At 45.6% G+C, this 127349-nt stretch overlaps 1 protein-coding gene and 1 pseudogene across 1 annotated transcript; both read right to left on the bottom strand.

The window, feature by feature from the left end:
- Positions 1–11871: 11871 nt before the first annotated feature.
- On the bottom strand, positions 11872–77353 carry Galm (galactose mutarotase). The gene is made up of 7 exons (XM_075955277.1): positions 76907–77353; positions 66477–66631; positions 58252–58458; positions 52231–52312; positions 15497–15638; positions 13143–13317; positions 11872–12326 (listed from the first exon to the last, which is right to left on the bottom strand). The coding sequence occupies exons 1-7, from the start codon at positions 77094–77096 to the stop codon at positions 12249–12251; spliced, it is 1029 nt and encodes a 342-aa protein (XP_075811392.1). The 5' UTR covers positions 77097–77353; the 3' UTR covers positions 11872–12248.
- On the bottom strand, positions 64167–64740 carry LOC142839178 (eukaryotic translation initiation factor 1 pseudogene; annotated as a pseudogene).
- Positions 77354–127349: the final 49996 nt, after the last annotated feature.

Genomic DNA, 127349 nt, shown 5'->3' with positions numbered 1-127349 from the left:
TAGGTTGGTCTTGACCTCAGAGATCACCTGCCTCTGCTGAGATAAAAGGTGTGTGCCAACACTGCTGACTCAGCCTGAGACTTAAAAAAACATGGACTTTTTTCCTTGGATGCAGAAGAATAGGGATGCACAGAGCTCCCCCATCAGGCTTTGAACTATATCAAATTTTTCTTTTCCTTACAGATTTTTTTTTAAGGTACAGTACAGATGTCCAGAGAAGAGAGTATTACTGGATTCCTTGAAACTGATTGTGAGCCATCCAATAATGCTGGGAACTCAACATGTATCCTCTGAGCAATAATGAGCCCCTTTGATTTTTCAAGTTGAGAAGGAAGGTCCAAATATTAGATTGGCAGTTGGCACAAAGTCAAAATGAAGGAAAAAAATGACATGTATGGATATATTTAGCTGGAAGGACAAAGATTAATAAATACTAGACCTGGCTGTGGAGTTATTTGGAGGATGAAGATAGGAAAAACCAAAGAAAATGGCTAATGATTAGTTTTATAGTATTATAGAGATCTAAATACAGACTTTTGTTTTTGAGACGGGGTTTTTCTCTAGCTTTGGGGCCTGTCCTGGAACTAGCTCTTATATAGATCAGGCTGGCCTTGAACTCAGAGGTCTGCCTTCTGATGCTGGATTAAAAGTGCATGCTCTGACTGTCTTGGAACTTTGTAGACCAGGCTGACTTTAAATTGAAGAGATCTCCCTGCCTCTGCCTCAGTGCTGGAACCAAAGACTTGATGCCACCAGGCAGCTTTTAATGAAGGGAAGAAGCAACAGGTAGGCTGAACAATTGGAGAAAGTTACTTTTAACTCATCAAAAGGGGAGGTTTTTACACTTGGTCATTTTACTGTGATTACTGAAGGAAATCGGAAATTGGTCTCCCCAAAAATCACTGTTACCCCCATTTCTCTGGGTTTAGAAGTTAGTACTTTATTCTGGCTTATTTATCTGGTAGGAGATACGAATTTAATTCTTGTGGATTTGCGGCTGGGCTCAAGTGATCCTGCGGCTGCCTGCAACTTGAGTAGCTGGGACTATAGATGTACTAAATCCCAGCAATTTTTTTTTTTTTTTTTTTTTTTGTTTTTGTTTTTGTTTTTTTGAGACAGGGTTTCTCTGGCTTTGGAGCCTGTCCTGGAACTAGCTCTGTAGACCAGGGTGGTCTCGAACTCACAGAGATCTGCCTGCCTCTGCCTCCCGAGTGCTGGGATTAAAGGCGTGCGCCACCATCGCCTGGCAGCAATTTTTTTTTATTATTTATATTCATTGGTATGTCTGTGTAAGGGTGTCCAGTACCTAGGAACTAAAGTTACAGTGTGCTGCCTGTAACTTTGGGTGCTGAGAATTGAACCCAGGAACTCTGGAAGAGCAGCCAGTGCTCTTAACTACTAAACCTTCTTTCCAGCCCCCAGCAATGTTGTTTTCTTTGTCCTTAAAGTATTAAGCATTTTAACTTTTAACCTCCTGCTTTTTTTATGTCTTGGTAACTCATTTCTCTTTAGTGCTGAGTAATGTTCCAGTTCCTTTGCCTGCTAGATGATGTCTTTGTTCCTTCCTAGTTTAGGTAATTGAGAATAAAGCTACTCTACCATTAAAGTGGTGTCTTTTTTTGTAGACATTTAAATTTAACACCTTTGGGTAAATGTCAAGGAGCATGATTGTGTTTACTTTTGGATGTGATGGTGAACTCTCACCCAGTTGAACCCCAGCATTAATATGACTGATAATCAATCCTCTTCTTCCTTCACACCATGTATGTCTCTTTCAAAGGTGCGTGCTCTGTCAAAGAGGATGTCTTTTCAGTCAACAGAATACAAGTAGCCATGCTCCCCTACTCAGGCTTCAGTAGAACTCTCAATATGGTTTATAAGAACTGCCAGCTTTTCAAGGGACAGCCCAAGCAGTAGACTAGCTGACGTTGCTCCCTGTTGTCCATCAGCGTTCTGGATTTCGGCCAGTGTCTAGTGGTGGCTTGTTAGAGCTTTCATTTCTCTGTCCACAGTTTGTGTATTCAGTATGTTCTTCAGTGAAAGATCTATTAAGGGACTTTAGTCTTTTGTTTTTAAATATGTATGAGTGTTTGCCTGCATATATGTACGTGTACCACTTGTGCCTAGTGCCCAGAGAGATCAGTAGAGGGCGCTGGTGAACTGGAGTTAGAGGCAGCTGTGAGCCACCTTGTGGATGCCAGGAACAGAAATCAGGTCTTTAGTAAGATTAACAGCTCTTAGCCAGTAAAATATCTCTCTCCAGCACTCCTTTTTTGTTTGTGTTTGAAACAAGAATTTCACAATATAACTCACTGGCCTGGAATTTGTTAGTACACCAGGCTGGCCTTAAACTTGGATTGGTCACATGCCCCTGCTAGGATTAGCTAGGATTAAAGGTGCATACCACCAAGCTTGGATGTGGCCAAATTTTTTTTTTTTTAGATGGTTTCTCTGTGCATCTCTGGCTGTCCTGGGACTTCCTCTGTAGACCAGGCTGTCCTCGAACTCAGATCCTCCTGCCTCTGCTTCCCTGAGTGTTGGGATTAAAGATGTGCCACCACCACCTGGCGTGGCCAATTTTTTTTAATGGAGTTGGTTTTTTGTTGTTTGTTTGAGACAGGGTCCTGAATAGACCAGGTTGGCCTCAGATTCAGAGATCTACCTGCCTCTGCCCCCTGTGCTCTAGGATTAAAGGTTTGTGCACCACACCTGGCTTTCCTAGAGGGTTTTTGAGGAGACTAGTGACAGAAATCTAGTTCCCTATGGGTGGACTTGAGTTGTTTCTAATTACTATTACCACATATAAGTGAATGTCATCAACCAGCTTAGCTTGGGTGAGCATGCATATCTTGGATAATCTCTAAGTTTCTGGGTCAAAGAATATGCGTACATTTTTATTTTTGGTGAATGTTCGTTTTCCTGGTGGTAATGTGTAGGCATGCTTGAGTCTCTATATTGCCTCTTTGATGGGCTTTTAAACATGAGATTTTTACAAATTTTGTCTTGGAAACTGATACTTTTTTTCTTTTGAATCAATCACATTTTAGTTACACAAAATAATAGGCTTAGGACATTTTCATACATTTAACAAAATGCTTTAATTTCCTTAGAAACTTTGAACTTTGCCAGTGGAACTCTATTGTTTATTTATTATGAATACAGTATTCTGTCTACATGTTTGCCTGCAGGCCAGAAGAGGAAACCAGATCTCATTTCAGATGGTTGTGAGCTTCCATGTGGAATTAAATTCAAGTCCTCTGGAAGAGCAGTCATTGCTCTTAACCTGAGCCATCTCTCCAGCTTTTTTTTTTTTTTTAAACCAGGTGGTGGTGGTGCGCACCTTTAATCTCAGTACTTGGGAGGCAGAGGCAGGTGAATCTCTGAGTTTGAGGCCAGCCTGGTCTATAAGAACTAGTTCCAGGACAGGCTCCAAAGCCACAGAGAAACCCTGTCTCAAAAGACCAAAAAAAAAAAAAAAAGGGCAGTGGTGGCACACGCCTTTAATCCCAGCACGCGGGAGACAGAGGCCGGTGGATCTCTGTGAGTATGAGGTTGAAGCCAGCCTGGTCTACAAGAGTTAGTTCCAGTACAGGCTCCAAAGCTACAGAGAAACTCTCTCTTGAAACCCCCCCCCCCCAAATTTTATTAATTACCTAAACAGTATTCTGCCTGCTACCAGAAGGCGATACCAGGTGGTTGCTGGGAATTAAACTCACTCAGGACCTCTGGAAGAGAAGTCAGTGCTCTTAACCTCTGAACCATCCCTCTAGCCCTGCTAGTGGGACTCTTAATTATATATAATCAGTTCATTTGCATATAAGCCACCACAAAACGTGACAGCAGATCATTTTTGTGTGAGTGTATGCATATATACATATATAGGAGATATATATGTATATGTATGTATGTGTATCTATATTTGTTGTTGTTTTTCAAGACAGGGTTTTTGTGAAACAGTCCTGGCTGTCCTGGAACTTAATCTGTAGACCAGGCTGGCCTGGAACCCAGAGATTTGCCTGCCTCCGCTTCTCGAGGGCTCACTGCCTATTTTATTTCATTGTGTATATACTGGTTAGCAGATACCTGAGTGAAAATGTTAATGGGTGAATGAACAAATTTAATTACTTGGATTCTAATTTTTATAAGCTAAGCATATGAAGTTGAAGGCACTATATCAATTTTTATTTTGTTTTAGGTATCTATGAGACTGACTTTGTCTTTTTAGGCTGTATTTAATATCTCTATTTTGTAACTCTAGCATGGATTCTTCTCATCTGGGGGCCTGGAGAGATGGCTCAGCAGTTGAGAGTACTGGCTACTCTTGTAGAGAGCCCAGGTTTGACTAACAGCACCCAAATAGTGGCTCATAACCATCTGTAACTCTAGTCTTGGGATCTGATGGCCTTTGTGGACAGTTCATTTTCATGGTATATATACATACAGACGGACAAAATACCCCACACAAAAGATTCTCACCAGGGCTAAATTCTGAATTCTGGTCTAAAAGATACTGCTCAGAAAGGGTCTGGGAATTGTTAACAGAGGTATGTACAGAAAGTCTATGGAGCTGGTGCGCCAGGTGAGCCTGAGAGCCTGGCCTAAAGTTAAGTGACTGGGGGTTGGAGAGATGGCTCACAGGTTCAGAACACTGGCTACTCTTCCAGAGGTCCCGAGTTCAATTCCCAGCAACCACATGGTGGATCACAACCATCTGTAATAAAATCTGATGCCCTCTTCAAAACGAAAAGTTAAGTGGCTGGCCTGAGAGTTCCCATTTCGACTGAGCGGCCTCCTATCATGCAGGAGGCCCTTGGTTGTGCTTCACTAAAGCAAGGTTTGAAAGTATCTGGATCAAGTCCTATCAAGATCAAGGACTCTGTTAATAACATTTTTAAAGATTTATTATGTAGACACGTATGCCTGCATGCCAGGAGGAAGAGCCAGATCTCATTACAAATGGGTGTGAGCCACAATGTGGTTGCTGAGAACTGAAACAAAAACCAAAAAAAATTCTAGACAACAATAAGGTTTCAAGACATTAAAAAAAACAAAACGGGCTGGAGAGATGGCTCAGTGGTTAAGAGCATTGCCTGCTCTTCCAAAGGTCCTGAGTTCAATTCCCAGCAACCACATGGTGGCTCACAACCATCTGTAAAGAGGTCTGGCGCCCTCTTCTGGCCTTCAGGCATACAGACAGAATATTGTATACATAATAAATAACTAATTAAATAAATTAATTAATTTAAAAAAAATTTTTTTTTAAAAAGAGCATTGCCTGCTCTTCCAAAGGTCCTGAGTTCAACTCCCAGCAACCACATGGTGGCTCACAACCATCTGTAGAGAAGTCTGGCGCCCTCTTCTGGCCTTCAGGCATACACACAGACAGAATATTGTATACATAATAAATAAATAAATATTTAAAAACAAAACAAAAAAACCTGCACATCCCAGCATTTGGGAGGTAGAAGGAGGCAGATCTCTGAATTCAAGACCAGCCGGGCGGTGGTGGCGCACGCCTTTAATCCCAGCACTCGGGAGGCAGAGGCAGGCGGATCTCTGTGAGTTCGAAACCAGCCTGGTCTACAACAGCTAGTTCCAGGACAGGCTCCAAAACCACAGAGAAACCCTGTCTTGAAAAACCAAAAAAAAAAAAAAAAAAAAAAAAAAAAAAAAAGACCAGCTTGATCTACATAGTGAATTCCAGGCCAGCCAGGGCTACATGGTGAGACCTGGTCTCAAATCTATCTTCAGGGATAAAACTATGTACAGCTGAGGGAAAGGAAAATGGTCAGTTACCTCATTGTGTGTGGGAAGGACCATCAGCACAGTCCCAGAGACCACTGACAGCTCAGTCTTCCTTTTCCAACTAAGATACAACTTAGGTCACTGTCATTCTGAAATAGTTTTCTTCCATATCCTGGCACAAATCTAAAACCTTTCCAAACCCTTTGAAATCTCCAAAAATGATGCTTTTGTTTTGTATCTTTTAATGCATGATAAATTGACTAGAGACCCCTAGATAGGCTTCAAGATGAATGCTGGTCACCTGAAAGATGAATAAATAATTACAGAGTTGGGATTTCCTTACCATCCTCCCACAGTCCAGGGAAGGAAGAGGAGCAGAAGATTGTATTGATGACCACCAATGGCCAATGAATTTAATCATGGCCTATGTTAATGAGACCTCCCAATAAGCCCAAAAGGAGGCCAGTAAGATGGCTCCTTGGGTAGAGATGCTTGCTCAAAGGATTGACACCAGAGTTTGATCCTAGGACCCCACAGGTGACAGACCTGGCATATCTGAGGGACTTTCTAGAATGGGTTTGACTTAAGAAGACTCACACCAAATAGGCAACCATTCTATAGTACTGGGTCTAACTTAACAGTTTTCCTGTGATACACGGCTTCAGAGTTCCTGAAAGATAACGTTTAGGGTTTGTTTTTTTTTTTTTCAGTTTATTATTTCTTTTAGCACAGTGACCTCTACTGGTACAGATGTAAATTAACACATTCTATAGGTTGTCCTGAATACAAAGGACAAGTAAATGACGCCCCAGAATTTATCGGTTTCCTGTCTGTCACCGTATCCATCCCCAGTGTGAAGGACTGTACCCTCCAACTAAACCAAAGTCAGCCCTTCCCCCTCAACATTGCACTAACACAGCTGGTGTGGGTCAAAGTTTCTTCCCAGCTGGGGAGAGGGCTCCACAGGTGAAGACACCTGGTGTTCAATCCCGCAGAATCCAGGAGGTGGAAGGAGAGTGCCAGCTCTTCCGCTGTCTCCTGATCTCCACGTGACCTCCACACCTCGAGAAAATAGTGACAGCCTGGGTTACCTTCAAGTCAAATACAGCCTGCTTCCGATTTGTAGAAAGTTTAACAGTTTGAAGTGGTTGAACACTCGGAAGTGTCAACGTTTGTGACAGATTAGTGAAATTCAAGCTGTAAAACCCTTAAAGGTCTATTGGAATACACACATGGTCTCATTTACCAACGGTCTATGACTTAAAAGATGATCCAGTTACATGAGGTCACTGTTATGTCTGCCCGTGACTTTGTGCTGAAGCGGCAGGGCTGGGCCATTAGCACATGAATCAACTCGTGTTGATTTAACAGAGTATTTGTCAACCCCCGCTTTAGACATTTTTTTTTTTGAGACATGGTTTCTCTGTGGCTTTGGAGCCTGTCCTGGAACTAGCTCTTGTAGACCAGGCTGGTCTCAAACTCACAGAGATCCACCTGCCTCTGCCTCCCGAGTGCTGGGATTAAAGGCGTGCGCCACCACCGCCCGGAGCTTTAGACATTTATAACTTTCCAGATTATAAACGAGTATCTGTGAAGAGGTAGAGTGCCAGGATCATTGGGAGAGTTGCCACTGCCAGTTTCCCTTGTGTGCTGGTTGGTTTCGTGTCAGTCTGACCCAAGCCAGGGCCGTAAGAGAGAAGGGAGCCTCGACGGAGAAAATGCCTCAAGATTTGGCTGCAGGGAAGCCTAGAGGGCATTTTCTTAGTGAGTGACAGATGTGGGCAGGCACATCCCTGGGTTCTGTAAGAAAGTAGACTGTAAACGGGCCATCTCCTGTAGTCAGATTGGTAACTACCCCAATAGTCATCAGAGAGCCTTTATCCAGTAACTGATAGAAACAGATGTAGAGGTAGATCTACAACCAAGCACTGGGACCAGCCCAGGGAACCTTGAGGAGAGGGAGGAAGGATTGTACGAGCCAGGGTGGGTCAGGATCATCATAATCTGTTCATGGGCACTCACAGACTATGGACCAACATCTAGGGAGCCCGTGTGGGACAGGCCTAGGCCCTCTGCATGTGTGTGATGGTTGTGTGGCTTGTCCTACCTGTGGGAGTGGGCCCTGTTCCCAACGCTTCGGCTGGCTCTTGGAAACCTGTTCCTAATGCGGGGTTGCCTTGCCCAGCCTTAAAACGAAGGGAGAAGCTTAGTCCTACCTCAACTTCATATGCTATGCTTTGTTGGCACCCATGGGAGGCCTGCCCCTTTCTAAACAGAGGTGGAGGAGGGGTGGATTGGGGAGGCAGGGCAGAGGAAAGGTAAAGGGAAGGAATGGGAGGAGAAACTGCAGTCAGGATGTAAAATAAATAAACCATTTTAATTGAAGAAAGAAAGCAGCCTGAACAAGCCATAGAGAGAGCAAGGGTAAGCAGCATCCTCCATGGCGCCTCCACCAGCTCCTGTCCCCAGGTTCCTGCTGTGCTTGAGTCCCTGTCCTATCTTCTTCCATGATGAACAGTGGTGATGAAGCATGAGCCAAACAAACCTTTTCCTCTTGGAGTTGCTTTAGGTCATGGTGTTTCATCACAGCAGTAGTGACCCTGACCAGAACAACAAGATAATGCTTCTGCACTGGAAGACTGTTGTCTGTGGCTTACTCATGAAGACAGTGCTTGTGAATTAGGGAGCAAACACATTGCATACTTGGTATCTGCAATACTGGTGACCACACTGAGACGCGTAAGGAAAACTGGTAGGGCAATTGCTCTTAACCCTGTTTGCAATAGGATCATTTAGGGACCTTGCAAAGATTCTTCCTTAAATCCCAATGGGTTAGTGCAAAAGCCTCTCAGTTATATTAACAACTGAAAGCTACTGCCCTGAGCCTCTCCTCTATTTCCTAACTGGGAACCTATATTAGCCTGGTGGAACACAGAGAAGCTAAGGGGCTGACTTAGATTTCTCTAGCCCAAGCACCGGTCTATGAAACAGCAGAAACCACGTGTTAATTTACATCTGTACCAGTAGAGGTCACTGTGCTAAAAGAAATAATAAACTGAAAAAAAAAAAAACCCTAAACGTTATCTTTCAGGAACTCTGAAGCAGTATATCACAGGAAAACTGTTAAGTTAGACCCAGTACTAAGGCGACTCACGCCTCTAGCTGTGATTATTGAATCAAAGCATCCACAGGTTTTGTTGTTAGGTACTACAGATTTTTACGATTGTTATGCTGATGTGTGTGTGTGTGTGTGTGTGTGTGTGTGTGTGTGTGTGTGTACAAGCACATGTGGGGGTCCCAGGGCAGCTCTCCTATGGCCTTGTTTGAGACAAACTCTTTGCTGCTGCACGCACCAGGCTAGCTGACTCACAAGCTTCTGGGGACTCTGTACTGGAATTACAGGGGCGTACTACTGCACGGGGCATTCTGGGAATCCTAGAGATTCAAACTCGGGCCCTCACGCGTAATAATAGTCTAGCAGTCTTTTTTCTCAAGAGGTGAATGTGGGGTACAGGGGTATAAATGGGAAGCCCCACCTTGTTTAACATTATACTATCTAGTCATGCTCCATGAGCTGCCTGCCTTATCTTGGGAACTGCCGCGAGGCTGTCACGCAGCTTCTCTCCTCAAGAAGATTCAGTGGGGGCTGGCACAGACGCAAGTCCTGTTTGCTGCTTAATGTGGCTCCCCAGCACTGATGGGCTCTCAGCTGGTGGCTAGGTCTGCCTCTATCAGACATGCCTTGGCCTTAATGTATAATTATTTCCATCTTTGGTACACGTTCTTGCAGGAGAGAAAAGTGCACAGGTTATTCTGGAGGGATGGGTAACCACCCATCCCATCCCTGGGATAAACTTTGCCTTTTTCGTTTGCGTTCTCTTCCCTGCATGAATGGTTCTCAGGCTTTCACTGAACTGAGCTTTCTGTCAATTTTTTTTTCTTCTGTAGCCCTACACAAACGTTGCCACATTTTGCGTTCAGGTGACCCTGACATTGCTTGCTTCTTTTCTCCCCTCTCTCCTTGTGATTGTTCTAGCACTGTATGAATCTGATTTATACGCCACTCTGAGTCACCTAGGTTCACCAGAGCCTCCTACCTTTTAAAGCTCATGTCCCACCGTGGGGCTCAGCAAAGCTATTAAAGCCCCACTCCAATCCCCGTGCGTGCTAAGAAAGCACCCTACCAATGGAGCCCCATACCCACCCTTATTCTGCTGACCACAATAGATTCAAATCGCAGGTGCAAGGCATCTCTCAGGCAGCTCAACCGGCAGGAGTCCTCTCTCCTGGGATTCTTTACTGCCTGTGATGGCCGCCCTCAGCTGGCAACTCGACTATACCTGGAATGAACTAAACCCGTATGGAGGGCACACCCTGGGAGGCAGTTTTGCTTAATTTGAAGTAAGAGCTCTGAGCAGTGATGTGTTCGGCTTGTGTCTGTTCAAGTGCAGTGCAGAAGAGGAACAAGGCCACAGCTCTGGGCTCCTAGTTTTTGTTCCTTAGGGCTCTGGTCAACTCGAGCATTTGCTGTCCACCCTTTCCTCATGCTCCACCATCATTGGAGGGTCCCAGGCCGGAAGAAAAAGAACTTGATTCCTCTCTCGACTTTAGGTCTTCCCTGCAGGCGTGTATTCATCTTGTCCCTTTGTACCACAGGTGAGAGGATGAAGGCTGGGAACATGGCTCAGTGAGTAACCGTGCTTGCGGTGCCTGCATGGGCACCCAAGTGGACCGCAAGCACCCACATAACGAGGCTGGGTACGGTCATGCACACCTGTAACCTGTGCGGACAGACAAGGCTTTCTGGCAGCCAGCCAAGCTGAAAACAGTGAGCTCAGGGTCAGGACCTGTAACCTGTGCGGACAGACAAGGCTTTCTGGCAGCCAGCCAAGCTGAAAACAGTGAGCTCAGGGTCAGGGAGAGGAATGACTCAAGGGAATGGATGGAGAGGGAACATGAAGATGTTCCAAATTCTCCTTAGCCTCCACACAGGAGCGTACAAACATGTGGATACGCACGCATGCACAACACATGCATGCACAGATGCATGCACACACACACACACGCACAAATGAATAAGAGTCTCCTGAAGGTGAAATTCTGGTTTTATTTCAACTGCCTGTAGCAGATAATAACATAAACTATATATATATGTATTTTTTTTTTCAGAATCAGCGCTCCTAAGCCCATCACCGATGATGCAGTCGTTGGGGAAAAGAGGAGTCTCCAGCCATTTCATCTCTATGTCGCCTCTGCTCCTTGTGCGAAGTTTAATCCTCCAGGCACTGTTAGTGTGAGGTGTTCTCCCTCATCTGCTGCCCGCCCTCCAGGCCTGTGTATCTTCTCACACACTAGCTGGGTTTCTAGTGAACCCCAAAGGCAGAAAATCTAAATCCTTCTGGATATTTGGATCTTAAGATTTCAGTCACACCATAGAAAGATAGCTCAACTCGCTCTAGTGGTTCTAAAGTGAATCTTTTTTTTTTTTTTTTGATTTTTCGAGACAGAGTTTCTCTGTAGTTTTTGGTTCCTGTCCTGGAACTAGCTCTTGTAGACCAGGCTGGCCTCGAACTCACAGAGATCCGCCTGCCTCCGCCTCTCGAGTGCTGGGATTAAAGGCGTGCGCCACCACCGCCCGGCAAAGTGAATCTTTTTTAATCTCTAAGATTTACTTTTACTCTTTTCCCGCTGCTCTTTTGAAGAGGCAGGCTAGTCCTTCCTCCTCTTCCTCTCTGTATCTCTTTCTCTCTTCCCTCCCCTTTAACCTACTCTCAATAAACTCCTCACTTAAGAAGAAAAAAAAGACTCACTTTGAGTTGTGTGCATGTGGGTGTGTGCACGTGAGTGTGGGTGCTCGCGGAGGCTGGAAGAGGGCACCCGATCCCCTGGAGCTAGAGTTAGAGGCCACTGTGAGCCTGATGTGAGCGAAACTGATCCTCTGCAGGAACAGTGTGGTTCTTCACTGCTGAGTCACCCCCGACGCCCCTAAAGGAAGTCTGAGACGAAAGGCTGTGACAGAGCAGGCTCCAAACCCCTCCTTGCCCTTCATTGACCCTAGGAATGTTTAGGCAGACTGAGGTAGAGAGAGGCAGAAAGGAGATGAATTGCTCATTGCTTGAACTCAAGTTGGGGTTAAAACTGTTTTACTAACTTCTGGAGGGTAGTCTGAGGTAAAAGAGGAGACAGAAAAACAAAGAGATCCATCCGAGAAAGGAAGGCTTAAAGACAACAGCTGGAGAGATGGAGGCGATTAGAGTCTAGAGGGCCCCACTTTTCCACCAAGGTCAGGCCTTAGAGGAAGGCACTAGCAGCAGAGCTAATTTGTCTCTGACCTAGACAGAGAACACAGCTGGTCATGAGACATGGCCTGCAGCCAGCTGTTGGAAAAGGAAATCAGTATTCAAGCTGACTATTATGGTAGCGACTTAACACGCAGGATCACTTTTAATGCTTCTCTTGTCTTCACTGGGATGGGAGGGACCGGGTGGCGTCTTCAGCCTTCTTTAAGCAACAGAGAACTTGAAGCAGGTGGTGTGGTTGTACTCCTCCCCAGGACGCAGCAGCACAGGGGGGAACTGGGGCTGTGGAGGAAATCAACACTTAGACCTGGCCAGCCATCAGGGCCGTACCAACAGTCACATGGGGTGTGCCCCTGCACTAAGCCCTGAAGCCTCGTTTGTGGACTGGTGCCAGTGAGGACAGAGTGTTGCTGATTTGCAGTGAAATGAACGACGATCTACCTCAGCACCACGTCTACTTTGCCAAAGCACGATCTGGCTACAGGAAGCAATGCCTTGACATATATTCTGAAGTAAGACACAAGCTCCTTCCCATGACTGACAGTCTGAGCAGCCGTGCTCTAAGTAGCAAGTAGAGAGGAAATGAGAAGAAAGGCTTTGGAGGTCTCGTAGATAGTGTGGGCTGGCAAGATGGTTCAGCAGGTAAAGGAGCTTGAGGCCAAGGCCGACAGCCTGAGTCTTACCACAGGAGCCCACACGGAGGAAGAGAACTGACCCCTAAAAGTCGTCCTCTGACCTTCATGGCACGAGCCTGTCCAAACACCCCTCCCCCAGAAAGTGCAGATTTTTGTTTGTTTGTTTGTTTTTGTTTTTAGTTTTTCGAGACAGGGTTTCTCTGTCTAGGAACTCACTCTGTAGATCAGGCTGGCCTCAAACTCACAGAAATTCGTCTGCCTCTGCCTCCCCAAGTGCTGGGATTAAAGGTGAACACCATCACTGCCCAGTCAAAAATTGAGCTTTCAACGACAGTTCCTTGGCTGTGGGCTTTTTTGTAGTTGTATAAAATGAAAAACAGAAACGTGGACTTGAGTGCTGGGATCTGCCACACTGTGTGACACCAGATCAGCGCGACCCTGACAAACCAGCCTGCGGCTTTACCTGATTGACCGCATCAGGCCAGTTCTGGGTCTCCAGGCAGAAGGCAGAGTGCTTGGGGTAGACTGCTCCATTCTTGCCCCTCAGAGTGCCATCCAGGAAGTTGGCAGTGTAAAACTGGACACCAGGCTGGGTGGTGTATACTTCCAGGATCCGCCCACTTCCGGCATGACGCACCCTGGGGATAAAGACAAGCCATATTTCAGTGGGGAAGGAAAAGGTCTAGAACTAGCTTTGGGATGGGAATCAGATCTGGCTACACAACGGGAGCAAGAAGGATGTGGGAGAGAAGAGCGAAGATTCTGGAAACATCACAGGGGAGGCATGAGCTGTTGGTTTTCAGAAACAGCTTCGCAGATGATCTTGGCCTCTCTGGGGCATAGTAACAGGATGACGGCAGCATCATGGGAGTCAGGGAGGAGCAATGAGGCTGGAGAGAGGCAACTCTGGGGTCCTGAGATTCTGTTGTGATGCCGGAAACAGCACCCGGGACCTTGTACTCGCTGGTGAGTACTCAGCCATGCTACTGAGATATACTCCTAAGGGTGTGGGCCGGCTGCACTGGAACTCATGAACTCCACCGCCTCTCCTTCTGGACTGCTGGGATTAAAGGTTTGTGCTCCCATGTCCGGCCATGGGGCTCTGAAAGATTTGTTTGTTTGTTTATTTATTTTGAGACAGAGTTTTTCAGTGTCAATGCCCTGGCTGTCCTGGAACTCACTCTGTAGACCAGGCTGGTTTCGAACTCACAGAGACCTGCTTGTCTCTGCCTCCCATCACCTGGCCTGGGTCTATACTTCTTGCCAAGGGGAAACAAGGAAAGGCCTGTGTCACACAGTCTGCCAGGAGGCAAATCATACAAGAACTCATTCAAACAAAGAATGCTGGTGTGCTGGCGCTTGTTGTACAAGCTTGACCCTGAGAGTTGTAGGCCCATATTTCTGTATGGTGTAGCAGCCAGGCATAAAAGCCATAGTCCCGGTCTGAGCTGATCACGTAGTGCTGCCGACAAGCTCTCTCTGCCTAACAATGGTCAGGATGTTTGGAGAATGTCTTATAGAGATGCTAATTTATGGCCTACATGCGGATGTGACTAAAGCCCATTCACCTGGTTGCCTAGGAGACAGCCTAATGTGTTTTCCTGCTCAATTTATATGTGATGATATATAAGGTGTTTGGATAATAAACAGGAGGACATCTTCGAGAGATCTTGCCCTTCCATGACGACCGTGTAAGTTGTGCCTGATTATTCCTCACGACTCCGTTTCAGTCCAGTTAGGGAAGATAATTATCTGTGTTGGACCCACACGGGCTTCAACAGAGAGTCAACTTCAGAAAGATACCCCCTCCTCCCCCCATCCCCCGCCCCAGCACATACTAATAATAATAGAATTTAAAACATTTAAATGCATCAGGACAAAGTTGGTCAAAAAATAATTTAAGGGGCTGGAGAGATGGCTCAGTGGTTAAGAGCATTGCCTGCTCTTCCAAAGGTCCTGAGTTCAATTCCCGGCAACCACATGGTGGCTCACAACCATCTGTAATGAGTTCTAGTACCCTCTTCTGGCCTGCAGACATACACACAGACAGAATATTAAAAATAATTTAAATGCAAAATACAAATACGTTGTCAACCAAGAGGCTGGAAAAAAAATGTTTGACAAGAAGGGTCCAGGATTTGAATCAATGGGGAGAAGGCAGGAAGGGCTCTTTGCGTAGAGGCACTAAGGAGAGGAACAGAATAGGTATGTAGTAGGAAGATGTCCTGAGCCTGAGCAGGTGGAACCCAAGAGGCCGCCTAGAGATTTGGGGAGTCCTTTTTGTCTCTATCTGGGGTCTGAGTTACCTTCCCCCCTAGACTCCTTTTGAGTCCACAATCACAAGTTGACTAGTTGTTTGTGCCAAGCATGTTATTAGGTTGTCAGCATTCCCAAACAAAATGACCCTAAGGACTGGATTCACGTTGACAGAGCGTGTGTCCCTCACTTGTCTATCAAACTGGAGGTGGGCGGGGTAGGAGCTGCAAGAGAAGCGTGGCCTCCAGCTCTGTCCCACAGACTAGGACAGTCAGTGAAGGCACAGGTGACCAGAATAGGAGAATCAGGGTCTCTGACAGAAAAGGGCCTTATAGGTCAGGCAGGGGTAGAGGGCCAGAGAGGATGCTGGGTAGGGGGTCAGGGAGGATGCACAGTTGGGAAGGCTACGTTCTAGAGAATTCACCCGTGGCAGATGACTTTACAAAGCTATGGCAGGTGGCGTTTGACCCCTGCTCCTACGAGGCGCTGTGGGAACTGTCCTAGGGAATGCTCCTCATAAGAAGCCGCTGTTTCTTCTCTGCAGGGGCAGAAAGCACAAACCTGGCACAAAAATGCTTTTCTTTGGATCCCTTCAGACAGAAGTTGTGGTCGAAACCGGGGATGTGAAAATCCTGCAGGTGTTTTCCAAGCTCCACTGGCTTTCTCAGGTCGAATGCAGTTCCTTCCACTGGAGCAATGACTCCTGGAAAGAGATAGGAGACAACAGAGGTGGTAAGGACTAAGACAAAGCTCATATACACAGTCCTAAAGACCTACGGCTTCTAGTCTCTCAGCCTTCATGTCAATGTGGAGGAGAAGGGAACCTGGATCCCAAGGAGGGGAATGGGTTGCTGGGTTCCCGGGATCAGAATATGCAACTGATTGCCAAATGCAGAGTCTAAAACAATGTGAAGGGGACAAAGGTGGGATGCAGCTGTAGAGGCTTCCAGAGCGTGCAAGAAATCCTGCATTCAATCCACAGAACCACACAAAACTTGATGTGATGGTTCACATCTGGAATCCCAGCACACAGAGGCACAGGCAGGAGAATCAGAAGTTCAAATGCGCCAGTTGTGGTGGCAAACACCTTTAACCCCAGCACTCAGTGGCAGAGACAGAGATAGGCAGATGTCACTGAGGTCAAGGCCAGCCTGGTCTACACAGTGAGTTCCAGGACAGCCTGGGCTATGTAGAGAGACCCTGTCTCACCCCCCCCCCCCCCAAGATGAGATCCTGTCTCAAAAACAAATAAGCAAAAACCCAAATAAGAAGTACATACACAGAAAATTTTGGTTGGGGAGATGGAACAGTGGGTAAAGCATTTGCCCTGCAAGCTGAGGACCCGAGTCCAGATGCTCAGAACCCGTGTAAAAGCTGGACTAATAGCATTCGTTTGTAAACCAATCATTCCTGTGACAGGATGAGACGCAGAGACGGGAGAATTCTGGGATGCTTGTGGGCCAGCTCTCCTAGTATATGCAGCGGGGACAAGAGAGACTAAAACTCAAACACGGGGAAAAGCGAGGGGCAGAACACGGTCCAAGAACGCAGCTGGCTGAGGAGTGCATCTAAGAAGAAGCTCCGAGTGCTCGTGAGAAAACTCCAAGAAAATAAGAGTCTTGGGACCTCAGTTCTTCAAAACTGTTTTTGGAATGCGCTTTTACGCCCCTCCCAGGTGTAGCAGATAGGAGCGAATTTACTCACAACAGGCTACTGTTAGGTGTTTATGTGCCTCTATGGAAAACATGATTTGCCATGTGCAGCCTGTCTGCCACGTGCCTTTGTGATTGTAGTGTTACTCATGTGTCTCCTGTTAACCTTCAGTGTGTAAATTGCCCGACGCTCTTGCTGTTGGCCGTGCCGGAGGAGCAGCGAGGGGTAACTGAGGTTCCAGGTGTGAGCCCAGCAGAAGGGAATCCTCTCCGGGCCGATCCCGTTTAGGCAAGGCCACGGGAGGGACTGCAGATCCCCAGTGCCTTCTGTTTCTGCTGTGCCTTTCCTTTCCATGTTTGCTGCAGCTCTCTTCCTCTGGTATCAAGCATGGTCCGAGTGGACGTGGGGAGATTTCCGCTGCTGTAAGATGGTGTGTTTATCTCTTGGAAACAACCCATTCTACCGGGCATCTTTACCTGTGGGCTGTCAAGATGACCCCTCCATAAGCAGTATTAATTTGGTAATAATGAGAGCCTATTCAGAGTTTTGATGACTAAGAAGAAGTATAAGGATGCGGTTCACAGCTAAGGCCATGAGCTCCACCTCAGGAGCAGCTCCGGTTAGTGATCAGAAGGACAGCACCTGAGTCCAGGAGCCAGGCTGACTCTAATTCTCTTAATGCTGAAAATAGGAAGTCGTGTACCATTAGCTAAGGCAAAGCTCCAAATAACTTCAGGTTAGAGCAGACGCCTTGCTAATAATTTTAAGATAAATAACCCTGGAAAACAAGCTGGAGTTCACAAGGACACATGGCTGAGCTGTCTGACTCATTAGGCTAGGGTCGAAAATACAAAATGGCCTGATTGTTGCTGGCTGCCCTTGCGAGGTCTGGTTAATAATCAAAGGTGAGGTTTCATTTCTTTTTTAAAAGTTTTTATTTTTTTTTATTTTTTTGAGCTACACATTTTTCTCTGTTCCCCTTCCCTTCAACTCTCTCCCAAGGTCCCCATGCTCCCAATTTGCTCAGGAGATCTTGTCTTTTTCTACTTCCCATTTAGATTTAGATCCATGCATGTCTCTCTTAGGGTCCTCATTGTTGTCTACGTTCTCTGGGATTGTGACTTGTGGGCTGATTTTCTTTGCTTTATGTTTAAAAACCACTTATAAGTGAGTACATGTGATAATTGTCTTTCTGGGTCTGGGTTACCTCCCTCAGTATGATGTTTTCTAGCTCCATCCATTTGTCTGCAAGATGATTAATTTCTTTCACCAATTCCTGACTCGACCTTTTGTTACTGATAAATGGGTGTGCATCCCGAGGACTAAAACTTCAGCTGACTGACTGTTTTTTAGGTATAAAAGTTTAGGTCTGTGACTCACTTTCATCATAAAGTGAGTGACTTTCTTTGTAACCGCAGTTTGCAGGCCGCAACGCAAGAGCTGACTGAGAACAAAGCCTCTTGCTCGCTCGTGATCTAGGTGTGCTGTACGGGGGTCACTAGGACGGCCCTGTTTTTTATCCTCTAAGGGGAATGAAAAACATGCTTTTACCTGTAATCATTCACTTGAGAAATGGAACGCAATATTTCTGACTCTTGTACTGCCTAGAAGACTCTGTTGGGGAATAAAAGCTGTAGAAAAACACAAGAGACGAGAGAATAAAGAAGGAAGCCATCAAGAGAGTGTGTGTTTATTTTCTTATAATGCCTTCAGATAGAAGAGTCTAGTTTATGCCACCTCTGTTGGATTCCTTTCAAAGCCCAGTGCTGCTGGAGGCTGCCCCCCCGGACAGCAGTACTTCTGAATAAAGTTGGTTATTGTATGAGACTTTAGTCTGCCTCGTTTATTGGCTTCATTCTCGCAAGGGAGTGAACAAGGTGAGGGCTGACACATGAAGTCATGTCTCATAGTCCACACATTTCACACACGCACACACTGTGGCAGGCGTGCACCTGCACTGACACACACACATGCACACCTGTTTATATAGACACACGCACACACCTGCACTGACACACACACATGCACACCTGTTTATATAGACACATGCACACACTGTGGCAGGCGTGCACCTGCACTGACACACACACATGCACACCTGTTTATATAGACACATGCACACACTGTGGCAGGCGTGCACCTGCACTGACACACACACATGCACACCTGTTTATATAGACACATGCACGCACCTGCACTGACACACACACACATGCACACCTGTTTATATAGACACATGCACACACTGTGGCAGGCGTGCACCTGCACTGACACACACACATGCACACCTGTTTATATAGACACATGCACACACTGTGGCAGGCGTGCACCTGCACTGACACACACACATGCACACCTGTTTATATAGACACATGCACGCACCTGCACTGACACACACACACATGCACACCAGTTTATATAGACACATGCACACACTGTGGCAGGCGTGCACCTGCACTGACACACACACATGCACACCTGTTTATATAGACACATGCACACACTGTGGCAGGCGTGCACCTGCACTGACACACACACATGCACACCTGTTTATATAGACACATGCACACACCTGCACTGACACACACACATGCACACCTGTTTATATAGACACATGCACACACTGTGGCAGGCGTGCACCTGCACTGACACACACACATGCACATCTGTTTATATAGACACACGCACGCACCTGCACTGACACACACACATGCACACCTGTTTATATAGACACATGCACACACTGTGGCAGGCGTGCACCTGCACTGACACACACACATGCACACCTGTTTATATAGACACATGCACGCACCTGCACTGACACACACACATGCACACCTGTTTATATAGACACATGCACACACTGTGGCAGGTGTGCACCTGCACTGACACACACACATGCACATCTGTTTATATAGACACACGCACACACTGTGGCAGGTGTGCACCTGCACTGACACACACACATGCACACCTGTTTATATAGACACACGCACACACCTGCACTGACACACACACATGCACACCTGTTTATATAGACACATGCACACACTGTGGCAGGCGTGCACCTGCACTGACACACACACACACATGCACACCTGTTTATATAGACACATGCACACACTGTGGCAGGCGTGCACCTGCACTGACACACACACACATGCACACCTGTTTATATAGACACATGCACACACCTGCACTGACACACACACATGCACACCTGTTTATATAGACACATGCACACACTGTGGCAGGCGTGCACCTGCACTGACACACACACATGCACACCTGTTTATATAGACACATGCACACACCTGCACTGACACACACACATGCACACCTGTTTATATAGACACATGCACACACTGTGGCAGGCGTGCACCTGCACTGACACACACACATGCACACCTGTTTATATAGACACACGCACACACCTGCACTGACACACACACATGCACACCTGTTTATATAGACACACGCACACACCTGCACTGACACACACACATGCACATCTGTTTATATAGACACATGCACGCACTGTGGCAGGCGTGCACCTGCACTCACACACACACATGCACACCTGTTTATATAGACACATGCACGCACCTGCACTGACACACACACATGCACACCTGTTTATATAGACACATGCACACACTGTGGCAGGCGTGCACCTGCACTGACACACACACACATGCACATCTGTTTATATAGACACATGCACACACCTGCACTGACACACACACATGCACACCTGTTTATATAGACACATGCACACACTGTGGCAGGCGTGCACCTGCACTGACACACACACACATGCACATCTGTTTATATAGACACATGCACACACTGTGGCAGGCGTGCACCTGCACTGACACACACACATGCACACCTGTTTATATAGACACATGCACACACTGTGGCAGGCGTGCACCTGCACTGACACACACACATGCACACCTGTTTATATAGACACATGCACACACCTGCACTGACACACACACATGCACACCTGTTTATATAGACACATGCACACACTGTGGCAGGCGTGCACCTGCACTGACACACACACATGCACATCTGTTTATATAGACACATGCACACACTGTGGCAGGCGTGCACCTGCACTGACACACACACATGCACACCTGTTTATATAGACACATGCACGCACCTGCACTGACACACACACATGCACATCTGTTTATATAGACACACGCACACACTGTGGCAGGTGTGCACCTGCACTGACACACACACATGCACACCTGTTTATATAGACACACGCACACACCTGCACTGACACACACACATGCACACCTGTTTATATAGACACACGCACACACCTGCACTGACACACACACATGCACACCTGTTTATATAGACACATGCACACACTGTGGCAGGCGTGCACCTGCACTGACACACACACACATGCACACCTGTTTATATAGACACATGCACACACCTGCACTGACACACACACATGCACACCTGTTTATATAGACACATGCACACACTGTGGCAGGCGTGCACCTGCACTGACACACACACACATGCACATCTGTTTATATAGACACATGCACACACTGTGGCAGGCGTGCACCTGCACTGACACACACACATGCACACCTGTTTATATAGACACATGCACACACTGTGGCAGGCGTGCACCTGCACTGACACACACACACATGCACACCTGTTTATATAGACACATGCACACACCTGCACTGACACACACACATGCACACCTGTTTATATAGACACACGCACACACTGTGGCAGGTGTGCACCTGCACTGACACACACACATGCACATCTGTTTATATAGACACATGCACACACTGTGGCAGGCGTGCACCTGCACTGACACACACACATGCACATCTGTTTATATAGACACACGCACGCACCTGCACTGACACACACACATGCACACCTGTTTATATAGACACATGCACACACTGTGGCAGGCGTGCACCTGCACTGACACACACACATGCACACCTGTTTATATAGACACATGCACGCACCTGCACTGACACACACACATGCACATCTGTTTATATAGACACACGCACACACTGTGGCAGGTGTGCACCTGCACTGACACACACACATGCACACCTGTTTATATAGACACACGCACACACCTGCACTGACACACACACATGCACACCTGTTTATATAGACACATGCACACACTGTGGCAGGCGTGCACCTGCACTGACACACACACACACATGCACACCTGTTTATATAGACACATGCACACACTGTGGCAGGCGTGCACCTGCACTGACACACACACACATGCACACCTGTTTATATAGACACATGCACACACCTGCACTGACACACACACATGCACACCTGTTTATATAGACACATGCACACACTGTGGCAGGTGTGCACCTGCACTGACACACACACATGCACACCTGTTTATATAGACACATGCACACACCTGCACTGACACACACACATGCACACCTGTTTATATAGACACATGCACACACTGTGGCAGGCGTGCACCTGCACTGACACACACACACATGCACACCTGTTTATATAGACACAAATATTTTTTGAAAGCTTGTATGTGCACATGAGTGCAGATGTCTGAAGTTCCGAAGAAGGTGTTAGACAGTGTTAGATCTTCTGGAGTTGGAGTTACAAGTTGTTAGGAGCCACCTGACATGGATGCTGGGAATCAAACTTAGGTCCTCTGCTGAGCCATCTTGCTGCCCCTGAAATTTTTTTTTTTTTTGATTTTTCAAGACAGGGTTTCTCTGTAGTTTTTGGTGCCTGTCCTGAAACTAGCTCTTGCAGACCAGGCTGGCCTTGAACTCATGGAGATCTGCCTGCCTCTGCCTCCCTACTGCTGGGATTAAAGGCGTGTGCCACCACTGCCAGGCCTGAAATTTTTTTTTAAGTGCAAGAAAAGAAAAAATAATCAAGGAAACACATACTTTTCATTAAGAATTGTGATGGTCGCTGGGTGGTGGTGGCACACACCTTTAATCCCAGCACTTGGGAAGCAGAGGCCAGCTGATCTCTATGAGTTCAAGACTAGCCTGGTCTACAAAGTAAGTTCCAGGACAGTCAGGGGTGTTACACAGAGAAAGTCTGTCTTGAAAAACAACAACAACAAAAACACAAAAAAACAAGCAAATAAAAAAAAAAACCAACTGTGATGGTTATCCATCTTGCCAACACCATAGGATTTAGAATTCTCTAGAAGACACCCGGCATGTCTGTCAAGCCGTTTCCAGAGAGTTCAAAGAGGAAAGCCCCTGCATACGGGTGCCTGTCTCACTGGCAGGAGTCTCTGAATAAAAAGGGGGAAGGGAGGCAGGTGCTGAGCGCTGTAATCACTGTCCTGTGAGGAACGCGCTGCCTCAGGCTCCAGCTGCCACAACCTGGAGCCGCTCAGTAATTAACCACGTCCTCTTAAACCTGGAGCCAAAACAGAGCCTCTCCCCTTAGGCTGTTTTCTGCCAGGTGTTTATTACAGTGATGAGGAGAATAATGGCTGGAAGGATTCATAGGATAAAGGGTGATTGTTGTTCTATGCTAGAGCTCATAATGATGACCAGACACTAATATAAATTCTGAGAGTAGTGATCCCCCATCCCCGCCCCAGACAGGGTTTCTCTGTGCAGCCCTGACAGTCCTGGAGCTCACTGTAGACCAGACTGGCCTCAAACTCACAGAAACCCTCCTGCCTCTGACTCCTGAGTGCTGGGCATTAAAAACATGTGCTACCACCTCTTGGATGAGATTCTTTTTTTTTTTTTTTTTTTTTTTTTTTGGTTTTTCGAGACAGGGTTTCTCTATGGTTTTGGAGCCTGTCCTGGAACTAGCTCTTGTAGACCAGGCTGGTCTCGAACTCACAGAGATCCGCCTGCCTCTGCCTCCCGAGTGCTGGGATTAAAGGCATGCGCCACCATCGCCCGGCTGGATGAGATTCTTAAACCACTGTGGGCCAGTATTAGATAAAAGAACACCAGCAATCACCCTGTTCCAGGTACGTCCCCACCAGCCTGTAGACACTTCCCAAGTGGTGTTGAAAACAGCTAATGTCACTGGAACAAATGAGCTGACTGGGTCAGTCGAGAGAAAGCTGGGAAATATGGCCATTCTAAAGTCTGCCACTCAGGGAGTTATGCTCTGGTGAGCACAGCTTCCCTGTATGCGAACCAGCTCCCCCAGCCCCATCACAATGCCACAGATGAGTGGCCAGTCCCATCAGAGGACACTGCTGTGTGGGGACCAAGAGCAAAGCAGAGAAGAGATATGGCGGTCATCATACAACCAATGCCAAGTCCAGAGCATCCCAAGCTCAGCCTTAGAGAGGTCAGGAGAGCATTAAAGTAATTAAAGCTGGACAGGTGGTATACACCTTTAATTCCAACACTCAGAGGAGGATTCCTGTGGGTTCAAGGTCAGGCTGGTCTCCTTGACAAGATCCAGGCCAGTCAGGGCTCCATGGTACTATTTCAAAAAACAAAACAAGTGCCGGGTGGTGGTGGCGCATGCCTTTAATCCCAGCACTTGGGAGGCAGAGGCAGGCGGATCTCTGTGAGTTCAAGACCAGCCTGGTCTACAAGAGCTCGTTCCAGGATAGGCTCCAAAACCACAGAGAAACACTGTCTCAAAAAAAACAAACAAACAAAAAAACAAATATAAAACATAACCATTGAAATAATTATATAAGTGAAAAGAGAACCAACTCAGTTATTAACGTCCTTAGTTCTGCTTTTGTGGGTTCCAACATGCTGAGAGAAAACGGAACCTTTGGAGAAAAGAGAACGCCCCTTTTTAAACTCCAGAATTGTTCCTGATGCAGGAGCAAGACACTATCACCCAGGCAAGACCATCCTGGTACTGGGTTCTCCACCTGGGGATCAGGGAAGCACCACAGTCTTAGAAGGAGAGAAAGGCAGCGGCTGGGGAAATGCAAAGCCACCTACGTCTTTCTCTAACAAAGAATTCTGACAAGGTAATTGCCCACGTGACGAACCTCCACGGTGATGTAGGTAGATGGCACAAAACACCATATGATGAAAGAACATGATTCCTCACGCAGCCATTTCCTTCCACAGCAGTCTCTGTCGCTTAGTCCTCACGCTCCCTTCAGGAGCCATCACGAGCTCTTCATGAGGTGGGGTGTGCACGCGGCACCCTCACATCGGGTAGTCTTCTGTACCATCTTTGCACTCAGTGTGTGTTAGTGGATGTTTCTAAATTCATCCCTAGGCATTTTAAAAGATAACTCTCTGCATTGATTCTTCTTTTTCTCTATGGTAGTTGGTCTATTGAAGATTTCTTGCGCTGGGGCTGGAGAGATGGCTCAGTGGTTAAGAGCACCGGCTGCTCTTCCAGAGGTTCTGAGTTCAGTTCCCAGCAACCACATGGTGGCTCACAACCATCTGTAATGAGATCTGGCGCCCTCTGGCGTGTGGACATACATGGAGGTAGAATGTTGTATATATAATAAATAAATAAATCTTAAAAAAAAAAGATTTCTTGCGCTGGGGAGATGACCCAGTCGGTAAGGCAATTTGCTGAGCAAGCGTGGGGACCTGAGTTCAAATCCTCAGCAGTCACATAAAAAGCCAGGTATGGAATCGGGAATAAAGCAGAGACTGATATCCGACATCTCCTCTGGCTTCTGAACGTGCGCATGGCTACATGCACACACAGACACACATGTTCAAAGGGATCGTTATAGTCTTTTTGATTTTATCTTTCTGTGATTCCTCAGTATTTGTTTCTTGTTTTGTGTATTGAACAAGAATACACGGAGCTGTTAATGCTTTATCCCCACCCCCCACTCCCAGAGTCAGAGATTGAAGTGGGAACCTCACAAATACTAGGCAGTCTAACACTGAACTACATTCCTAGCCCTGGTTTGTCTACTATTTCTCCTTCTCTCCAATGAAGTAGCTCCTCTTTTTAAAACCACAATACCTGCTGCCATTGTTGTTGCTGTTTAGAGACAGCCTTTCTGTTTAGCCCCAGAAGGCCTGGAAATGATTATATAGTCAATACTGGCCTCAAATTCACCATCTTCCCACCTCAGCTTCACGAACGTTGTGATTACATATGTGTGTCACTGTGTCTGGGTCTTTATTATTATTATTATTTTTATTTCCCATGCTTTTTTTCCCCCTGAGACAGGATTTTTCTGTGTAACAGTCCTAGCTGTCCTGGAACTCACTTTGTTTTTTTTTTTTTTTTAAAATATTTATTTATTTATTATGCTTACAATATTCTGTCTGTGTGTATGTCTGCAGGCCAGAAGAGGGCACCAGACCTCATTGCAGATGGTTGTGAGCCACCATGTGGTTGCTGGGAATTGAACTCAGGACCTCTGGAAGAGCAGACAATGCTCTTAACCACTGAGCCATCTCTCCAGCCCTGGAACTCACTTTGAAGACCAGGCTGGCCTCGAACTCACAGAGATCTGCCTGCCTCTGCCTCTAGAGTGCTGGGATTAAAGGTGTGCCTTACCACCGCCTGGCTATAGGCTTATTTTGGCACGCCTTTAATCCCAGCACTCGGGAGGCAGAGGCAGGCAGATCTCTGTGAGTTCAAGGCCAGCCTAGTCTACAAGAGCTGGTGCCAGGACAGGCTCCAAAGCTACAGAGAAACCCTGTCTCGAAAAACTAAAAAAAAAAAAAAAAATACTCTCTCTCCCCCTCTGTTGTGTATGTCTGTGCCTGTGTTGGGGTATGTGCACGTGAGGGCAGGGGCCCAAGGAGATCAGAAGGCAGATTCCCTGGGGCCAGAGTGGTTACGAACCACGTGACCAAGGATGCTGGGAAGCAAACTCACGTCCTCTGTACAAACAGTATGCACTCTATCCACGGAGCCGTCTCTACTGCTCGCACCAGACCCTAATCCACTCCTCTTTTGCGCTTCCTTGGATCGTACAAATAAGTAGGGCAGGATTTTCTTCTGAGCAGCTTTTCAGCTATCGCAGATGCGAAGACTTCTCATTGTAAACAAAACTGCACCACATTTACATTGTTTTATGTTCTGATGCACTGTAAGATTTTGTTATGTGCGATTATAAAGCGTAGACATTATAATTTAGTAGACAGTAGAGGTATTAGGGGACCTACACTTCCTGATCCATGCTGGCTATGTTTCTTCTATCTTAGGGAACTTCTGAGGCCTTTTCATGGTAAAGTTTTTGGCTTGTTTTGTTTTGTTTTTGAGACGGCCTCACCACACCAGGCTGGCCTCTGCCTCTGCTTCTCATGCTGGGACTAAAGGCGTGACCACCATGCCCTCCCACCCACATTAGTTTTTGAAGCAGTGTCTCTCATTGGCCTGGAACTTATTACTCTAAACTGGCTGGCCCAGTGAGCCCCAAGGTTCTACCTGTCTCTGCCTCCCCAGTCTGTGCTACCAGGTCTGGCTTTTTTCTGTATGTTGTGGGGATTGAACTCAGGTCCTTACGCTTGTACAAAGACTGAGTTATTTCCCCTGCAGAGACACTATGCCCCAGGAGGTGGCGCTACAAACACGAGAGCAAGAGCATGCACTGTGTCTGAGCAGGTCAGTCCTCTGCACCGTTATGTAGCACAAATAATAAAAACCCAGAGACAGATATTGGTTCAACTTGAAGATCAGAAAAGCAAAAGCAGTCAGCCACTAGAGAGACTCTTACCTCTCTGAAATCATCAGACTGAAAAAGAGAAAGTTCCTGTCTCATTCTGCCTTATATTCCTCTCTAGTGCTGACAAGAGGCGTGTCTCACCACCACCACCCAGCCCCTGTGGCTACCTAGTGTGGCTGCTGGGATTAAAGGTGTGCGCCACCACTGCCTGGCCTATGGCTGACTAGTGAGGCTGTTTTGCACTGACCTACAGGCAAGCTTTATTAAAACACAAATAATATACCACTATACTGTTATCTGAGAGAATTAGTAGCTAATTTTGACTCTCGAAGGCAAATCCTAGATGGTGGGGATCTCCTGGGTACATTTTGCTTTTAACATTTAAAACTGTAGACTTTAATAAATATAATAAAGTCAGTTTGTGGAAAAGCTGACAAAGATACATAAAATAGGAGACACAGTGGTCAATCTAAAGTTTCTGTATTTCATTCCTCTTGCAAAATATTTATGAAAATTGTTCACTATACAATTTTTCATATGTAATTTTGGTTTTGGAAGTCCTTTATTATAAATGCATATATGTACAGACATACACATATTTGTTTTGATTTGTTTTTGTCCAGACAGGGTTTCTCTGTGTTGCTATGGCTATCATGGAACTCACTTTGTAGACCAGACTGGCCTCAAACTCACAGAGATTCGCCTGCCTCTGCCTCCCGAGTGCTCAGATTAAAGGCGTGCGCCACCATGGTCTGGCCACTTAGATCTTTCTTAAAGTCATACTTGACTCACAGTCTAAACTTTGTGACTGTCCTAAGGATTATGAACACTTCCCCCATAAGGTATACACAGCATACTATTAGAAATAAAAGAACCGTGGAATTTCATGGTGGCACAGGGCACACTGTAGGCCTGTTTCGTCCATACTGAGTAAACTGTGAGTCAGCGCCTGCTTATCCCTTCCTGTAGTAAGCTGCTGCTGTGGGCTGCTCCACATATTACATGCACATATTTGACAGATGATATGCTAGAGCATAGCACACATGCATGCATCAGATTCTTCAGGGTAATGCATGCGGCATCAAGCGAGGTTGGAAAGGGTTAATTCTTTTTTTTTTAAATTTCAAGCTATATTTATTTGTGTATTTTAGGTATGAGTTTCTTTCTTCATGCACACCAGAAGAGGGCATCAGATCCCATTACAGATGGCTGTGAGCTATCATGTGGTTGCTGGGATTTGAACTCAATACCACTACAAGAGTAGTCAAGTGCTCTTCACTACTGAGTCATCTCTCCAACCATGCCCCTCCTCCAGAGGGTTAATTCTTAAAAACTATGCCTTGATGTAAAACTAGAACACCTTTAATCCTAGTACTCAGCAGGCAAAAGCAGGCGGATCTCTGTGAGTTTGAGACCAGTCTGGTCTACAGAGCGAGTTCCAGGACAGGTTTCAAAACTATAGAGAAACCCTGCCTTAAAAAACAAACCAAAAAAGGCAGAGGCCATAGGACCTCTGTGAGTTGAGGGCCAGCCTAGTTAACATAGTGAGTTCCAGGACAGCCAGCACTAAATAGAGATACTGTGCCACAAACCAACCAACCAAATAGCCAACCAACCAACCAACCAAACAAGGGAATTCGGAATAGTTCCAAAGTAAGGTTTTCTTTCTTTCTTTTCTTTCTTTCTTTTCTTTCTTTCTTTCTTTCTTTCTTTCTTTCTTTCTTTCTTTCTTTTCTCTGTCTCTCTCTCCCACTTCCTCCCTCTCCCTTCCTTCCTTTCTTTTTTAAAAATTCATAAGCCCTCATGTGCTTCACAAGCAGGTATGTGGAAAGTATGAAATTTGCACCTCAGATTTACCATGTCTGGGCTTTTTCTAATAAGTCTAATACATGGAATTCCTTTTCTGTGACTCCCACAACACTCTGGTAAAGTCCAACTGATTACTTAAGAATATTCTCTAAGGGCTAGAGAGATGGCTTAGCAGTTAAGAGCAAACTATCTGCTCATCTAGAGGGTCCAGGTTCAATCCCAGCACCCATACAGCCGCTCACAAATGTGCCTGCTAATGTGAATTCCAGGGGATCTGACGTCCTCTTCTGGCCTCTGCAGGCACCAGGCTTGCATATGGTGCACAGAATACGTGCAGGAAAAATAAATACCCATATACACAAAATCAAAAAAGAGTACTCTCTGAGTCATGCATGGTGATAGGTACTTGTGATCTCAGCATTATAAGGTTGAGGCTGGAGCATCACCCTGAGTTTCAGCCCACACTGGGGTACACAGTAATACCCTATCTTAAGACAACAGCAACAATAACAGAAAAAAGTGTAATCTATAGCCAAGCATGATGCTGCATGTAATACTGGGCAGAAATATCACAAGTTTGAGATCAGCCGAGAGACATAGTGAAACCCTATGAAAAATGAAAAGCTGAGTAGTGGATCTCTGTGAGTTCGAGGCCAGCCTGACCCACTGGTCTACATAGTGAGTTCAGGACAACTAGAGCTACATAACAGAGACAGCTTGTCTCAAAAAAGCAGAAACTAATAAAAAAATAAATAAGTAAAACCCAAAGTCAGAATATTCTGAGCCTGTCTAGTAGCTTTTTCCTGCGGAGAACTCTCAAGGTCAGACAAACTCCTTCTCTGCTTTGTTGCCATCAGACAAGGAACGGACTTTCAACAGCTCACCACACCGGCAAAACTAGTACAGTATGGTGAGCTCCCGCCTCTGACGAAGGTCGGTTCTGAAAGAGCCCTGTCCTCCATAGCTGCATGAACTAGAGTCTTTGCTTGATGGCAAAGCTGAGGATGCCTGAGCCAATGCAGGAAAACAGGAGCCCTTCCAGAGGCGGCAGCGTTCAGTGACACAGTCAGAACGTGAGTCCGGAAAGGCCCGTGTGAGCTGCCTCATCCAGATCCCTCACTTTGCAGAGAGAGACACTGTCCCAGGTGCAAAGGGACATCTCCAGAGCCTCGAAGTCTCCAAATGTCCTCGAAGGCCCTCTCTGACTCGCTATGATACGTCTGCCTTGGTGACAGCACCTTCCACCCTAAGCCCCCAAGTCCTCTTGGCTTTTCTGAGACGCTGGAAAATGAACGAGTTCTTTTAAGTTGGTAATCTGCATAGACGAGTTTCTGCTTTGTGCTAAGAATAGAAAAGAGACATCAATCATGCTTTGAAGGCTGAGTGTGCAGACGACGAAAAGGAAACGGAAAGTGTGTCCACAGAGAGGGTGCCATATCATGGTTCTAGTTTAGAAGTCACTGCATCCCTCCCTTCTTCCCTCCCTGTCCATCTGTCCGTCTGTCCATCCACCCATCCCTCACGTGTGCAGCAAAACCTAAAGCCTGCAGTTGGTAACCTCTGACCGGAAGATGAAGATGTGGCCGGACAGTTCAAGGGCTCAGGAATTGACTCGATTGAACCTGCTTCCTCATTCCAGCAAAGCCTAGGGACACAGAGCAGTGACGATCCCTTGCATGCTGTTCACACGGCCACAGCCATGACCTAAAGCCGCGGGGAAGCATCTGGGAAGCAGCTGTGGTGAGCGTGGGCTGGAGTTAACAGTGTGGAGCTTGCTTGCAGACTCCAAGAGGAGGGAGCGAGGCAAGAGAGTTAAGAAGATTCACAAAGAGGCGTTTTTTCCGTGATGGGTTCCTGACCTAAGCTGGGCTGGGGTAGAGCGGAAAGTGAGGTCATGAGTGGGTGGGTGAGAGCAGAAGGACAGACGGACGAAAGGACTGCGGGTTCCTGTGGTCCTGAAGAGTGACGGGATCTCAAAGACAGACATCCTGAAGAGCGCTCACGGCAGGCCGCAGTGGGGGGAAAACAGTCAAACCCGAGACAGTAGCCCTGAGCAGGTAAGGACACATGAAGGACAGGCATCCGAAGACAGCACAGCTAAGGGGCTAGGAGGTCAGGGCGCCACCAAAGGGCGAGCGTTAGGACAGGAGCGGTGCTGGAGGGACAGTGACCCAGAAGAGAGGGAACGGCAAGAGAAGGGTGCATGCAGAGGACAGCAGAGGCCACGAGCGCGTCGTCGCGCTAGCTGTAACAGCTGCATCCCTTCTGCCAGAGGAAGGGGATCTGGTCACTGAAGACAGAACTTTCTTTTTTTTTTTTTAAATATTTATTTATTATGTATACAATATTCTGTTTGTGTGTATGCCTACAGGCCAGAAGAGGGCACCAGACCCCATTACAGATGGTTGTGAGCCACCATGTGGTTGCTGGGAATTGAACTCAGGACCTTTGGAAGAGCAGGCAATGCTCTTAACCTCTGAGCCCTCTCTCCAGCCCCCAAGACAGAACTTTCTAAGGCTACATCTCTGTCACCAGGGGTTAGTCTACATCGTTCTGTGTACATCTTTTTTTTTTTTTTTTTTGGTTTTTCGAGACAGGGTTTCTCTGTGGCTTTGGAGCCTGTCCTGGAACTAGCTCTGTAGACCAGGCTGGTCTCGAACTCACAGAGATTCGCACGCCTCTGCCTCCCGAGTGCTGGGATTAAAGGCGTGCGCCACCATCGCCCGGCTGTGTGCATCCTTGACAGTGGTACTTACTCTCTGAAAGTGAGAACTCCCAGCCCTTTAGCAAACCCCCTGGCTTGACTTCTCTTCTCGCACCGAGGGTCTTACTGCCACATGTTATCAAGAGGAATGTGGCCTTTCTTCAGGTCTGTGGCAGACTGCACCCTAGTCTACATCCCACCCCCATGTCCCTTTTCTGACGTGGTACTGACACTCCCTCACTGACAGCTGGCATCTTCCTTTCCCCCTTGAACTTAGATGCACCTCAACAACGGCCTCAAACAACAGAGATGCTAGGTCTGAGTCCTGAGATGAAGTTAGGAAATATAAAGTGGCTTCAGCCTGGGCTGCTCTATCAGGACATGTGCGCTGGCCACCTGGCCACCACACCACCAGGAAGCCTAAGTCACAAGGAGGAGTGTGTACAGTCAGGGTGACAGGCAAACACGGAAGAGGACTCAGCAGATGTCCCAGAAGCTGCTCTGGTCTTTGCTGGAGGCCCTGGAGGATGACTTGCCCTGACGAAAAGAAACAATGGGACCCAGAACGACTGGACGACTGGGTTCTAGGGGTTTGTTTGTAGCAACAGCTCCAGGGTAGCGGCTCAGGATGTTTCTGCCTCTCAGAACTTACTGACAAGTCCCTCGGAGCCCACTCTCCATCCTCCTCCCCTTTGCACGATGTTTTTAGCTGCCTTCAGGAGAGCCTGCATCAAGAGCACGGATCCTTAAATTACTTTTGGATGGGGAAAAACCAAACATAGGTACTGGGGATTTCTTAAAGAGCTGAGTTTATTCCACTAAACCTACAGTAAAAAATTAATAATTTTAAACTTTAAAAGGCCAGACATAATGGCATGTAATCCCAGCTCCAGGCAGATGCAGAAGGCAGCTGCTTGGGGCTCACTGGCTAGCAAGCTGAGCTTACTTGTTAAGCTCTAGGCCAGCGAGAGATCTCAAAGGACAGGCTGGATGGTACCCAGGGAACCACAACTGAGGTTGTCCTGTGATACACAAACAGGAGTTTGTGAGTTCAATATTTTTTCAAGTATTATCTGTGTCAGTGGTTAAACTGACTCCAGGAAGCCTAAAACAACATGGCAGACACAGACTTACAATATAAACTTTTACAGGGTTGTGAAAATGCCACGGCTGGGGGATTCAGGTGGGCTGGCAACAGTTTTTTAGAGCTGTGACCGGAGCCTAGTTTTATGAGTCAGGATTGGCTAATGTGATGAGGGGGTGGAGATGACAACATGGGAATAGACTTCTGCTTCCTGTGAACTTCTGCTTGGGACACAAGCTGGACATAGTTATACAACATTACACAGATACTATGGGTTCTGAGCTCTGATAATTAGGGCATGCGGTTGAAAAATGTAAGAAACGGGGTGGATGACGAGCTCAGTGAGCTGCTGCTTATGAACCCTTGATCAAAAATAATGTGTCAGCCGGGCGGTGGTGGTGCACACCTTTAATCCCGGCAATCGGGAGGCAGAGGCAGGCGGATCTCTGTGAGTTTGAGACCAGCCTGGTCTACCCGAGTTAGTTCCAGGTCAAGGCTCCAAAGCAACACAGAGAAACCCTGTTTCAAAAAAACATATATATATATATATATATATATATATGTGTGTGTGTGTGTGTGTGTGTGTGTGTGTCTGTGTATGTATATATATATATGTACATATATATATATAGAGAGAGAGAGTGTGTGTGCGTTGCTTTTTTTTTTTTAATTTCAAGACAGGTTTCTTGGTGTAACAGTCCTGGCTGTCTGGCCTCGAACTCACGGAGATCTGCCTGCCTCTACCTCCCAAGTGCTGGGACTAAAGGTGTGCAGCAACACAGTTCAGCTGTGTGTTGCTTTTTAAAAATAGCGTTGTCTTCTACATATGTGCTGTGGCATCTAACACCTCTAGTACTCCCTTCCGTACAAATACTGCTGCACACATGAATAATACTAAATATTAACATTTTTTAAAGAAGGAGAAAAAATAGGGCCAGCAAGATGGCGCTTGTCAAAAAGCCTATGACCTAAGTTTGATCCTTAGGACCTACACAAGGAGAGGACCAGGGCTGAAGAGAGGGCTCAGTGGTTAAGAGCACTGGTTGACCTTCCAGAGGTCGGTCCTGAGTTCTATTCCCAGCAACCACTCGGCGGTTCACAACCATCTGTAATGAGATCTGGTGCCCGCTTCTGACCCTGCAGGCATATATGCAGACAGAACACTATATTTTAATTTATTAATAAAATTCAAAAGGATCAAGAGTTAGAGGCAGGCGGATTTCTGTGAGTTTGAGGCTAGCCTGGCCTGCTGGGGATGTGCACAGTGGAAGACATTCTCCTAGCATACGCAAGTCCCTGGGTTCAATCCCCAGCACCGTGCACACACACAGCAAGTTTAAAAAGTACTGGGCTGGAGAGATGGCTCAGAGGTTAAGAGCATTGCCTGCTCTTCCAAAGGTCCTGAGTTCAACTCCCAGCAACCACATGGTGGCTCACAACCATCTGTAATGAGGTCTGGTGCCCTCTTCTGGTCTGCAGGCAGAAGCATACAAAATGAATAAATAAATAAATATTTAAAAAATAAAAAGTACTGTGCCTTTTGAAGATTGTTTTCTGGGTTTGGGATGTAGTTCAGTTGGTAGAGTGGTGGCCTAGGATACACGAAACCCCGGGTTTTACCACCAGTACTGCATAAACTGGATGCTGTTTGTCTACAACCCCGGCACTTGCGCAGTGGAAGCAGACTAGCCAGAAATGAAAGGTTATCCTTTGACTAGAGTCTCAGGACAGTCTAGAAAACATGAGATTCTTTCTCGTGTGTGCGTGTGTGTATGGTCCCAGGGATTAAACCTGGGGCCTTAGGCAACCACTCTACCTCTAACCCATATACCAAGGATTCCTTCTGCTTTTTTTTTTTTAATATTTATTTATTATGTATACAATATTCTGTCTGTGTATGTGCCTGAAGGCCAGAAGAGGGCGCCACACCTCTTTACAGATGGCTGTGAGCCACCATGTGGTTGCTGGGAATTGAACTCAGGACCGTTGGAAGAGCAGGCAATGCCCTTAACAACTGAGCCATCTCTCCAGCCCCTCCTTCTGCTTTTTATTTTAAGGTAGGGTTTCACGAAGTTGCCCAAAACAGACCTTGATTTGAAATTCTCCTTCCTCGGCCTCTCAAGCAGCTGGGATTACAGGCCTCTGCCATCAGCACAATTTAGAAAAACAAGGTTCTGTATTCCTTGGATTTTGGTTTGTAAGACTATGTAAAATATCTTCGGATTCGGATGAATTTCCTAACCGATCTTGGATAAGTTTTGTGTCTTTGTAGGATTTAATTTCCCTGCTTTTTAAGACAGCTAATACTGACATCTGCTTGGCACACAATTAGCTTGTTTTGATTGTTACACACGTGCACGCACACGTGGATGTGGTAAGAGAAAAGTGTTGGAGCATGGCCAGTTCCATTTAAGAATAGGATATTCCTGCCGGGCGGTGGTGGCGCACGCCTTTAATCCCAGCACTCGGGAGGCAGAGGCAGGCGGATCTCTGAGAGTTCAAGGCCAGCCTGGTTTACAGTGTGAGTTCCAGGACAGCCAAGGCTACACAAAGAAATCGTATCTCATGGAAGGAAGGAAGGAAGGAAGGAAGGAAGGAAGGAAGGAAGGAAGGAAGGAAGGAAGGAAGGAGAGGAGAGGAGGATATAGGGATAAGGGTCACTGGAGACCATCGGGGAGCTAGGGAGGGCACGGAAGCGGAGAAATGGTGCCAAAATAAGAAAAGCGACACGGGCTCCTGCAGGATAGCTGGAGCTTTGTAGAGGCCCTGCTTGGAGTGAGACCCAAGGACTGTAAGACTTTAAGACAATCCTGAAGCCATTTTTGACAATTCTGAATCCTCTCAGCCTCTGTGCCATAGTGCTTCCCCTCCTCCCCTGGGAACCAAGGACCTAACAGCTACACTCGCACGTACTCAGTTCCTGAACAATTACCCATATACGTATGTTTTGGTTCGGTCCCCTGGGAAACGGGGTCAAAATGACCTCTTACCTCATCTGATCTGGCAACAGCTCTCCAGCCAATTATTGATAATAACCCTTTCGAATAAGCCAATCAGAATAGTCAAAGAACAACCCCCCTTGCTTCTGTGGCCCCTTTAAAAGTAGACCGTACCAGCTATTCGACATCTCTCGGCTTCCCGAATGCTGGGGGACCCTGTCATGACAGAATTAATAAAATCCTCATGCTTTTGCATCGGCTGTGGTGTGTGAGGTGGTCTCTGGGGGTGACTCCTCCTCGGTGTTTGGACGCTGAAGTCCAACAGGACCAGGACCCGTATGTGCCTCACTTAGGGGCTTGTGAGAATCATGGACCCACTCGCTCAACTGGGGACCACGGAGGCAGGACCTGTAGTTCAGGTCACTCCCCAGCGACTGGTATGCACGTTGAAGCTGAAAAGCACAGGTCTGGGCTCAGATGGGCTGCGGCACGATCTTTGAAAAAAGAGCGAGGAAGAAAGCTGGAGCAACAGGAAGTGCTCCGTGCTGGAGTATGGTCGCCATGGGGACGGCCCAGCTGGGCCTGCAGCCCAGCTGCTCCAATTATGTTTATCTCTTTAGCTAGCAGGCTGGGGACAGTCAGAGAGATTTGCATGAGGAGGCCTACAGTACCGGGCTCGTGGGCACAGGTACCCGCCTGCTGCCTAATTAAGCTATCTCGGTAAATCATCTCCAGAACGGCAGTTATTATTTTAGGTAGCAACATAAAGAGAATGATAATGAAAAGTAACACCCTGGGTGGGAATTTTTACTTTGTTCCAGCAGTTGGCAAATAAAACACCTTGGGCTTTTCCTCTACAGGCAGCGTTTGGATATATCTTCACAGGTCCCGTAACCTCAAAGCCCGCCTGCACTGTGCTGTCTAGCTGTGTTTGTGGCTTCATTCTGCCAATGTGTGGGTGGGGCCCACCCCTCCCGCCCTCTCCCACCCCCTTTCCATTCCTCTGAGTACTTTCTGAATTATCTATGACTTGCAGTGCGGGAGGGTACGGCTTCCAGATATGACGTGACATCCCCAGCAGGAAAAGCCAAGCTGAACTGCGGGTCACTTTTGGGTGAGAAGGCAGTTTCTCGTGGTTAACCTCACACGAGGCATTTACATAACAGTGTTTTCCCATCTTAGGTCCCTGTCGGCTCTGCACACGTGGGTTCACCTTAAGTAAAAGGTTTATCCTGCAGGCGCGCTCTGCCCAGCTGTGGCGTCCAGGCCTTCCGGCTCTGCCGCAGGCATGAGGTCCCTGACAGGTCTGATCTCCAGGTTTTCTGACTGTGCATCCATCCTCCCGTCCTTCGCAGCTTCAATCCTTATGAAATAGCCTTTGTCTACGGCCTGAGCTAAGGGCTCAGTGACATTCGTGGACCTGTCTTACACTCCGACCTCCAGCCCTTTCATCTGACAAAAGCCTAACTGTGGGCCAATCCACCTTCTCTGTCCTGACATCTAAAAGAAGCCGGAGAAAATTCACAGAAGTCCTGATGGAGGCTACACAAATACGGGGTCTCGGTCTTCAGTAGCTGGATTCCCTGAGTTCTCTCATAACCATTTTACTCGGCAAGCCAGTTTTCCTCTTGATTAAAACCTAACTTCACTGGTACCCATGCCTCTTGGAGATGCCCTCGCTCCCCTTCCCTGCCTCTTCCATTTCTCACGCAGGCTGTTGAGGGCAGACAGACTCCCTAGGTTATCGGCAGAACAAACAAAGCAGAAATTCGGGGAGGAGGCCCAGGGCTCTGTTTTCAAGTCACCTTAGTTGAGAGCCACTCACAGGCCCCCACTCTCTGACTCTTCACTTCCTGTCTTTCCTCCACGTCACAAACCGGCTTCTGCCCCATCATGCTGTTCCGTGGGGTTAGCAGGGTCACCCTTTTCCCCTCTGCTCTCTACCTGGCCATCTTCCCGGCACCCTTTGCACGGATCTTTCTGATACCTAAAATCTTAGTGGTGGTTTCCTTGGGCCCCCTTGGGTTTGGGTCTCACATCGCTGCTGTCCTCAGTTTGTTTCCTCCTGGGACCGCACAAGGCTTGCTCTACAAAGTGCACGTGCAAATAGTGTCTCCAAGCCTCCTTTCTCCCTAACAGCACACTCATCTGCTCAGTCGCGCGTGCGACGGGACTTGCTCTGCCTGGATGCATGGCAGGCACCCGCATCTCACAGCTTCCAAGGCTAATCCATCAGGCTTTTAGCTGCTCGCAAAGGCTGCCCTCTGCACCAAACCCCGCCCCTCATCACTGTTTAATATCTTCGTTTCTGCTGCCCAGGGGCCACTGGAGAAACAGTCTCGGGGGTGTTCCTCAGGAGACAGGGTCTCTCCCTGGCCTGGAGCTTACAGATTTGGAGAGGATGGCTGGCCGGAGAGCGCCAGGGATCCTCTTGTCTCTACCTCTTTGTCAGATCTGGGATTATAGGCATGTTCTAAGACACTTAGTCTTTTTTATTCTGGGGCTGGAACTCAAGTCTGCAAGCACTCACTGAGCTGTGTTTCCCAGCTCCAGCCTCCTGATTTTATCTCCTAAATATCTCTATGACTACTCAAGCTCCGTCAGATTCTCCCCATCCCTGGGAGCTTCTCCATGGCTTCTCTAGTGTTCTATACTCTCTCTAGGTATGGTCGAGCTTCACGTAGTGTGGAAGTCATTAGACTCTGTATGGATGTCGCTCTGGGAACTCGCTCAAGTCAGCTTCTGATGCATTATTCAAAGCCCCATTAACCTTCAGCCTCTCTGGGATAGAAGGACCCTAAGAGCTCTACACACCCTCGTTGGACCTGCGGGAGGGGGAGGTATGAGTGATAATCAGATCTCTAAGGGCAGTGATCACAACGCTGGCAAATGACTTCCACTATGACAGATGCACTTGACCTGAGCTCACAGTTCACGGGGATTCCACGGAGCCTGGCCGAGTGCTCACTCCTGAGCTATCTTCCTGCTAAATCTGCAGCAGGCAGGCTCATGTTTGCCATCCTTGGAGCAGTGGGTGATGTGTTTCCTAGCAGGGAACACAAGTAGCTCAGGGAGGCTCGCAAGCAGCTCAGGGAAGCTTTCAAAGCTGCTCTCGGAATCACTTGGTGGAGAGGTCCTCAGAAATGTGTCCCTTGGGAAGCATCAGTGCCATCAGGAGAGTCTGGGGAGCCTGCAGCGATCCCCTTGCATGCTGTTTAGGCAGGACCTCTTCTAGAACAAGCAGCTTAATGCCACGGGCCTAATCTTTCAGTGCTACTTCTTCCTCCCTCCCTCCCTCCCTCCCTCCCTCCCTCCCTCCCTCCCTCCCTCCCTTCCTTCCTTCCTTCCGTGTGTGATGCATGTGTACAAGTGTGGACACGTGTGCCACAGTGAGCATGAGGAATTCAGAGGATAACTTTCTTTTTTCTTTTTCTTTCTGTGTTTTTCCCCCGGGGGAGATCAATCCACACGGACCTCTCATTTATTGTTTAATGTTCTGTCCTATGGTCAGTTCTCAGTCTTTGCATCGTCTCTCCTATGTGCAGGTTCCCCACCCCCAGACAGTCTTACGCTGTAGCCCAGACACAATACCTGGGATAACTTTCAAGAGTCAAGTCTCTCCTTCTACCACATGGGTTCCAGGGCTTGAACTCAGGCCATCAGGCTTGGCAATGAGTGTCTTTGCCCATCTTGCTAGCTGCCTTTATTTATTTATTTTAGATACAGACTTTTGCTATGTATCTGGAGCTGCCCTTGAACTCATTATATATCAAACTTGCGACAATCCTCCTGCCTCAGCATCCAGAGTGCTGGGCTTACAGATGTGTACCACCAAGCCTGGGTTTAGTGCCAGTTTCACCTGTACTTTATTTTTTAAAATATTTATTTATTATGTATATAGTGTTCTGTCTACATGTATGCCTGCTGGGCAGGAGAGAGTGCCAAATCTTATTACCGATGGCTGTGAGTGACCATGTGATTGCTGGGAATTGAGCTCAGGACCTCCGGAAGAGTAAGCAGTGCTCTTAACCACTGAGCCAACTCTCTAGCTTGTGTACGTTATTTTTTTATTTTGTGTATATGTTGTTTTTTTTTCTTTTTTTCTTTTTTTCTTTTTTTGCCTGCTTGCATGTCTGTGAACCATATCTGTGCAGTGTCTTCAGGGGCCAGAAAGGGGCAATCAATCCCCTAGGACTGGAGTTAGCGCTGGTTGTTAGCTGGGGATCGAACCTGAGTCCTCTGGAAGAACAGGCAGAACTCTTAGCCTCTGAACCATCTCCCCAGCACCTCCTGTACTTCTTTAACTACAGCCTTTCTTCACTGCGGACAGAACCTGTGCCGTGGGCACTGCTGTGGGCACAGTGTAGGCAGAGCTTACCCAGAATTACCCCGCCGGGACTGACACAGGGCCTAGTACACAGTCCATACTGGAGCTAGAAACTGGGAAGAGAAGGAGTGGGAGGCAGACATGGAACCGGAGGGGCCTGACACACGGTTCTGTTTCTACTTGCAGTGTATTTGCCGGCTCTATCCTTTGTGTCCGAGGGTCCAGGCCTGAATCCTGACATGAGCTGATGCGCATCAGCTCAAGCAGAAACAGCAGCCGGCTGTTTCAAGCCCTTCACTGCGGCTGCTTCTCTGGTGGAATTTGGTGATGTGGCTTTGCTTGGTGTGCACCTCCCTCCTTTAGCTCACCTTCCGGTTCCCTTCAGGAAGTGCAGCTGTGATGAACTGGGCAAAGGGAAACAAAACACCCAACCCTGCCTGAAACTCCTCAGCAGGAAAGCCCTTCTACTAGTGATGCACAACTACCCAACAAAGCAGCCAGAGACTGTTATTACCGAGAGCGCGGAAAGGTAAGAAAAGCCCTGTGCAGACCCAGATGGCTTGGCCTTTTCACGCGAGATCTGCCACAGGCTCTCAGGAGCTTCCGGATCCCTTCAGTTCTTTCCTCAGATTTGTAGACACGAGGTCATCAGTCAGGAACACCTTGGCTAACACGTGGTCTTGGGGGCAGAGTTTTAGACCTGGGACAGGATGTCAGTGTTCAACTCAGATTTTCCATATTTGGTTCATAAAGACCAGAGTTCTCTTGGCTGACTTGAGGGCATGGCTCATGGGGCTAGAACCTGGTTTTCCGAATCCCAGTTCTCACACCATACTGCATAAAACACTGTTTACCACACTGCAAGGATTGGGGTGCAGTGGCGCACGCCTTTAATTCCAGCACTTGGGAGGCGGAGGCAGGAAGATCTCTGTGAGTGCAAGGTCAGCCTGGTCTATATAGTGAGTACACACACCTTTGATCCCAGCACTCAGGAGGCAGAAGCAGGAAGATCTCTCTCAGTTTGAAGCCAGCTGGATCTATAATAGTGAGGGCTGCATAGTGAGCCCCTATATTAAATGTGTGTGTGTGTATATATATATATATATATATATATATATATATATATATATATTTACTACATTGATTTTAACATTTTATTTATTTTGTATGTGCCTTTGTGTATTCATGCACACATGAGTGCACATGTGCACACGTGCCACAGCCTACATGTGGAGGTCAGAGGACAATTGTGAGAGCTGGCTTTCTCCTTTCACCACGTGAAACCCAGGGACTGGACTCAGGAGGCGGTGTCTTTTAGCTGCGGCACCATCTCACCAGCCCTATGTTAGTTTTCCAGCTTTAAACCGAAGACATCAAGCCCTTCTTTGGTTTTACAACTATCCTGGCAGACAGATGTCTGCGGAACATCCTCGGCTGCGGACGGACAGAGAGAAGGGTTTGGACAGTAAGAAACTCTTCAGGGGGCCAGACATGACCAAAACCATGTACAGGAAACAAAGTTGCTCTGGAGAAGATCAGGAAGGACAGGCAAGAAGAAAATGAGGACCTTGAAGGGGGAGAGGGGGGTCTGTGAAGGCCCCGAAGGACGGGGGTGGGGGTGTTCAGAGACCCGCAAGGTGTGAGCGGCAAGGCGAGAGCAGCCTGGAAAGCAGCCAGCGTCTGGCTGGGAGCAATGTAAAAAAGGTGTGGGAGGGTGGTTTTTGTTTTGAGATGAAGCGTCATGTAGCCCAGGCTAACCTCAGACTTCCTATGTAGTCAAGTGTGACCTAGAACTTATAATGACCCTACCTACATCTCCCGAGTGCTAGGATGAGAGGCATGTACCACTACACCCAGTTCATACAGAGCTGGGGAGAACTCAGAACTTTCGCACATGCTAGCCAAGTAATCTGCCAACTGAGCTACAGGCCCAGACCGTACAAATCAGAGAAGGAATTAGCGAAGATTTGTATTTTAGGTGCATTTAGGAACCAGATGGAGAAAAAAAATATTTAAGGTTTGATTTTCAGTTAGAAAGTAATCATCTAGATTCGCTTGTCCATTCATTTATTGATGAAAATTTATTTGCCCATAATGTAAGGCAGGAACTGATTAGAGCGAAGGAGAAGTCACCTAAACCAGGAGAGCACTGACGAAGATGAGGCTGTGGAACTAATGTGAAAGAGTACAGGGACAGACTCGAGGCACACCAGGAGCTAAAAACCAGCAGGACCCAATGACTAGGGACATGGGGGAGGCAGGAAGGAAAGAGAAACATCTCTGTGGATGATGGAAATAGATACCTCAGGCATTATTTTAGGAGTATGTGGAGACTTGAGGAAATTTCTGTGAGAAGCTCTAGAAAGATTAAAGCCCACGTGCGGGCACTTGAACACCAGTTGTCACCTGCTGCGTTTTGCAAACAATAGGCAACCTTGGAACTTGTTATTTCTTTGGAGGATAAACAGAGCCACCCCAGAGAAGTAATTAGATCATCGACGGGATTGTAGGTTGAAAAGAGAGAGGTTGAAAGAAAATAGAATCGTCTTGCTGGGCCTCCCTGGACAGCCTTGTGGTAAGCCTTTCCGACCAGAACTCTAATTTGATCAAAATGGGGCTGCTGTCACATGATTTTATAAAGAGTTTTCAAAAACACAGCGCAGCAAGAACAGCAGGTGAATGCATATGGGGCGGGGGAAAGAGCAGGCTGAGTAAAACTTTTTAAAAATAAGAGTTATACTTTTTTCAAGGAAAGGAATTTTAAACATTTTTTTTTTAAACTAATGTTACTGTAAGAAGCAGGTGAGTGGGCTAGAGCATCCCTTTCTGGTTTCTTATTCCTTATACACTACTACAGATACAGCACAGCACAAACCCAGTTGTACACGGTGACTCTTGGCTGGGTAGCTTGCCTCCTAGTCCCTCCATTCTGGGCAAGGGTAGAATTTAGGGTTACAAGTCTGGGGGTGAATTCATCGCTGGGTCTGACTCTCTTGTGCTACCTGAGTAGGGTCCCAGCTTTCTCTTGCTGTTGGAGGACGGGGCACTAGAATCAGGCTCTGAAGTCAACCTGCTAACAAGATTCTGACGATACTGGAGGCAGGAAGTGGCTCAGTAGTCAAAGTGCTTGCTAGACAAGCAGGGGGACCCAGGTTTGGACCCTCAGGCCCATGTGTTTGCTGGGCAGAGGAGGTGGCTTCTCTGTGAGCCTTGGAAGGAGGAGCTAGAAGTGCCTCTGGGAGAGCTGGCTAGGGAGACTGGCCTAATCTGTGAGCTCTGGCTTTGCCTGAGCAACTGTGCCTCAAAGAATAAGGTAGAAGAGAGATTGAGGAAGATTCCAGGCACCCATTTAAGGCTTCCTCATGCACACACACACAAACACAGACACCAATACACACATCACACACACACACAAACACAGACACCAATACACACATCACACACACATAAACATGGAAAAAGAAAACTGGAGCTCTCTCTATTCCTGACATTGTTATACTATCTGCCCTTTCTGTAAATGGCCTCTAGGGGTTTCATTTCAGGGCTCGATCTGACGCCAATACAGGAAGGAAGCACGCTCACTCAAAGGGACCCAAGATGCATGATGAAAGCAGGCTCCCAATGTCGTACTGAGAGTAAATGTTTCATGAACAGTAAGGGTTTGGGGCTGGTTTAAGTAGCTAGAAACGATCGCTCTGGAGAAACAAAGCTCACTGCCAACATGCAATCGATCGCAGCTGAAGGCTCAGCTGCAAACCCGAGCAGTGGGTTCACAGGGAGCTCTCAGCCTCACAGAGGCCTTCCGCAAGAGCGGCCCACCAAGGTGCAAGAGGGGTCCCAGCAAGCTCAGAAGTGCCAAAAATGTCATCCCGAGGAGTAGCTTTGGCAGCTAGGCAATGGATTTTTTACAAAATATTTGTCTTATTTAATGTATGTTCTTTTCCTTCTTTTGTCTTATTTTCTTTCGACATGGGGTCTAGGTTTCCCTTGGTTGATCTTGAACTCGTGGGTTTAAGTAATTCTCCTGCCTCAGCCTCCCAAGAAGTTGGAACTCCAGAGTACACCACACCACATGGCTTCTTGTTTGTTTTCAGGTGGAAAGGGAAAGACGGCAGAGCCTTTGATCTGAACAGTGAACCAGAAGAGATATTGCTTGGTTGTGCTATAAACCCCTGGGCTGGTAAGAAGGAATTTCTATGGAGAGAGCAAGGTGATGTGCCCATTGGATTGGGCCCCTGTGAAGGCTGCACATGCCCCTACTGTGCAGAGACTTGGGAAGAAGAACCGCGTCTTCAAAGGACAAAGGAGAAAACGGAGAAGCCAGACCCCATAGGCTGTTGTCTTCTATTCTTCATTGGACCAAAGGGCTGAAGACATTTTTTTATGTCATATGGGAGTGAAATGGCCCAAGTTAAAATGTCCCACGGGTGCTTGGGGTAAAGATCATGGGAGCTTGACATCTAACGGGAGTCATTTCATCTGTTGCCCTGTGCACCAGCCCCTTGGTATCCAATGGTGATGGAGGAGGGTCATCTATCTATGTGTTAATTTCTTTTTTTTTTTTTTTTTTTGGTTTTTCGAGACAGGGTTTCTCTGTGGCTTTGGAGCCTGTCCTGGAACTAGCTCTGTAGACCAGGCTGGTCTCGAACTCACAGAGATCCGCCTGCCTCTGCCTCCCGAGTGCTGGGATTAAAGGCGTGCACCACCATCGCCTGGCCTCTATGTGTTAATTTCATTGGTTAATAAAGAAACTGCCTTAGCCTTTGATAGAACAGCAGCTTAAATAGGCGGAGTAGACAGAACAGAGTGCTGGGAAGAAGGCAAGTGAGGTAGACGCCATGCCTCTCTTCTCTGAGACGGAAGCAGGTTAAGAATCTTCCTGGTAAGCCACCACCTCGTGGTGCTACACAGATTACGAAATATGGGTTAAAGCAAGATGTGAGAATTAGCCAGTAAGAGGCTGAAATTAATGGGCCAGGCAGTGTTTAAAAGAATACAGTTTCCGTGTAATTATTTTGGGTAAAGCTAGCCTGTGGCCAGGAGCTGGGAGGCGGGAAGCAGTCCGCCGCTCTTTCTACACAACGGCAGTCAGTAAAGAAGCAGGAGACAAGCAAGTGGAGGACAGGACTTGGCTCTGCCCGAACACACAGGGGAACTGCCATAGCCAGCCACAATGTTGCAGTTACAGTAAAATACACCTACAGTAAAATACAGCTACTCTCTCAGGTGTAAGTTTTCCCATCACCTGAAAAGCTGTTTATTATGTCTAACCAGAGTGAAAGATACCCCAACTTTAGATCTGCATCACCCTCAGCATCTCCCTAACTAAAACAGCTTAGATTACAGGTCAGAAGTTCAAACGTAAATGTGAGTATAAAGTACTAGCCACAAAAGGGGAAGGGCTGTGGTGGGAACTGCCTTGGAAATACTGCACAGGACTCTACAGAACCGAGAGTCAGCCTGAGGTTGAGCAATTGAAACTGTTGAAACTGTACACATAATTAGAGGCTGCAGAGATGGCTCCAGGTTGAGAACTTGCTTGCCCTTCCAGAAGACCCACGGTCGATTCCCAGCACCAACATCAGGCAACTCCAACCACCTGTGACTCTAGCTCCAGGGGATCTAACATACTCTTCTGGCCTCTGAGAGCACATATGTGTACACACACACACACATGCATACACACACACACACACATACTTAAAAGTCTTTAAAAAAAAGGAAATTATAACTAAACACCTACCTAAGACAAACCCACAAAATTCAAGGAATGCATATGATCAGATAAAAACTTGGTTAAAATGTTGCCTTAGCATCTCCCCAATGCCTAGTCCACTTACAGACTCTTCTGCACGAGCCACTTTTTCAGACAGGCTTGGTTATCAGCTAAAAGGTTCTTGGTGCTTGGCTTATTTCCTCTACAATGATGGAAATAGAGCTCTCCCTAGATGTGGTGGTTTGGAAGAAAATGGCCCCCAAAGGGAGTGGCACGATTAGGATGTGTGGCCTTGGCATAGGTGTGGTCTTGTTGGAAGAGTCACTGTGGAGGCAGGCTTTGAGGTCTCATATATGCTCAAGCCACACCCAGTGTCTCAGTTCACTTCCTGTTGCCAGGGAATCGAGAGGTAGAATTCTTAGCTCCTCCTCCAGCACCATGTCTGCCTGCATGCTGCTATGTACCACCATGAAGATAATGGACTTATCCTCTGAACTGTAAGCCACTCAATTAAACGTTTTCCTTCGTAAGAATTGCTATGGTCATGGTGTCTCTTCACAGCAACAGAGACCCTAACTAGGACACATACACTCAAATTTTTCTTGGGCTGGAGACATGCCTCGGCCATTAGAGCACCAGCTGCTCCTCCAGAGGATCAGGATTTGGTTTCTAGCACCCAAATGGTAGCTCACAACCATTTATACCTCCGGTACCAGGGGATCTGATACCCTCTTCTGGCTTCTATGGGCACTTCATGCAAACAGTGCACAAACACACAGGCAAAACACCCACATGCAAAATATTTAAAAATTGAAAAAAAAGAAAGTCCAATGTTGTGGCCATATTTGTTTGGCTCCTGGTGAGTGATCCTCAGCTATAACACAACAAAGTGGAGAAATGGAAGGGAAATGTCACAAGAGGCCACACACGTGAGGTGGCCCCCTTTGGACAGCCCATTTCCATGAGAACTTACCCTGAGACTGGCATAAATTCCTTCTAAGTGTAATGTACCATGGTCTTGTACTAGGCCCCCACCTCTTAAATCCTGCCACCCGGTAACCAAGCTTCCAACATATGTGTCCAGGGGACACAAATCACATCCAAACAAGTTCCTTAAACTTGTGCATGGTTTCTACATCTGATAAATAAGAAACTATTAAGAGAATCTACCTTCCAATATTTACAGTTTGGGTTATCCATAGTTTCCTATGAAAGACTATTTCTGTCACAAACTTTCACCTCATCTTACAGGTTGATCAAACAACAACACTACAAACTCTAGTTACTGCACATCCATCCCCCCCAGGTCTCAATGGAGTGGGGCCTGTCTACAAGTTTCTTAGAACACGACGAAGGGAAGTGGTCCAGGCCACTTCTAGATGAATGGTGTGAATATATCTTATTATCACTGGTTAATAAAAAAGTTGATTTGGCAAATAGCCAGGCAAAATATAGCTAGGTGACAGGGAAAGAAGGCAGAGTCAAAGAGACACCACCAGCCACTGGGGAAGCAAGATATGAGGTAACAAGTTACGAGTCTATGGTAAAATATAGAATAATAGAAATGGGTTATTTTAAGATATAAAAGCCAGTTAGTAATAAGCCTGAGCTAACAGGCCAAACAGTTTTTTTTCTTTTTTTTTTGTTTTTTTTGGTTTTTCAAGACAGGGTTTCTCTGTGGCTTTGGAGCCTGTCCTGGAACTAGCTCTGTAGACCAGGCTGGTCTCGAACTCATAGAGATCCGCCTGCCTCTGCTTCCCGAGTGCTGGGATTAAAGGCGTGCGCCACCATCGCCCGGCCAAACAGTTTGTAATTAATATTAAGCCTTGGAGTGGATATTGGGAACTGGTGGGCAGGAGAGAAACCTCCAGTTACAGTGGAATACCTAGAAATTTGAAGCTGGACTCAGGTGCACCTGGGAGTCTGCTCTGGTTGAGTTTTCCTTGAGCTCCTTCAGGGCGAATCCAGGGCTTGACAATACCCTGAGCTCAGTGTAAATCTGACACGACCCATCTAACTTCTCTAGGCCACATAGTCCTGGTGCAATCTTGGTGCTTCCAGAACACAGCACTTCTCTGGGGCTGGTCCTGATGCTTCAGGTTCTATTCAGGACGCCCAGCTTCATCCACCTGCCCTCCCCACCTAACAAACTTCCGCTTGTCTTTGCAGTTCCATTTAACCTCATTTCCATTACTTGAGAACCTCCAGGCTGTGCTGTGTCTCTGTATCAACTCTCCCGGTCCTGGTTCTCTCTCTCCAGATGTGTGTGCCATCCTGACGCTGTCCATATTCATGGACTAATTGTTTTGCTGCCTCTTCTTTTAGATGGCTAACTAACTCCTGGAACGCCTTGCAATACTGGGTATGTGGGGGCATTTCTAGATGATGGAATGATGGGTGGGCCCTCTGGGCTGGTTTAGAATTAAGTCATCTGCTATGGAGCCTTGGTTAAGAGCCACGGAGACTGGAGAGATGGCTTAGCCGTTAAGAGCACTTACTACTCTTACAAAGGACCCAGGTTCAGTTCCCAGCACCCACATGGTAGCTCACAATCCAATGCCTTCTTCTGATCTCCTCAGGCACCAGGCACACACATGGTGCACAAACACAGATACAGGCAAACACAGGCACACATAAACAAGTCTATAAAAGTCAGAGGAAGTCCAGGGCTCCTACAGATCTGTTCTTGATAGAAACTGGGCCAGGCAAATGGATTTTTCTACCTCTGAGATACAAAGCAGCAGTGGTTAGCACCCGCTTTTGGAGAAACTAACTTCCAAAAGAATGATACGGCTTTTGCTTGAATATTACATAGAACAGTGGCAGCATCTAGGACTGATGAACCAATGGGCAGATGGAGGAGATCCATGAATTTCTCACGAGTTCTGCTGGTGTCCTAATAGATCGCAAGAGTGCGGAACAGTGGTTGCATGCTTGCATCTTCACAGAGCCAGAGAGGAAGGGCTTCAAGTGGCCTTCCAGACCAGTTACTGATGTAGCTTACAATGACTGTCTCCTTGGTAGACAGAAAACTGAGATTCGCTGGGTCAATCTGCTATCATAGTTCTTTACAAAGTGAACTGTTGGGCTAGTGAGTTAGCTCGCCGGTACAAGAACCTCTCGCCATGCCTGACAACCTGAGTTCAATCCCCAGGACTGACATGGTGGAAGGACAAACCTGAAAATTAACCTCTGACCTCCACACGCCCACCATGGCACCCATGCACCCCCTCCACACACTCCGCAATAAGTAAATAAAACATAATAAAAAATTTAAAGCTAAATGTTCTTCATTTTGAAATTAAAGATTTCCCACTTCTGTGGTATTAAGATATTTTTTTTCTTAGTTTGGGGATGTAGTTCAGTAGGAGATTATGTTGTCTGAGTTTGCATGAGGTCTTTGGATTCAATTCTCAATACACACACACAATCTTATTTGAAAGAATAGTGATTATAAATAGTAGCTATGTATATTCTTGTTTTGAAAAATGTATTTATCTCTGTTCATTATTATTCAAATTAGTTTTTTTTCCAAAAGAGGAAATGGGAAGCTGTGCAGTTAAATGTTAGAGCATTACTCAAACACGAATGGCCTTTATCCTGAGTAAGAACAAGCAAGGGCTGGGCGTGGTGGTGTGCACGCCTGTGATCCCGGATGCCAGCACTCAGTCCCAGGCCAGTCCGGGTTACACGAAGAAGCAAACAGAACAAAGTGAAGACTAGGGTCTCCTGCTGCCAGAGCTTGAAACTCTTAGCTCTCTTTCACCACGTTCTGAATGCTAACAAGGTGCAGACCCTCACCCTAAAGGCACTTGTGGTGCAGAACTGAGGGGAAGGAGCCTTTTCTGTACTTCACTACACTCCAGGTTAGGCTCCACTGTCCTCTGCCCTTCCATCATGACGCACTTCAGACGCCAGGTGTGCACCCTCCTGATTTTCAGTAGATTAAAACCCAGCGGCATGGTATAAGATGATTCATAAATGCATATACAGGCAAACACGCTATTTCACTACATGCTTACCTCCTCCCTTATCAGTCACAGGCAGAAGCCACTACTATAATGTTGTCATGCAATAATTCTGCATCTAGGACAAGATGGGCCGGCTTATTCCTGCTCATCTGTTGAGTCACATAAATATCAGGAGACGACACATGTTAGTGAGACAGACAGAAAAGCCTTTAAATCCAGCTCGGCAACCAGGAAAATATTCAAAGCTGAGGTAATGAAATTTTTAGTCCATTTATTTCAACTTCTCATTATTATTCTATTAAAAAAAAAACCTTGGGGACTATTTAACTCAAGTTTGAGAGAAAAACAGGGCAGGCAAGCTGTAACTCTCGTCAGCTGCCAGGAAGAGGGAGATGGAGGAGAGGGTTAGAGAAAGCCATATCCTTCTCCATGGAGGCTAGCACAGCTGCGTGGTGCACAGCTGCACAGCACAGCTGCATAGCACAGCTGCATAGCACAGCTGCATAGCACAGCTGCATGGCAGCACATGGGGCTTTAGAAAAAGCGTGAGAATATGCCCAGAGTGCCAGAGACATCATGTATAGGCTTTGACCAGTATCTGGGAAGACAGAAAGGGAGAGAGAGAGACAGACAGACAGACTCCTAGCTGGCCTGCAACACACAGAGATCTGTCTGCCTCTGCCTTCTGAGTGCTGAGATCAAATGTGTGTGCCCCATATACCATCTCCAATAAATTTTATAGCCACTACATTTATGAACGTTTCTAATTCCTGCTGTTAATGCTGTTCAGTGTGCAGGCCTAGATACTTACCTTTTTTCTTTGTAAAGTAATTTAGCTTTATTATTGTTTATGTGTGTATGACATGTGTACAGATGAGCTTGTACCATGGCCTGTGTGTGAAGGGCAGAGAATAACTTTGTGGAATCAGATCTCTCCTTCTATGTTTATATGAGTTCCCTCAGGTCAAGCCTGTACAGTAAGTACCTTTACCCACCCAGCCATCTCACTGGCCTCTCCCCTCCCTGTAACGGGTTGAACAAGAACGGTCCCCATAAGTTCATATTTTGAAGCCTTGATTCCCAGTCAGTGGAACTGGTTTGGAAGGATTAGGAGCTGTGGCCTTGTTGGAGAAGGTGTGTCACGGGGGTGGGGTGGGGTGGGGTGGGCTTTGAGGTTCCAAAAGCCCATGCCAGATCCAATCTCTGTCTCTCTCTCTGCTATTTTGTTCGTGTTCTGACAAATAAAGCTTGCTTGGAGTCAGAGGGCAGAGCTAGCCACTAGTTAACCATAGAGGTTTGGAGGACTGTAGAAAGAGCACAGGAAGTGGTAAGGCAGGGCTGAGACAGGACTCTGCCCTTCTGGATGGAGGAATGCAAGAGGTAGGAAGTCACTGGTGGCTGCTCCACTGCTACTCTGATCCTTCAGGATTTTATCCCGACATCTGACTCCTGATTTTTATTGATAAGATTAATGAGATCTATGCTTCATATATATGTAAGTGCGTGTGTGTATGTGTGTGGACACCTGCTCTGGGTGATCAAGTGTAATCTCTCAGCTACTGCTCTGGCACCATGTCTACCTGCTGCCACACTCCCCGCCACCCCATCATGGTGATCATGGATTCACCCTCTGAAACTGTAAGCAAGTTCCCAATTAAATGATTTTTTTAAAAAAAAAATTATTAGCCTTTTTCTTAATGGGTTCATAATATATTTTGGTTATAATTCTTTCATATTTTGGATCAATCTGTGGTTATTATCTTTGTATTTTTGCTTTAAGAATTATTTATTTATTATGTACACAGTGTTCTGTCTGCATGTATACCTGCAGGACAGAAAAGGGCACCAGATCTCATTACAGGTGGGTTGTGAGTCACCATGTGGGAATTGAACTTTTAACCTCTAGAAGAGCAGCCGGTGCTCCTAACCTCTGAGCCACCTCTCCAGCCCTAAATGCTTTCTGTTATAAGTTGCCTTGGTCATGGCGCCTCCTCATAGCAACGGAACAGTAACCAGGACAGCCTGGACCATACCCAGTACTCTGTAAAAACTTTTAAATTTGCAGCAGTAAACACAAACCCACTGGGTTAGAGACCAAACACTAAAACAAACCCTTTCCTAGTATAAGACAGGTGCTGGGTAAAAAATGAAGTCATTGCTCTTACCATTTTTTCACTTTGAATTTTTGAGGTGATTTCAGATTTACAGAACTGCGGCTAAAAGCAGGACATCTGTGCTCTCCTTTCCACCCACTTCCCTCAGTGTTGTCGTCTGGTATGAGCGCAATGCACACATCCAGATGCAAAGTCTGACATCAGTACGCTAGTTAACTCCGCCAGCACTTCTGCTGTAAGGTGAGCATGGTAACGGTTCACACGGTAACAGTTCACACGGTAATGATCTTCCTCTGGCTATGAACCGTGGTCTAAATGACATTGTAGTTTACAGTCACTGACCTGTAGGAATCAGCGTTTCATCCACGGGCAAATACGCCTCTGCTGCGATGGTGACTTCGTGGTCATATATGTCTGGGGAGCCCTGGGAAGGAAGAGAGAGAGAGAGAGAAATGTACTGCCTGGGTCTTTTTGGGGAGAGTGGGGGTTGAGACAGGGTATCTCTGTGTAGTCCGGGAAACTTGCTATGTAGACTAGAGTGGCCTCGAACTCACAGAGATCCACCTGCCTCTGCCTCCCAAGTGCTGGGATTAAAAGTGTTAGATACCACATTCGGCTACAGGGTTTTATTTTAGGTATTCACTTTTTTTTAATTTATTTATTATGGACACACTATTCTGTTTGCATATATGTCTGTAGGCCAGAAGGGCACCAGATTTCATTACAGATGGTTGTGAGCCACCATGTGGTTGCTGGGAATCGAACTCGGGTCCTTTGGAAGAGCATGCAATGCTCTTAACCACTGAGCCATCTCTCTAGCCCTAGGTATTCACTTTTTAATGTTTGCAAAAATGTCTACAAGTGGGGCTGGAGAGATGGCTCAGTGGTTAAGAACATTGACTCTTCCAAAGGACGGACCCAGGTTCAAATCCCAGCACCCACTAGCAGCTCATGGCTGTCTGTAACTCCTGTTCCAGGGGATCTGACACACTCACACAGATAGCTATGTGGCAAAACACCAATGAACATAAAATACAAATAAATAAATTATTAAAATGTCTACCAGCATTGACAGTTAACTCATGACCATGACTAATAAGATCACTTAAGGGTAGGTAGAAGGAGTCACCATATGGTCACCGAAAGTTTGGAAAAAATTATCAGATGTGATTGCAGGGTGGGCAAGGTGGCTCAACGTATAAAGGCACTCGTTGCCAGCCCTATCCCCACAGGGTAGAGAAGATAATCAACTCCTATAAGTTGTCCTTGGACCTCCGTAAATAATTCACAGTAAGCATGTATGTATATGTGCATGGATAAATACAATCTCCAAAAAAAAAATGACCCTAGCATGCAACTCTCTGACATAAAAGATAAAAAGAAGGGTGTGGGGCTGACCTATAACACACAAGTTTTGGATAGCCAGGGACCATTTTCAGGTTCACCAGAGAAGGTCACCTGTCACTCTTCTCTGGCTTAGCTCCTACCCACAGGACACATTCCCTGTCACGCAACAGAAGTCAGAACCACAGTCCCTGCTTCTGAGAATAAGTTATCTGGGGGAGAGGCAAAGGCTGGTCTAGGAAGCCCAGTCAGTGGTCAGAAGTCCCAGGGTTCTGCCTCTCGCTCGGTGTCCCCAGGGAAGATGCAAAGTCTTCTGGAAAATTATTTGTTTTAGGAGAAAACTGGGATATGCTTTTCCCAGGGCCTTTATGAAGTACAGGTTAGTTAAGGGATTTGCTGCTTGTAGATTGGAAGTCATTTTTATTCATATGAAAACATTTAAGCCCTGTTTCTTATTTTCAGTATCTTAAAGCCACACCACAGAAAATGGGAAGTGAGGTGGTGGTGGGGCTTCTGCCTCACGGCTGCTCAGAAATCAATTGAAGTGAAGTTTCTTAGCCAGGGGGGGATTTTTGCCCTCAGAAAGATATCTGCAAAGTCTGGAGCTGCTGCCTTCTAAACCGGAAGGGGTCAAGGACACCGCCAAACATCCTAACTGCAGAGAAGCCCCCACTGCCACCAAGAATTGCCTCACCCAAAATGTCAGTGCCAGTCTTGAGAAACCCTGGTGAAGCTCCGCAGAAGCCAGACTCCAGGGAGGAGTAGGAGCTGGGTGAACATTGATCTTTTTTTGTTTTCCAAGACAGGGTTTCTCTGTGTAGCCCTGGCTGTCCTGGAACTTGCTTTGTAGACCAGCCTGGCCTCGAACTCAGAGGGATTCACTGCCCTTGCCTCTCGAGTGCTGGGATTAAAGGCGTGCGCCACCACCGCCCGGGTTGGACATTGGTCTTTATAGTTAGAAAGACTCAGGCTGCATGATCAAAGGAGTCATTCTGAAAAGAGGTCAAAGTTCAGAGACACGTGAGTCCATGTCTAAACACAGCAGGAAAGGGCTTATTACGCGGCCTGGAGGCTCTGCTCTGAATTAGCGTGGGAGATTGGACTGCAGCCTGGGTGGCCCTTGGTCAGGAGCGACGTTCTACCCAGAGAGCAGCAGAGTCCTAAGGCTCCAGAGCCAGGCCCATGCCTCCTCCACTTTCCTCTGCACAGGAGTCTTGAAAGACACAACCCTGCTCCCATCATCCAGAGAGGGAAGCCTGGTGGCGATGATCGTTCCCTACCCTCCCAGCCCAGCCTGCGTCCAGGTCTCACTCTCCTTCCCCAGGAGTCTGTCTTCTGGCTGCCATTCCTCTGTAAAGGATAAATACCTACTTAGAACCAGAGTGCTGTTCTGGTTTCTATGGCTACCGACTGATTCTTCTGTTCTGGAATTTCACATAAATGACCCCACAGTATCATTCAGTCTCTCCCATCTACTTCACAATACACAATGCTCTTGGATGTGTCCAAGTCACGGGACCAGTGATTTGGTCCATTGTACGTATGGTCTAGTATTGTCGGGCTTTATACAACCCTCCCGGAGATAAACATGCGGCTTGCTTCCAGTGCCTTCACAATAGGAACAAGGCTGCTAAGGAATTTCCTTGGCTGTTTTTTCTTTAAAAAAAAAAAAAAAGGAGCTGGGTGGTAGTGGCACACACCTTTACTCCCAGCACTCAGGAGGCAGAGGCAGGTGAACCTTTGAGGCCAGCCTGGTCTACAAGAGCTTGTTCCAGGACAGCTAGGACTGTTACACAGAGACACCCTGTCTCTTGAAAAACAAACAAAACAAAACAAAATGTTTTAAGCACTAAGGCAGGAAGAAAATGAAACAGCATGAAAACCAAACCACAAATACACGGATGTGTATAAGGTATTGGGAAGGGCGAGGGAAGCAATGTGTATCGGGAGCCCGTGCTCTGAACAGCCCAGGCATTTCTGCACTGAAGAAGCAAATGTATTTTCCATTTTCCGTATCTTCTGGTCTGGAAAATGCAGTGGGCTACGTTGGGGGAAGATTACTGTCAGATGCACTTCCTTTCCAGACCGATGAAAACTTGACACGAAACACTGGTTCCCACACAGACCTTGAGGCCCCTCTCCGAGTTCAGTGTTCTCTTCTGATAATTTCCCTTGACTGATGCTTGTTGTAACCACACCGTTTTCACGCACAGTCGGGTATGAGCGGCCCAGGTTGTAAAGACCTGCTTGTGCGTTGCCATGACTACTGACTTGCAGGAGGTGAAGGACATTTCTACTCAAAAGCTGCAGCAACTCCTCTGCCTTTAGCTCCCTTTCCCCTGGAAGGAATCAGACTTGCCGGCTGATGTAGAGGGAAGAGAACCCTCCTGCAGCCTCCAAAAACCATAATTCTGTTTTAATCTTCTCACTGGTGATTGGGTTAGGTAGAGCGTGGGTCACACTTTTGGCTGATGAAACAAACATGAGACAAAGCTGTTTCTGAACACTGTCCTCATTGTTCTTAGAAAAGGAAGAAATCCTGTTTTATCTCTGGAGACGAGTGTACGAGCTACAGAAGCCATTCTGTGACTACAAGGGGGACAAGTTTGAAGACAAAAGCCCCAAGACCAAGGAAGGTGTGGTTTGAATGACATGGTCCCCATAGGTTCAACTTGGTCCCCAGTTGGTGGAACTATTTGGGAGGAGGCATGTCACTAGGGGTGGGCTCTGAGGTTTCCAAAGCCCAAGCCATTCCCAGGTAGTTCTCTCTCTGCTTCATGAAGATGGGTCAGCGCCATGTCCACCTGCCTGTTGCCATGTTCCCAGTCATGATGGTCACGGACTAATCTTCTGAAACTGGCCCCCTAAATAAACTCTTCTAGAAGTTGCCTTGGTCACGTGTCTTATCACAGTAATAAAAAGTAACTAAGACAGAGGGAAAATGGATAAATGGAAGAAGATGGATCCCTGAAGGCACAAGTGTCTAGGCACAGCCAACCCACACTGCTTCCTTTCCACCTCAAACCTCCCCGGTGTGCTTTCAACGGTCTACAGATAAAGTGTCAATAGAAAACATGTTCCCAGCCAGGCCGTGGCGCACGCCTTTAACCCCAGCACTCGGGAAACAGAGGCAGGCGGATCTCTGTGAGTTCGAGGCCAGCCTGGTCTACAGAGTGAGTTCCAGGACAGCCAGGGCTACACAGAGAAACCCTGTCTCAGAAAAACAAAAACAAACCAACAACAACAATAACAAAAAAAACCATGTTCCCTGAGTTTTCCAGAAGACACAGACTAGGGCAGAAAAGATAAAAAGCAAGAAACACCTGTAACCTACATACCTTTTCCGTTCTTTGAAAAACACAATTCCACACTCTCACCTGAGAACCCCAACATTGAAACTTAAAGCTGGTACCCTGAAGCCCAGGCCCCAAACTAGAAAATTCTGTTTACCAAATGTAGAAGATGGGGGTGGTGGCTCACACCTTCACCCCCAGAACTGGAGAGACTGAGGCAGGAAGATGGCTGTGAGTTCCAGACCAGCCTGGAATAAAGAATGAAACTCTTCCTGAAATCAAAACAAGAACAAGCGAGCAAGAATCACCTTCACTGTTCTGAACGTTGGGGGTCTCTGTAAGAACCAGCTAGCTGCTATTGCAGGAAGTGACCACCAGCAAAACCAGCAGCAAAACCCAATAAAGGGTAAAAGTGGACGATGTTTCCAGTTGGTCAGGGCTACCAGCTTGTAGATCACACCACAGAGATTCCAATGGTTAGATAAGATGTGTTCTTCAGAAGAGGAAGTCATAGAGACAGCATCTACAGTTGGGCTCCTCACTCAATCCCGGGACAGCCTCTTCAACAGGTTTAAATTATTATCTGGGGGAGGGACTTGGTTTACAGGGGACTGCTAATGAGGGAAGGGGCTGTCAGCCATTCTACACAACTCTCAGATGTCATCATATTTATTTGTTTGTTTGCTTTCTGGGACAGGGTTTCTCTGCACAGTCCTGGCTATCCTAGAACTCGCTTTGTCAACCAGGCTGGCCCCGCCCTCACGGAGATCCACCTGCCTTCCACCAGGTGATTAAGTGTCCTACTGTTAGGTTGGTTTCAATCTTTTCACCAATCACTTCACAAAGTGCTTCGAAGGCAGCTGATAAAACAAGGTTAGCTACTATTATGAAACTGAGAACATGTTTAGTAATCTGAAAAGCCAGGTCTTCTAAATTCAATTCCAGTGCCTCATCACTGGACTGACTATGCAGGGCAAGAATGACCAGCAACAGCCGGGGAGAGCTGTAGGACCACAGCTGGAGCACACACCAGCAGCCGGGGAGAGCTGTAGGACCACAGCTGGAGCACACACCAGCAGCCGGGGAGAGCTGTAGGACCACAGCTGGAGCACACACCAGCAGCCGGGGAGAGCTGTAGGACCACAGCTGGAGCACACACCAGCAGCCGGGGAGAGCTGTAGGACCACAGCTGGAGCACACACCAGCAGCCGGGGAGAGCTGTAGGACCACAGCTGGAGCACACACCAGCAGCCAGGGAGAGCTGTAGGACCACAGCTGGAGCACACACCAGCAGCCAGGGAGAGCTGTAGGACCACAGCTGGAGCACACACTGCCTGCGGCACATTTAAAGGAGCTGGGGCAAACACGCCCACTTCCAGCATTTAAGGAAGGCATCTTAGATGGGAGTGGTCTTGGGCAGGGTGAAGTACAAGGGAGCACTTGTGCATTTATGAAACCAGATGAAAGGGAATTCCTGAAATAACCAGTCATTTGTCTACACCACAGGGAAATGGCTACTTCCCTTGGCAGGGTGACATAGTCACTCGCTCTGCTAAGATTTCTAGTTTACTGAGCATCTATTTAAAGCCAGCTACTCTGGTAGGGCCACTTTCATCAACAAGGGCATGAATTCATCTTCATGATGGGCTAGTCTCTCCAGCCACATCCCGCGGTCATCCCTCCAGCACTCTGGTACAGCAGGAGAGAAAGAAGTAAGTTCACTTACCTGGCCTGCTAGGTTGAAGTAAGAATGGTTGGTCAGATTAACCGGTGTGGTCTGGCTGGCCTGTGCTCTGTAGTTGATTACAAGCTCTCCACCATCCAGGGTGTATGTCACCCAGACTTTCAACTCTCCAGGGTAGCCTTCCTCACCATCTGGACTGACTCGAGAGAACTGGACACCATTGGACAACACCTGAGGGGTCCACAGGACCTAGGAAGAAGTGTTTAAAGCTGCTTAGTCACTCCAGTCCCTGCCGAAATGCCACATTTCAATATTTAAAGAGCAGAGTCTAGAAAGGGAGCCTGTTAGGCAGAGATAAAGGCTTTTAAATAATAGTCTGGAGCTTTGCCTACCTAACACTGCTTTATACAGGAAGATGGCTTTTGGGGGAAAACATTTTCTCCTTTATCCACTTGCATTTCCTATATGTTCTTCTCCTAACTGTATATTATATATTTATGTGTCTGTTTTTCTTTGTTCTTCTTTTGAGAGCTTGTTTGGAGCTTCTAGCAGGGGATCACAGCTACTCGTATACCCTTGACTGAAGACCGGTCCTCCTCTATTAGGGGAAGGTTGTCCTCTTCGACTGAGCGTGCAGCTTCGGGAGGGACAAGGGACGCACATGGAGTGCTGAGGGAGGAAGGGGACACCCGCCTAGCCAGTCAGATCAGCCTAATCAACCCTGGCGATCAATGGGGCGACAGATGTCGCAGCCAGATCGCCCTCACATCCTTTGTTCTTTTTTTGATTCACAGCCCCCACCCCCAAGTCCTGGCTGTCATGGAACTCGCTCAGTAGACCGGGCTGACCTCAAGCTCAGAGACTCGCCTGCCTCTGCCTCCTGACTGCTGGGATTAAAGGCGTGTGCCACCATCACCCAGCTTGACAAATATTCTAATCTTAGCATTCCAATCTGACAAACAGAAGACATTAAAACCTACTTATAATATTTAAAGATAGAGGATCTCTGAGTTTGAGTCACTAGGTCTACAGGTCCAGTTTCAGGACAACCAAGCTTAGGAAGCAAAGGAAATAGTGGAGAACAGGAAGCTGGTGAAGATGGAGCTGATGAGGATCCAGGTTCCAGCCCCAGTAAGTAGCAGAACTTTGTAGCTTTGGCCACATGGCTCTGGCTTTAGAGTCAAGGACGGAAGAAAGGAGTTATGGAATCTTTCTACTCTAGTAAGGAAAGCCACTGTGGCCAGGAAAGTGTCAGGGGTGTCCCAGAATGTGTCCTCCAAGATGTTGAAGATGCTAGGGGTCATGGTGTACCTGCCAAGGACAGTTGCTAACAGGACATGGAACCAGCTCAAGAGACGGAAGTGTGTTGAGCTCAGCAAAGATGAAAGGAATCGAAGATCTGAAGAGCATTTTGATATCAGACATAGAGATGCAGAATTTGGAGTTTGCCCAGCTAGTTTTTGGTCTTGTTTCTGTCCAGTATTTCCTCACTATTCTCCCTTTCCTCCGTTTTGGAATGGTAATGTATTTACTGTGCCATTTTATGTTATCTTCTTTTCAATTTTGACTTTATAGGGGATTAGAGTTAAGAGATTGCACAAATCTCAGAGGAGACTTTGAACTTAAGACTTTTAAAGAAGCGTGAAACTATTATAGACTATGGGGAGGGGACTTTTGAGTCGGGCTGAATTCATTTTTGCATTATGATATGGCTACAAGTCTATGGGGCCCAGGGAGTGGATGTGGTAGTTTGAAAGCAGTGGTGACCGTAGGGAGTGGCATTATGGTGTTTGGCTTTGTTTGAGTAGTTGTGGCATCGTTGGATGAAATGTGTCACTGTGGGGATGTGCTTGGAGGTCTCCATTGCTCAGTCTATACTCAGTGTGACACAGAGTTGCTTCTGCTGCCTGTGAACCAAGATGTAAAACTCTCAGCTCCTTCTCCAGCACCATGTCTGCCTGCACGACACCTGCCATGGTGATAATGGACCACGCCTCTGAAACTGTAAGCCAGCCTCAATTAAATGTTTTCATTTATAAAATAAATAACTAACTAAATAAAGATAATCTTGGGACCAGGAATGTAGCTCAGTTGGCAGGGTGCTTGCCTAGCATGCACAAATCCCTGGGCTCAGTTTCTAGACCCACCCAGATCCTGACATGGTAATGCATGACTATAATCTCAATATTTGGTAGGCAGAAGCGAGAGGATCAAGAGTTCAATGTCATCCTCAGCTCTTAGGGAGTTTGAGACCTGCCTGGGCTGTATGAGATACTATGTTCAAAAACAAGAACTTAACCCTTTTCTACTAAGGTTTATTAATATTATCATTATTATTATTATTATTTTGGTGTTGGAACCCAGGTAGCCTTACACATGCTAGGCAGATGCTCTCCCACAGAGCGACACCCTCAACAACCTCCATAAATATTTATTCTAAATACTCTGAGGTTGGCCATGCTCCCTGAGAAGGGTTTAAAGCAAATAGTTAGCGTGCTTATTCTATTTTGAAGAGTTGCAATCCACAAGTCAAGGGTCCCAATTTAGGGACCAGTGTGTCCTTTACTCAGTGTGTGGCTTTGGGCACCAACCTTTCCCTAAAACGGAGGTACTGAAAAAGTTACCTGGAAGAGGTCTTCTTATCCTAGCAACCACAATTCTAAGAACAGTAATAACTATGGAGAAGTTCCCTGAAAGTTTGCTTTTGCAAGCAGAAACAGAAATCCTGGGTTCACACTGGAGCCTCTCAGCTTTGGCTGGGAGTCCTAAGCTCACGCATCTAATAAAGGGAAATCCAACATTTGCTGAGTGCCCTTTCTGAGCCCCACCTGGCTAGCTACTTCACAGGGGCTGTCTCCCCATCTCAGAGGAGATTTACAGGAGGCACCGTTATCCAACGACCAGAGAACTGAAGTTCAGAAATAAAAGGAAGCCTGTTACATGTGTCATTTTTTAAAAAGAAAAAGAAATTCCCCAAATTGATAAACTGTTCCCTGCAGGTTTCCTGGACCGCGACAGAGAACTGGAGCCAGAACGTGTGCCTGCTCCCTTGTCCTTCAAATATCAGAATGAACTGGCCAGAGTCTCATTCCTATGGAGTTTGGGTGGCTCTCATTCCTATGGAGTTTGGGTGGCTCGTAAAGGGCTGAAGTAAAGAACTTCAGTGTGCTGAGTGCTCCTGGCTGCTTATCTGTTTTGCATAAGCCACCCTAAGTAAAGGATTTAGTTCCACCAGGTGTAGGTCAACAATGAGCCCTGGCCATTTCTTATAGCGCCAACTAATTTTGTTATCTCGGTATTGAGTTCAGTGGAGTCAGGTTGCCTGCTTCTACCTCCCACATTGCAGGACAGAGGAGAGCCCTAGAATACTTCATGATTTAAAGGAGGTGAGGGTGCAATCTTGCTTAAAATCCAACATGTAGTGAGTGCTAGAGCTAGGCTTCAAACGCAAGTCTAGCTGCCTATGCGATGCCACATTTTGGTTTCAGTAAATGTGCTGTTTAAATTTACATTTAAGAAATATTTATTGCCAGGCAGTGGTGGTGCATCCTTCTAATCCCAGCACTTGGGAGGCAGAGGCAGGCAAATCTGAGTTCGAGGCTAGCCTGGCCTACAGAGTGAGTTCCGGGATGGATAGGGCTACACAGAGAAACCCTGTCTCAAAAACAAACAAACAAACAAACAACAACAACAAAGCAAACAAATTAAATTTTTTGAAAAATGTACGTGTTTCTGTGTGGTATATGAATAATATGCCTGTGGAACCCAGAAGTGGATGTCAGATCTCCTGGAGCTGGAGTTAAAGGCAGTTGAGCCACCTGACGTAGTATGGGAACTGAACTTGGATTCTCTTGAAGAGCCCAGCAGGGGCGAAGGCCTCTGTATTCCCCACAGGTAAAGCAGCAACATTGAGAACAAATTCACTGAGATCGGATGACACCCTAACTCCCTGAAATGGTGAACTTTCAAGGTATTCTCCTAGGGGCTGGAGAGTTCTCTCAGTAGTTAAGAGCACTTGTTGCTCCTGCAGAGAACCCAAGTTCAATTCCCAGCACCCACATTATGGCTCACAACCATCCATAATTCAAGTCCCAGAGGACCTGATGCCCCTTTCCAGGCATTCAGGGTATAGGCATAAAGCAAAACAACAAGGACTCGTAGGGAGGATAAGACAGATCTGTGGGCAACAGCATTTGCATGCAAGCCTGACGACCTGAGCTCCACTCCTAGAACCCACAGTGTATGGGGAAGAATGGACTTTTTTTCTTTTCCAAGACATGGCTTCTCTGTAGCTTTTTGGAGCCTGTCCTGGAACTAGGTCTTGTAGACCAGGCTGGCCTCGAACTCACAGAGATCTGCCTGTCTCTGCCTCCCAAGAGCTGGAATCAAAGTTGTGGCCACCACTGCCTGGTGAGAATGAATTTCTAAAAGTTGTCCTATGACCTCCACACGCACAGCATGCACGCGCACACACACACAAACACACACACACGTACATACACTCAAGCATGCATGAGCACAGACAGAAACACACAAAGACACACACACACACATAAGCACACAAATCAAATGAAATTTTTTTTTTTTTGTTTTTGTTTTGTTTTTTTCGAGACAGGGTTTCTCTGTAGCTTTGGTGCCTATCCCGGAACTAGCTCCTGTAGAGACCAGGCTGGCCTTGAACTCCCAGAAATCCGCCTGCCTCTCGGATTAAAGGCGTGCGCCACCACCGCCCGGCTTCAAATGAAATTTAAAAAAAAATTAAGGAAGGCTATACATGTGTAAGTTTAAGACAAAGGGCTGGAGAGATGGCTCTGAGGTTAAGAGCGCTGACTGCTCCTCCAGAGGTCTTGAGTTCAATTCCCAGCAAGCACACGGAGGTTCACAACCATCTGTAATGAGATCTGGTGCCCTCTTCTGGCCTGCAGGCATACAGAATATTGTGCAGACAGAATATTGTATACAAAAAAAAAAAAAGTCAGGTGGTGGTGGGTGGCACGCGCCTTTAGTCCCAGCACTTGGGAGGCAGAGGCAGGCAGATCTATGTGAGTTTGAGGCCAGCCTGGGCTATAGAGTGAGTTCCAGGACAGGCTCCATAGCTACTGAGAAACCCTGCCTCGAAAAACCAAAAAAAAAAAACTTGAAGAAAAAAAAAATCCCCAAATGGAAAGTTTCAGGAATGAAATGTTTGAAATAGAATGTTTTTGTCTGGCCGCCTAGATTTTTGACCTTTAGAGAAAGTGCACAATGGAAATATTTTTATTATCCGCAGCTAAGTGCGATTCCTATCCAGGGAAAGGGCTTCCTGACCCCGAGTTTCCACATTCCCAGAAACCTCACATCCTCAGTATTTCTTGTACTATCTCTAGTCCTGTCAGGACGCAACGTTCAGTGAGATATAAATAGAAAAAGCACATTATCTCCAAGCTAAATTATTCATTTACTGTTGAGATCAAATAAAGAATAAAGCATCAAGTTCAACAATGCTGCTCATGTTACTGTTTTAAAACTTCCGGCCCCAAACTTCAGTGGCTCCAAAAAAGCCTGTCTCCCTTCACAATCATTCTCTAGACATCCACAGATGGATGGATGCTATCTGCTCCCCGAGGGGAGTTCAAATCCCACCACCCCTATCGCTATGCACCTGTTCACTTCCCCAGCCCATCTACCTGCTGCACGGCAGGATCCTAGACCAGTTCCGGAAGGGGCGGGCCGTCCTCGGAACCTCAGCAATCTAAGCCCGTTCTCTGGTGCACAGAAGGGACTCCCTCCACTAAAGGACATTGCTGTCATTGGAGTGTGTCGCTCGGAAGTTTTGTCTGTTGGAAACTTGGTGTTTGAGGTAGAGCACCTGATGGGTGGTTAGGACGAGATGACGCCATGATAGCGAGCACAGCCCCCGCCCCATACTGGTTTCAGTGGCTTTATAATAAGAGGAAGAAAGATCTGAGCTGTCACGATTATTCTTTTTTTTTTTTTTGGCTCTTTTCAGTTTATTGCATGAAGGAGTTACACTAGTCCAAGTTAAAAGCGGACCCCAAATGGTTACATTATACAAGCTGTGAGGTTTTTAAACTTGTGACAGGGGACAGAAGGGAAATTCTACTCATTGCAAGGAAATCCTCACTTAAGCTTCAGAGTCACAAGCACTTAAAACCCATGAACCTTCAGCTGATCGTCCTTAGCCAGTCCAATCTCTATTAGGAACTGGCATATGTTCTTGCGCTGGTCACCCTGTAGCTGAATTACTTCTCCATATTCTGGATGCTCAATTACAGTACCATTGCAGGCAAATTTCTTCTTAAACGCCTTCACTAGTTTCTTTTTATCGTAATCATCAGCAATCCCTTGGACAGTGGTAAGGGTCTTCCTACCGTTTCTCTGTTGAATTCTTATATGGATATAATCCTCAGTGCCAGCAGGAAGCAGGTCATCACCCTTACTTGCATCAGCAAAGGGGTCGAAAGAGTGGAGGTTCTGAATAGTGGACATACGATACGATTCCTTTTCCTCAGTGGAAACGGCCTGCGGAAGGCGGCTCAGTGACTGGGGCCTGTCACGATTATTCTAAGAGACCTCCTCCACGTCAGCACGAAGCAAAGGGAGAAAGAGCCGGCATCTGAGACAAAGCCAAAGGCTGGTGCCATGCTCATGAACTCCCAGTTGCCAGGAACGTGAGCTAATTTAGACCTCTCTTAACAAACTACCTGGTTGGTATAACCAGTTGTACCAATATAAATGTTCAGAGGCAGGGTTAAGGGGATGTATTTCAGCTGGCAGAGTGACTACCTGGCATGCACGAGGCTCTGGGTTCAGTCCCCATCACCAAATAAAACTGGCGATTCCTGGGCTGCAGAGACAACTGAGCAGCTAAGAGTGTTGGGCACTCTTGCACCGTATCCAAGTTTGTTTCCTAGGTCCCGCATCTTGCAGCTCACAACTGCCAGTAACTGTAGTTCCCAGAACCCAACACCCTCTCGGACCTCCCTTAGGCACACACACATGCACATGTACACACACGGATGCACACTCACACAACGCACACACACACAAACACGCACACACACACACATGCACACTCTCACACAAATAGATAATAAATCTTTAAAAAACAAACAAATTAGCAATCCCAGAAATAAGAACTAGAGAAAGGAGAATCAAAAATTCAAGATTATTCTCAGCCACACAGCCAGTTCAAGGCCAGCATGGGACACGTGAGATCCTGTCAGGAAAAAAAGAAAGAAAAGAAAAGAAAATGTAGGGAGGCAGACAGATATGTACTTACTATTTGTGTTTGTAAAGGGGAATATGTGTTTGTGTCAATGAATAACACAGAAAATACAGAGGAATAGAAAGAGGAACAAGCTAGAACAAGTTGCTGTTTTGAGGCCTCTCTGAAGATCCCTGTCCCAGCCAAGGCTGGGTCCAGCTTCCTCTGGGTTGAGGTTTGCTCACTCACAGACCTGGCATCTTCTGGAAATCCTCAGCCCTAACAGTGGTGGACCTGACACTTCCCTCTACGGTCTGCTCTTCCCAGTGTGAGCAGCACCTCGCCAAGGAAAGGGAACCAACAAGGTAGTCTGGTTCTAGGACAGGAAGCTGCTGACAGAAGTGGGGGGGAAACAGAGGGCAACCAACTTCCTTCAGCAGAGAAGAAACGGCGGCTTTGAACCGCCACCCATGTTCTCATCTTCTCCCGCTAGCGTCTAGAAAGTAACCGAAGCTGCATGACCCAAAGGAAAGTTACCTCGGAGGCTTTCTCCCTCGCAGCCCAGAACAGTCATAAAGTCACTGAGCTGAGCCACCGAGGGGCTGGGAAGCACAAGGCAGGGATTTGTCCATCACCGGGAAGCTGCTTGATCCACTTGCCTTCCTGACCGTGTTTCCCAGGGATTTGGGAGTGCTGATTGAGAAAGGCAGGCCTGGGTATCCTACTAGGAGATGTGTAGCTTTTGGGGGCCTCAGCGGTCACATTTGGTAATCATACATGGTTTTTACAGTACTAGAGAAAATAGGTGCAAATGCCGGTGCAGTAAGTCATAGAAATAATCATTAACCCGCGTTTCTGAAACCCAGCTCCCTGAGGCAAACACTGTGCAAAGCCACGCTCTGTCTTTTGTCCAAGGCTGTCAAAGGCTGGAACCCACAACCTCTTCCTGGATCCCTCCACCACATGGGTGTTCCAGAGCCTGGGATTATGTCTGTCAAATACAGGCTTGCGGGGACTTTGGTGGGCCACGAGATGTGGCCCTGTCACATGCTCAACTCACCTTGTCAAACCCTCTGAAGCCTCCATGGAGACTGTTGGGCTCTCTGTTGATGGGCAGATGGTACTCCTTCCCATCCGCCGTGAATCTTCCTTTGGCAATTCGGTTGGCTACCCTCCCAACCACTGCTCCAAAGTAGGGCTGCTTCTGCAGGTAACCTGCACAGACAGACAGGGCAGAAAACCATTATTTTTGTTTTGGTTTGGTTTTTGAGATATGGTTTCTTTGTATAACAGCCATAGCTGCCCTGGAACTAGCTCTTGTAGACCAGGTTGGCCTCAGATTTACAGAGATCTGCCTGCCTCTGCCTCCCAAGTGCTGGGATTAAAGGCATGTGCCACCACCACCTGGCTACATACACTTTTTTTTTTACTTCAAGAATACCACACAATTAACAAACAGAAGAAGATTTTATACAAATGAATTCAAAGTGATTTTTTTTTTTAAAAAAAAGAGAGTTTTGATTTTTTTTTTTATTTTTTGAGACAGGGTTTCTCTGTGTAGCCCCAAACTCAGAGTCCTGGATGCTGGGATTAACGGTATACGTCACCACCAATTGCTTATCCTAAGTTTTGAGATCTGCCCATCCCTAACATAGCTATCTACCATATTTCTCTCGATGGCTATAAGGTATCCTGATGAGAATAAAATATTATTGACTTCGGGGCAAGTACTATAAAAAGCAAAGTTGCATTGTTGCAATTATGACTTTGAACATAAGCATATTATAGCGTTTCCCACTTCTTTATGTTCCTCTGTTCTTGGTTTACAACAGAAAATATTATGGATTTTTTGCAGGCAGTTTTTTTGTTTTTTGTTTTAACATGAGGAATACTGGTCTCCTTCCCTAAGGCGCTGTACAACCACCACCACTTCTGACCAACGGAGATAGGGTTCAATCTTGTAAATTCCTTTTCCACAGCTGTAGGAGACTGTCGGGGTACAGACCCTGAGCTGATCAGGCCAGTTCCAGGTTCCTACTGCTCACCTGGCCCGGCACGAGCTAAACATTAACCACTTTGCAAGCTCACTGTCCTGCTTCCTCCCTTGCTAACTCATGATGCTTCTTAGTTCCACCCCCAAGATTCAGTTAACAGTCACCGAGCAATTTCTAAGTCCTAGACACTTGCTGGGTGCTCTGGGTTTCACTCCCGTCATCCTTAGAACTTTGCGGAAGTGGAGATACTCTTACTAACCCCATTTTGCAGAGAAGCTAAAGGATTAGCCCCCCCAAACAACATCGAGCGATAAAACCCGGACTTGATCTTGAAAGTCTGGTTCCAGAGTTTGTGTTTCTATTTCTCTCTTTTTCAGGCAGGATCATGTGATACAGCCTAATTGGGCCTTGTGAGTCTTCTTTTTCTACCTCCCAACTGCCGGGATTATTGTATGGGTAACCACAGCCTCCCTACTCCAAGCGTAACATCACGGACCCGTTCTCCCTCAGTGTCCCAGCGGAGGCCGCTCCACTCAGAACACACCCTCGTGAGACATCAGAATCCACAGATGTTCACATTCTCATCGAGGACAGTGAGGCATTTGCATATAATCTATGCATATTCTCCCGAATACTTTTTTTTTGGGGGGGGGTGCTGGGAATTGAACCCAGGTCCTCTGGAAGAGCAGCCAGTGCTCTTAACCGCTGAGCCATCTGTCCAGCTCCTCTCCCACATACTTTAACTCACAAATGACATATAATACTTAAAACTTGTAAATATTACATAAATAATTGCTAGGCAACAACTAGAAAAGTCTAAACACCTTTAGTACAAATGCAATCCCCTCCCCCAAATATTCTTTCTTTTCTTGTTTTATTAATATTATTATTTTACTTGTGTGTGTATGTGTGTGTGTGTGTCCAAGGAAGCCAAAAGAGGACCTTACAACTGCCTGGCGCTAGTCACAGGCAATTGTGAACCATCCAATGTTGCTCTGGAAATTGAACTTGTGTCCTTTGAAGAAAAACAAATGTTCCCAGCTGCTGAGCCATCTCTCAATCCTCTCTGTCTTTCCTTCCCTCCCTTCCTCTCTCCCTCCCTTCCTCTCCTTCCTTCCTTCCTTCCTTCCTTCCTTCCTTCCTTCCCTCCCTCCCTCCCTCCCTTCCTTCCTTGGCAGGACCTTACTCTGTACATGGTACAAGTCCCGCACTAGGCTCCCAAGTGCTGGCATTATAGAGACAGGGCACTGGGACTATCTCTCCCAAATGTTTCTAATGCATGATTGGAGGAATTAACAGGTACTGAGGGAAAACTATATTTGGAATACACAGGTCATTCCGGTTGAGTGGCCTCACCACCTCCCTACAGGTGGCCATCTCTCTGCCTGCTCTATTCTGTCTCCCACCTGCCTCCATTTCAGAAGCTGTGGCTTTAAAACCCATTATAGCAGTTAACCAAAAGAGTATCAAAGACCCAAACGACCTCTTCTTTGTTTGACTTCACGTGTATTTTGGCCAGAAAGGGAGTGATTCTCTTTGTACTCACCATAAAGGGTCATGGCTGACCTGTCAACAAGAGACAAACACACCAAATGTAATGGTCATACTCTGTGACGCAGGAGCCTTCAGATCTAACACTCAAAGACCTAAGGTGAGAAATCCATTTTTGTGGGCTGGAGAGATGGCTCAGCGGTTAAGAGCATTGCCTGCTCTTCCAAAAAAAAGGTTCTGAGTTCAATTCCCAGCAACCACATGGTGGCTCACAACCATCTGTAATGAGATCTGGCACCCTCTTCTGGCTTGCAGACATACACACAGACAGAATATTGTATACATAATAAATAAATAAATATTAAAAAAAGAAATCCATTTTTGTGCTTAGGTTTCATAAAAGGTGGACATCTATGTAAAAATACAGCTTGATAAAATGGATATAATGCAATAGCAAGGAACTGAAGAGGAAACCCAGCAGGGCCTGTCTGTTAGATTCTGGCTGGCCTCTTTGGGCAGAACTCCCTTCTCTTAGGTTTGGGTAAGACCTTTTCTCTATAGTCAGTTAGGGAGAGTCAGCCAACTTAGAAAGATGGGAGAAAGAATTACTTTTTTTTTTTCTATGTATGTATTGTGGCTGGCTTTGGGGAAGAGGCTTCTGGTTTCTGAAAAAGAAGTCTGGTCTGGCCGGGCGATGGTGGAGCACGCCTTTAATCCCAGCACTCGGGAGGCAGAGGTAGGCGGATCTCTGTGAGTTCGAGACCAGCCTGGTCTACAGAGCTAGTTCCAGGACAGGCTCCAAAGCCACAGAGAAACCCTATCTCAAAAAAAAAAAAAAGTCTGGTCTGAGGCAAGATTTGGTGGAGGATGATGAAGGAATAACAGGAGAACAGGAACTGGCCAGACACTGCATCTAAAAGCTTCACTTTGGGCTATCATTTTTCTGAATCCCAGTTAGGCTAAAAAACAAAAGAAAAACAATTTTTGACCTATCTCAAAAGAAAAAGGAGGAAGAGAGGAAGAAGAAAGAAGGAGGCCGGGTGGTGGTGGTGGTGCACGCCTTTAATCCCAGCACTCGGAGGCAGAGGCAGGCGGATCTCTGAGTTCAAGGCCAGCCTGGTCGACAAGAGCTAGTTCCATGACAGGCACCAAAACTACAGAGAAACCCTGTCTTAACAAAAGAAAAAAAAAAAGAGGAGGAAGAGGAGGTGGAGAAGGGGGCTGGAGAGATGGCTCAGAGGTTAAGAGCACTGACTGCTCTTCCAGAGGTCCTGAGTTCAATTCCCAGCAACCACATGGTGGCTCAAAGCTATGTATAATGAGATCTGGTGGGCCTGGAGGGATGGCTCAGCCGTTAAAGGCTAGGCTCACAACCAAAAATATAAGAGTTCGGTTCCCAGCACCCACGGCTGTCCTTCCAGGTACCAAAAAAAAAAAAAAAAAAAAGAGAGAGAGAGAGAGATCTGGTACCCTCTTTGGGCTTGCAGGCATACATGGAGGCAGAATATTGTGTACATAACAAATAAATCGGGGACTGGAGAGATGGCTCAGAGGTTAAGAGCACTGGCTGCTCTTCCAGAGGACCTGAGTTCAATTCCCAGCAACCACATGGTGGCTCACAACCATCTGTGTTGAGATCTGGCGCCCTCCTCTGGCATGCGGGCATACATCAAGGCAGAATTTGTATACATAATAAATAAATAAATCTTTAAAAAAAACTTTAAAAAAAAAACAAATAAATCTTTCAAAAAAAGAAAAGAAAGAGATGCTCAGAAGATGCACATCAAGAGCACTGGTGTGGCTGACAAGATGGCTCAGTGGACCAAGAGGCTTGCTACCAGGCCTAACCACCTGAGTTTAATCCCCAGGTCCCACATGGTGCAAGGGGAGAACTGGTTCCCGAAGTTGTTCTCTGACCTCCACCATGCTCCCCCACCATAAATAAATAAATATATTTGAAGAAGAAGGAGGAGGAGGAAGAAGAGGAAGAGGAGGAGGAGAGGAAGTGGTGAAGAAGAAACAGCAGCAGCAGAAGAAGAAATAAGAACAGTAAATCCAAAACTTTGTTTGGTCTGAAACTGTTTGGCTGTATCTGTTTTTCAGAGAAACCTAATATAGGCACATGGAGCCCCACTCCATACTGTGCCAGGTGTTAGAGCCGTGTGTGAGACAGCAAGGATCCTGCTCGTGAGTTTGTAAGAATCCCTTCCCTGGGCTGGAGAGATGGCTCAGTGGTTAAGAGCATTGCCTGCTCTTCCAAAGGTCCTGAGTTCAATTCCCGGCAACCACATATTGGCTCACAACCATCTGTAATGAGGTCTGGTGCCCTCTTCTGGCCTGCAGGCATACACACAGGCAGAATATTGTATACATAATAAATAAAATATATTTAAAAAAAAAAGAAAAAAAAAAGAATCCCTTCCCTGAGGACCTCTTCTGACAACAGTGGCTGGGGCCCTGGAAAGAGACACACTTACCAGTTCCTCAGTTTGGATGAATCTGTAGTTTCTAAGGACTGAAGCATAAGGACCAAGAAAACATTCTTCCTGGCTGTCTCTGGGAAGAAACCTTTTATAGAACAAACACATCAAGTGCCATGAAGCCTTCCCATCAAATCAGGACTGTGAAAAATGACAAGCTCAGATCCTGAAGAGGGCATGACTGAAAGGGGTTTGAATTGCAGAAAATATTGTTTATCATCAAAAGGTCAAAGTTCTGCAGTCTAGCTATGAATGCTTAGGGAGCCCAACTGCCAGGTTGCAAGTTTGTCCTGGTTCTGGAGTCAGAATAAATTACTAAATACTTAATGGTGTGGTGTGGGACACCCTTCTGTATGCTGTGAATCTGTTTTATTACTATTGGTTAACAAAGAAACTGCTTTGGCCTATGACAGGGCAGAATACAGCCAGGTGGAAAAACCAAACTGAATACAGGGAGAAAGAAGGTGGAGTCGAGGGAGGTGCAAGCAGCCACTGGAGAAGCAAGGTGTAAGGTAACAAGCCACAAGCCTCATGGTAAAATATAAACTAATAGAAATGGGTTAATTTAAGTCGTAAGAACTAATTCATAATAAGCATGAGCTAATAGGCCAAACAGTATGTAATAATTATTAAGTCTCTGAGTGGTTGTTTTAAAAAACGGCTATGGGACCCGGCGGAACAAGAAACCCCCAGTTATAACGGTGGGACACAGCCTTTCTACTCCCATGCTACCCAATCAGACAGCCTACGACTTTGCCGGTCAGAAGGAAAATCACTCCCTGCTTCCTCCCAAAAGCTCCCCGTACTGAACTCCTGTCTTTTTTTATTATTTATTTTTATTAAAAATTTCCGCCTCCTCCCCGCCTCCCATTTCCCTCCCCCTCCCCCCTGAACTCATGTCTTTAGACTGTAAGAAAACAACTTGAATTGATAGTCACTTTAATTACGCCACATACTGCCAGGTGGTGGTGGCGCACGCCTTTAATCTCAGCACTCGGGAGGCAGAGGGCGGATCTGTGAGTTTGAGGCCAGCCTGGTGGTCTACATGGGAGTTCTAGGACATCTAGCACCGTTACAGAGAAACCCTGTCTCGAAATAGAGATTAAAAAAAAAAAAAGATGACAGATATCTCCTCGACACATTATCAGGATAACGAAAATTAAGTAAATAAAAAGTCTGGCAGAGTGAAAGAAGCTACTTAGGGACAAAAGAAGGACAAGAGATGACAATGACTAACAGCTCTCTAGTTAGAGACTTTGCTCACATGGTCGGACATGGGCAGATACATACACTACAGGTCTGGAGATGATAAACAACCTGCCAGAGATCACACAGCTTTAACAAAGCATTGATTTAAATCAGGAGTTCTCAATGTTCCAACAAGGACAGCCTTGGGCATTTGCAGTATCTGTCCTTAACCAGGACTCTTTTGTCTTCGCTCCCTATTCAAAACCTAGGTTTTTGCTGTTTCTGTCCTGAAACAGGGTCTCAGGTATCCCAAACTAACTTTGATGACGATGACCTAGCAAACACCACCATGCCTTGTTTTTATGCAGCGGCAGAGATGGAATTCAAGTTGGGGTTTTGTTTTTTGGTTTCGTTATGTTTGAGTCGGGGTTTCTCTGTGTAACCTCGGCTGTCCCGGAACCAGCTCTCTGTAGACCAGGTTTGCCTCAAAACCAGTTATTTGCTTGCTTCTGCCTCCTAAGTGCTGGGATTAAAGTCGTGTGCCACCATGGAATTCAAGTCTTTAAAGCTACATGCATGTTGGGCAAGCATTTTAGCAACTGGGCTACATTCCCAGCCCTTGGCCCCTGGCACTGTTTGTTCATCACTGGTCACGTGCTCTACCATTGAACTACATCCCCAGACTTCAAAGCATCAAGGGTATTTTTTCATTCTTTCATAGTGGCTGTCACAGCAGTAACAGCTGGTTATTTGGTAGTAACTGGGGTGGGGGGCAACGAAAGGGAGGGCGTCTCATTGACTGCACGTATGGGTAGGATGTTTATACCCGTGGCTTATAAGCAAATATTCTTATCACAGGCTTTGAGAGAAGTCATAATGACTATTGGGGGGGTCACACAAGATGATAAGAAAGCAGAGCAAAAACCCATAGGAGACATTCCTGATTTTATTTTTCAGGCTACAACTAAAAGATCATATATAATTTCCCTCTTTAGAATTCTACAGAAGAAATATCTCATTTTCCCAGAGAGAAATTGAGCCATTCTGACCTCTGGTCATAGCTGCCAGCCAAGCAGTTTATGTAACAATCTATCTGGGAGACAGGCAGTTACAAAAGGGACATGGTTCACAGAATTACCAATGTTTGGCCTTCCTCATAGCTCAAAACAGTTCTGAGACAAGGCAAATTCTTTCACTTCAGATTACTTGCTCAGCTTGTTTATGTAAATTTATACACTCAAATTTAGAAAATTAAACTACAATTATTCATTTACTTATTTGTGTGTGTGTGTGTGTGTGTGTGTTTTCAGGGACTGCACGTGCACCTGTGAAGGTCGGAGGACAAGTCTCTCCTTCTACCATGTGGGCCCTGGGAATCAATTTCAGATTGTCAGGGTTGGCAGCAAGCACCTTTACCCAGTGAGCCATTGGTTCTATTATCAGGGTCTTACTAGGTAGAACTGGCTATCCTAGAAATTGCTATGTAGATCAGATGCCACCAAACCCACTCTAAATGTTCTGTTTTGTTTTGTTTGACACATGGTTTCTCTGTGTAACAGCCATAGTTGTCCCGGGACTCGCTTTGTAGACCAGGCTGGCCTCAAACTCCCAGAGACCCCCCTGACTCTGCCTCTTGAGGCATTTTATACTTTTACAGTTGAGATAATATACTTCCTATTGTTTTTTGTTTTGTTTTTCGAGACAGGGTTTCTCTGTGGTTTTGGAGCCTGTCCTGGAACTAGCTCTTGTAGACCAGGCTGGTCTCAAACTCACAGAGATCCACCTGCCTTTGCCTCCCGAGTGCTGGGATTAAAGGCGTGCACCACCACTGCCCGGCTTATACTTCCTATTGTGACATGAGCTAATGCCCATCTTCAACAACACAAAAAGATTCTATGAAAACCTGAAAAACACGACTTTATAAGGGGAACTAGGTTTCCTTTGCCATAATCTTGAAGGCGGCTAACATCTCAGAAAGCCTTACTTAATAATCTACAAGTGTTTTCCTTTCCATTTCTCTTTTGAAAATAGCTTTCCTTTCATTTTAAAATAATTCAGTATTTTATAGCACAGGAGTGAAAATGTCCATCTTGACAGATACAGCACCAAGAATATTTAAAAAGTTCTGGTTTGGTGAAGCTGTGGTGCATCTTGATAAGAAAGTGCTATAGACCGCGGTTCTCAGCCTTCCTGACCCTTTAATACAGTTCCTCATGTTGTGGTGACCCCCAACCATAAAATTATGTCGTTGCTACTTCATAACTGTAATTTTGCTACCGTTATAAATCCTAATGCAAATATCTGATATTCGACCCAAAGGGGTGGTGAGGCACATGCTGAGAACCACCGCTTTAGAGCTTTCTCAAGCAAGTGACCTGCTGGGTAACTCTAACGCCCTTTGTCTAGAGCTTTTCTGAGTAGGTGAGGATAATTCCTTCACTGAGCCTCCAATAGGCACCCCAAACTATGATGAATAGCCTCACCACTGGTACTTCCAGGCCTGGAAAGAGACTGGTGCCCCTGGGTGGGATGTCATCTCGGCTCCCATTTCTCATGGATTCCCAAGAAATCTTGTGATCTTATTTCAGGCACAAGGACTCTCACCTCAGAACTACGGCACGAGGGTGGTTGTGTGTCTCTATGGGGTGGATGGGGTGGAGGGTGTCCGTCCGTGTCCCCCCCCCACCCCCCGCACACGGTGATGTGGCAGAGACAGACATAAGAGCAGGTATCACCCACCACCTCTAATGCTCAGACTGGCTCTGGAATTCTCCGTATCAGATTCCCCCTTCACTCTACTGTAATCTCTGTGATTTTTATTTCAGCTCAGAAAAAGGCTGTGCTACCACAGAGAGGAGTGACTCAGCAAACCGGCTCTAAAGCCTCCTCCCTTCAATCGCTGGACCTCTCGCCTTCCTACTTTGAAGATGTCTGGACACAGAATGAGGAAGGGGGGGGCACCTTCTCCAAGTCTCCGCACTTCCCCACCAGTCTGTCCCTTGCAACAGCCTCAACTAAATTATCAAGGAAATTCTGGTTGGGGAAACATCCAAACAAAAACCTGTTACGGAGGTTCCAGGGCAATAGACATAAAGACAGCCAGAGGTGATCCTTCAGGAGCCTCAGCAATACTCTGACAAGGCATTTTAGCAGAAAGATGGGGAACACATCTATTTTTGCTTAAGGGGCAAATAAAAAATAAATAAATAAAACAGGGTTTTCCTGTTGACCCCAAAACCAAGAGCCAAATTAAACATCTGAAGAACCGAGTGGGTACAAAGACGTGCCGAAAGGAAAACCTCAGACCTCCTCTTGCGGTACAAACTCCGTCTACACCCACCACCTAGCAGAGTAGATTCTCTTTGCATTTGCCAAGTTTACTCTGTTTTCTGTCTGGTTATGTGCAATGCTAAGGCAGGACAAGATGTACCCTTGCCCGCTGCAACCAACCTGCCATCCACTGACTTCACTTTGGGCTAAAATCGGCTCCCAGCTAAATTGCAAGTTGAGGGTGATCCCTGTCTATCTTGTTGAGTGCGTCCACTGCATTAACAGTTTTAACGGCATGAGTTAAATTAAAACTCATGCATGGATTAAGATAAAACTGCTGGCTCTTGCCTGTGATCCCGACACTTGAGAAGTGGAGGCAGAGTGATCAGGAGCTCCAGGCTAGCCTTAGCTACATAGTGACTTAGGGGCCAGCTAGGGCAGCATGAGAGGCATGATTCGAATTGCCCAACAGATCCGAATGATAATGTCCATGTCTTAGGAGGCCTTAGACTAGTGGCTTTACCCCTTCCATTAAGAATATGTTCCTGAGCAAATGGAGGCACTGTGCCCCACACTGACCACAGTAGCCAAGCGCTCGGGTGAGTGTACACCAGGCCTGTATTCTGAGACATTTCTGCCCAAGCAGGTCTCAAAGAAAATCCGATGGGGGAGGGGGGTGTAGTAGTAGTAGCAGACGCTTGGATTTTGCTTCCTCAAAAATACACACACACACACACACACACACACACACGGAAGTTAAAGGCTGCACACACCCTGTGGCCCACAGTTCGAAGATCACTCTAAGGAGTTTGGTCTCCTTCAGCTGACTTCCTCGTGAACCTTGACTAGTCCGACTGTCTAGGGGAGGCCAAGTCCTACAGTTATTTGCATTCTATCCGGTTTTTTTTTTCAACCACACAATCCTGTTAGCGGCTACCATTAGTCCATTCACGCGCTTCCAACTTAGACTGCCCCAAGCTTGGGAACCTCAAGTCCCGGACCCGGGGTACACAGGAGTGTGTGCGGGCCTGGGGCCGTGTGGCAGCCCTGGGCAAGATGCGACCCACCTTCCAACTCGGCAAAGCCGAGCACCACGTCTGAGGCTTTCCCCTGCCTGTCTTTGACATGCAGAGCTGTGATCGTGCAGCCCCAGGAGATGATGTCCACACTCAGCTGGTCTGACCGAAGCTGGAACTTCTCCACTGTCCCTCCCCCCGAGGGCAGCTCTCCAAACACGGCTCTGGTCACCGAAACCATGGGGAAAGTTCGGGGCGCGCAGCTACTCCCTGCTGTTCAAACTCTAGCCTTGATCGCGTTTGGGATGATAAAACTTCCCAGGAGAAGGGGAGGGATCCAGTTTAACTCCTCCCCTTTATTGCCTGGATTTTAGCCGAGCCCCCCTCGGGGGTGGGAGGGGAAATGCCTGAAGCCTTTTAAAAACTTTCCTTTGCTTGAGGTACCAGAGAGGTAAACTTTCCAGCCACGCTTGCAGGTTTTTTTCCTTCGCTAATCCTAGCTGCAGTGCATGTCGGGAAAGGTAGTCTTTAAGAAATTTGCAATTGCATTTTGGGGCATGTAGTTTACACCAAAGCAACTATTTATTTTGCGCAGGCGCGCGGTCAAAAGACAAGCTCAGGTTTCTTCTTTACCTTGAAGGCTCCGACGAATCACCTCAGGTGGGCAGGCTCGGGGGCCGCTCCTTTACTCACTAAGCCAAGCTGCCCATCCGCACGTGGTCTTTCTAAACCCCAATATCCCTGTTCCTCTGCACACCTTCATAAGATGCTCTGAGCATAGCTGGTTGACCGTTAATGCTGGTTATTAATATTGGGACAATAAGACAGATCCCGAGGGAATTCTGGTAACTCTTTCTTCGGGGTGCACGAAGTAGCGTGGTGCCGTGGTGATTTAGAGATGGAGAAAGTCGCTGCAGACTCCTCTGCTGGCTCATAATCTGTCTTGGTTCTCCTTTTCTTTTTTCTTTCCTCTTTTTTTTTTTTTTGTTTTGCTTTGTTTTTCTTTGTCTCAAGGGATTAAGCGCTCATAAAATTGGGTCACCTGACTTTCAGTCTCCAGTTTAGGCAGGGCCCTCCTTATGCATGTAATCCGATAGTCTCAGACTGTGTAGACATCTGCCTCCTTTTGCTCCCAATGTTCAGAGCTCCTTCAAGAAGGGATTAATGGTGCTTGTTTTAGAAGAACATGTATTTTTAAAAAAGGAATTAAGGGAGCATGTATTTATTGAAGTTCAGCTACCAGGTAAATCAGGTAAATGCAGGGTACTGTTTTTTTTTTGTTTTTTTTTTTTGCAAGTAAGAAGATATACTTCGGTGTGTATAGTTTGAAGACTCTGAGGTCCTTAAATTATTATCTTGCTTTAGTGTGCCTCATAATTACTTGCCTGCAATTTCTGACTCTGGGAACCTAAGATAATAATCACAAATTATCTTAAATAAAAGATTTATTTCTGTGTTGAGTGTTTTGCCTGCATGTATGTATGTGCAACTCATTTGTGCTGGGTGCCCAGAGAGGTCAGAAGTGGACGCTGAATGCATGCAATTGGAGTTCTAAATGGTTTTGAGACGCCATGTGGATGCTGGGAACTGAACCCGGATGCTCTGCAAGAGTGAGGAATGCTCTTCTTTGCTGGGCCATCTCCTTAGTCCCCTAAAAATTTTAATTTTAATTTTTTTATTATGTGTAGACGTGTGTCTGAATGTAGGTCTATGCCCGTGCGTGAAGTGCCCATGGAGGCCAGAAGAGGGCATCTCATCCCTTGGCACTGCCGTTGTAGTGCTTGACAGGAGGGCTGGAGATCAAACTACTCACTCTGCAAGAGTATTAGTAGTTGGCTCTTAGATACTGAGCCATCTCTCCAGCCCTGGAATCTTCACTTTTCCTCGCCTCTCCGGCCGTTCTGATGTCGATTATCTGGGACTAGATTTAAAGACATACTGTTTGAACTTTCAGTGACTAACTCACTTTTCCCAAATTAGGCTTTGATAACCTAGCATGCCATTAGGAGCCTCAACAGAACCATGAGATAAAATACAGACACCTCTGTCTTTCAGTGATGAATCTGCTTCTCTAGAAGATGGCTGGTTCCCGAAGGAGGAGAGGTCTGTGAGCCTAAAGAAGCATAGAAGCCACTCCATCTGACTTACATTAGCCATAATTCTTGTCTGTGTTAGCCATATGATGTGGTACCTTTATCAGTGAGGCGTCTGGATGACAACTGCAGACTGAGCCTTTCCTCTTCCCAGAATTCTCCTGTTCTCCTCGTCCCACCTCTACTCCCTGCCTAGCTACTGGCCAATCAGGGTTTTATTAAACCAATACAAGTCCATTGTGCCACGGTACATCTGTATTCCTGGTCTTTACTTAGCCTTGGTGAGTGCAGACGCGCATCTGTGATTAGGAAATTAGGTGAACCGAGCTCCTGTTCCTGTAATCAAATGCTAATAAACATTATAACTGTCTCTCACTCGTTTCTGTCTGTGGAATTTCAAAGAGTAGTTAGCATTCTTGCTACAAAGCCTGCATTCTCTATCAAGAAATTAGGGGAATTCTGTCAGCAAAGGAAGAAGAGCCTGCAGCAGGCTTCGATGAAGTACCACATATAATAACAAAAAGATCCAAACAAGTAAAATTATAGACTGTGACACAGTCACACAATAACCCACAGGCACTCTGTAGGCTGCTTCATCAGAAACCCTTACAGAATCTGCAAGTCTCATCAGCCCACTTAACATGAGTGTCTGACTCATACAGAAGCCCTTTCAGCAATGCCGTGTTAGCAAAGATGCCTGAGAGCCTCTTCTGTGAGCAGGAAGACGACAGTTTTCATTTCTCAACCTCCAGTTCTCAATGTTCTGCCAAGCTCATGCTTCCACAGAACAAAAGGAAATGCACCCTGGGTGGCTAGCACCAAACGTCGATGTTCTGGTGGAAGCTTCACCCCAGCCCCTGGCATCCACATACCCAAAGAGTCTGGAATATTCGGGGGAAGCTCCATTCCAAGCCCTCTGCTCCATCTCTCTCCAAAGCCTGCTGCATCTCAGAAAGCCTGCCAACTTATGACCCCTCCCCCAGAGATCCTCAAGACCACTCCCACAGGGTACTAAACTGCCCCCCAGAAAACAGACGCGTGGCTTTCTAGTCTTTCTTTCCCGTCTCCTCTCTGGGAGCCTGGAAAATCATCCGGGATTTATTAATTAAGTTAAATTTAAACCTGGACTCTTTCTAATTCGGTTTGATTTGGTCTGATTGGATTGCTGCGTCGGCGGAGAGGCTTATGGGGTGCAGAAACTTTTCAGTCACCAGGGAAGTTCTTATTGCTTGGCTTGGTATGAAACATTGCATTTCCCTAAGATGCGAAGAGTACATGTCTTCATTTCCTTTTCCTGTGGCTTTGAAGTGCTTAGTGTATTAAACCGGACTACCTTATGTGAGCTACAAATCTTGCTTTCTTTATTCAAATACCCAGTTTTCTTAATCTTGCAGTACTACCCTACATTCAAAGTCTAAGTCTACAGCAATGTGCACTGTCCATAGGACAGCACCAAAGCAGTAATGGAGAATAAAACATTATTAAATTCTACGAGGCATTTGCTTTTATTTTCAGAGAAAGCCTGGAGGTTAAGTTACATGGTAGAGGAGTAGAGATTGTGACATTTTTGTAAGAAGAATTACTTATCTTCTCCTTCGACTAGAGGCAGAGGTGCCAGACTAGACAGTTGAAAAAGGCTTGTTTCTCAGTGGGTGAATAGTCCTCACCCGGACCCGAGGCCTGAGGAGATGTGAGGCCATAGACCCTGTGCTCCACACGCCACACAGAAACCACAGGCTGTGAGCTGCTCCCGGGACTCAGCTCCAGGATTCATAAAGATGACCCCGAAACCTTAACCTATTAACAGGCTGCTGCAATAGGAAACTCTCAGCCTGTTTGGCAAGGCCTGGAGGAGGCTCTTTTCTATCAGGTTCACCTGGGTCTGCATCCTGTCCTTTCTCATCGTCTAACTTCCTGTGCTGTTTATCGGCAGTACTCTTCCCGGCACTCGGGCGTCACTATCTGAGATCATTCCTTTTTTCCAAGAAAGAAAAAATGGTTTGTGTAGTTGTTCCACTCAATTACTGATTCCTAGACTCAATTTTTTAACTTGTTTTGAGTATTATATTTATGTTATTCCCACCCCTCCAGGAAGACTGGAAGGAGGAATTTCCAAGTGTCAGCACAGCTACGAAAAGAAATGTTCTTTGACCGGAGCTACCTGAGGTACTGTCTTAAGTTTTATCTAAAGTCCCTAGGGTGCGTCCCACCAGTCAGTAGAGTTTAGCAGAATAGCCTGCTTATCACTGAACTTCGAGCTGCTGGTTGACCTTTGAGTTTATGGCGATGTTAGGTCTATCAGACTCCTCCTACTTACTCAGCTAGACCTCTTATACTAGCTATGCTTGGCTGTCTATTGACAATCAAGCTTTTCCTAGGACCCTAGAGTTGCCACAAGCAGCTGGCCCAGCTTCCCCTCCAGTCCAACTCAGGAACCCAGACAAAGGTCCTGCGGAAAACTTCCTGTTCTAATCCTGAGCCTGATGCCCAGATATATGGATGTCCCAGTGCTTGCTGCTTACTTCTAGCTTTCTCTGTCTTCTCCTTCCCTCTCTGTCCTAAAGAGATTTCCAGTTTCATCCCAGTGCCACCTGTTTTTGTCATTAGTGATGCTACAACAAAACTGCAAACAAAAACTACACCCAGGAGTGATGATGCATGCCCTTAATCCCAGCGCACAGCAGGCGGAGGCAGGTGGATCTCTGAATTCGAGTCTAGCCTGGTCTACAGAGTGAGTTCCATGATAGCTGGGGGACATAAAGACACCTTGTTTCAATTTTTTTTCATTTTGCTTTTTTTTTTTTTTTTTTTTGGTTTTTTCAAGACAGGGTTTCTCTGTGGCTTTGGAGCCTGTCTTGGAACTAGCTCTGTAGACCAGGCTGGTCTCGAACTCACAGAGATCCGCCTGCCTCTGCCTCCCAAGTGCTGGGATTAAAGGCGTGCGCCACCATTGCCCGGCTTCATTTTGCTTTTAAGACAGAGTTTTTGTGTACTCACCTTGTAGACTGGGATGGCCTCGTCTGGCTAGACTTGGAGATCCACCTGACTCTGCCTCCTGAATGCTGGGATTAAAGGTATAAGATACCATGTCTGGGTCTCAAAAAAACTTTTTTTAAAAAATGATAACACTTAGTTTTCACAGTTTTAGAACTAGAGAGTCTAAGATCAAGCTATCCATAGGTGTAATGTCTGGTGAGAACCTTAGATGACTGATACCATCGGGTAGGGCTGAACCTAATTCCAGTGCTCCTGACCTGCTGAATGCCCACAGAGTGTGGTGTAGAGTACAATCAGAAGCCCGGCACAGAGGCCTGCAGGGAATCAGGCCCTCCCTGGTGCAAGCTTTAAAAGAACAGTGTAAGCCCCACTGCTCTTCCTCTGAATGTAGGTCAGAGAATTGCATCACAGTGGCTGCCACTTCTGTGGTTTTTTTTTTTTTTTTTGGTTTTTTTTTTTTGGGTTTTTTCGAGACAGGGTCTCTCTGTAGCTTTGGAGCCTGTCCTGGAACTAGCTCTTGTAGACCAGGCTGGCCTCGAACTCACAGAGATCCACCTGCCTCTGCCTCCCGAGTGCTGGGATTAAAGGCGTGTGCCACCACCGCTAGGCTGCCACTTCTGGTTTAACCACAAGAAATGTGCCTCAAAGGTCACCTGAGGTAAAGAGGAGAGAACCATGACAGAATCCCTGTGCAGCGTGTTGTTGCTGTTTTGACACCAACTTCATATCATTTCTCCACAGAACAACCCAATTCTGTGACACCAGCTACGTGCCCGAGGATGGTTGGGTCTCCGAAGAGAATAACGCAGGGTGTGACACTTGGGGCCTCAGAAGCGAGGCTTCAAAAAGCAAACTCTCTCTCACTTCCCCGTTTTGTGTGTTACTCTCCCTTTTCCTTCTGAAGTTAGAACCAGAAATTAGAATCTCTTCTGCTACGGATATTCATAGATGAGATTGGAGAGGTGGCTCAGTGGTCGGGAGCACTCACTGCTCTGCCAGAGGATTTGAGTTCTGTTCCCAGCACCTGTCAGTCTGCTCCCAACTGCCTGTGACTCCAGCTACAGGGAGTGCGATGCTCTCTTCTGTCCTCCTTGGGCACGGGCACACATGTGGAACACACTTACACAAGCATCGATACAGAAATAGCATGGGCTGGAGAGATGGCTCAGAGGTTAAGAGCATTGCCTGCTCTTCCAAAGGTCCTGAGTTCAATTCCCAGCAACCACATGGTGGCCCACAACCATCTGTAATGGGGTCTAGTGCCCTCCTCTGGCCTGCAGGTATACACACAGACAGAATATTGTATGCATAATAAATAAGTAAATAAATAAATATTAAAAAAAAGAAATAGCAGAGCTACTTTTTATAAGGGAGGTTCATAGAAACTAGATTCCCTTTTCCAAAAGTAAGCCACAATACCCGAGAATATTGCCCGAATTCTCCCCTGACTTCTTTGTCATCTCCCTTGTCTGATACTAGGCCATATAACCCTTATTTCATAATGGGTTCTGTGAAGAAATAATGCTGTACGGAAAGCCAAGAGGGATCTACAGACACTCAGGCCTGACTGGGTTCCACTCAGATCACACCTTCTGTCTTAGGATTTCTGCTGTGAAAAGACACTGTGGCCATGGCAACCCTTATAAGGGAAACATGTAATTGCGGTGGCTCACTTACAGTTTCAGAGGTTCAGTTCGTTATCATCATGACAGGGAGATGAGCGGCTCGTGGTGCTGGAGGAATAGCTGAGAGTCCTACATCTTGCAAGTAACAGGAAGTCAACTGAGTCACCGGGCGGTGTTCTGAGTATAGGAAACCTCAAAGCCCACTTCCACAGTAACACAGTTCCTCCAACACGGCCAGATTACAGGAGCCAATTACATTCAAACGACCGCAACTTCTCTGTCCAAACACAGTCATGCTTCCCTGAGTCTAAGTATAAAAAAATCATGAGCCTTGGGACTGGGGAGATGGCTCAGTGGTTAAGAGCACTGACTGCTCTTCCAAAGGTCCTGAGTTCAATTCCCAGCACCAATATGGCAACTCACAACTGTCTGAAGATCCAGTTGCAGGGGATCTGATACCTTTACACCAATGCACATAAAATAAAGTTAAATAAACCATAAAAAACATTTGAAAAAATCGGGAGCCTTGCCAGGTGGTGGTGATGGTGCACGCCTTTAATCCCAGAATTTGGGAGGCAAAGACAGTGAGTTCGAGGTCAGCCTGGTCTACAGAGTGAGTTCCAGGACAGTCTCCAAAGCTACAGAAAAAACCTGTCTCGAAAAATCAAATAAACAGCCGGGCGTTGGTGGCGCACGCCTTTAATCCCAGCACTCGGGAGGCAGAGGCAGGCGGATCTCTGTGAGTTCGAGACCAGCCTGGTCTACAAGAGCTAGTTCCAGGACAGGCTCCAAAACCACAGAGAAACCCTGACTCGAAAAACCAAAAAAAAAAAAAAAAAAAAAAGAAAAATCAAATAAACAAATAAATAAATAAAAATAAAAGTTGGGAGCCTTCTCTATATAATTGAAACTTCATTCCAAATGTCTTACGTGACCCAGTCTGGCCTCTTGAACTTGATCTGTAGTTAAGGTTGAGCTGGAACTCCTGGTCCTCCTGCCTCCATCTTCTGAGAGCTGGGATTACTAATGTGTGCCACCATGTCAGCTGCACATAAACTTTGATTAAATAATTTTTTAGTCTTTTCTCTTTTTTCTAACCTACCTGTCTTTTGTTAGAGATGGACCAGGTATTAATTACTTTTCTTTTATCTTGATAAAATATTATGACCAAGGCAACCATAGAAGAAAGCATTTATTTGGGTTTCTGGGTCCAGAGAGGTAAGCGTCCATTGTGGCACCGAGGCAGAGCAGCAAGCAGTACGGTAAACAGAGCAAGGAGCTGAGAGCTCCTATTCCAGCCTCCAGCAAGACGCAGAAAGAAGAAACTGTAGCCTGACCGCAGTGGCAGATTTCCTCCAGCAAGGCACTCCATCTAAGCTTTCCCAAACAGTACCACTGACTGGGGAACAAGTGTTCAAATTATCGAGTCTATGGGGGGCATTCTCATTTCAGAATACCACAGGTGTGACCCTAATGTCAGTAGGATTGTATCACCCTTTTATAGATTTAATGATTTTATGGGCGTGAGTATCTTGCTTGCATGTGTGTCTGCCCATGGAGGTCAGAAGAGGGTGTCAAATCCCCTGGAACTAGAGTTACAGGTGGTTGTGACCTGCCATGTGGGTCCTAGAAGCCAGCTGTAGCGTGATTCTCTGCCAGAGCAATGAGTGCTCTTGACTGATGAGCCATCTCTCCATCTTAAACAGATGGCGCTCTAACCTTCCCCTGTGAATTCAGTTAAATTCTGACCACGTTTACCTGGAGTTCAAGTTAGGTCTACAGGTTAAAGAATTCAGGCTCTCTCTGGGAATGCCAGTTCATTGATTACTTTTCTCATGGCTGTGACAAACACCTGACAAAGGCAACTTAAGGAAGGAGGATCTGTTTTGGCTCACAGTTCAGAGGACACAGTCAGTCACCGTGGGGGTGGGGGCAATGACTGAGATACACAGTTTTTATGTCTAGTTTTATGTCATCTTGACACAAGTTAGAGTCATCAGAGAGAAGGGAGCCTCAATTGAGAAAATGTCTTTCATATAAGATTAGGATAGGGGCTGGAGAGATGACCCAGAGGTTAAGAGCCCTCTCTGCTCTTCCAAAGGTCTTGAGTTCAATTCCCGGCAACCACAAGGTGGCTCACAACCATCTGTAATGAGATCTGGCACCCTCTTCTGGCCTAAAAAAGATCAGGATATATGCAAGCCCGTGGGGGCATTTTCTTAATTAATGATTGGTGTGGGCCATCCCTGGGCGGGTGGTCCTGAGTTCTATAAGAAAGCAGCCTGAGCGAGCCATGAGGAGCAAGGTGGTAAACAACACTCCTTCAGTGCCTCTGCATCAGCTCCTGCCTCCAGCTTCCTGCCCTCACCTCCTTCAAAGACGGACGGTGATGTGGAAATGTAAGGAAGCAAACCTTTTCCTCCCCAAGTTTCTGTGGTCATGGTGTTTCAGCAGCAATAGAAACCTGCCTAAGACAACAAGTCAAGAAGTGCTGGTGTTAGCTCCCTTTCTCCTTTCTTCCTTTTCACCCAACCCAGGGCCCCAACCTGTGGGATGGTGCTGCCCACATTCAGAATGGATCTTTCTTCCTCAGTTAAGTCTCTCTGGAAACATGCCCCTGTCTCCTAGGTGATTCTCAGTGCTGCCAAACTGACCATCACAGCCACTTTCTGAGAACTTCAGTGTTCACCAGTATTAAAACACGCCAAAGCCCCATTTCTTCAAGGTTTTGACCAAGCATCATTAGGTAAGATTCATTAAATCATTGTCCACTGATGACTGGACTCAACCTCTAGCCTCTCAACTTTCCCCATAGGTTGGGAACTGGATTGTGGTATTTTGAATTAGAATCCCCCCCCCCCCCCCCCCCCCCCCCCCCCCCCCCGCATTGGTGGTGCTTGCCTTTAATCCCAGCGTTGTTCCTTTGCGGAACTACAGCTCCCAGCGTTCCCCTGGACTATGGACACATTCCCAGAAGCCTTTGCATTCCTCATTAAAAGGCGAGGGTCGCCATGACCCCCTTCCCCATTTTCCCCTGCCTTTCCTGTCGTCTCTGCACACCTGTACCTACCTGCCGTTACCCCTCCCCCATTAAAGTGCACCCACGTGGGACCGCCGCGTGTCTGTGTCTCCTTTACCCTTTAACCCCGCAGACAAGAAAGCAGCAAAAATAAGAACAACACCCAGTACTCAGGAGGCAAAGGCTGGTGGATTTCTGTGAGTTTTGAGACCAGTCTGGTCTACAGAGTGAGTTCTAGGACTGACTCCCTGTCTCTCTCTCTTTTTGTTTTTTTTGAGACAGGGTTTCTCTGTAGCTTTGGAGCCTGTCCTGGAACTAGCTCTTGTAGACCAGGCTGGTCTCGAACTCACAGAGATCCGCCTGCCTCTGCTTCCCGAGTGCTGGGATTAAAGGCGTGTGTCACCACCGCCCGGTTTAGGGCAGACTCTAGCTACTAGGAAACCCTGTCTCGAAAAACCAGAAAAAAAGAATGGCCCCCACAGGCTCAGATATTTGAATGCTTGACCATTGAGGAGTGGCATTACTGGAGAAGGATTAGGAGGTGTGACCTTGCTAGAGGAAGTGTGTCACCGGGGTAGGCTTTGGAGCTTCAGATGCTCAAGCCAGACCTAGTGTTCTCCTGCTGCCTGTGAATCCAAAGGCAGACTTTCCAGCTACCTCGCCAGCTCCATGTCTGCTGCATGCCACCGTGCTTCCCACAGGACAAAAGTGAACTAAACTGCGGAACTATAAGGGAGCCCCAGTTAAATGCTTTCTTCTATAAGAGATGCCACGGTTATGGTGCCTTTCACAGCAGTGGAACACTGACTAAGACAGGGGCTGAGATTTCTAGTCCCTTAAACTCTTGGCTGATTGTTCTGGTAATCAGCCCCCATCCTGAACCTTTTGAGCACACCCCCCATCTTTATTATTAAATAAAAGATTCATCACTCAGGAGATCCCAAAGGCTTTAGGGTCTGTGCTAGGAACAAGGGACAAAGACCCAATATGTGTTACTGTCCTGCAGACCCCAGCTACCCTGAGAGCGCGGTAGCTCCTCCCAGAGGTGATCAGGTTACAGGGGAAAGGGAGGGACTTCCAGGAAAGGCACCGGTTCCCACACTTTGGCGCATTTAGAATCTTCCAGGAAGCTTATTCAAAGTATAGATTATTGGATCTAACTCGGTGATTCTTAGCAGTAAGGCCAGGATGTGCCCGAGCATTTATCTTTAATAACTTTGCCAACTAAGTCCCATCGCCACTGAAGCCTGAGGACAGAGGAAGCACAGCTCTGAGTCCCCACCCTTTCCTCACCCCAAAGCATCACTTCTTCCTAGAAGCCTCCCAGCCATACTCTGCTGGGGAAGCCCCGACTCTGACAGCAGGTTCTCATCTTTTCCTTTTTAAAAAGTGGGCAGAATCATGGCAGAAAACTGAAGTTGCTAGAAGCACACCTTTAGACCCTAAAGATTCTGTCTCAGGACTCTGACATTCAGAAAACCAACCAAAGTTTGCATATTTATGTGGCTTTTCTCTGAAGGCAATGTTGTTATTTCGTGACTGAGAAAACAGACAGAGAAAGACTGGGGTCAAAGGCATGGCTCCCATGTGGTCCTCCAAACAGTACCATGAAAAGGAAATACGTCTAGCTCGGATGGCTCGCTTTTGAGCTGTGTCTCTCGGGCACCATGCAGTGTGAATCCTCCCAGAAATCTCTGGGACAGAAGTGGTGGTGTCGATGGGCCACTGTGCGCTGCCAAGCAGGAGAAGCACCTTCTCCCTAAGCAGCTGCTTCCCCAGAGCCTCCCAGGATAGTAAGTCCTTCTCATTGTCTTTGGCACAATATGCCGGCCTCAGGCTCCTGAGGGGGAGCTCAGCACAAACATCTTTACGCTTCCCGTGGAATCTGGCGCTTGATCCTGATCTGACACTCTTCTGACATTGTGAGTGTTTCTCAGAACTACCCGTGAGGCCAGGCAGAGAAGACCCGGATGGACAGCAGCCTTTCTGATTATGGCTGGAGCGGCAAGACAGGCTGTAATAAAACACATCTGTCACCAGGGACTGGAGAGGTGGCCCATGGGTGGTTAGGGACACTCGCTTCCGTTGCAGAAGACCTGGGTTCAGTTTCCAGCACCCACACACATGCAGGCTTACGACCATCTGTAATCTGCTATGTGAACAGTGGGGAAATAAATGAAAGAAAGGAAAGGTTCCCCTGCCTACCCCTGATGACTATTTTTTATTTTTTTGGTTTTTCGAGACAGGATTTTTCTGTAGCTTTGGAGCCTGTCCTGAAACTAGCTAAACTAGCTCTTGTAGACCAGGCTGGCCTTGAACTCACAAAGATCCTAGTGCCTCTGCCTCCAGAGTGCTGGGATTAAAGGCATGCGCCACCACCGCCCTGCCCTGATGATTATTCTTGGCTGACAACTTGACTACATCTGGAATTAACTAAAACCCAAGTGAATGGTTACACCTGTGGAGGATTGTTTTTTTATTATTAATTAAGTCATTTGAAGCATGAAAACTCACCTTAAATCCAGATCTTTTGAGGCGGGAAGATCCATTTTCAATCTGGGCCTCACCTTCTGGTGGCAGCTTATATCATGGACCTGGAAGGAGAAATTTCGCTCTTGCCTGCTTGTTCTTCCTCTCTCTGGCACGTCCACCCTTCACTGGTAGCAGCATCTACTTCTTTAGCATCCCAGCATAGACGGAAGACTGGCTGAGACATCCAGCACTGTGGACCCAACAGCTACTGGGTTCTGGGACTTTCCAATGGAAGACAGCATTGTTGGAATAATTGGACCATAATTTGTAATCTACTCTAATAAATTACACGTATACACAGAGACTCATTGTTCCATCAGTTCTCTTTCTGAGTGTAGCAGTTGCAGCCTTCAGCATCTCTTGTATTTTCTTGGGACGTGGATTCCTGTCACTTACCTTGTCCTCACCTACGACTGTGGACCCTGAGTTTGTGCTTTGTCCTCCACTGTTCCCTACTGGTCCACCACAGCCTCTGCAGTGGGGTCATTCTGTGGGGACCCTTATCCTTTTCCTTAGGTGAGTATGCTGTAGTGGCCTCTCCATACCCTCTTGACTGTGGCTTCCTCTAACCTCTCTTCCCACAGCCATAGAGTGTTGAAGCACAGTTAATAAAAACTCAGAGACAGAAATTGGGGTTCAGGGGGCTGGAGTGATGGCTCAGAGGGTAAGAGCATTGCCTGCTCTTCCAAAGGCCCTGAGTTCAATTCCCGGCAACCACATGGTGGCTCACAACCATCTGTAATGAGGTCTGGTGCCCTCTTCTGGCCTGCAGGCACACACACAGAAAGAATATTGTATACATAATAAATAAATAAAAAAAAAAAAAAGAAATCGGGGTTTAACTTGAAGGTCAGAAAAGGAAAACAACTAGCCACTGGCTCTTACCTCTGCCACAGTATGAAATGGCGATCCTGCCTCTAGGAATCTCAGAATGAGACTGTGTCTGAGTGCTCCTGTCTTGTATTCATTCCTCGGGGCTGGAGAGATGGCTCAGTGGTTAAGAGCATTGCCTACTCTTCCAGAGGTCCTGAGTTCAATTCCCAGCAACCACATGGTGGCTCACTTACATCTGTAAAGAGGTCTGGCGCCCTCTTCTGGCCTTCAGGCATACAGACAGAATATTGTATACATAATAAAATAAATAAATAAATAAATATTGTATCCATTCCTCTCTAGGACTGGGATTAAGTGTGTGCACCACTACTGCCTGTTTTCTATGGCAAACTAGTGTGGCTACTGGGGTTAAAGGTGTGTGTTTTCTTCTGTCCCATATCCATTCATCCATTGGTGCTGACCTACCTAACCTTTAAGGGCCCAAGGATCTTTTTGCATTCTAAATTAGCATTTTCCAAAGCCAGAGATTCACCGAGTACTCATCTAGCTACTGAATCTCCTACCCCTCTTTGCACAGCTTCAGTTAATCTTTGCAAAAAGTCACTAAAGGGTTCTCTTGGGCATTATATAACCTTTCTCTTAGTTCTTGGATCTTGTCCCAAGCATTCAAGGCTCCGGTACGGCATAGGGACAAGATGTGTTCATTGCATATAGCTTGACTATCTGGATCAGCATAACGGCCCTCACCCAGAATTTGATCTTGGGAGGCTTTAAAACTTCTGACTCTACCTTGCTGTTCAAGGGCCTTAACTTTCTCTAATAATTCTTCCACTGAAGCGCTGGACCATGGTCTATCACAGCTTAAACTAGTGAAACCCATCATGTGGAGCAACCTTATTTCTTGAAGTCCACATCTTTACCAATTCCCTCACATAAGATACTACTGCCATAGCCGGGCGGTGGCAGCGCACGCCTTTAATCCCAGCACTTGGGAGGCAGAGGCAGGCGGATCTCTGTGAGTTCGAGACCGGCCTGGTCAATAAGAGCTATTTCCAGGACAGGCTCCAAAACCACAGAGAAACCCTGTCTCGACCCCCCCCCCAAAATAAACAAGATACTACTGCCATAACATACTACTGCTTGCTTAATATCTTTTAGATTTTTCATACATATAGGCTCCCATTGATATTCAGTATATCCTTTTGGGTATTGAGTATTTTCTGCCTTTTCATAGGTAGTATCAGGATAAATCACTAAAACACTTGGTAAGTCATCTCTGACCATGTACTAGTACTGGCTAAATCTTTACTATTGTTCTTTGCCTGCACTTCCTCTCTTTGCTTCCTCTCCTTATCAGTTCCGATAAGTTCCTCAATCCATTCAAATCTTTTTGTCACTGTCTTTTGTAAAATCTGAATCTCTTAACCTGTGAATATTTCTAATGGTATCATCAAATCAATTAATTTCTGGTTCTCATTCTGCACATGTAGTTTTAAGTTTTTAATTTTTTCCATTAATGATACCTTCTCATCCTTAGAGATTATTTGGATGGTGTGTAGATTGCCTTCCAGGAGTGAAGTTCTACCTGCTAGCTCATTGTAACATCTTAACAGATTCTGATTGCCAATTTCAACAGTATGAATCCTTTTAGATAATCTCTCAGTACCATTTTATAAGGTTTTATAACCCATTGGCATGGATTGAATTTTGCCTGTCAAATTAAGGTTATTATTTTCAGTGGTATGAATCCTTTCTGCTAACTTCTCATTACCAGTCTATAAAGACTGTATCATTTCTAAAAATTTCTTATTCTTGACTCTGTTATCTAACCATTTATTTAAAGATATAATATGAATTATCAAAATGATAGTAGCCAGGGCTAAGAATGTGTATGTCTTAGGTAGATCATATTCTAGACCTCTCCTAGAATTCCATTTAATAGAAACAGAAAGGTTTTTAAGTTTCTGAATGGTGATATTATCTGAAATTATCTTAGGAGTGGTTTACAAATTGCAAAAAAAAAATTTTTAAAGGTTATAGTTAGCAGATGACTTACCTCTGTCAAAATTCTGCTTTAGTTGAGACTTTTAAGGTTTAATAATAATGTGGGCCGGGAAAACCTGTGGATTTTCTAAGCAGAACTCTATAGACCAGGTGGTGGTGGCACACGTCTTTAATCCCAGCACTCAGGAGGCAGAGGCAGGGGAATGCCTGTGAGTTTGAGACCAGTCTGGTTTACAAAGCATGTTCCAGGACAGCCAGGACTGTTCCACAGAGAAACCCTGTCAAAAAAACAAAGCAAAACAAGAATACAACACTAGTTCAGAGTTCAGAAATCCCATGAAAGGACAGACCTGCCACAATATTTACCAAAGATCTTTTTCATACTTAAATGACCAGAAGCCCTGAATTGTTAGGAAGGAGACCAAGACACTTAAACCAATTCTTCCATCGTGAACATATCTACAAAACATTGTGGACGACATCGTCTAGAAAGTAAGTCATCAGGGCTGCAGAAATGGTTCTGTGGTTAAGAGATGGACTACTCTTTTTTTGGGGGGCATTGGTTTTTGGTTTTTCAAGACAAGGTTTCGCTGTTCTTTGGAGCCTGCCCTGGCACTAGCTCTTGTAGTCCAGGCTGGCCTCGAACTCGCAGAGATCTGCCTGCCTCTGCCTCCTGCGCGCTGGGATTAAAGGCGTGCGCCACCACCGTCCAGTGAGATGGACTATTCTTCCAACCACCTAAGTACAGTTCCCAGTCCTGACACTGAAAGGCCCACCAATGCCTGCGACTCTAGCTCTGGAGAATCTGACCTCTTCTGGTCTCTGAGGATACAGACACACAAATACATGTACAAATGCACACATATGCACACACACACATGTATATGTACATATAAATCTTCTTTTTAAAAGGAGATGGAGCCTTTAATCCCAGCACTCGGGAGGCAGAGGCAGGCAGATCTCTGTGAGTTCGAGACCAGCCTGGTCTACAGAGCTAGTTCCAGGATAGGCTCCAAAGCCACAGAGAAACCCTGTCTCGAAAAACCAAAATAAAATAAATAAAAATAAAAGGAGATGGAGAGATGACTCAGTGGTTAAGAAGAGCACTGACTATTCTTCCAGAGTACCAGGGTTCAATTCCCAGCACCCACATGTTCCCAACCATTTCTAACTCCACTCCCAGGAGTTTGACCTCTGCAGGCACTATGCACATGTGGTGTGGGAATGCCAAACCGTCATACACACAAAGCAAAGGCAAAGGTTAATGTGCTTTCTTTTAAAGAAAGAACTATACTAGCATGCAGCATATGTGATACCCGTATTTGTGTTATCACACTGCCACTAGCTAGCTTTGTGACTACAGTGAACAAATATAGGTTTCTCTCTCACCCTTGTGTGTGTGTGCGCATGCGTGCATGTGTGTGTATGGCTTGGAGGCTGTTGGAGAACAACGTGATACATTAGTTGCCATGGTAAATTCTTTTCCTAAGAGCAAAGTAGCTATTGAGAGCTGTTATAATTTACTATTATTTCATTTTAGAAGGACATGAATGCTTTTATTTCCTTGTTCCATTTAAACATTTTATCAGCTTCAGAGTTTCTATTTTTTTACCTTTTTAATCTCGGGGGAAAAATGCGCCTCGTTGCAGAACGGGATTCAGCAGTGATGGTGAAATCATGTGCGTTTTTCTCCCCAAAGAAAATAGCTACTGTAATTTTTATATTTGGGCCTGCGCGTCCTAAAAGCAGCTGACTGTGATCTCACGTCAAAGGCTGTTTTTAAAGCAGGTGACAGACCTCAGTCTTTGGAGTTCATCTGGAAAGGGTGGGGGGGCATGTTATGCAGGGAGTCTTTGTAAATGGTCACATTACATCTGTAGTCAGTAATTTTCTATTAGAATCATCGGTTATGCAAACGCTAAAAGATAACATTTATTTATCATTATTATTGTTGCTTTGTTTTTGAAACAGAGTTAGTCTAGTCTGAAAGTTCTGATTTTTCTGCCTCCACCTCCCAAGTGCACTGTCTTTCTTGAATACATGACAAAATTTAAATGTGTTTTTTTTAAATATCTATTTATTTATTATGTATACAATATTCTGTTTGTGTGTATGCCTGAAGGCCAGAAGAGGGCTACAGATGGTTGTGAGCCACCATGTGGTTGCTGGGAATTGAACTCAGGACCTTTGGAAGAGCAGGCAATGCTCTTAACCTCTGAGCCATCTCTCCAGCCCCTTAAATGTGTTTTTATAGCAACAATGAGTTCTGAAGCTGTGGCAAAAGCATCTTTGGTTCTGCTGCCTGTGGACTTGTGATAGGCATAGGTCCGAAGATAGTTAAGGACTTGTCTTAGTTAGGGTTTCTATTGCTATGAAGAGACACCATGACCACGGTAACTCTTATGAAGGAAAACATTTCATTGAGATGGCAACTTATCGTTCCAGAGGTGAACTATTATCATCATAGTAGAACATGCCGGAGTGTAGGCAGACATGGTGCTGGAGAGGTAGCTGATACTTCTACATCTTGCAGGCAACAGGAAATGAGCTTTGTTTTGAGCATATGTGAGACCTCAAAGCCTGCCTCTACAGTCACACACTTCCTCCAACACCACACCCACTCCAACAAGGCCACACCTCCTAATACTGCCACTCCCCTTGGAGGCCATTTTCTTTGAAACCACCACAGTACCATTGAAAAGAAAAGAGACTTTGACACAAAACCAACATTGAGAAGTAAGGAGATACAATCTACACTGACAAACTTGAGTGTGCTCAAGCCACAACTTTGTAAAAATACCCAGCGCATGCCTTTACTCCCAGAGACAGGCAGAGATGGGCAGATCTCTGTGTGTTCAAGGCCAGTCTGGTCTATAGAGCTAGTTCCAGGACAGGCACCAAAGCTACAGAGAAGCCCTGTCTCAAAAACCAATGTTAATTAGTTAATTAATTTAAATTAATAAGAAATACCCAGCCCAACATTTTCTAAGGTGATCATGGGTTTTTTCCTTTTCTAGAATGCATGGTTGTACCTGCTACCAAGGTTGCCCCCACTCACTTCACATACGTTTTTCCCTTTTCTTTCCCATTCTCTTTTCCTCCAAAGATATTTACATATGTATATGGGTGCTTATATGTATATATACTTGCACAAGCAGATTTTGCACAACAAGAAGAAGGAATTGACTCCTATGGGGCTACAGTGATAGACAGTTGTGAACTGCCATATTGATCCTAGGAACTGAATTCAGGACCTCTGTAAGAGCAGTCAATACAAGAGTATAAGAATCCACTGAGCCATCTTCCCAGCCCTCCTCCTCATTCTTTCTCTTTCTCCTTCTAGTGCCTTCCTGTCTTCTTTAAATTTATTTATTTTTATTTATTTATATAGTAGAAGGAGGGGACTGAGTCCTGCCACCTGGCTAGCTTAACCCCCAAAATAACGACACAGAAAACTGTATTAATTAAATTACTGCCTGGCCCATTAGCTCTCGCCTCTTATTGGCTAACTTTCACATCTTGATTAACCCATTTCTATTAAATCTGTGTATCACCACGTGACTGTGGCTTACTGGCAAGATTCTAACCTACGTCTGTCTCAGGCAGGAGAATCATGGTGTCTGTCATATTGCCTTCTTCCCAGCATACTGTTCTGTCTACTCCACCCACCTAAGGGCTGCCTATCAAAAGTCCAAGGCAGTCTCTTTATTCAACCAATGAAAGCAACACACAAACAGAAGAACCTCCTACACCATATTTTTTTGGTTTATTCAAGATAGGGTTTCTCTGTAGCTTTGGAGCCTGTCCTGGAACCAGCTCTTGTCGACTAGGCTGGCCTCAGACTCACAGAGATCCACCTGCCTCTGCCTGCCGAGTACTGGCATTAAAGGTGTGTGCTTCCACCACCCGGCTAAATTTATTTTATTTTTGATAATTGTGTGCATGTGTGTTTGTATGTGTGTGTGTATGAGAGAGAGAGAGATGTGTGTAAGTATGATGAGTGAATTTGTGAGGTCAGATGACAACTTTGTGGACTTGATTTACTTTCTCTGAATTTGTGTGGGGTGCTGGCTAGTTTTATGTCAACTTGACACAAGCTATAGTCATCTGAGAGGAGGGAGCCTTAGTTGAGAAAGTGTGTTCATAAGATTGGGCTGTGGGCAAGCCTGTAAGACATTTTCTTAACTAGTAACTCATGTGGGCTGGTGGTCCTTGGTTCTATGAGAAAGCAGGCTGAGCAAGCCATGGGGAGCAAGCCAGTAAGCACTGCTCCTCCATGGCCTCTGCAGCTCTCACCTCCAGGTTCCTGCCCAGTTTAAGTTCCTGTCCTGACTTCCTTTGATGTGGAAGTAAAAGTCAAATAAACCTCTTCCTCTTCAACTTGCTTTTGATCCTGGTGTTTCATCTCAACAATAAATAGAAACCCGAAGGCACATGTGTTCAATAGATTGAATTCAGGCTACCAGGCTTAGTGGCAAGCAACTTTTCACTGGCTGAGCCATCTTGTCCTCACCCAATTCTGTCCCCCTCTTAATCCCATCTACACCATTCCTGTGAAGGCCCAAAAATGTGAGCCCTTTTCCATGTTGACCAAAGGTCAGAGAGTTGGAACTTACCTTTATTCCTTCAAGGTAATTGCATTTCTACCTCAAAGGTCCCATCAAGATTTAGATCAGAGAGTTCTGCTTACTCATGGTTATTGTCAACAGGTGTGGCTAATATCTAGACCTTGTATTTCAAGAACAGAGAAGTAGATATGTTTCTACCGCAAGCAAAAGTCTAAGGATCCAATTAAGGTTCCAGTTCCCTTAAGGAGATAACTTTGGACTCCACCCAGGGAGAGGTTTGCCTACAGAATGTTTTGTCTAGGGTGTGAGTGTGACTTGTTTTGTTCTAGCAACAGAATGTTTAACTATGAATGTGGCCTGCAACCTTCAACTGGTCTGTTCATTTCCTTGTATCACGTTAATGCAGTTTTTTTTTTTTGTTTTGTTTTTCGAGACAGGGTTTCTCTGTGGCTTTGGAGCCTGTCCCGGAACTAGCTCTGTAGACCAGGCTGGTCTCGAACTCACAGAGATCCGCCTGCCTCTGCCTCCCGAGTGCTGGGATTAAAGGCGTGCGCCACCATCGCCCGGCTTGCAGTTATTTTTTTTAATTTTATTCCTACCTCTTGGGATCAGGACATTTTAAACTATTGGAAATTAAATGTGGGTGATTTCAGTATTCACTGGTGTTATGGTTTTGGTCCCTTTAAGAGACGAGCCATGCCCACTCCCTCCCCCATCCGCTGAGGCAGGCTGATCTTCAGCTTCCTGCCTGAGTTCGCTCTCTTTTCCATCTTCCTCTCGGAGAGGCAGCTTCGCTTCTGCCTCTCTCCCCACTTCTCTGCTTCCCACCTTCTCTGTCTCTTTCTCCTCTTCTCTCTCTCTCTCTCTCTCTCTCTCTCTCTCTCTCTCTCTCTCTGTCCCCCCTTCCCCCTTCCTCCTCCATAACCCCCTGAATAAATATTCAACCTCACTCTGCAAGTCATGTCTATCCATGTCTCTGTCTCCTGCCCACCAGCCATGTGTCTCCCTGCCTGGGACCAGCCACTGCTCGGGGACCAGCAGCTGTCTCTGCCTGGGACTGGCTGCTCCCAGGGCCTACTGTCTGCTGCCACATGGCCTGCTACCACAATTTGGGACCTACAGCATTTCTGCTGCCTATTGCCGCGGGGATCTTGAAGCATTTTTTAAAAAAGAATATTAAGTGGCTTACCAGGTAAAGTTCCTGTCTCCAGTGGTTCCATTGCTCCTCTCCAATTCTTCCCTTCTTTCTCTCAGCATTCCATTTAGTTTTCCCCACTTAGCCCTGCTCTGCTATTGGCTCAAAACAGTTCTTTATTTATTACCACTAATCGCAGCATACAGAGGAAAATCTCACATAACCCAAAAGTAGGAGTAAGACAAAAGACTGCATTAACATGATACAAGGAAATGAACATACCAATTGAAAGTCACGGGCTACATTCATAGTTAAACATTCTGTTTCCAGAACAAAACAAGTCATGCTTATACCCTAGACCAAAACATTCTGTAGGCAAACCACTCCCTGGGTGGAATCCTAAATTATTTCCATAAAGGGAACTGGAACTTAGTTGGATCCTTAGACTTTTGTTTGAGGTAGAAACATATCTCCTCCTCTATTCCTGGAGCACAAGGTGTGAATATTAGCCACACCTGTTGACTATAACCTTGTGTGAGCAAAACTGTCCAATAAACATCTATGTGGGACCTTTATTTTGGTGTAGAAGCACCATAACCTTGAAGAAACTAGAGAAAAGTTCCAAACCCTCTGACCTTTGGTCAACGTGGAAAAAGGCTCACATTTCCGGGCCTCCACAGGAGAGGATTCAGCAATTCTCCTAATTTTATGATTACAAAGTTTAAAATAAAAAAGCAAGGATAGTAAAAATCAGCATGGTTATACCTGCCTAAGCTTATGGATGCATCAATCTCAAAGTCGCTGTAATGGTTGACACCTGAGAAGCTGACTTGGCCTGTATCCAGCCCAGGCAGAGCAGGCAATGAGGGACTGGCCTCCTGGTCCCAAGTACCCAGCCAAGCAGCAGAAAGAGCATGACTTGCACCCCACTGTGAGGTCCAGCTTCAGTTGCAAGCCAAGATCCTGATTTCCAGCCTGACAGCCAAGCTGCAAAAAAGGAACCTCAGGGAGGGAACTGAAGCTCCAGGCCCAGCCAGGTGCCTGTGAAAACGAAAAGGAGTGTTAAATCTGTTGGCTAGGCAGATTTGCAACTTGAATTAGAAAGAGAAATTACAAACTTTTAAGACAACATCCAATGGCTGAAACATTATTTAAAATATTTTATGGGAGACCTTGAGCCCTAAGTGAATTTTTTTTTCTAGTCAGGGTTTCTTTGTAGCTTTGGAGCCTGTCCTGGAGTAAGTGAAATTCTTAAAAGGAGCAGTGATTCAAATTCCACTAGACAGCTTACAGAAGCTGCCAGACAGGTACTCACCCAGGTAGAGTATGCTATACAGAAACATAATTATATTAATTATGATCAGCCTTGGCAAGAATGTATATTACCTACAAAACTTACTCCTGTAGCAGTATTACGGCAAAATGGTCTGTTTTTATGGCTACACTTCCCTGTAGGAGCAGGATGGAATCTAGGAGATATTTTGGCAGAGAATCAGCTCTGATCAATGTTCCTTATACTAAGCAACAGATTGATTGTTATTTCAAAAATACTGATTCTTGGGCAATTGTGTTTGCTCAATTTGAAGGCCAGATTAATAATTTTTTCCCAGCTGATCTGTTGCTGCAATTAGCACAACTATATTCCTTTATATTTCCTAAAGTTGTAGTAAAAGATCTTCTAAAGGGTGTTATATTAATTTTTACAGATGGTTCGTCTAATGGAAGAGCTGTGTATGTGGTTAATGGTGAAGGACATGTAGTGCAAACAGAACTGGCCACTGCTCAAATAGTTGAACTATGAACTGTTGCTATAGTGTTTTAGCTCTTTGCAAATAAGGCATTTAATCTATATACTGATAGCCAATATATATTTAATGCCCTTCAAGTCATAGAAACCATCCCATGTATTAGGACCAGCAATAAATGAATTAAGATGTTCCAGAAAATTAAAAATGCCATACAACAAAGAAGCTTGCCATGTTTTGTAGGGCATATCAGAGCGCATTCAAATCTTCCTGGTCCTTTAGCTGAAGGTAATGCTTTAGCTGATAAGCTTACAAAAATAATTGCTTTATCTCAGGTTGAGCTTGCTCAGCGATCACATGCTCTGCATCTTCAGAATAGTATAAATTTAAGAAAACAATTTAGATTAACAAGAGAAGCTGCTCTCCAAATAGTTAAACAATATGATTTATGCCCATAGTATTTGCCTGTAACTCATCTGGGAATAAATCACCAAGGGCTACTTTCTAATAATTTATGGCAAATGGATGTTGCTCATATTGCAGAGTTTGGCATATTAAGATATATGCACATGACAATTGATACATATTTAGGATTCTTAATGGCCACTGCACAAACTGGTGAAGCCACTAAGCATGTAATAACTCATTGCTTAAAATGCTTCTCATATCTGGGGCCCCAATTCCCAGCACCCACATGGCAGTTTACATCTGTTTGTAGCTCCAATTCCAGGGTTTCTGATGCACTTACACAGACATACAAACAGGTAAGACACCAATGCCCATAAACTTTATTTTATAAATTAAAAAAAAAAAGAAAAAGAAAAGAAAAGAAGTTTCCCCTAACAGGATGTTTCTTCAATAAAAATTTAATTTAGTGAATCACTGTATTGGATTTCTTTTCCCTTCAGAAACAAATTGTGTTATAAAAATTAAATGACATGTCTCTGAATTGTGTTTCCACCCCCAGATAATGAGATTGTTCCTCATCAGTGGCACCGCCTTAGGTGAATTCTTCCATGGATTTGTCAGCATTGCTGAGAAGTTTAGGGCAAAACCTCTTCCAGATTTTGTAAGCCATAAGCTACAGCATGACCTTGGAGGATCCTTTTCTTATTTTAGCCCAACCACACAATGCTTTGAGAAAGGTCAAACTCAAAACAAGGACACAGTTTTTTCGGTATCTTTCCTGAGGTTGTCACCCGATGCAGCATGCAAGTCAAAGGGGTCATCTGTGATCTCTGGACTCTTTACAATATTATGTCCAGGGCTGGAGAGATGGCTCAGTGGTTAAGAGCATTGCCTGCTCTTCCAAAGGTCCTGAGTTATATTCCCAGCAACCACATGGTGGCTCACAACCATCTGTAATGAGGTCTGGCGCCCTCTTCTGGCCTGTAGGCATACAGACAGAACATTGTATACTAAATAAATAAATAAATAAATATTAAAAAAAAAAACAATATTATGTCCAAGTGTCTAATCCTCTGACCCACCTTTCCTATATTTATGCTGCTTTATAAATGATAAATTAATGCTAAATCATATTGCTTTGAAAAGATATTGATTATTCTGAAATTCATTTTTTCTTTGAATAATTGGAAGTTTTGTACTTCATGATAGGGTTCCAGAAGCCCTTGTGTCCCTGCTCTTCTTGCTTTCTGTCTTTCCGGACTTTTCTTTCTTTCTTTTTTTTTTTTTTGGTTTTTCGAGACAGGGTTTCTCTGTGGCTTTGGAGCCTGTCCTGGAACTAGCTCTGTAGACCAGGCTGGTCTCGAACTCACAGAGATCCGCCTGCCTCTGCCTCCCCAGTGCTGGGATTAAAGGTGTGAGCCACCATCGCCCGGCTTTCCTGACTTTTCTATCTTGGAAGATTTCTGTTGTACTCATTGCTTTAGAGTTGTTGGTTATATGATTGGGACAGTTTGCCAAGACAAAGCCTTAAGACAAGTGCTATGGTAAAAGTAAAATGCTGTGGATCCCCAAGAGGCTTCAGTGGACAGTGGGTCCCGAGACCATGCCACCAGGTTCCTGAGCTACGGCACGCAGTGGGTCCCAAGAGCAGCCAGTCACAGGCAGGGATGGAGCAGTTCCCCGAGGGGCTGCAGTGGGTCAGTTTTTCGAGACAGGGTTTCTCTGTAGCTTTGGAGCCTGTCCTGGAACTAGCTCTTGTAGACCAGGCTGGCCTCGAACTCACAGAGATTCGCCTGCCTCTGCCTCCCGAGTGCTGGGATTAAAGGCGTGCACCACTACTGCCTGGCACAGAGACGTGCTTATTGAGATACGGTGGTGTAAACTGAAACTGTACTTTCGTTTCCCGGCTGCCAGATCCGAATAATCATACAGAAACAGAAAGACTTCCCACATTATGGTGGCCTCATTTTAAAAGTTACGTCTACAAGTAAGTTCCAGGACAGCCAGCGGATACACAGAGAAACCCTTTCTCAAAAAAACCAAAACCAAACTAAATAATTACTGTAACAAACAGATGGCAAGAAACTGACAGTTTCAATGGAAATGCAGGTGAGACCAACAACTAGCTTTATCGGGAGAGAGTACCAGAGTCTTGCTACCGCAAGGACTATTAAATATGAGTCTTTTCATCAAATACTGTACTGGCTGGTTTTGTGTCAACTTTTTTCTCTCTTGGTTTTTTGAGACAAGGTTTCTTTGTGTAGCCTTTTTTGGAGCCTGTCCTGAAACTTACTCTGTAGACCAGGTTGGCCTTGAACTCACAGAGATCCACCTGCCTCTGCCTCCTGAGTGCTGGGATTGAAAGTGTGTGCCACCACTGCCCAGCATTTTGTGTCAACTTGACACAAACTAGAGTCATCAGAGAGGAAGGAACCTCAGCTGAGGAAGTGCCTCCATGAGATCTAGCTGTCAGTCCTTTTCTTAATTAGTGACCAATGTAGTGCTCAATCCATTGTGGGTGGTGACATCCCTGGGCTGCCGGTCCTGGGTTCTATAAGAAAGCAGGCTGAGCAAGTCAGGGGAAACAAATCAGTAAGCAGCCCCCTCCATGGCCCCTGCATCAGCCCCTGCCTCCAGGTTCCTGCCCTGTTTGAGTTTCTGTCCTTACTCCCTTCAATGATGAACAGCAATATGGAAATGTGAGCCAGATAAACCCTTTCCTCCCCAGCTTGCTTTTTGGTTCATGGTGTTTTGTCATAGCAATAGAAACCCTAACTAAGACAAATACTATCGAAGAACCAAAGTTCTTCCATTTTGTCCTCTGCCTCCATTTTGTGTCTTGTGTAAGCTGTTTCCTGTAAAACATTTTAGTTCTCAAAAATGGCCAGGGGCAAAAGTAACAAGGTAGCCAACTGGAAAGTACAGATAAGCGCAGAATATCCCCTCCCGAAGGTCAGTCAATAAGAAAACCTGACAAACAACGGGTGAGGTTCAAAAATAAAATTTCTGAAAAGGCCCTAGATACGAGCCAATCAGGACTGAAATTGTCACCCCACACCCTGCTAATGTAACTTTTCTGTTTTTTGCCTTTAAATAATGCCCTGTAGAAGGGCGGGGGACCTCCTCTTGCCACTGCTGTGCCAAGTTGATTTGATGAGGTCCCTGTCGGCTTGTATTGTGCACACAATAAACCTTGCTTTTGCATTTCGGTGAGTTGGTCTTTTGGGGTCCCCATGGACTGGGCCCAACATTTGTGTTCATGACAAGGAATTCACACCTTTTTCTCTTTCCCACCTTGTTAGACTTTTATGCAAACATTGTAATTACCCCACATGAGGTGACCTTTGTTCACACAAAGCCATCTCTTGAATTCCAGGAAATTGATGGCCTGCAATACTGATCTTTTCCCCTTGGAACAGTGACCCGTTTTCCTTTCTTCCTTCATGTTCTCTGTACCAATTCTTTTGAGGCTAGCCAAGGGAATAAGACCATGAGGTCAAACCCCAGACAATGGTGGAAAGATAGTCACCACCTGATTTAGTATAAAAAAACAAAACAAAACAAAAACAACAACCCAGTCCCAAGAGAAACATCTAAGATACAGATCCTGCACCTACGGCTCAGCAGTGATTTTGAAAGAGTGGACAGAAAGACTATAGGATGCAGAGGATTGGGGAGTTTGCTGTGCGACTGTGTCTCTTAGGAACATCAGAAGCTGCACCCGTAAAGTCTCACCAACACGATGACCTAAACAAGAGCTGAACAAGAACAGCAATAGACGTGACAAAGAGGACCAAGGAAAGCCTATGAGGCCTCAGTTCTACGCAAAAACTGGAGGCAACTAAGGAATGCTGAGAACAGGAGAAATAGTCTTTTACCCAGGGAGAAGCACATCAGTTGATTTTCTAATATGTAGGCCCATATTTCTACACGGTATTGCGGCCAGAATCTCAGGCCATAGTTTGCATCTGCCGCACCTGAGGTGGTCACGTAGCCTTCCAGGCAGGCTGTCGCTACCCTAACAAAGGGTCAGGATGTTGTTCTGCACCTTCTTTGTAATTTGGAGGATGCCTGAAAAGAGATGTTAATTTAGCCTTCGTGACAGAGCTGGCATACAGAGCAGGAAGACGCGACAGAGCAGGCATACGTAGATGTGGACGTGGCCAAATACATTCACCTGGTTACCTAGGAAACAGAATGCTGATGAATTTTCCCCTCAGCTTATGTTTTGGTATATAAGGCTGTTTGGACAATAAATGGGAGAATTTTCAGGATGTGAACTTAGGACTTCATGAGGGATCACTGAGAATCTTCCTCCCGATGAAACCATGTGAGTTGTGTCTTTAATCCCATGCCTCCCCTCTGGTCCAGAGAGATAGTTTATGTTGGGGCTGGCACTGGACCCCGGCACTAATACCAAATGATCAGCTCTGAGGCCGGGCGGTGGTGGCGCACGCCTTTAATCCCAGCACTCAGGAGGCAGAGGCAGGCGGATCTCTGTGAGTTCGAGACCAGCCTGGTCTACAAGAGCTAGTTCCAGGACAGGCTCCAAAACCACAGAGAAACCCTGTCTCGAAAAACCAAAAAAAAAAAAAAAAAAAGATCAGCTCTGAAAACATACATGTACACATAACATATACAGACTGAGAAGGTTGTGTTGATGTATTTAGGAATACACCTGTAATTCCTAAACAACCACTAAAAATAAAGGAGGCCACAAATCTGAAAGAGGTCAAGGAAGGTAATATGGAAGGGTTTTTTGAAGTGAGGAAAGGAAAGGGGGTGTTGATGTAATTATACTATAATAACAAAGTAATATGAATAATTTTTTTTAAAAAGACTAAAAAAAATAGTGCCCTTCCTGTCTGTGTGCTCTTTTGGCACACCCTGAAGATCCAGAGTAAGGTTCGATTCTGACACTTAAATGGAGTTGCGCTCTCTCTCTCTCTCTCTTTGAGACCGTAAGCGTGTTTATAACACTAGCATGCTCCTCCTCACCACATCTGTGAGCTCTTTCACAGCAGGAGCCTGTCAGCTGAAGGGGTGGGGCGTGACTTGACTTCTAGGAAAAAGAAAGTATGGGGGTGTCCATGATCTAACACCAATAATAGGAATATATATATATTCAGTGTCAGTGTTCTATTGTTGTGAAGAGACACCATGAATATGCCAACTTTTATAAAATAAAGCATTTAGCCGGGCGGTGGTGGCACACGCCTTTAATCCCAGCACTTGGGAGGCAGAGGCAGGCGGATCTTTGTGAGTTCGAGACCAGCCTGGTCTACAACAGCTAGTTCCAGGACAGGCTCCAAAACCACAGAGAAACCCTGTCTCGAAAAACCAAAAATAAAATAAAATAAAGCATTTAATTAGGGCTGGCTTGGAGTTTCAACGCTGTCAGTCCATTATGCTCATGGCAGGGAGCAAGATGGCATGCAGGCAGACGAGATGCTGGAGAAGTGGCTGAGAGTTCTACATCCGGATCTGCAGGCAGGAGAGAGAGAAGTGCCACTGGTCCCGGCTTCCCTGATGCCTATGGGGGCTATTCTTATTTAAACCACTGTGTGTGCGTGTACATGCATATGAAAATGTATTTAAATCTAGAGCCACATATGAGAGAAAATATGTAGTATTTTTCTTAAACTCCATTACGCTCTTGTTCTTACTTCACATTTTAAGCTCATTTATCCCCTTACATAGCCCTTTCTACTCTTATATCATATGCATGTTATATATGAATATGTATGTTATATATTTACATCTAAGATTATTTATATGAGAGGAAACAAGATATTTGTCCAGGTTTGGTTCATTTCACTTAACATGATGGTCTCCTGTACCATCCATTTTCTTACAAATGACATAATCTAATTTTTCTTCTGAATGAAGTTATCCTCTCTCTATGTATCTTTCTTTTTTTTTTTATTCGTTCACCTGTTGATGAGCATCTGGGTTGATCTCATGTCTTTGATATTATGAATAATGTTGCAATAAATATGGTGGTACAAGTGTCTCTGTCGACTTAGATTCCTCCAGGTATGGCCAGCAATCACAGGAGGCTTTAATGATGAGACAGGAACCAGTGCACTAGGGCCAAAGAATCATAACCCGTGCAGGGGAAGAGTTCGACCCCGAGTGACCTGGAGAAGGGGTTTTTATAGGAAGAAACCACAGCCCAATAATCTGAAAGGGGCAGGGAGGGTGTCACAGAAAGTCACAAGGGGACAGCTTCCTGCCTCTCAAGATCATTCTCAAGATTACAATCTAACTTTATCTTCAGCTAGTTCCTGAAACACAGTCACTGAACTGGCTAATCCTAGATTCCTGATTCTTCTCTTCCTGCTTAGATTTTTGGCTATTTTCTTCCTGCTGGGAAGGTCTGGATTTACCCAGGTCTTTCATCTCCCCACTTCTTCTAGTATCTAGTTCTAATCATAGAACTAGATTTTAGTATCTTTTTGACCTTGTAAAGCATTATATTGGTGGCATAACATCAAAATCTGAACAGCACTTATTCCTTTTCTAATGAAGGTAATTAGCTTTAATTCATTAAAGTACTGAGGGGCCTGTATTAGGGCAGCTACCCCGAGGTCCAGGATTACTGCTAATGTCAGAGAAATAGGTTTTTGTCAAAAACGAGTTGGGTGCTTGTCAAACTCATCTTTAAGTGTGTTATCTGGATGATAAAAGACCCTAAGTACCAGTTGTACAAGCATACAGTAATCTTTGATGTCATTAAAAACCAATGTCGACAGCGTGGCGTCAGCCTGTATTTTAAGCCCACCATTTACCTAAATCAGGAACCAAGTACCTGGTGTCAGGCCTGTAATACAAGCCCACCATTTAGCTAAACCAGGAACCAAGTACCTGGTGTCAGGAGTCTTAGGGCTCTTAAGAGTCTCATTATATAACCTCAGTAAGAGTCAACCTATGATTAGTCTCCCAAACATAAGCCTCTTGACTGATAGTGAAGGCGTAAGTCACAAACAATGCCACATCAGTTTGGAATTATGATTAATAGGGTGTTATTTATTTAAAGGGGAAAAAACTTACAAATAACCGTCCCAGACAACAGCCCTCTGCACAATCAGGAAGAAGACTAGTTGCCAGAACCAGAACAGGAAGCAAAGAGAGCGAGAAGGGAAGTAGCCGCTTTTTTAAAGGGAGAGAGACCACGCCCCAATGGGCTGGTATCTCAGCGGCTATTGGCTGGAGGAGCGGAAGGACCTCCCGCAACATGGTAGTGTTGTCAAAGTCCCAGATACTACAATTTGGATAGTTTAGGAGCTCACTTCATGTGGGAGGTGTGAATCCAGGCAGAGATGCATACTTCTTTCACTTGTTCCCCGGTCTGGCGTCTCACCATTTTAAGGGCTTTTAGGTGGGAAAATAAAGGTCTGGAAAGAATAGCATCAGGATTATACATTCCTGACTCAGTGAGTGGTGGCAGTTCTCCACATAGGATCTTATAAGGGATGAGTTTAAATCGCTCTGGGGTGTTCCAAACCCGGAACAGGGCAAAGGGAAGGAGGGCTGTCCAGTCATTCCCACAGGTCTCTTTTTAGAATTTATATTCATCCTTTATACCTGACCTGACTCTGGGGTCAGTAAGCACAATGTAATTTTTAATTGATCCCCAATTGGGTGGCCAGTCCCTGACTTACCTGGGCAACAAAGGCAGGTCCATTATCAGACATGATTACCTTGGGTATCCCAAACCTTGGGTAGATTTCTTATATGACCTTCTTAGCTACCACATTGGCCGTCTCAGTCTTGGTAGGAAAAGCTTCTACCCAGGCTGAAAAGGTATCTATAAAAACTAATAAGTTTGTTTTTTTTTTTGTTTTATTTTTTTTTTGGTTTTCGAGACAGAGTTTCTCTGTGGTTTTGGAGCCTGTCCTGGAACTAGCTCTTGTAGAACAGGCTGGTCTCGAACTCACAGAGATCCGCCTGCCTCTGCCTCCCGAGTGCTGGGATTAAAGGCGTGGGCCACCACCGCCCAGCAACTAATAAGTTTTATAATTTTTTAAAAAATGTTTCAAGATCCCTGGCGGCAGTAGGCAGCAGAAATGCTGTAGGTCCCAAATGGGGGTAGCAGGCCATGTGGCAGCAGACAGTAGGCCCTGGGAGCAGCCAGTCCCAGGCAGAGACAGCTGCTGGTCCCTGAGCAGTGGCTGGTCCCAGGCAGGGAGACACATGGCGGGTGGGCAGGAGACAGAGACATGGATAGACACGACATGCAGGGTGAGGTTGAATATTTATTCAGGGGGTTATGGAGGGGGAAGGGAGAAGGGGGCAGAGAGAGAGAGAGAGAGAGAGAGAGAGAGAGAGAGAGAGAGAGAGAAAAGGATTTGCTTTTTTAAAATATTTATTTATTTATTATGTATACAATATTTTGTCTGTGTGTATGTCTGCAGGCCACAAGAGGGCACCAGATCTCATTACAGATGGTTGTGAGCCACCATGTGGTTGCTGGGAATTGAACTCAGGACCTTTGGGAGAGCAGGCAATGCTCTTAACCACTGAGCCATCTCTCCAGCCCCTGAGAGAGAGAAAAGGAGAAAGAGACAGAGAAGGGAGGAAGCAGAGAAGTGGGGAGAGAGGCAGAAGTGAAGCTGCCTCTCGGAGAGGAAGATGGAAAAGAGAGCGAGCTCAGGCTGGAAGCTGAAGATCAGCCTTCCTCAGCAGATGGGGGAGGGAGTGGGCGTGGCTTGTCTCTTAAAGAGACAGAAGAAGACCATAACAATAAGTACTTGTTACCATACCTGGCTGACTTAATTTCTGTAAAATCTACTTTCCAGTAGGCCCCAGGCTGATGGCCTCTGAGCCTCTTTCCAGAAGTGTCCTGTATTAGTTATAGCACAGGCCTTACAGCTTTTGACTACTTCTTCTACCAAGTCAGAGAGTCCCATAACATAATAGTCAGAGGACATAACCATATCTTTTAGTTTCTTGGCCCCCAAGTGGGTTGGGTAATGTAAGTTGGTAACATACTTGTGTCCTTTTTTTTGTGGGAGGACTAGTTTTCCTCCTTCTGTCTCTATTGCCCCCTATGGGGTTTTCTTTACCAGTCCTAATTTGCCCATAACTTGATAGTCCTTGGGGGTGTATCTAAAGTTGGTTTCATTGAGATCATGATAATCTTTAGGCTTTGACTGCCAGGATCATTGCTCCCTGAGCCGCCTGTTTAGCGGTTAGGTCTGCCATCTGATTTCCTTTAGCCACAGCATCTCGAGCTTTTTGGTGTCCTGGACAATGTATGGTGGCTACCTTCTTTAGCAAATGTGTGGCCTCGAGGAGGCTCAAATTTTTTTCTATTTTTTTTTATGTCTTTTCCTGCAGATGTTAACAGTCCTCTTTGTCTGTATATTGTTCTGTGTATATGGGCAGTGGCAAAAGCATACCTTCTGTCAGTTGAGACTTTTCCCTCTGCCGTTTATAGAGCTGGTATCAAAGCCATAAGTATGGCTTTCTGCGCCAACATCCTTCAGGGAGGTTATGTTCAGACTACTTGCTTTCCATCCACCACTGCTGCCTCCGCCTTCCGCTTACCTTTAACTGCGTATACCAGCTCGGACTTCCAGGCCAAGGCTGATCCTTCAGATCATTTCGGGTACCAGCTTCTTCTGCCAAAATGTCAGTGCAGTGATGGGTAGATGAGGTATCAGTCTCAGGCAGTAGGGTAGTGGAATTCAGGACAGCAGGAGGAGCGAAGGTCACTGGTTCAGTCAACAAAAGCTTTAATCACCTCCGGCGGGTTTGAGTCTCTTAAAGGCAATGTGAATGAAGGGCAAGCCCTATTACTCTACCTCTGAGCAACATTCCCAGCCCTAGTGAGACACCAGCACAGCTTTCCAGCTGTTTGTGGAGATACCTGCTCTTGTTGTGGTTATCTATTTGTTTGGTACCAGGGATTGAACTGGGTTCTTCAATCATGCCACAAGTGTCTCTACCCTCGGGCCAGACCCACAGCCCTAGGGATCCCCCCACCCCACCCCAGGCTTTAAAGACCCATCTTGGAAGCATTCAAGTTTTTCTCCTGCTGTTTTCATTGATCAGTTCAAGTGCTGGGTCACCTAGCAGTCGCCATCCCTAACAAAGGGTCAGGGTGTTGTTCTGCACCTTCTTTGTAATTTGGAGGATGCCTGAAAAGAGATGTTAATTCAGCCTATGTGACAGAGCTGGCATACAGAGCAGGAAGAAGTGACTGAGCAGGCATAGGTAGATGTGGATGTGACCACAACCATTCACCTGGTTACCTAGGAAACAGAATCTAATGAATTTCCCCCTCAGTTTACATTTTGGTAAAAAGGCTGTTTGGAGAATAAATGCAGAGGAATTTTCAGGATGTGAACTCAGCATTTCATATGGGATCACTGAGAATCTCCCTCCCAATAAAGCCATGTGAGTTGTCTCAATTAATTCCATGCCTCCCCTCTGGTACAGAGAAATAATTTAGGTTCCAGGCTGGCACTGGACCCCAACACCGGAGTACGGTGCTGTTCCCCAAGTGGCCCACGGGCCAAGAGGGGCAGCGAGTCCTAGGCAGGGAGCTGCATGGTGGTTAAAAACCCGAGATGGATGGGCAAGCCATGCAGAGTGAGGTTGGATATTTATTTAGTGGCTTATGGAGGGGAAAGGAGGAGGGGAGAAAGGAGAAGAGCAGAGAGTCAGAGAGAGAGAGAGAGAGAGAGAGAGAGAGAGAGCGCAGATGGGGGACAGGAGCCATGGCAGCAGCTACCTCTTTGTAAGAGAGATACAAAAGAAAAGAGAGACTCAGACTATAGCAGAAGGAAGATCCTCCTGCTTCAGGGGTGGATGGGAGAGCGAGTGGACGAGGCTTGTCTCTTAAAGGGACAGGACAGATTATTACAGATACAAGTTGCCATAAGGATTCTATGAAGCACATAGATGTAAAATATGAGTGCTTAGCCTGTTGCATGTTCAGAGACTTAGGAGGACTCATGGGGGCCACAATCAGAGTGACAGGCAGGGCTCAGGAAGCTCTGGAGAGACTTGCTTGATAGTGATTTGGAAAAGGCAGTCAAATACTTACACAGGGACACAGCATTGTGTATAGAAACCCCATGACTAAGTGTGAGTGGACAAATATATCACCTCTGTCCATGGTGGTGCAGTACTCTAAAGAGCCAGCAAGCAGGGAACATTTGTTCTTAGGCAGCAGCATTCTTAGAAGATAGCAACCAAGCATCTCGAACAGCACCTGGATCTTTTCCCTGCTTCCCCAGAGCTGTGCCAGTTTATCCCTGGACCATCCTGATGATGGTCCCTGAGCATCTGTCCTTGTGACTGTAAGAGCAGCTTTCCTTGGCAAAGATCCCCAGACAAATGGCAGGCCGTGTAACATGTCTGCAGTTATGAAGCGACACACTGGGGACATATATAGCTGTTCTCAGTCTGGCTTCCTCTTTCCCTCTGGGGCTGCCAACAGGATGGGACTCCCGAACATGCAGGAGTCATCCTGCGCCATGAGGGCGAGAGTGAGAAACTCACAGGAATGTCGTGCTGCCGTAATTAGAACACTGAACCAAACCCTGCAGCTGCTTTCCCATGCTCTTCCAGTGTAGCAAAAATAAACCCCTGGGTCTTTAAACCACAGAAGTCTAGATTGTTGTTGCCTGTAGTTAGGCATCATCGGAACTGATGCGATGTTATGGGTAGCACAGGACTAGCTCTACGGACCAGTTTCACGGGACGTTATTGCTAGGTATTGAGATAGGAATTAGTAGCTTGGGAGGCCACTGGACACCATATGAAAAGGTAGAGACAGGAGGGCTTTGGTGAAGCCCATTATGAGAGAGTTTTACCTTCTGGTTAAAAAAAAAAAAAGAAGAAGAATCTGGGTTAGATGTGGTGGCGCACTTCTTAAATCCCAGTACTCAGGAGACAGAGGCAGAGGCAGGAGGATCTCTTTGAGTTTGAGGCCAGTCTGGTCTATAGAGTGAACTCCAGGATAGTCAGAAAAATACAGAGAAATATACAGAAAAAAAAAAAGGAAAAAAGGAAAAAAATCTGAGTTACTCCTGTGGTCCTGGGTAGACACATGACATTTGATCTATCCCAAAGGTTACAACATTACAAACTACCGTTTCATCCGGGTCTCTCGGTCACATGGAGACCACCCTCTGGAGGCTGATTTACCTGAAGACAGACTCGGGAGATGGGAGGACAAAAGAGACAATAACTGAAAGTTCCCGGAAGCCCCTCCCCTGACACCGGTGCTGGCCGCTTTTCAGTGCTAAGCCTGCTAGGTTTTCTCGGTTCTAACTCAAAAGGCGTCACATTTCCTTTTCCTTCTCTTGATCATGCTTTCTCTGACATTCTGTGCTTTCTTCCTGTTTCTCTAAAGGCCTGAACCTTCCCTGCGCCTACAGCTGCTTACCCAACTTAAAAGGCATGACTCTCTCTTTGCCATTTCCTTCCTCCCACAGCTTGCCTGTCCTGTTTGTTTCTCTAAAACTCTACTGGGGGATCCAATGCCTTCTTGTCTCTAAGGTATCTGCATGTACATGGCACACATATAACACACAGGAACACACGCACACATAGACAACAAATCTTTGCTAGTCATGGTAACAAGCATGGCAGTGCATGTCTTTAATCTCACTGTGTAGCCCTGGCTGGCTTGGAACTTAATATGTCACCATGCCTGGTTTTGAACTCACAGAGACCCACCTGCCTCTGTCTCAATGCTGGGATTAAAGCCAAGCACCACCACACCAAGCAATTACATTATAACTAGGTGTTATTTTTTTTTTAACAGAAGCAAGAATGTTTTGACTTTTCTGATTTAAAAATATCACTCTTCTCGAGGAATCTGATTTTCATTAACTTTTAAGACTGACTCATATAAAAACTGTCAGATCTGGGTACAAAGACCATGGCTGAAAAGGCTTTTATGTAAGATGACTGAGTAGTGAATCAGTCTTATTGAGGACTCTCTGATGTCAGAATCTGGGAATCTTGTCTCTGAGACTGTCCAGTTTCGCCAAAGAATTACCATTTTAGCCGGGTGTGGTGGCTGTTAATCCCAGCATTCAGGAGGCGGAAGCAGATGGATCTCTGAGTTTGAGGTCAGCCTGGTCTACAGAGTAAATTCCAGGACAGCCAGGGCTACAAAGAGAAACCCTGTCCAAACAAACAAACAAACAAAAAAATCAAAGGGAATCCCTATTTGATCGGGTGAGAGGACTTGAGTGGAGATATGCTTGGTTGTTGAAACTTTAGAGCCGGGCGGTGGTGGCGCACGCCTTTAATCCCAGCACTTGGGAGGCAGAGGCAGGCGGATCTCTGTGAGTTCGAGACCAGCCTGGTCTACAAGAACTAGTTCCAGGACAGGCTCCAAAACCACAGAGAAACCCTGTCTCGAAAAACCAAAAAAAAAAAAAAAAAAGAAAAGAAACTTTAGAAACCAGAAAGGGACATCCTTAAGCCTACCTGATTCAACAGTTAGACCCAACCTGAGTCCAGTTTTCAGCTCTGTGGTTTGCTATGCCAGTGGTTCAATGCCAAAGTCCAGAAATTTATGTTTGTTTTTTTCAGAGTACAAATCCCTGTTATCTTGGGAAGGTAAACAGAGAATGGGATATTTAGCTGGATGCTTCAGAGTTGGTGTTGGGCCCTGGGACTGAGGTACAATACTTTGGATATGCGCGTGCATACACACACACACACACACACACACACACACACACACACAATCCACACATACTTCTAATTTTAGAGTTACACCTTCACTTCTACCTTTATGGTTCTTTTTTATCTTATTTTTAATTATATGTATATTTGGGGGTATATACACAACTTCAGGTGCCTAGGAGGCCAGATGCATCAGATTCCCCCTAGAAGTAGAGGTAGAGACAGTTGTAGGTCAGCCAGTGAGGATGTTGGGAACAAAATGAAACTTGGATCCTCTGCAAAAACAATATGTACTTTTAACTAATAAAACATCTTTGGAGCCTCCCTCTTGTGATTCTTGCTTCCTACAAACTCTGAAACTTTTAGTTCCTTGATCATGGCCCATTGAAATCTCCATGTTGCTTAAATTTCAACTTTCCCTGTTCTGTCAAGTCAGTTGTCACTTCTACATTCATTTATATCTTCTGTAAATTTGTCAAATGAGCTTTGTTTCTGTTTTGTCTACAATTTTTTTTGAGATCTAAAACATTTTTTAAATGGCATTTGCTGACTAGATGTGGTAGAGCGAGTCTTTAATCCCAGAATCTGGGAGGCAGAGGCAGGTGGATCTCAATGAGTTCAAGGTCAATCTGGTCTACGCAGCGAGTTCCAGGACAGTCAGAGTTTCATGGTGATCCCTGTCTCAAAGAAAAACCAACTACAGTGGCTGGAGAAATGGCTCAGAGGTTGGGAGCACTGGCTGTTTGTAGTAATAAGAGCGGCGGGCTGCGTCCCCGGCATCCGGCCGCCCGCACGGCACACACACATGCACAACTGTATTGAATAAACAACCTACTCAGCATCATAGTGTAGTTTACCTTCTATTATATATGCTCATGTTAGCCCACAATTGGGCAAAGTTATCTGAAAATGTAGTGTCATGAGGAAAATACTATTTAGATCAGTCTTGTTGTCAAATTACCTTCTTAGCATTTAGGTTTCTACCCATAGATTGCAATGTTCTCAACCTTGTCAGAGAAGTTTCTTTTGGCAGTGTGTAGTGGTCAGTGTAGAGACATAACTGGTCTCAGTCGTGAGAATAAATGACCGTGACTGTTTAGTCATAGGTGGGTCATCTGTATTCACTTCTCCCCATCCAAGGCTCAGGGAACATAGCAGAAGTCTGGATGGAAAAAAATAGGAGAGGTATCAAGGGGAAGAGAGCTACGAAGTGCTGTTTTCTGGTTATGACATGGTTGATGTACACCTTAAGGCACAGCAGCTGGGGTTGCCTGCACATGACCTGTTCAAGATCAAACCATTCAAATTCCCAGCATGGATGGGGAGGGGCTTCTGAATCTCCACCCCTAGCTAAGGATTAATTGATTGCTGATGGCTGCTGAGAGAAGGGAAGTCACTTTTCTTTGGGGATGGAACTGTGAATAGGTTGCTCATACCCCTGTGGATGTTCTCACACCCATTAGTACATTCAGTAGTAATTGGACTCAGGTACTATTAATAATAATGATGATGATGGTGGCAATAAAAGGGACATGAGATCTAGAGGGAGATGTGTCAGTGGGTCTTAAGGGGGATTAAAGGTAGAGAGAAAGGAGGGGTAGAGAAGAACAAAATATATTGTACATATGTATCAAATTTTCAAAGAATAAATAAAAATATTTCCAGGTGGTGGTGGTGCATGCCTCTGCACCACCCAGCACTCTAGAGGCAGAGGCAGGTGGATCTCTATGAGTTCAAGGCCAGCCTGGGCTACAGAGCAAATTCCAGGACATCTAGAGCTGTTACACAGAGAAACCCTGTCTCAAAAAACCAATATAAATATATATGTAAATATATGTGTACATCAATATATACACATATTTATATGTGTATTTACGTATATGCCTATATATGTAAAATATGTATACACACATACATTTACATATATATTTACATATATATGATTTTTATTTGTTTAAATGCTTCAGGTTTGAGAGTGATTGTTGGTACTTCCAAGCTGCTGTTTGGAACTTTGACCAAAATGGACAAAAATAATGAGTCAAGTGTTTTCCTGTTCTTGTTATCTTACTAATTATTTCAATGGCACAGCTACTGGCTTGGTAGAAACACCAAATAGAGAAATAATGGTGTTTTGCTTTGTTTTGGCTTTAAGTTTTCAGAAAATTCTGCTGACCTGTGTAAGCTGGTATAGACTGGAGCAACTGAGCCCACTGTTCCTGGGTGGACGATGGTTGGAAGATCAATAGGGATTAAGTTTCAGACACAAGGGGTCCCAGGACTCAAGCTAGCGTCAGAGCTCTTATCTTGCAGCTCTGGGCGCCTCCTGCAGCTCCATCAGGGGCTTACCTCTGCAGTTTAGCAGGCCCTGAGATTGCAAGGCTGACAAGGAACATCTGGGGGTGATGCTGATATGTTCTGCCAGCTCACATATGTGTATCTGAAGAAATCAATGTAGCTAGAGAAAGTGGGGGAAGTTGGATTGATTGGGCCACTTGCCCACTCTTGTAAAGATTGTCTTATGGCCCAAGGGGAAGGTTTGGCCTCAGATGGGGTATGAAATTTGGGTTCCTCATAGAAAAGAAGATTTCTTTAGGGAAAAAGGACCAGATCATTAAAAAAAAATAGAAAAAAAAAGAAAAAGTGTTATCAATTGTAAATTCACTTACCAAGGATAGACTAAAACCTTAATACTGGCTAATATACTCTTTAACAGATTGTGTCATTCAATACAAGACAGTCTGAACTTTCAGAATGAATATATGAATTTATTTGTTGTAGTTTTATGTAAATTTTAATTAGGAGTGATGATTATAGTTCCTGGAGAGGTGGTGCCGTGACAGGCTTGCTCTTTATGTTTCATAAACATTATCTTAACAATATAATAGCTGGAGGGCTATGGATGTAGCTCAGTGGTAGAACACTGGCTTAGCAAGTGCGAGACCCTGGTTCAGTTCCCAGCACTGACAAAGAAACGAGCTCTGGGAGCTCAGAGATGACAGTGGTTACTGAAGAGATAATTTGAAAAGAGGAAAAGTTGTCCTTATTGGCTTGTAGTAGCCAGTCTTCATCTGGATGTCCTTCACTATCAAAATCTTTGAATCCAATTCATGGAACTCTTCTGTCCACTAGAAAATAATTTAATGGTGTTTTCCTATGTAAATTATAAGAGAAAGTAGGGAGTCAATTTAGAGTTTACCTACAATAACATTGTATTAGGCCGGGCGATGGTGGCGCACGCCTTTAATCCCAGCACTCGGGAGGCAGAGGTAGGTGGATCTCTGTGAGTTCGAGACCAGCCTGGTCTACAGAGCTAGTTCCAGGACAGGCTCCAAAGCCACAGAGAAACCCTGTCTCGAAAAACCAAAAAAAAAAAAAAAAAAAAAAAAAAAATAACATTGTATTTATAGTCAATTCTTTTCAAGGTATACAAACCATTTGGAATCTAGAGTTGGGGATTAGTGAGGTATTTTTTAGTGAGGCAGATGTGATCTGCCTATTACCACACTTAGTCCCATAAGTAGAAATGTCTACTGAAAGTCTTCATCAATGCCCCGTCCCTGGATCTCTCCTGGGTTACGGGGAGCTGGCTTCCTACAGGCTCTTAGGGGAACACGTCTGCCTATGTCCCTGAGCTAGCAGTCTCCTGAGGATATGCCAGAGACACCGTGCCCATCACTTTGCCTGTCACAGTCCTGAAACAGACCCACCCCACCCCACTGGAATTTTCCCGGAACCTCTGTGGAGATCAGGCAGTTACATCGTGTAAAGCTGGTTTTTGTCTTTCAAGCTGTTCGTTGCCCTAGAAGGCTCCATCTTAGATGAAACCATCTATCAGGCACAGACTGACACATGACTTATCCCTGGGAATATAAAGGGAGCCATCCTTTTAGGTTAAATGGGTAAATGTGACTGTAGGGGCACATGGTCTTATCAGGAGAACCAGAATTTATCAGACACACCAGACTAAGGAAGAGTAACTCCAGGCTGGCTTCAAACTCACTGAGCGGCTGAGCATGACCTTGAACTTCTGACATTTCCTCTTGTTGGAATGAAGCCTATGTCATCACGTCCAGTTTATATCATTCTGGGAGCTGAACCTAGGGCTTCCTTGATGTTAGACAAACAGCATACCAACTGAGGTTTATCCCTAGCCCTCGTCAGGTTTATTTGATGAATTAAAGCTGAGCATTGAAGCTAAAACCTTATGTATGCTAAGGAAATGTTCTACCCAGCCCTCCAGATTGTTTATAGCCTCTCTCACCCCTTCATCCTCAGCTTCCAAATCCCTAAGCCTCAAGGCACAACAAGCATCACACACCCATATGCTTGTTTCTTGATTCCAAAAATGCCCCAGAACAGAGTGGGTGTGCCAACTAGTCAGTCTTTTTCTCTATCAAGATTTAGGCTAGTACCTGCTTCTCAGAATAACATAAGGAAGACTTGGAACATGGTTAACCATGTGTTTGAATGGAACAAGGAACATAATGGCTATTGGAGTATTGCTGGTGCATTTGCACTTCTTATTCCTATAGTACTAAAACCTACTTCTTTCTTCCTTCCTTCCTTCCTTCCTTCCTTCCTTCCTTCCTTCCTTCCTTCCTTCCTTCCTTCTTTCCTTCCTTTCTTTTTTGGTTTTTCAAGATAGGCTTTCTCTGTGTAGTCTTGACTGTTCTGTAACTCACTCTGTAGAGGCTGGCCTTGAACTCACAGACCTGCCTATTTCTGCCTCCTGCACGTTGGGATTAAAGACATGCATCACCATTGCCCGGCCAAGCCTATATTCCTTATTTCTGAATTATATACTTAATACTACTCAGTCCCTGTTCATAATTGAAGCTTTGTTTCTTGTGCTCACATCTATTAAATGAGAAATGAACACCATGTTCTGCAAATGTTACAAGTTTCAATCCTTAAAGCTTTTAAAAAAATAAAATTAGAAATTGTCAATATGTTTAAAGTAACTTTCCAACTGATGCCTAACATATGTTATGTACTTACTCCAATCCAGTGTTGGGTATCCGTGATTAAAAATCCAGGACTCATTTTTTTCTTATACAAAATTTCCTTAGAAATCATTGGCAATTCTAAATTTGGGGATGCTCCAAGAAGTATTGCTCAGAGAGAGGAATTCAGTACAGATGAGTCAGTCTGCCCTTCTCTAGCTGAGTTACACACCACTTGGGTTTTATGAAAAACAATTTTGTAATCCTCTAAATCAAGTTTCTTTTGTTGATATCATGGTGGAAAGACCAAAACTACTCACAGCAGTGAAAATATATAATACTCAGCCGGGTGATGGTGGTGCACGCCTCTAAAGTGCAGCACTCAGAAGGCAGAGGCAGGGGGTTCTCATTAAGTTCAAGGTCAGCCTGGTCTACAGAGCGAGTTCCAGGACAGCCACAGCTGTTACCTAGAGAAACCCTGTCTCACAAAACAAACAAACAAGGCAAAACAACAACATACAAGAGTTTGTTATGAATTCCCAGGTGGGAGCACGGGAGAGAAGGGAGACTCCCTCCTCTGCACTAGGCAGTAGGACTGATGGGGGAAGCTGGGGGTGGCACAGGAAAGGGGTTGAGCTGATCAGTCTACTTGGCCCAACCCGGAGTTATCTCCAGCTGCTCTCTCTCTCAGTTTCTGGGCAAGGCTGAGAGATAACAAGGAGCCAGGAACCAGAACGTTTCTGGTGTCCCTGGCCTCTTGGAACCACTGCGCTGGAGTCAGTCAGTCTCAGGGTTTCCATGGCTGTCACAAACATCATGACCAAAAGCAACTCGAGGAGGAAAGATTTGTTCACCTCATAGCTTGCAGTCCATGAACCAGGAAAGTCAGGGCAGGAATTCAGTGCAGCATTCTGGAAGCTGGAACGAAACAAAGACCATGAGGACTGCTGATTATGGGCTTGCTCCTCCTGGCTCGCTCAGTTTATTTTCTTATACCACCCAGGACTATCTGCCCAAGGGTGGCATTGCTCGCAGTGGGCTGGGTCCTCCCATGTCAATCATTAGTCAAGAAAATGCCTACAGACTTGTCTACAGACCAATTCTATGGAGACGGTTCTTTCTTTCTTTCTTTTTTTTTTTTCGGTTTTTCAAGACAGGGTTTCTCTGTGGTTTTGGAGCCTGTCCTGGAACTAGCTCTTGTAGACCAGGCTGGTCTCGAACTCACAGAGATCCGCCTGCCTCTGCCTCCCAAGTGCTGGGATTAAAGGCGTGTGCCACCACCGCCCGGCCTATGGAGACGTTTCTCAATGGAGATCCCCTCCTCCAAGAGGGGATCCATACCTGGGGCGAGTCGCTACAACCAACAGCACAGGGTCCCTGCCCGACCTGGCCAAGTTCTAGCTCCTATCCCACCACTTCCACTTTTATCTGTTTATATAAATTATAAAATATGTATAAATTTTATATAGCTATGATCATGGAAGGTATACTTGTAGTTTTCAACCGTAATTGATTTTGCTCCCTAAGACAGAGTTGGCAATATCTGGAGACATTTTTGAAGTAGTGAAAGCAGCTGGCGTGTAAGAGGCAGAGACCAAGTACACCACTAAATACTCTACAATTTCAGCTCCATAGCAGCAAAGAATAAACTCACCCCCAAAGTCAGTGTTCTAAGGTTGAGAAACCCCGGTACACACTACCTACACACACACACACACACACACACACACACACACACACACACACACACGAGGAGAAAGTTAGCTTTGAATCATACTTTAATTTTTTTAATTAAATAACATTTTTATTGTCACAAAGCTCTTACACTTATCCTTTTTGTATATAGAGAGAATTGATCTAATGGCTTCTATACATTTATATGTCACCAATGATATGAATACTCCTATGTTTATGGTTCTTCTAACAGTTTGGATAAATTTAAATTCTTCTGAGTAGGGGCTGGAGAGATGGCTCAAAAGTTGGTAACACTTTCCGGGCGATGGTGGCGCACGCCTTTAATCCCAGCACTCGGGAGGCAGAGGCAGGCGGATCTCTGTGAGTTCGAGGCCAGCCTGGTCTACAAGAGCTAGTGCCAGGACAGGCTCCAAAGCTACAGAGAAACCCTGTCTCGAAAAACTAAAAAAAAAAAAAAAACACTTGTTGGTCTTGCAGAAGACACAGGTTCGATTCCTAACACCCACATGGTGACTCATAACCATCCATAACTCTAGTTCCAGGGGATCCAGCTCTCTCTTCTGACCTCTGTGGCACCAGGCATGTAAACAATGAATATACACACACAGAGGCAAACACTCATACACATAAAATAAATAAGTCTAAAAGAAAAGATCTTGGGCTGGAGAGATGGCTCAGTGGTTAAGAGCACTGACTGCTCTTCCAGAGGTCCTGAGTTCAATTCCCAGCAACCACATGGTGGCTCACAGCCATCTATAATGAGACCTGGCGTCCCCTTCTGGTTTGCGGGCACACATGGAAGGAATGCTGTACACATAATAAATAAATAAATATTTAAAAAAAAAGAAAAGAAAAGAAAAGATCTTCCTAGAGAGTGCTTTTCACTCTAGCTAAGAGTCCTCAGGCAACTGATATTTTACCTCCTTTAGCAGATATTTTTAGCCCAGTCTGATAGCAGAAAGAAAAATCTTTAAATAGCTAAGTAAAATAAGTCCTAACTATAGTATAATAATTTTATGACAACACAAATCTTCCTAGGTCATCATCTGCCACCATTTACTCGATTACTCTCATTTAGTTCCTTCATGTTCTTCTGCTTGAACTCCCCTGTCTACTAACTAAACATCTGTGTGAGTGTGTGTGTTCTAAAGCAAAAATGTAGCCCATTTTGTCCTTAAATTCATGGAATCCTCTGGCCCCGCCCTCCCACATGCAGGGACTATGGGAATGAACGAGCCACTCTACCTGGCCTAAGTCATCCACTGACAGCACCAGCCTGTGGGAGACGCTGCCGTGAAGATGAATAAGACACAGCCTCTCTGTCCATGCTGAGCAGTTCGTATCTTAGAGAAGGCTTAGACAATGGCTATGCCTTTGTGCTCCCATCACTCGCGTGATAGCTCAGACACAGTGGGTAGCAGAAATGAGGGTGAAGGGAATCTCCCCGAAATCCCATTGTCTACTCAAAAGTTCAAATGCCTCAGCTACAATCTTCCCCCATCACCATTATTTCCCACTTACAAAATCATAGCATTAGAAACTGCAGTCAAAGACACGCTTTGTTTTAGAAACTACTTACAGTAAATGCATATTTTGTCCAAGTTAATGCTGATTAGGTCTCTGCTGTATAAAGTATAAGAGACATAAAAATAATATCCTTTATCAAAGTAATTTTACTTAGGAGAAACTTTTAACTATTTATTTTTGTTGTTGCTTTGCTTTGTTTTTGTTTGTTTTTCAAGACAGGTTTTCTTTGTGTAGCTCTGGCTGCCCTGGAACTTGTTCTGTAGATCAGGGCAGCCTCGAACTCAGGGATCTGCCTGTCTCTGCCTCTGGAGTGCTAGGATTAAAGGTATGCGCCACCACCACCCACCAAGACTTATTTATTTTATTTTATTTTTAGTGTTTTGTCTGTAAGTATCTCTGTGTACCACTCACGTGCCTGGTGCTCACAGACGTCAGAAAAGGACACGGAATCCCCTTGACCTGATTTATACAAAGTTGATGGAGGTGGGTCTTGTATCTATCTGTTGCTTTCAATTACCACGTGAATAGCCAAGAAGCGGTGGTGCATGCCTTTAATCCCAGCACTCGGGAGGCAGAGACAGGTGGATCTCTGTGAGTTCGAGGCCAGCCTGGTCTACAGAGCCAGTTCCAGGACACCCAGGGCTACACAGAGAAATCCTGTCTCAAAAATAAATAAATAAATAAATAAATAAATAAATAAATAAATAGCAGCAAACAAAAATTATCATGTGGATAGCAGGTCCTCTACAAGAGAAACAACTGCTTTTACCCACTTCAACCATTTCCATTTCTGTTGCTGTGAAGAGACACCATGACCATGGCAACTCTCATAAAGAAAAACATTTAATTAGGGCTTACAATTTTAGAGGTCTAGTTCATTATCATCACGGAGAGAAGCATGGTGGCATGCAGGCAGACATGATGCTGAAGAAAGAGCTGAGAGTTCTACATCTGGATCTGTAGGCACCAGGAAGGGGACTACTTGAGCATCTGAGACCTCAAAGCCAGAACCAGTGACCATTTCCTCCAACAAGGCCACAACCACAACAAAGCTGTGGCTCCTAAGAGTGCTACTCCTTATGACCAAGCTTTCAAATACATGAGTCTATGGGGGCCGTTCCTATTCAAATCACCATAAAGATAACAGGAAGAAATTTTTTGACACATGGTTTTAACTATGTAGCCCTGGCTGGCCTGTAACTCCCTATGTAGGCCAAACTGGTCTTGAACAAACAGAGATTCTCTGCCTCCGGTTCTGGGGTTAAAAAATTGCTGTGCTATTATGCCTGGAAAATTTAATTTTTGTTTTGCAGGGGCACAGAGGCACTAACAAATTAATAAATGATTAATATATTTTTAATAATTCACTGCCAGGCAGTGGTGGTGCATGCCTTCAATCCCAACACTCAGAAGGTAGAGGCAGGTAGATCTATGTGTTTGAGGCCAGCCTGGTCTACAGATCTAGTTCCAGTACAGCCAGGACTATATAGAGAAACCCTGTCTTGAAAAGCCAAAATATTTTTTTTTCCAATAATAGACGTTCAAGCAGTATACAAAGAAACCAGCTTATGGTTCTAAGCAATCTAATTCCCCTTTCCTTAAGATCACTATCAAGTAGAGGATAAAATTATCAAAACTCGGCTGGAGAGATGGTGCAGCTGTTAAAAGTTGGCCTCCAACCAAACTGTGACTAAGATATCTCAAAATAAGCTACATAGGCAAAGTAAAGTTTGTTGCTCCCATACAACACTCTGGAAGTGTGCGGTCCAAGTGAAACATAAGGCTACTCACAAAAATCATCCCGGTACTGATACCTTCAGTCCTACTACCCAGGCAGTCCACTCTTACAGTGCTGTGTACAGTAGAGCCTGACTCAGACCGGATCTGTATTCTAGCAGAGAGAAGCAGCAAATGATACAGAGATTCCATTGGCCAGAACTTTGTCATATGACATATCTAGCTGCAAGGGAGGCTGACAAATGTAGTCTCTAGCTAGGAAGTCATATCCTCAGAAGAATCTAGCACCACAGCAGAATGGGAGACATGATTTCACAGTTGAGGGGTGGGGTTGTCTAAGAATAAGAATCAATTCATAGTGAGGCATAGTGGCACATGCCTATAATCCAAGCATTTGGGAAGCAGAAGGATTAGGAATTGAAGCACAGTCTTGGCTGTAAGTGAGTTGGAGGCCAGCGTGGACTACATAAGACCCTGTCTCAAAATAAAATAAAATCATTCTTTCACAAGACATCAGTGATATCAATCGGTCTATGAACCATTAAATCTGTCTCACTAACAAACTGTTGTTCCTGGCATCTCCACAAGGTCAGGAAGTAAGTAAACAACAATTAATGGAGACCCGGATTCAGTCTGTTTATTTTCTAGATATTTCTTGAATATATTGTTTATTTTAAAGTTGACATTTAAAGACTGAGGTTGGTAATCTGAATGTCATTAGGCAATCTGTGTTTCTCTACAACACTGGACTGAAGCAATCAAATTGAAAAGTAGGGAAAGTTTGTCTTTAGTGATTTCTGTTTTCTTCATGGAACAATCTTCTGTGCTGATGGGTGTGGTTACAGACTGCCTTTTTCTTTTTCTATAATAGTCTCTGGCTGTGTGACTATTAGAAGCATGAACAGTTTATCCATCATGTTTGCAGAGCTTCATGGTATGATGCTGCAGTTCCCTGATCATGGTGCCTTCCATGACTACAGCCAGAGTGTTCTAGGAACGGTAGCTTTGCTTTCTTTTCACCCCTGCTTTTCTAGTTCATAGGTGTGGTTTTGAGAGCTACTGTGCAGCCCTTGTAAGCCTGGAACTCATTATGTAGACCTGGCTAACCTTGAATCCTCTGCCTCTAAGTGCTGGGAGTAAAGGCATTGAGTCACCATATCAGGCAGTGTTCTATTCTATTTATGTTTTATTTTTGTTCTGTTTCATTTATTTAGACAGTGCCTCTCTACATAACAATGGCTGTCCTGGAACTCACTAAGTAGACTATTTTGCCTCCTGAATGCTGGGGTTAAAGTCCATGTACCAGGCAGTGCTGCAGAGAAACCCTGTCTTTTTTTTTTTTTTTTATTTTACTTGATTTTTTTTTTTTTTTTTTTTTTTGGTTTTTCGAGACAGGGTTTCTCTGTGGTTTTGGAGCCTGTCCTGGAACTAGCTCTTGTAGACCAGGCTGGTCTCGAACTCACAGAGATCCGCCTGCCTCTGCCTCCCGAGTGCTGGGATTAAAGGCGTGCGCCACCACCGCCCGGCTGAGAAACCCTGTCTTGAAAAACAAAAAAACAAAAGTCATGTGCCACCATGCCCAGTCTCTAGGCAGTATTTTTGTGTGTGTGTGTGTATGTGTGTCCTAGCTGTCTTGGAACTAGTTCTTGTAGACCAGATTGACCTCGAACTCACAGAGATCTGCCTGCCTCTGTCTCCCCAGTGCTGGGATTAAAGGCGTGTGCACACCACTACTGCCTGGCCACAGTTTACTTTATATGCTATGTTGACTTTATATGCTATGACTGACTGCCTATGCCCAGGGTGGTAACTCCCATCTGTAACCCTAGCACTCAGGAGACAGAGGCAGAAAGAGTGCCATGAGTTGTAGGCCAGCCTGGGTTACAAAATGAACTCCAAGACAGCATGGGTAAGACCCTGTGTCTAATAACAATAATAGCAACTGGGCAATAGTGTTACACACCTTGAATCCCAGCACTCAAAAGGCAGAAGCAGGAGGATCTTTGAACTCAAGACCAGCCTGGTCTATAGAGTGAGTTCTGTGACAGCCATTTATGCACAGAGAAACCCTGTTTGGAAAAAACAAAAGCCAAACTAAGCCAAAACAAAACATATCAACCAAACATAACCTTTTCAAAAAAGACCACTAGTGTATTTATCAATACTTCAACAAATGTTAATCGATTGAAGTCCTTTTACAAAAAGGTATTGAGGTAAGATTTTTATCCAGAGATAAAAAGACAATAGCTTACAAAAATTATAGCTTGCTTAAAAATTGTATTCCCGGGAAAGTAGTTCCTCCCAGAGAGAGAAGAAAAATTAAGGGTTCCAATTCTGGTGTAATCAGCATAGATTATAAATGTAATAATTCATATGTAATTATTCATATGGAGAAAAGCAGATGAGTATTTAGAAAGAAAACATAAACTTCATCTGCCAAATGGAGGCTAGAGATTTGCATGGTCTGCTTTATAAGAGGCTGCTGTGACAGTCAAATGGGGCCACTTCTGAACACAGTGAAACACCACGGGGACACGCGCACACATGTGTGCCCATCTGAGGATGTTTTGTGGTCAGTCCTCTCCTTCCACCAGGTTGTCAGGGTTGGCAGCAACCTGTGCCATTACCCAATGCATTGTTTCATTGGTCCTGGAGACTCTTTACTTTTGAAAACCTTCTTAACAGGCATTTTGTTTTTGTTAGGATACCTCTTGTGGGGCTGGGAAGATGGTTTAATGATTAAAAGCACTTTCAGGGGACCCAGGTTCCATTCCCAGCACCCACATGACAGCTTACAACTCTAACGCCAGTCTCAGGGCATTTGATGCTGGTAACATCTTCCGATCTCTGTAGGCCCGAGGCAGGCACATGGTACACAGACACACATGCAGGCAAAGCACTCACACACATAAAAATAGAATATAAAAAATTGTCTCTCACTGCTTATTCCAATTGTTTTACCAATTTACATCATACACACTTTTATCTATCTAGTGCATAAAGCAGCCGTGTCTATTTAGTTATTTAAATAAACGGAATACTTTTATACGACCTCGTTTTAAATATGGTTACAGAGTAAACTATAGATTAGTCTTTGAGATACCTGAGAACATATAATTTGCTCAGTTTGCATCCATTGTTTCATGGAATTTAGGGTGTTGGGGGGGGCATGGTCTCACATAGCCCAGGTTGGCTCCTAAGTATCTGAGTAGCCAAAGTGTGATGGTTAAATAAACTCCATTTTAATGCATGCCTTTAATCCCAGCAGAGGCCAGCCTGGTCTACAAGAGCTAGTTCCAGGACAGGCTCCAAAGCCACAGAGAAACTCTGTCTCAAAGAAACAAACAAAACAAAAACAAAAATAAAAGAAAGAGGGGGGAAAAAACAACTCCATTTTATCCACCAGCCCTTTGTCTTTGAACTTTTAGATAAATTCCCAGTCACTGACTCAGTGACTCCTCCCCCCCAAAAACATATAGCTGTGATTATCTACTTGTTAAGATGTGACTAACTGCTTTTTGTTTGGTTCTGTAATGCAGATAACCCAAAGATCCTTTGGGGTCACTGAATTCAGGGTCACAAACTCCATAACAAAAGACTACCTCAGATTCCTGCTATTCTTTTCCCTACCTCCTGCGTTCTGATATTAGTATCATTATGCCTGGTCTTTGTGGTGCGGGGGTGGGGGGGTGTTAATCCAGGGCTTCCAGCATTCTAGACTAGCACTTTGTCAAGTAAGTTACACCCCCAGCCCTCATATACTTATTCCTGGTCAGATAAAGGCCTAATTCAAATAGAAAGGCATCTGTCCTGGTCTACACAAAGTACCAGGTGGAGGAGCAGGTGATGATGAACATCAGGCTTTCTCTGGCTATGCTCAGTTCTATTAGCTCTGTTTTTGTGGCTCTTGGTCACTTCAACTGTGGCTAGCATGGTTCAGACACTGACTCTCAAGTTTTGTTTTCATTTATTT

The sequence above is a fragment of the Microtus pennsylvanicus genome, chromosome 21 (assembly GCF_037038515.1).
Source record: "Microtus pennsylvanicus isolate mMicPen1 chromosome 21, mMicPen1.hap1, whole genome shotgun sequence".
Lineage (NCBI taxonomy): Eukaryota > Metazoa > Chordata > Mammalia > Rodentia > Cricetidae > Microtus > Microtus pennsylvanicus.
This window is presented reverse-complemented; position numbering and strand designations above follow the sequence as displayed.

Excerpts from the sequence above, each read along its gene's own strand:
- Galm (XM_075955277.1), bottom strand. The coding sequence starts at position 77,096 with ATGGTTTCGGTGACCAGAGCCGTGTTTGGAGAGCTGCCCTCGGGGGGA. Across the intron at positions 52,313-58,251 it reads ACTTCAACCTAGCAGGCCAG|GGCTCCCCAGACATATATGA; the intron begins GTAAGTGAACTT and ends CTTCCTTCCCAG. Across the intron at positions 12,327-13,142 it reads GGCCTGATGCGGTCAATCAG|CCCCAGTTCCCCCCTGTGCT; the intron begins GTAAAGCCGCAG and ends TTTCCTCCACAG.